We start from the raw sequence: 130,844 nt of genomic DNA, 5'->3' as shown, positions 1-130,844 counted from the left end.
TTTATAACGCAAATACGGATCATATTTTTGTTCCGAAAATATACAAAGGATCAAAGGAGTAGCAGATTAATTGCCCAAGAAAAATAAAATGTTAATTTTGTAATAGCAAGCAGCAAGCTCTCCCTGTTACCTAAATAAAAACCTCTTTCTATGTGCGAAATATTGGTTTCTATAATTTTTTCCGCAAGAATGAACATGGTACCGCAAGAATGAACATAGCCGCTAAAATCGCATTTTTTCACGATTACTTTTCTTAATTAATCCACTTTAAGGAATACAAACTTTGTGAAAATTTGCTTTGGGCTATTCCCCATCAAGTTACAATAAAATTTGTAACAAATATGTATAATTTTATGCCTTTTTTACTGATTTAGTTTTCACTTTAAGGTGGGTATTAAGTTCGAGTTTTTTCACTAAAGTGAAAACTAAATCAGTAAAAAAAGGAATAAAATTATACATATTTGTTGCAGATTTTATTATAACTTGATGGGGAATAGCCCAAAGCAAGTTTTCACAAAGTTTGTATTCCTTAAAAAGTATTATTAAAGAAAAGTAATCGTGAAAAAATTGCGATTTTAGCGGCTAAACTCGAACTTAATACTCACCTTTAAGCTGAGTACTATGTTCAGTTTTCAAGCTGGAAACCAGCTTGTTTTCACGGTTACTTTTTTAAATTAATTAAACTATAAAAATAAAATGGTTCACAATCGATTCCTTAGATCTTTTCCTTTCATTATTTCACAAGACTTTATAAAAATATAATCATATAGATTTTTGTACATTAAATTTAGTGTTTTGGTGAAAAATACGAACATAGTACTCACCTTTAAGCTGAGTACTATGTTCACTTTTCAAGCTGAAAACCAGCTTGTTTTCACGGTTACTTTTTTTAATTAATTAATTTAGATATATAAAATTATTTGCAAACAATTCCATGGATCTTTTCCATCCTATATTTGGCAAGACTTGATCAAAATATAATCGTCTTCATAAATATATTTGTACTTTTAATTTAGTGTTTTGGTGAAAAAGCCGAACATAGTACTCACCTTTAGTGAAAAAATGACGATTTTAGCGGCTAAACTCGAACTTAATACCCACCTTTACTAATAAATTTCCCTGATTTAAATCAATATTGACGGTAACATTTAAGTCCAGATGAGTCGACATATTCGGCAGCGGCGTCGACTGGGAATAAATGGTCGGCGGCACCTAAAATCAGCGGCGCGTTTTTGTCGGCGGCGGCTGAAACTAAATTTTTACCTCCGACGGTGGCGGCTTGACGGCTAAGCCGATATAAATTTGTCCATTCCGCGGCGGACAATTATCCATTTTAAAATCAATTTGAAGTTATTCGAATTGTAATGAGAATGGTTGTACAACCACTCTTACAATCAATTTTTATCACAATGTACTGAATAGTCTAAGTGAGCCTGAAACTTAATCGGGCTGCCACTTTAACCTTAACCTACAATCAAATTTACATTTCGTTAAAATTTTTTGAGCTAAATTTTTGCAAAACTGTTATAGCAATTTGAAATTGATTAATGGTGGGTAGAAGGTTCAAAATTTTGCCCAAAATACGACATTTATTAGTACATTTTTCAGATTTAAATCGATATTTTTGATTAATTGGCGGCTAAATTTGAGTCGAGATGAGTCGGCTATTCGGCGCCGTCTGGTAAAAAATGGTCGCCGGCGACTGAAATCAGCGACGCGACTAGGCGGCTTCATTCTCTGGGCCCGACCTATATCCAACAGCGTTCGACGATAAATCTGATATAAAATATGACGGCTAAGCTGATATAAAATTGTCTATTCGGCGGCGCACAATTATCCATTATAAAATCAATTTGAAGTTTTCCAAATTGTAATGTCGACTCATCTCGACTCAAATTTAGCCGTCAATTAATCAAAAATATTGATTCAAACCAGAAAAATTTACTAATAATTGTAGTATTTTTCTCCAAAATGTTGACCTTTCCATGTACAATTGATCAGTATCATATTGCTATAATAATTTTGCAAAAATGTATCTTCGAAAATTTGAACGAAATGTAAATTTTATTGTGAGTTTGGTTGTAAAATTAATCGCATTACTATTTGGATGACATCAAATTGAATTAATAATGGATAATTGTGCGCCGCCGAATGGTCAAATTTATATAGACTTAGCCTCCGGCGCCGCAAAGGCTAAGTCTATATACCATTTTGTCAGCCGCCGCCGACAAAAATGGGTCGGCGCTCTTCTCCTATATTCAACAGCGTTCAACGATAAATCTGAACGTATGAAACGTTCTCAGAAAATAGTTTCATTACGTTAACCGGACTAATTATGCGAAACTGTCAAAAACGATATATGTGACATTAAGATCGACAACACTGCTATTTCACTCGAAGATATAATAAAATCGATAATTACGATTTTTGACACCCATCGATGGCAATTGTCATCTCGAAAATTATGTGAGTGTTGTATGTGTGAGAAAAAAAATCGAGACAAAACCAAGTTTTATACCCAAGAATCTAATTATATTGGGTTAATTTTTTTTAAAAACTGTTTCCTGCGGAGTGTTGCGTAGTTGTGTGTCAAATAACTGTTGTTTAGACAACATTTTTGGGTTGCATTTGCAACTTGAACAATTTTCTGGGGTTTTGGAAGACAAAATAGGTAGACAAACGACAGTCACTACCAAAACGGACGGACGTAAAAATGGCGACGAGAAGTAGCAGTCGCATACAACAATCAAAAAATATTACTTCAATATTCTCAAAGCTCCAGGCCTCCTTTTCGGAAGCATGTGGACCCCAACGCTTATCCACGGACAAAAAGACGCTGGAAAAAACATGGAAATTAATGGATAAAGTTGTAAAATTGTGCCAACAGCCCAAAATGAATCTCAAAAATAGTCCTCCCTTTATATTGGATATTCTGCCGGATACGTATCAGCGACTGCGTCTGATCTACTCCAAAAACGAGGACCAGATGCATGTGCTGCACAACAACGAACACTTCAATGTTTTTATCAATAATCTCATGAGAAAATGCAAGCAGGCTATTAAACTTTTCAAGGAGGGCAAGGAGAAAATGTTTGATGAGAACTCCCACTATCGCCGTAATCTGACCAAATTAAGTCTGGTCTTTTCACATATGTTGAGCGAATTGAAGGCTATATTTCCAAACGGAGTATTTGCTGGGGATCAGTTTCGAATTACAAAAGCGGATGCTGCAGATTTTTGGAAATCAAATTTTGGCAATAGGTAAATATTGGTTTGGACAATGCATGCCGTTGTGAGGCTGACACCAGAAATTATTTATTTTACTTTGCAGTACTTTGGTGCCTTGGAAAATTTTTCGTCAGGAATTGAATAAAGTGCATCCAATATCGTCTGGCTTGGAAGCAATGGCCTTGAAAACAACAATCGATTTAACATGTAATGATTATATATCGAATTTTGAATTTGATGTCTTCTCACGGCTCTTCCAACCCTGGGCGACTCTTCTTAGAAATTGGCAAATTTTAGCAGTAACCCATCCCGGTTACGTGGCATTTCTAACATATGATGAAGTAAAGGCTCGCCTACAGCGTTACATACACAAGGCCGGAAGTTATGTTTTTAGGTATGTATGAAAGTATGCGGCGTGGACAAATGAATCATTTGAATTAATCGAGCGATTTACTTATTCATTCACTACAAAACTACAGATTATCATGCACACGATTAGGTCAGTGGGCAATTGGTTATGTTACTGCTGATGGTGAAATCCTACAAACAATACCACAAAATAAATCACTATGTCAAGCACTGTTGGATGGCCATAGGCAAGTATTTTAGATGAAACTGAACTACATTCCTAAACATGTTGATATCATATTTTAGAGAGGGCTTTTATTTGTATCCGGATGGCCAAGCCTACAATCCAGACTTGTCTTCAGCTGTACAAAGTCCAACTGAAGACCACATTACAGTAACTCAAGAGCAATATGAACTCTACTGTGAAATGGGTAAGATGGGTTATTCTACGATATAACCGCTACCGACAGTGATCAATCTCGTTTGTTATCTCAATTCGCAGGTAGTACATTTCAACTATGTAAAATATGCGCAGAAAACGATAAAGACATACGTATCGAACCATGTGGCCATTTGTTATGTACACCGTGTCTAACATCGTGGCAAGTGGATTCGGAAGGACAGGTAAATTCATACTATAATCCGATAACGTTAATGTTTAGATAGGAATAGTAAAAATAAATAGATTAAACTGGTATTGTTCCAAAACGAATACATTGTTTTTGGAAAACAAAGTGAGATTTATTTCTTTTGACTCAAGAATTATTAAGGTATTGACATGTTGTTAGTTAGGAAATGTTTATATTCAAAAGAAGTAGCTCGCACACTTGAACTGGATGCTGATCCTTTCAATGTTTTTTTTTCTTTTTTTTTTCAATTTAATCTCAAAATCATTCCTTTTTTCTTTTATTTTGCTCATACATGTCCCCAGGGGCTACAACGATAACAGCAATAACAGTTGGCATATTATTATCATTTGAGATAAAAATGAGATAAAAAATGTTTTCCAGCGAGGTTTTCGACTAAAAAAAATTTCTGTATTTGACTCAAATATGTAGCAATATTTGAAAAGATTGCCTTGGACAATTCAGAGATTTCCAAAATATACGGTATTGAATCCAAAAAATTCTCCATAAGAGACATTTCTTTAAATTAAATAATTATAAAACTTTCAACTTTGAGATTCATAAACAAGTAATTGCAGAAAACCACTCTTTTGTTTATAGGGCCCGAACAATTCAAATTATAATATACATTTCAAGGTAAATAGGACTTTATTGATTTCAAATACAAAATCTAAATCTAATCATTCGCTTGTTTAATCCACGAAAGTTTTCTTTGTATTAACGACAAAATTTCAAAAGACATTCAAGCGTTTAATATATAAGGTTTAGTGTAACATTTAGTAAAATTTGTGATCGATCGCCCACTGACCCGGCCTACCCTACAACGTTAATTTGTGTGGCAAAATAATTTTATATTTGCATCGTAAGCAACAATGAAAACAAATCCTTAGTTTATCACATCGCAATCGACAAAAAGCTCATTTCTTGGAAAATATAATCGAAGCCCGGAAAAAATAAATTCAGTCCAAACTCCTTTGTTCTATTCCATCTTTGTTCTTTGGAGAAAGATCATGTCACTTTTGGACGATCTTTGATTTTATCATCGCTTTAAATTGTCCAAATTCAAAAACATTTGAAATATAAATTGCACGTTAACTTTCTCATAAAATATATTAAATTGTCATGATACTGCTAATCAAACTAAATAACATTTGGATTTTTTGGGGCATAAACTTTTGTGATAGTAAAAAATGGGTAGAATGAAATTTCGTTTCGAAATACGCCTGAGGAAAACTGAGGAAAAATTTCAAGGATTGTGCATGGTGAAATGGAGTTGGACGTGGTGAAATGAGCACGAATTATGCTGAACGTGGTATATTGAACTTGATGTTTAAATCAGAAGAAGAAGAAAGTACTGCAGCGAATTTGTTAAAAAGTTTTTTTTTTTTTTTTTGCAAATCAACAGTACCAACCAAAATTTTCAATCAATTATTTTAACCAACATTATAGAAAAAATGTTAACCTAATATTAAATAATTACCTCTTTTTCTCCATATTCTATCAAGGGCTGTCCTTTCTGTCGTGCTGAAATTAAGGGTACTGAGCAAATTGTGGTCGATGCATTCGATCCACGCAAGCAGCATAACCGTAGCACTACTAATGGACGCCATCAAACTAACGACGATGACGACACTGAGGTATAGTTTAAAGATGATTAGCTTTTAAGTCGTGTTTTCCCTTTCGATTATCATTTGTGCGACATTATTTAATATTTAATGTAATCCCTCACGACCCATCAGCACTGTAAAGCCTATTTATAAACCATATATACTATATATAAATATTTAGAAGCAGAAAATCTATAGCTTATAGATCATTGCAAAAAAGAACAGAATACTCTTTAAAAGAGGTTTACTTTTTTGGAATTTGTTTTGTATTGTTTTTGTTTTCAACTGAATATAAAAAGCATGTATTTCCTTCTACAAATTTGTTTTAAGCTTTCAATATTGAGAAGGCGCATGAAAGTGTTTCAATATGAGTTTAATACCTCACATATGGAATGCTTTTCTAATGAGCTTCCTAAATATATATTTATATACAACTCCGTGTATTAGGCTTCATTTCCTTCAATGAAATTATAATTTTTACCATAGAAAAAAACTCACAAACTTTTTTAAAAAAAGCTTCATTTGTAAATAGCATTTTAGAATAATAAGATTTTTATTGAAAATAAGATAGAAGAAAAAGCTACAAAAAAGTGAAACAAGTAACAATATTTATTCTTAATTTAATTGTGTTTTTTTTTATTATTAACAAAACAAACTAGACTTATTCTTAAATATTCGACAACCAATTAAGGCGTGTTTTAGTCCTTTCCAATAAAATAATTTATCTCTTTATTGGTGTACCATTATTTTTATTTATTTATTTTTTTTTTTTTAATGGAGGAGATCTTCAAACGCCTTTATTATAAATCAGGTCTTTGTTGGAAATATAAAAAACCACTAAATAATCTGAAACCACAATCTTTTCTGTCTCTATAATTGTTTTCAATTTTTCCCCTTTATATGTTCTCTTTTCAATTTCCTGTGAAATAGTATAGTTGTAATGCAATAGTGGCATAATTATAAATAAATTTTATTTATTTGCATTTTCTCCCAAAGATTTGTAGAAATTAGCATTTTTTAAATTTACTAAGATTATAGCCGATATATTTTGTGGTAGCAGCAAAATTATGAACATTTTCGTAGTTATGTATTTAAGTTGTGCATGCCGAAATATAAATCTACGATTCGAACTATAATAGTGCAACACGCCGGAAACAACAAGGCCTCACTTTGTTTTGTCATGCAAAATGATTGACCTTAATTACACAATTTTATATACATATTTGCTTATTGAAAAATAATGTTTTAGTTGAATTATGTATTTTTTGTTTTTAAGATGTCTCGTGTACACATTTTATAAGACTGTTTTATATAAAAAAAAATTAAATAATTTTATTGCGAAATTAAAACAAACTAAATTCCCGGCTATCCCATAATCTATAAAGAAACACTGACGGGGTATGTTTCTCTTTAATGAATTTAGGCCGTTAGATGCGATTAAGGTAGTTCTAACAGCAAAACCCTGTTTACAATTGAAAAATATAGCACTACAATATCATCATACCGATGCTAAAAAAATAAACGATATTAAAAAAGAAAAAAATTTACTTCACCAGTGATTTGCCATTTTTTTTTAAGATAAGAGTATTATCAAAAATTTGTTCTCTATATAATTTTCACATTTAATTCGAATGGTACATAAAAACCTCACACACCGGGTTTGTAAAACTGAGTTCTTGAAAGGATAGTAAATGAGAGAAATGTCATAAATTGTCGCAGAGTACAAAAGTAATAGAAATAGGAGGACTAGTTGTGAGTTAAACAGGTACTCGTCAATGTGAATTATTGTAAAAATCGACTTTTGATATTTCTCAAAATCGATTCTTGGCCAAAAAAGTTAAAAAAATTCGAAAGATCGATAAGCCGACCTTTGCAAAGGTCGAAAAAGTCAAAAGTCAAATTTTGCAATATTTTAAAATTCCCTACTTCTTGTACCCTACATCAATATGACGAGGTGTGTCATGCATATTGATTCAACACCCCAATTATGCAATAGGTGTCTGCTGTCATATCTAAATACCAGATATAATTCGATGAAACTAATGCATGTTTCATTGAAATTAAAAAAGCGGACATTATTGGCTGTTTTAGCAGATTTTTCTGCAGCTTCTACTAACAAATTTCTTTGGGTGTTGATTAATAGCTTAATTTTTATTTGATTAATTGTGAACATTTAACTAATAGCACTTCTACGAACAAAGTTTAAATCAACTGAATATTGAAAACATAAGCCTAAGAGGACGCATGCATGCTACATGCATTCGTATATATCCATAATCTGCTATATTTCTCTTATACACTGATTTCCAAATGTGAACTTTAAGCATCTTGAAGACACACGCTATTTGATTCAAGCGTGCGTCATGTCATGTGTGCTGGAAACACCAACGTTTCAAAGGATCAATATAAGAAATATTGTGATTAGTGTTTTATGTTTTTCAATGCAATAAGATTTATTCTGTGGAGTAAAATTTGTGGATACACCAAGATTATATGAAATCCACTTTGATATTACACTCAAAATTGAACATTTTTGTTATTTTTATGGGAAAATATAATAAAAAAAGTATTTTCAATGAGTATTAACGTTTATGTAAATCCAGACTTGAATGAATGTGAATGAACTTTTAAAAACGATTGCGGACAATACGAAAATTAATTTCTCACATATATATCTATATAAAACTATTTATTTATATATAGGCAAGATGACAATATTGTTTTAACTTTAGTTTTTTTTTCATTTTTATTGTAATAATATTTTTATTTATGTATCATTATGGTAGTTGAAATATATTTTACAAACTAGTTTTGTAAATGAGTTATAGATATAGCAGAAAAGATAATTGTTTAAACAACAACAACATGAATTTCGAATTATTGTAATTATATAAAATATAATTATTATAATTGATATCTTTCTCTTTGCCTTTTTAATTTAATTTTCTTTGTTCTCGTTTTTATGTAAATTTTACAATTTTTATTACTGATAAAAAATAAAAATAAATGAAAAATATATACTATATAATACATATATCCTAAATAAAAAATCAAAATTATTAAAAACAAAAACTTGATTTATTTATGTTTTTCCATTGAGTGTGATCATTTTTCGTTGTTATTCTTCCTTCTGTTTATAGCATGTTTGCATTCTTTTTTTCTGTTGATGTTTCTAGTGTTTGCGCTTTTTATCCTCAGCTAAACAATTATTATATTATTGTAAATTTAGAAAATATTAGCATGTCCTTATTATGCCAAAAATGCAATGTAAAGATCTTTTTTCACAAACCAAAAAAAAAACAAAAACAAAACAGAATGTATTTGAAGACAAAACACATGGGCCCAATTTATAGCTAATAGGGCTTCAATCATTTTAATAATCATTGATTAAATTAAATATCTTAATTGTAGCCAACATAAAGAATTAAAAAAAATATATATCACTGCAAGGATGTTGACGATATTTAGTTTCATGTATGGGAGTCAAATTGATTTTATGGAGGGGGATCATCGATACTGTATGCTTTAAAGCCTCTCAGAAATGGAAACCCACGACCGCCTATTTATTTTCGCTTATGAGAGGTTTTCATCCTTAAAAAGGAAAATAATGTATCACTTTTTTTGGAAATAATGTATCGGATTTCGGCAAGCATGTATATGTTGGCAGCAAAACAATTTTGCGACAAAAAAAAAAATATTCTATGTTCCTCTTCAAAAATAACATTGTGCTCTTGAAACAAGTTTGTGATGACCATATTCCTTCTCTGAGTGCAGTGGAAAATTAATCAAACAGTGTGTCCTCCAGACTTCTTTAAAATCAAATAAAAAAGATTAAGGACAATCGGTGCCTCTCTTGTCACTTGTTTTTTTGCTCCTGAAGAAATGCAAAAATGGGAGGAAAGTATTTTTTTTCTAATGTACGAAGGTGTAGGAGTAAATGTAGCGAGGGACAAATATTTGTGTATTGCAAAGCAGATAAGATCTTTACATTTAAACCAATCTACTTAATCGCATTAAAAATCGGCTAATGTAAACCAAAAGAACCTGAAAAGGGGTTAAACAACAATATTTAGATTACAATACTGTAAAGTATATACATTGAAAGAAGAGTTCTCTTTTCTAAGGAACGAAATTTTAGACAAACAAAGTTTTCTTTTGACGCTAAACATTTTTCTTTCAAAATAAATTACAAATTTTAGAGACAATTGTTAAATCGCTTATCATAAATCCTGGTTAATTAGCTCTAAACGAAAATACTTTATACGAAAGGGGAATTTCCGGAGGAAATTATTTTTCTTTGGGCGTAGATCTAGTCTGGTGGCCAGTATTTCAACAATCGAGTAGTCACGCGATTTTGTCATCTTTGTACATCCCAAGCCTATTTTAATAAAAATGTCCTTAATGTCATATTGTGCAATAACGGTAATAAAATTATGACTCCGATTTGCCCGAACAAAAAAGTTTTTCTCTGACACGGCTATAAGAATGCCCGGATAAAATTGACAAAAAAAACAAATTTGTGATTTATTACGTTCATTTATTGTTCGAAAATCTATATCTACACTCATAGAAAAAAGTCTGCTAAAAACAGCAGTCGATGTGTGCTATTATATTTTTGCACTTCATGGCCTAATGAACAACAATTTATAAAATTTTTAGGTTATAAATTTTTCCCCAAAGCATATTTAAGAACCAAGAGTAGTTTTTGGTATATTTTTGCACTGTAATATATTTACAAGCTCCTAAATACGATCAGCAAACATTTTGTTTGCTGTTATGCCTTAATTCGATAAATATTCAGATTTTTGGTCAAATACTATAGATAACATATGCATAAAATATTGTGTTAATTATGTTAGGATAGCTCCTAAGTTGACATTTTTATTTGTTTTAGCCAAAATAAAACATGTTTTAGTGTAATCGAGCTTAAAACATAGTAGGAAATGTTTGCTATTTCAGCAAACAATGACTGCTGTCCCTTTTTCAGCAGACTTTCTGCTGTTTTAGCAGACTTTTCTGCTGTCCCTACTAACAAATTTCTTTGGGTGTATATATGAATGTGGTTCAGGGGATACTATATAGACACACTATCCCTGTTCTGATGGCACTATGGTGACAGGTCTGTATGTTATTTCAACCACATATCGTCCAATTGCCTTATAAGTAGATTATTCACCTACCATTGATGTCATCAACAAAGGCCTCAATTTCATGAATGTTCAATCTACATAGTATATGATCTGATTCAATCACGAAATTAATTGATACTATTAAGTTTTTAATTGAAAAATGAAATCATAGTTTTAATTGGGCATACTTGATTAAAAAATTAATTGATTTCATTAAGAAATTTCAATCAATATTTTAATTGATTCAATTAAATATTTAATTGATGTTGATTACAAAACTCAATTAATTTTTTAATTATAAACGTAGCTACTTTCAAACACATTCTTAACTGGCTTAGTACTAGTTGGATTAAAAAAAAAATATTAAAAATTAGAAAGATATCCATAATATTTAAGTGACTTGGTCTTCCGAGTTTGATTAATATGATAATTGTATCAATTCAGTTGTTAATTGAAAAAGTTTTCAGCTTCAATCAACTTTTTAATTGGAAATGATTTTGAGATATTTTCTTCTGTGTTAAGACACGCCGTCTCTTCGGTCGAATTACAAGAGGTACTTCAATATATATCTTATTCTATTAAGTTTAAGGTAGATGAGAACGACTGCTATTTCATATACAGCTCCCACATACATACCCACTAAAGAAATATAAATTCCTCCGGAATCAAATTTTAGACAAACGAAATTTCTATTTGTTGTATCCCTTGAGAAAAATACATGCGAATTTATGACAAGCGATGTAACCAATGAACATTTCGTTCCTCAGAAAAGAAAACTCTTCTTTCAGTGTATATGTTTTTTGTATTTTCCCACCCATTTGGAGTTCTCTGGGTAACCATTATATATACATGAAGAACATCAGTCAGGTTTTAGGAAATCAATTTGTATGCGTATTAGATAACAAAGTATACACAAAGTCGTTTTTATACTTCCACATTTTTCGATTGTATTCAATTCAGTATCCTTAACCAAGGGTATCATGTAGTCGGCTGTAGTCATTACGTGGTTGAGTTCAGTTAGGTTAGATATATTTCAGGCTCACTTAGACTATTCAGTCCATTGTGATACCACAGTGGTGAACTTCTCTCTTATCACTGAGTGCTGCCCGATTCTAAATATGTGAAGCTCAATGAAAAGGGGGCTCCTTTTTATAGCCGAGTTCGAACGGCGTCCCACATTGCAGTGAAACCACTTTGAAACACTCAGAAATGGCATTACTATGGTGGGATAATCCACCACTGAAAAACTTTTTGGTGTTTGGTCGAAACTGGGTTTGAACCCACGACCCTGTGTATGCAAGGCGAGCATACTAACCATTGCACCACGGTGGCTGTTTACTTGTTTGAGTTGGAATTTTCGACACATATTGCATCAACATATTGTCAAAAGTACGTACTGCAGCGATTAAAAAAAAAACAACAACAATATGGGCTATTTAATGTGTTTTTGTTGTTTTGAATTTTTTTGTCCATTCCTCTACTCCTCTTTGTCTACATATGTATATGTATATTTAAATAAGATTTATGTATTTTATTTTACGTTTCGTTCTCTCCCATCATGTTCCATTATCAAGAGTCTATGTTCCTTTCGTTTTTGTTTTACGTTATTTAACGCCATTTTACTTCATAACTTCTCCATTAACCACTATCGATTGTAATCTCTTTTGACTTTTGTCTCGGGTACACAGGATACTGGAGATTTTAACATAGCAACTTCATCATTACATGCTCTAAGCAACAATATGACCTCATCAACACATTCCTCGGACAAACACAGTCCACACACATCTCCAAGATTCTCTAGACGCAGCACTACGCCTAGTTTAATGGCCGTGCAGAATGATTTGTATGCGGGGCACATACCTATTTTGTCCTTGGCGGGCCAGCAGCAGTCCGCTTCGGCAAATTACATTAGTGCAGCCACAGCATTAACTGGGGGTGGTCATCAAACAGTTCCACCACCCTCGGCACCACCAATGAATGCCGTCAATGGCAATGGTCAACAAAGCACGACTCCAGTGGTGGTGACAGCAGCCTCATCCTCCTCCTCGGTGGTTTCGTCGAATGTGGTATCCTCACAGAAGTCAACGAATCGCATGAGTGCCCCTATAATGGGAACGAATGCAGTAATAGTCGGTGGCAGCTTTGGCAATAAAATATCTGGTAAAACTGACAGCAATGATAACTCCAATTCATCCTATGCAATATTACAAAATCTCCAAGAATCCCAAGCTATTTTAACAAAAGATAGCCAGAAACGAGAAACGAATACTTCTTCTGCCATGGGGCCGTCTATATCATCAGTCACGGCAGTAGCGTCTTCATCGGTGGCTCCACCCCTGCCACCAAGGAAATCATCACCAGGAGCAGAGAATAGTATTACAAGTCCCACGAACGGTCACACAAATGGAAATCCTACTACAGGGGCAATGCAAAAGGTATCCTTGCCGCAAACTAGTAAAAGTGTGGATAATATTGCAGCATCTTTGGGCGACATATGTGTGCCCAAGACAACAGCTCCACCCATACCGCCGCACAATATCAATAATTCACATGTTGATTCCTTGGTGGAAGACATAAGAACGCAGCGCATTTTGGGTAATATGGGTTCAGTAAGCTGCAGTGCCCCCTCAACTAACGCCACGCTGTTGGATGACGATATCGTTGGTCCGGCTGAGACAATTATGGGTGTAATAGATACCAGACCATTGGAGGCGAGATCGGCATCAACATCAAATTATACACAGTTATGCACCACCACTACCAGTACCGGAGCAATATCTTCCAATTGCAATATACGAAATGACCTTAAAGCCACAAGCAACAATGATCGTTCCAGTTCCGCCGAAACAGTGAAATCCACAAAGCAGTCATCGTCATCATCATCATCAGTATTGCATCAATCGTCTTCTTGTCAGCAACAGCCTTTACTTTATGAAAATATCGCCATTAGCCAAAAGGTCGATTGCACTGTCCCCTATGAGAATATCAATTTAGAGTATATAGCCCGTTTGATGAACGAGGGTTATTCCAAGGAGAATGCAATTACCGCCTTGGGTATATCACGTAATAATATTGAAATGGCTTGTGATATTCTACGAGAATTTGTTGCAAAGAATAGTGTTTAAATACATGCATACACACATAGATACATTAGTGAGCGTATGTGTGTGTGCAGGAAAAGATGAAATTTACCAATTAAATACACAACAATATATAAATACATACAAAAACATAACAAACTACAAATTATATTAATTATTAAATGAAAACACAAGAAATCTTAAATCTTCCTTACAACAGACTCTTTTGTTTTTTTTTATCCATTTGCATTTTATAAAAATTAAAAACCAAATACTATATGTGTTTTCTTTTACTTTGTAAAAAGACAAATTTGCTAAATATTACACAACGTATTATTAAATACATTTATTTATTTAAATTACATAACCACACACACAAAATAGAGTTCTATCGTAATACATATAAAATCGGTATTATGTTTCACACTGAAAATTCACAATAAATGAGTAATTTTGAAAATTTAATAATATTTTAGTATGGAAAATAGAAACCAATAACAAATTTCTAAGCTGAGGCTGGATCTTAATCACTCATACCTTGAATCCCATATACGAAATTGCCCTGAAGGCATCTCTCCAAGAATTATGTTTTGATGTACACTGAAAAAAAGTTGAACCCACCAGGAAGAACAATTTTGGTTAAGTTTAGAAAATTTAGATAATTTTTAAGAAAACATTATTACAAACGTTGACATCACGCCGATATCACATAAATAAGTAAATATTTTTCAAGAAGAAAATTTATTAGACATAATTAATTTTTTCACTTGTTACTTGTAGTTTGAAGGAAAAAATTGGAGTTTAAAATTGCAAGAATGTCTTTAGTGCCAAACGAAGTTCAAGATGGGCGAAAAAATTACGGAAAAAAATTGCACACGAACTAGCGTTCGCAAAAAATTATTATATATAATTCCATGAACTAAAATAAAGTTAAATTGGCTTTAGTAAAATAGAGGATTCACTTTTTTTGAGTGTACACATAAAATCCTTAAAAATCTGTTTATAGTCTACTATGGGTCTTTACGAAGCATATTGGTTAAGGATGTCCAACATTGATGTATGTTCGAAGTAAATAATGTAAGTGTGCGTGATTCATGCGTGAGGGTGAATCACAAAAAAGAGAGGTAACTGTGAGTGAGAAAAATATTTTGAAAATTACGGTCACAAACATCCTTAAGCTCGCAATTAACATATTATTATTCGCATTAATTCGTTTTTGCGCACGAATTCAATCGAATCACGCGACTCACTTCTTTCGACATTGGCTGACGATGAGTAAAATGTCTTGGCTCGGACGAGTGTCTTCAAACTAGTGGTGTGCACGTGACACGAAATTGTCGAGACTCACGAAAATTTTCGTGACTTACGCGTGAGTCACGCTCATGTCAACGGCGTGAGTGTGCGTGAGCGTGATTAACAAACCAAAATGTCGTGCGTGAGCCACGAAAATAATATCTTCGTGAGTGTGAGTGAGTAAGGAATTACGCTCACGAAAATATTCCCGCTCACCAACATAAAACGGTTAAGAGTTAAATTCATTTACAATTTTAGTACATCTTGGATGTTAAGAACTTAATAACGCTGTCGATTTTAATAATGCTCATGTTTTCAGACACGTCGCTAAGGTAAATTACTCATAAAACTAGTCGTGAATTACGACATTTTTCGTGAGTTACAATATTTTTCCTTAGTCACGGTATTTTTAGTAAGTTGTGACATTTTCGTGCGTGAGTACAAATTTTCTTTTCGTGAGTGTGCATGAGCGTGAGTCCTACCACACAATATCGTGCGTGAGTAAGTTTTTTTCGTCGTGATTGTGCGTGAGTCCTACCACACAATATCGTGCGTGAGTAAGTTTTTTCATCGTGAGTTTGCGTGAGTAAACTATTACTCACGTGCACACCTCTACTTCAAACGAGGCACACGCGTGAATAAGGATTTTCGCTTCGTGAGTGAATCATTCCACAATTATCGTGCGTGCATTCAAACAATAAATGTTAATTAAACTGTAATACAAACTCCGATATTTCGATAAATTCAAGAAAATTTATTAGACATAATATATACAGTGAAATCTCCCATAACGGACACCTTCCAGGAGCGGACACCCCTTTTGGACGGACACAGTAGCTAGGTCCCGGCAGCGTTCCATAAGAAATATATTGCAGCTACTCTCCCTTGAGCGAACGCTCTCTTGAACGGACGCAGACAGCTATTTGACAAAAAAAATTCTATTGTGCGGACATCTGCTCCCTTGAACGGACGCTGACAGGTTTTTTATAAAAAAAAAATTCTATTGTGCGGACATCTAGTTCGTTTTTCGCTTAAGCGATTTATGGGATTCCCCAAACGCATTAACAACATTTTAAATTGCATTTGTCATTCGTTAGTATACATTCGTGCGAACCAGACATTGAAAATGGATAAAAAGAGGTCTAAAACAAAAAGTAGATGTGCTTCAAGTGTACAATAGAGAAAAATTAAGTGTGAGAAATTTATCGAAGCGAAGAAATTTATCTCTACATTTAAAGAGGCTATGGATAAGACACGAGATCTTAAAGCGTTTGTCGAATACAAAGGAGATATTGAGGCTATGAGTATATTTTCATCAGTTGAATTACATTTTCAAGATGTTATTTTTAAAACCAACACACGACAAACGACAATGAATGAATATTTATTGAAATAAAATATGTATTCTAAAATCATTGTTAAATATTATTTCTTTACATGATTTTTTTTATTTTTTCTGTTAATGAATAAAACCTTTTGAATTCTTTGTTTTTTATTGTAACATAATCATTTAATCAACAGTCGCATTATGAAATAGTCTGCACTGATTTAATTTCACTTCGATGGTACCTTCGGTGTCCGCTGAAGAGAGATTTCACTGTATATATATTTTTTTGTTTTGACTTGTAAAAAAATCGTCGTTTGGAGGAATTGGAGTACAAAATTGAAAAAAATGTAATTAGTGCCATACGAAGTTCAAGATCGGTCCATTACTGGTAAAATTTACAAATTTTAAGAAATTATGAAATATTTCGAAAAAAATTATTAAAGTGAAGGAAACTTTCTCAAGACAATTCTATGAAGTAAAATAAAGTTAATTTGGCTTTAGTGTCCCTCCATGACACTAAAGCCAAATTAACTTTTTTTAGTGTCATTCTTACAACAACATAACACTTTATTGAATAGAAAAGAAATACATTTCAAAGTGCACAGATTTGGTTCAGCCTTATATCTAGAGTATATATCTTGTAAGAGAAAAAATTGATGCAAAAATGCTTGATTTATATGAAGAAAAACTGTTAACAAAAACCTTCTATAGAAATATTTGTAAGTAATCAATTAAATCTTACTAGTATAAATTTGAAGCTAATGGATTGAGAGACATTTGACAGTTTGATCTGAAGCGAGTAGAGATCGTTTCAATGGAAAGAAGAATGGTGTCGATGTTAGCAATATGGTGTAGTCTATCAGTAAAAAAGCCCCATGGCAGTCTCAGGACCATTTTCAAAATCTTGTTTTGTGTAGTGTCATTCTTACTATTTTTCGGAATCGTACGACAATTTTCTTTTACTTTGGTTCATATTGAACTTATTTTTACGGTCATAGAATTTTTTAACTTATTTTTTGTTTTAGCAATAAAATTAATTTATATTTATATTTAGAAATAGTTTTTAGTATACTTCAGTTGTAATATTTTTAAAAATCTAAATGTGATACAAATTCCGATTTTTGAGCAAAGATAATATATATTATTGTATTACGATAGCCTCATTTTGCCTGTTTCAGACAAACTAGTAAACATGTGAAAATAGTGAAATCAATTTAAAAACAGCAGACAATATGTGCTATTTCAGGAAACAGTGACCGTTTTCCGTTTTTCATGATTTTAATATCAAGAAATTTTACTTGCTTTGACTACATGTAAATGTATTTCATAGAATAATATTGTTTACTATTTTGCATTTTTTCTAAAAAGAAAAACACAATATAGATATGTTTATTAGAATCTCCCGGTTTCTTCACAAATAAACTCCATAATATTATTTATATATAAGAATGATACAGTTCATATCCAATACAAACCATACAAGTAAGATAAAGCAATAAATGTGTAATCAATTACAATCAGCAATTTGTTTATTGTTTAGCTAAATTTTAGATTTTACACGACTAAAAATAGTCCCTTAACACCAAAAAAAAACAAATCTTGTGTGTGGCTGCAACGTTTTCATATATAAACAATAATAATTTGAGAAATGTTTCAAATTTTTTTTAATTAAAAACACAAAAAAAAAAAAAACAATAAATAAAAAAGAACGAATATGCGAAGAAGATGTTCAGATTGAATACTAGGGTGAGTGCAGCAAATGTGGTATGCATATGGGGGCATTTGTACTTGAGTCATGGGTGCATTCAATCCATTCTGCGTTTGTCATGAATATGGGTGCATTTGCATTTGAGGAAAATGCTTTAAACAGGAGAATCGAATCGTTTGGAAAGTAACAGCCTATTTCTGTATGTCGATCGACTGAAATGCACAGAAACAGCTAATTTTTGGTTATAAATTCAGCTGTTTGCTCGATAGAGCTCGATCGACATACAGAAACCGGCTGTAAGAATATTTTTCTTTGTCTGTCTGTATAGGGTTCTATACACTTCAAAAATATTGTCGTGAGGCCAAAGATTTCATGATGAATTTTCATAAGAATGTAAATTTTGCTTAGCATAGAAGCCATATTTCTCCGATATGTTATAAAGGTTTTTGCTTGTCCAAAAAATCGATAAAACTTTCAATGACGATGTCCTTATTATTAAGTGATTCGAAACACGGTTTCCACAGTTGGTAGAATTCTACCAAAAATGGTAGATTTAAAATTATAGAAATAAAATTTTGACAAAACTTTCTATAGAAATAAAATTTTCACAAAACTTTCTATAAAAAAATCACAAAATTTTCTATAGAAATAAAATTTCACAAAATTTTCTATAGAAATACAATTGGACACATTTTTCTATATAAAAAAAAAACAATTTTGTACAGAAATAAAATTATTACAATATTTTCTATAGAAATAAAGTTTTTTTGACAAAATTTTCTATAGAAATAAAAGTTTGACAAAATTTTCTATAGAAATAAAATGTTTGTTTTGTTTGTTATTGTTGGTTTCTCTTTAATCATTATTGTTGTTTTTGATTTCAGCTTAAAACCATACAGAGAAACCAACAATAACAAACAAAACGAATGAAGATAGAGGAAGCACGTTCAAAAACAAACCCAGCCAACTACATTCAAATCGATGATTTAAGTTTGGCAAAGGAAAAGATATATGCTTGCAAATTTGTTTAGGCAGTAGCCGACTATCAAACCTTTTTTCGGAAGGTTCAAGTGTAGTTCACTTTGGGTTGAGTGAATTACCCGAATTTATTCTGATAATTGGTTGATAGTTTTGCTGCAAGTAGAAGATGCTGATGAGGAATGTGGTAATTCCGAAACAGCTGTACATCCAACCATTTTGCAGTCTATAAGGTTTTGCCCAAATAAATTTGACAAGCATACTTTTCCTCTGTTGGTTAAGCTACACTTGTAGTTTAGTCAATGCATGGTTTCAAGCTGAAATCAAAAACAACAATAATGATTGAAGAGAAACCAACAATAACAAACAAAACGAATGAAGATAGAGGAAGCACGCTCAAAAACAAACCCAGCCAACTATCTACATTCACATCGATGATTTGAGTGATTTGACAAAATTTTCTATAGAAATAAAATTTGGACAACAATTTTCTGTATAAATAAAATGTTGACAATTTTTTTATACATTCATATAAAATTTTGACAAGATTTTCTATAAAATTTTGTCATTTTGTTATTAATTCAATATCTAGTATGACCATTGTAGAAGTAAAGGGTGATTCTTTTGAGGTTAGGATTTTCATGCATTAGTATTTGACAGATCACGTGGGATTTCAGACATGGTGTCAAAGAGAAAGATGCTCAGTATGCTTTGACATTTCATCATGAATAGACTTACGATCTGCCACAACGTCGAATTTTCAGTAAATGGGCCCTAGAAAAGTTGGCAGAAAATCCGCTTTTTTATCGACAAATTTTGTTCAGCGATGAGGCTCATTTCTGGTTGAATGGCTACGTAAATAAGCAAAATTGCCGCATTTGGAGTGAAGAGCAACCAGAAGCCGTTCAAGAACTGCCCATGCATCCCGAAAAATGCACTGTTTGGTGTGGTTTGTACGCTGGTGGAATCATTGGACCGTATTTTTTCAAAGATGCTGTTGGACGCAACGTTACGGTGCATGGCGATCGCTATCGTTCGATGCTAACAAACTTTTTGTTGCCAAAAATGGAAGAACTGAACTTGGTTGACATGTGGTTTCAACAAGATGGCGCTACATGCCACACAGCTCGCGATTCTATGGCCATTTTGAGGGAAAACTTCGGAGAACAATTCATCTCAAGAAATGGACCGGTAAGTTGGCCACCAAGATCATGCGATTTGACGCCTTTAGACTATTTTTTGTGGGGCTACGTCAAGTCTAAAGTCTACAGAAATAAGCCAGCAACTATTCCAGCTTTGGAAGACAACATTTCCGAAGAAATTCGGGCTATTCCGGCCGAAATGCTCGAAAAAGTTGCCCAAAATTGGACTTTCCGAATGGACCACCTAAGACGCAGCCGCGGTCAACATTTAAATGAAATTATCTTCAAAAAGTAAATGTCATGGACCAATCTAACGTTTCAAATAAAGAACCGATGAGATTTTGCAAATTTTATGCGTTTTTTTTTAAAAAAAAGTTATCAAGCTCTTAACAAATCACCCTTTAGTAACCTTCTCTTTGTTGATGCAAGCTTCAATCTTTCAAATGTGACACATTTACAATTCAAGTGATATTTACGCACCCAAAAATAGTCGCTAATAGGAGGGATCACAATATATGTAATATTGCAAATGCTGAAATTATAATGAAACATTTCACAAAAATTGGATCAAAAATTTCCAAAGAAGATTTTTGGTAAAATTTTCTTAAAATTTTGGTAGAATATTGTTGACACGAGTGGCAACGGTGTCTAAAACTGGGTATCTTTACACGAAAGAAAATTTTTTTGAACTAAAGATAACTTGACTTTAATAATTCTGAAAAAGTCTTCCAAATTAATGCAATCGTCTTTAAATTTGTAGACTTTTAGTATCTTGACTACAAAGCACAAAAATGTTCAAAAATATTGGATGGTTTTAAATACTTTTTGTTGTCGTTAGCACGTTTTTAACCCTGGAAAGTCATCCTTCGTCATCTTGACTACAGTTTATTTCAAGACGCTATAATTTGCATCGTGAGCAAAAATGACAACCAAAATTGAGTATATTTTCTTACTCAAGTTGTTTTTAATTAGTATAACTTAAATTTATCATTCGACTAAAATGCGTTTTAAACCGAAAATGACATTACGCGTCGTCATTATGACAAAGGATTGTCTAGGGTTAAAGGACTTTCATATCTCATGGAGAAGAAAGCACGAGTAAATTAGAATTTGTCTCCTAGAATCAAATACGCAAAACTCAAATTGAAAAGATAATTATGTCTTTAAGTTATCCGTACTTCAATTCTCATCTTCTTTAGCTCAGAATCAACATTTTTTAGCCTAGCAATTTTACGAAATGTAGTCGCTGGACCCCAAAGTACAAAAATATAACAGCAAACTATGACCGCTGTTTTTTGGTGTTCAATTGTAAAAGATTGATTCTGTTGTGCCTACTAAAAAAATTCTTGGAATGTAGGCTTTCAATAGCAATCTCAATCTCCTCTATGAACTCTTCGAACTTCATTTAATTCTTCCATCGGTGTACTCACTCGTATTTTCGTTTCGGTTCTAGTTTGCTTATCTTTTTCGGCATAAATTTGTAATGTTTTGTTTTTACTTGCTCATGTAGACATCTTAAATAAATGAAACAACCAACACAGTCATTATCATCCCATTTGTATGATATACAGCATTTATTAAAACATATTTTTTTAAAATATTTCTCGATGGAATAAAAAATACCTAAGGACAAAAAGTCAATGAACTCTATTGAAAAAATGCATAAATTCGTTTCCCTAAACCATCAACTCCACGAAATCACCTATAAAAAAAATTAACTCACACATATTTATAACATATATCTTTAAAATACACATACATATAAGCTGGCATACATTCATTTTCATTGTCATATTGATAAGCACAGAGTATCATTCACATAGACATTATCTATCATCATGTACCACATATTAAGCTAATAAACTTATTTAATAAGTCCCCAAAATCACCAGACTATTTACGATAAAAATGAAAAACAAAACAAATAAAAAAACAGTAAAACTAATCTAATAAAAAAAGGTTACAAAAATAAAAGGCATACAACAAACCAAAACTGCTTCTGAAGACAAAAAGAAAGAGACAACAAATGCAAATGCATATATCTAAACTACATTAAATTACTTATTTAAGCAAATGCAATTATTCTTTTAAGTGACAACAAGAACAAAAAAACAAATAAATATATATTCCATAAAAATGCAACAAGTTGTTTTTTTAATTAAACCTTAATTCGAATAAGTCTCTTCATAACAGAGGTCCACTGCTGATTGCGGCTTTCTGTTAATCGTTTTTAGATTAATCGGTTAGTCGAGACTATTTGAACAACGATAAAATCGACTGTGTTGTTTTCACGTGTCTCCCCTTGACAGCAAATGGCAAACATCTTGGAATTATTATTATTATTTTTTATCTCCTATGTAAGGTCGATTTGTCTTTTTTCTAGATCCTTGGGCGATCCTTTCTATGTTCTGCACATTTTTATACCCGAAACCACATAGTAGTCAGGGTATATGTTAATAAGAAATATTGATTTTATACCCCATAAAATACATACCTATGGACTCGAGACTCACCTCCTGAGTCAATCTAGCCCTTGGTGTCCGTCCGTCCATGTATTTGTTGTTCGCAAGATTCCGGTCGAAATTATCAACCGCATGTGGTACAGAATATGTCTTTGGTACAAGGACGAACGTTATTGAATTTGGAAAAAATCGGAACAAATTTAGATATAGCTGCCATATATATGTATCGCCCGATTTCGACACATGGCGCCACATTGTATTTCTTTTCTAACCGATCGTCGTCAAATTTGGCACAACGTAATTCAATTCACTGCCTTTAAGTATACAAAATTTCATCGAAATCGGTTCAGATTTAGATACACCTCCCATGTATATGCATCGCCCAATTCTCACAAATTGAGCCATAAAACACTTATTTATTAACCGACCTCACTCAAAATTCGCAAAGACTAATCTTCTATAGTACTAACTATACCTGCAAAGCATTATACAAATCGGTTCACATTTAGATAAAGCTTCCCTTATATAGGCATATCACGACTTTCACAAATTTGGCCAAATGTATTAGCCGATCCTATCCAGACTTGCATATAGCTTTTCAATTTTTTTGCCCGATTTTCACAAATTTTCATTGAGTTATTTCCAGGTGTAGCCCATAATATCAGACATTATTGTTCAGATTAGAGGTCTGCACAATTCCATTTGTATACGCAGAGTACACGTGTACTTGCTACACGAGTACGTCTATTTGAGAAAGTCGCAAAACAATTGGTACACATTTTGATGAACACCAAAAGGTACGAGTAAATTCTTGTTGTTACTCTGATGTCTTCACTACCAACGAATACATATTACTCTTACGCTCTTATTGAAGTGTACTCAGGGTGATCACGTCGAGTATGTTGCGAGAACAAAATTGCATGGATACTACATGTACAACGTGCAGTTTGAGAAATACAAAGAACAGCTACTTTCCATTATATATGCTTCGGTTTGTTATACAGAACGGCTAACATTAAGCCATAGACCAAGGAAGGTATAGACATCTCAAGTGAATTTACAGCGCTGTAGTTTGTCTGCACACCGCAGATGGCTCTTTTTCGTCTGCAATTGAGTGATTTTTTAATTTGGCTTTAATTTGTTTTCTTTCCTTTGTTCTCTCGTTGAAACACCAAATATTGTGAAAGTTTATAAAATACTATTCATCCACACCTTTTTTGTAATGCAAATTGACTAATTTATACGGTTATTCTCGTTTTCCAAAAATAAATTGAGTCACTTGACTGCGCAATTGAGTGCAATGACTGCGCACTGCAAATAAACAAAACCATGGTGAATTATCAAGGTATGTCTCTATATTTTCTTGGTCTATGATTAAGCTAAGTGTGTGTAACATGTATACATATATGAAATATGTTACATACATACATACATATCTATGTTTAATAACAATGGAAAGTTTTGCTTCGAACTTAACAGAGAAATACTTGTGGTACCACGTGAAGTGAGCAGAATGCATGTTGTACTCTTTCTCAAGTACTTGTATTTTTACTGTTCCTTTTTTCGGAACAGTACTCGTTAGTATTTGCAGTGATGGCTTTTCAAAAAAAGCACCAACTTTGTGCTTTCTGTCGTTTTCATTTAGTGCTTTTGGTGTCTTTTTTTCAATTTGATCATTATTGAGTATAATTGACGACATCTTTTCATACAAAAAATTCTGATTAGTCTGTCAAAAGCTTAAGAAACTCAACTATATTTCCATGTAATTTGATTGTTATGAAGGTGGTATTGATCCTTTTTTATTCAATATTGTTATTTTTTCTAAAAGTCTAAGAACGAGTGCAGAATTTCTGAACTTGATAAAGATGTCATTAAAAATGTTAGTATTAAATTCACAAAAACACTCATAATTGAAATAAGAAATAGACTCCCAGCAAATATTAATATTTCCAAATTTAAAGTCGAAACATTTATTTTCTCCTCTGAAAAAAAACATTTTACTGATAAAAAGTAATTAAATGAGTGTAAAATAAGCATTAACAGATATAAAGATGTACACTTGGAGAGGCGTTCATATTTTGCTAATAATGCTTCAAATGAAATCAATACCCAAAAGTTCAATAATACATCTTTTGGGTTTTTTTAGTAGTAAAGGGTGATTTGTTAAGAGCTTGATAACTTTTAAAAAAAAAAAACGCATAAAATTTGCAAAATCTCATCGGTTCTTTATTTGAAACGTTAGATTGGTCCATGACATTTACTTTTTGAAGATAATTTCATTTAAATGTTGACCGCGGCTGCGTCTTAGGTGGTCCATTCGGAAAGTCCAATTTTGGGCAACTTTTTCGAGCATTTCGGCCGGAATAGCCCGAATTTCTTCGGAAATGTTGTCTTCCAAAGCTGGAATGGTTGCTGGCTTATTTCTGTAGACTTTAGACTTGACGTAGCCCCACAAAAAATAGTCTAAAGGCGTCAAATCGCATGATCTTGGTGGCCAACTTACCGGTCCATTTCTTGAGATGAATTGTTCTCCGAAGTTTTCCCTCAAAATGGCCATAGAATCGCGAGCTGTGTGGCATGTAGCGCCATCTTGTTGAAACCACATGTCAACCAAGTTCAGTTCTTCCATTTTTGGCAACAAAAAGTTTGTTAGCATCGAACGATAGCGATCGCCATTCACCGTAACGTTGCGTCCAACAGCATCTTTGAAAAAATACGGTCCAATGATTCCACCAGCGTACAAACCACACCAAACAGTGCATTTTTCGGGATGCATGGGCAGTTCTTGAACGGCTTCTGGTTGCTCTTCACTCCAAATGCGGCAATTTTGCTTATTTACGTAGCCATTCAACCAGAAATGAGCCTCATCGCTGAACAAAATTTGTCGATAAAAAAGCGGATTTTCTGCCAACTTTTCTAGGGCCCATTCACTGAAAATTCGACGTTGTGGCAGATCGTAAGTCTATTCATGATGAAATGTCAAAGCATACTGAGCATCTTTCTCTTTGACACCATGTCTGAAATCCCACGTGATCTGTCAAATACTAATGCATGAAAATCCTAACCTCAAAAGAATCACCCTTTAGTAGTACATTGAATTTCACCTTGCTGGAGTAGTTTTTGTAGTGGGGACTGATATGTTAGAATTTATAATATATTTTTGGTGCTTTTTGCCCTTCGGGAGTTGGTATCACTGGGTATTTGATAAGCAAGTGTGCTCTTCAATTCACTGTTTGCGCTCTGCGAGAAAGAGAGTGCATGTACTATATTCGACAGCGAATTCAATACATTTAGTGAAAAGTTATTCGATGCAGACCAGAGAACTGCAACCGGTTTGCAATCTTACCCACAAAATGTCGGTGGCAGTGAGTAAGACACCAATTACCATGCGATCTTTTACATTGATACAAATGCGAGAATAAAAACACTACTAGTATAAACAATGTTCGTATACAGTGTCTTGCAATCTTAAACCAATCGACATCGTAACAACGCTCGGTAAACAAAAAAGTATGGCACCGGCGTTGCCACAATGAATTTTTATTTTGGACCAACATTTTTCCGAAATTGGACCAAAATTCGTACCAGCGGACCATTTGTCCAATTAAATTAATATCATTTAATAGTTAATTTTTTCCAAAACTTTATCAAATTTTTATACCCTTCACCACTACTGTGGTACAGGGTATAATAAGTTTGTGCATTTGTATGTAACGCCAAGAAGGAAAAGTCGGAGACCCATCGTTTAGTATACCGATCGTCTTAGAATTAAATTCTGAGTCGATTTAGCGATATCCGTCTGTCTGTCTGTCCGTTGTTTTTGTGTGCAAAGTACAGCTCGCAGTTTTAGTCCGATTGTCCTAAAATTTGGTATAGGATCCTGTTTCGGCTCACAGACGATCCCTATTGATTCGCCATATATATTTTTCACCGATCTGGTCATAATTGGCGTGTATATCAACCGATCTTCCTCAAATTCCGTACATCCGAATATTTTATGAGTCTCGAAAAACTTGCAAAATATCAGCCAAATCGGTTCAGATTTAGATATAGCTCCCATATATAGCTTTCGCCCGATTTACACTCATATGACCACAGAGGCCAATCTTTTACTCCGATTTAATTGAAATTTTGCGCAGGGAGTAGAAGTAGCATTGTAGCTATGCGTGCCAAATTTGGTTGAAATTGGTTCAGATTTAGATATAGCTCCCATATATAGCTTTTGCCCGATTTACACTCATTTGCCCACAAAGGCCAATTTTTTGCTCCGATTTAGTTGAAATTTTGCACAGGGAGTAGAATTAGCATTATAGCTATGCGTTTCAAATTTAGTTGAAATCGGTTCAGATTTAGATATAGCTCCCATATATATCTTTCGCCCGATATGGACTTATATGGCCACAGAGGCCAATTTTTTGCTGCGATTTAGTTGAAATTTTGCACAGGGAGTAGAATTAGCATTGTTGCTATGCGTGCCAAATTAGGTTGAAATCGGTTCAGATTTAGATATAGCTCCCAAATATATGTTTTTCTGATTTGAACAAAAATTGTCAAAATACCAACATTTTCCTTGTAAAATCACCACTGCTTAGTCGAAAAGTTGTAAAAATGACTCTAATTTTCCTAAACTTCTAATACATATATATCGATCAATAAATCATAAATAAACTTTTGCGAAGTTTCCTTAAAATTGCTTCAGATTTAAATGTTTCCCATATTTTTTTACTAACATTGTGTTCCACCCTAGTCCATTAGCCGACTTAAATTTTGAGTCTATAGATTTTGTAGAAGTCTATCAAATTCTGTCCAGATCGAGTGATATTTAAATGTATGTATTTGGGACAAACTTTAAAAAGCCCCCAACACATTTAACGGATGTGATATGGTATCGAAAATTTAGATCTACAAATTGGTGCAGGGTATAATATAGTCGGCCCCGCCCGACTTTAGACTTTCCTTACTTGTTTTTAGTAACATTGTGTTCCACCCTAGTCCATTAGCCGACTTAAATTTTGAGTCTATAGATTTTGTAGAAGTCTATCAAATTCTGTCCAGATCGAGTGATATTTAAATGTATGTATTTGGGACAAACTTTAAAAAGCCCCCAACACATTTAACGGATGTGATACGGTATCGAAAATTTAGATCTACAAATTGGTGCAGGGTATAATATAGTCGGCCCCGCCCGACTTTAGACTTTCCTTACTTGTTTTTAGTAACATTGTGTTCCACCCTAGTTCATTAGCCGACTTAAATTTTGAGTCTATAGATTTTGTAGAAGTCTATCAAATTCTGTCCAGATCGAGTGATATTTAAATGTATGTATTTGGGACAAACCTTTATATAGCCCCCAACATAATTTAACGGATGTGATATGGTATCGAAAATTTAGATCTACAAATTGGTGCAGGCTATAATATAGTCGGCCCCGCCCGACTTTAGACTTTCCTTACTTGTTATTTCTATAGAACATTTTGTCAAATTTTTATTTCTATAGAAAATTTTGTCAAAATTTTGTTTCTATAGAAAATTTTCTCAAAATTGTATTTCTATAGAAAATTATCGCAAAATGTTATTTCTATATAAAATTTTTACCAAATTTTCTTCCTGTACAAAATTTTTGAATAATTTTGTATCTATACAAAATTTTTTTAAAGTTTATTTCTGTACAAAATTTTGGCAAAATTTTATTTCTATAGAAAATTTTGTTAAAATTTTATTTCCATAGAAATTTTTGTCCGAAATTTATTTCTACAGAAAATTTTGTCAAAATTTTATTTCTATAGAAAAATTTTAAAAAATTACCGATTTGACGAAAATGGACCAAAAACAACCAAATTCCATTTGGTCCGACCATCGGACCAAATATAAAAATTAATAATTTTTTAGGCCAACCCTGTATGGCACTTAAGTGTGATTGCACTCAACAACAGCAAATGCCAGCAGTTGGCATTAGCTCAAGAGAATTGAGAGAGTACCAAATAAGAGAATACCAAACTGCTGAGATATGGGTAACCAATTTGTGTGATTGCTTTACTACGGTGTTTTCGAGAGACCAACACTTATACTAACAAACACCGACAGTCGTCGGTTGCATTGGATATTGGTGGTTTAATTTTGTTTTTTACCAATTGGTGTTTTAAGATTCCAAATATTGGTGCTTACTAAATACACTGGGGCCAAATCACCGCATTCGTCATCGAGTTCTGTTTCGTATAGAGAAACATTTCGATCGCATTAAATTTTTGGATCACCGCATTCGATCGTAATTTATTTTATCTACTACCTTTTTTTACATTGCTGTAAACATATGGTAATAAGAAATTGAAAGAGAGTAGAATTTCAAAATAATGTTTTGTTATCAAATTATGTTATTTCTGAGATATTTATATTGTTTTTGTGTGTTAAAATATATGTGTAAAAATATATTATGAATCCAAGTGTTTTTTTTTCTCGTTTTCGGATTCAGACGATAAGTACAAAGTGGCAATTATAAGGAAAAATATTCGTGACAAAAGCAGTCCTTTAGCATTGCCTGAAGTAGAGTAATAGTAAATTGTGTTTTTAACATCCATAGATTTAAAAGACGTTTTCATATGTCAAAAGAAGCTTTTAAATATGTTCTTGAAAAAATAGGTTTTTTTTTGAAGCGGCTACTGAGCATTCCTTTCTTTGATCCGATTCCCTAAATGCAAGTAATATTATATTTTCTTAAATGTATTTTGCCAAAATGGAATAATAATTAAATTTTCACCAACTTTTTTCTTTTTGTTTACCTTTTTTCTGCTCAAAAATCACTACATACTTCGTTTTCGATAGCATGCTACCTATCGTGCTCAACTTCGAGTAGAAACAATTCGATAACGACTGCGGTGATCCGCGTAAACTACATTACGAAGACGAAGTACTCGATTTCGACTGCGGTGATTTGGCCCCTGGTCGGTTGCGGTAGATCGCAGCCGTTCTCTGATGCAGACCTCTTGTTCAGATTACGATAAAACCTCTAGCCACCTGTGCGTATGCGTATTCTTCATATTTCATATTTTTATTACACATTCGGCACCCTGTACCAATATTCTCTCATAGAAGAATACAAAAAACATTGCAATTAAACAATCGTATTTCCAACTAATGAGTTTTTAATTTACATTACAACCTCCCTAGTCCGCACAGATATAGTTTCGATCTTTGTCCGGACTACAGTGCAAATAAATTTAAAGTAGCTAGTTGGTTGTTGTTTTACATATATATTCGTAGGGCATATGTTTTAACTTTTTGGTTTAGCAAGGCCGTCTTCGGAGCCCATTGGTATGCTATGATTGTATCTTTACATAATGATTTTCATAAACGATTTCAGAACGCTTCCAAGGTTGCATAATGTTCGATTAGATTGAGTTAAATTACAGACCATTGATTGTAGTAATGTCGTGCAATTTTAAGGCAAAAGTTAGAGCCAGTATAGATTTCCTTTTCCATCCAATTTTTTCGTTTTCACTTCCAGAAGATGTACTCCCAATGATGTTCTTTATTTTAACTACACAGGAAGTTCTTTTAATTAAATTTTCTATAACTTGCTTTTTCATATTTTTAATGGGTAATTTTTACTTTTTTTGTTTGAAATTGGTTAAAAACAAAGAATTCATAAAATGGTACAAATTATTTAAATTTTGTCGAAAAACTGCTAAATCCAATCTGAAAAAATTGTGAAATTTTGAACATATTTGTGGTCAAACGTTTCAGACAAGCGTTAGAATCCATTAAAAATTATAAAAAATATTTATTTGAAAAAATATCACAGAATTGTTTTATTTACATCCAAAACATTGAATTCGGATCACACCTAAAGAAGTGATGCAAATTCAGTGCACCGGCTGTTGAAATGGAGGACTTCTCTCCTATGATAAGCCCATATTAAATTCATCGCTTCTGCGTTAATTTTGCATTACTTCCGGATCCAAAATGAACATCTTCATTACTTTTTTGGCGACGCTTTTAAAAATTTTAAAAATTAAAAATTATAAAAAGTTATATATTTGACAAAATATGACAGAATTTTTTTATTTACATCCAAAACACTGAATTCGGATCACACCTAAAGAAGTGATACAAATTCAATGCAACGGCTGTTGAAAGGGAGGACTTCTCTCCCATGATAAGCCCATATTAAATTCATCGCTTCTGCGTCAATTTTGTACCACTTCCGGATCCAAAAAGAACATATTCATTACTTTTTGGCGACGCTTTTTTGCTGGGTATGAAGTTGATGCAAAATTTTTGAAATAATTAATAAGAGGCGATTTTGATTCCAGAAAGAAATCGAAGTCAGTATTGGGTAGCAAAAGTGAAGGCGTACATTTCTAATTAGAGTAGTTCATTGTAAACGGTCTCTTAAGGTTTTGAATTGCTTTAATAAATGGAAATAGTTTGTTTGGAACAAGCATTTAGATATGTTCAAACGTATCTGTATTTTTATACTTTACCTGTATTAGGAAACCAGAATTATAGAAAAGCATATGGAAAATTATTTAAATTATATTTATTCATATTTTTACTTATGATCGCAATTGTATTTTTGCTTATGTTCAGTTAATAATTTTCAGTTTTCTTCTTGTTTTCATATATGTTGTCTTTCAAGCCGTATATGTATATTGTTGTTTTCTGTTGAAGTTGTTAGGTTACTATTTTCTCCATCATGCTTTACTCTTCATTAATTATTAGTATATAATTTATGTTTATTTGTTTAAAATTGCATTATGTTTTCTGTCATTTTGTTTCTGTATTGTTGCTTTAGACGAATAGAATTGGAAAGATTTGTAAATTTAACAAAATAAGACATCTGTTCCCAATTAGAAGAATGAAAAATTTAATTTTGAGAAAGTCCAAAAATGTTAGTTTTTTATATTTTATCCATTTATTATATCGTTTGTGTGATTATTTGTTTTTTATTAGTTGTAAATGAAAAAATTAAAAAGTAAATGATGTGTGATTTTAGAGATTCTCTATTTGACTTTGGTTTCATTCTTTTATTTTTTCGTTTTTTTTTTCTTTTGTATTGTTTAAAAAACTATAAGTTCCTTTCTATTATATAAGTAGAGTGAGTAGTTTGTGTCCTTTTTTCAATTTTTTCGTATTGTATTGTTCCTTTCATTTCGGTTGTAGTAGTAAGCGAAAATGTCTTTTTTGGTAGTGGTAGTGTGTAACTTCTTTATTTTTCTTTTTCTCGTATTATTAAGTTTCATAAAATTGCTGCCTTTATATTTGAGTTGTTTTTCTTCTTTTTCACTTAGTTTAAATAATAAGAAATGAGTTTCTAATTTTATCAGTTTTGTAATGTAGTTGATTTCCTTGTTTTTTTTTAGAGAGGGGAACATCGTTGTTTCAGTTTGCATCGATGTTCCTTCAATCCATCTTCATGACTTTCGGTATCATTATTAGTAGTCTGTACGTGGGTGTGTGGTTTTCTTTATATATTATGTATGTTTATTAAATATAAGTAAATAAAGCAAAAAAAATGTTATTGCATGTACGTTATACATATGTCGTTATTGTTATATATTATATAGTATATATAGAGTTCTGTCATATATCGTAATATTGTTATTTCATCTTATCGATCGATGTTCATAAGTTATGTTGAATTTGTTTATCATTTGTGTGGATGTATGTGTATGTATTTTGTAAGGAGTGAGTTTCGGTTTACGTTAATAATAAAGATAATGTTGTTTCGTTACGATACGATATTTCTTTTTTTTATGGATTTTTTTATATTTTGTATCTATACGTTTCTGTTTGTGGTTTTGTTTATTTTGTTATTATTGCATATTCAATAATAAATACTCAAATTCTATTCAATATTATTATTGTTGTTTATTTATTTTTGTTTATACTTTCATAATCTTCTTGTTGCATGTATTGTATTTTAATAATTTCATACGAAATGTGTAAGACGACATCATAAATCATCATGCATTTCTTGTAGATTTATTTTTATATATATATTTTTTTATTTTTATTTATTTTTTTTTTTTTGCTTTTTCATATATAGAATATATAATTGAAGAGAATATATGATAGATTCCTTTATTTTATATTTGTATTAATGTTTAGCAGTGTTTTTATTTTGAGTATAGCAGTGTATTTTCTTTAAAAAGATGACTTCGTGTTGTGAATGAGGGCGGGGAGTGTTTGGGAGGGGAACTTTATTTCAGTCCTTGAATCCTTAAATTTCAGAGCTTGTTCAATTATTTATTCCAAGATAATACCTACGAATAAAAAGAAGATGGTTCTTATATGGTACATTATTTTTATATTAAATTACACAGTTTTAGGTATATAGGATTGATTTTTGGCAATATGTCCTATAATTGGAATCAGTAGTTTGTCCAATAAAGAGGTCTAAAGGGGATGTGAAATTCCGAAGCAGTATAAATAGAAAACACATTGTAACTACTAATTCTAATTAATTAGATCGTTCATTTTAGGGATTGATGCCGGACATTTTTGTGTGTAGCGAAGGAATTACCCTTTTGGACAAAATATTCTTCTAATTTGGCGTCATGCCCTCAAAGGTTTTATTATATTTCACCACAACTGAATACCTATTAAATATATTTGGTCTAACAGTGGATTTAACGAGGAATCGCAAAAAGAAAAAAGTCGGAAGGTTGATTTTTAACCTTCCGACTTATTTCTTTTTTTTCGTAAGACCCATTAACAGCCGTATGAAAAAAAAATTAATTAGATTAACACAATAGGAATTTCTGACAAACATATTTCCAAAGATCATCATAACTCGAACAACATGTGAAAAATTAAAACATCACTTATCTGTACATACCTGGAATACGTGGTAAACGTGCTTGTGCCAGAAAACCCTTTGGCTGAGGTCCCTTAGGTGCTCTGATTACAATCAATCGTGGCAATGAGTCATCTGTTAACTTAAGCCGAGAGATCAAACGGTCAGGACGATCATTAATTTTTAAAACATTACATGCCGACGATTTGCCATTACGCTAATATAAAAGTAAATATAATAATGTCAAGATTAGTGTATAAGCAATTGGGTCGATTTTCATTATTCCACCTCACCTGGTTTGTAACAACAGAGAATTCGACAGTGTCTCCTGGATGCAATGAAACTGCGTTGCCTTGTACCTCGGACATGTGAAAGAAAAGTTTCTTGCCATCTTCAATTTCATAATTTAGAAAACCAAATTGACCCTTTATAGAGTCCACTGTGGCACGTTTCTTTTGGCGGACAGCGGTAATTTCAGCCGCACGACCAGTTTCATCGATTTTAAAATTAACCAAATCTCCAGTTTGCAACAAATCACGCTTGTTTACCAAGCTGGTAATACCAAATTCATGCTGAGACAATACCTGTGTGCGAGTTTCATCCAAAATTTCTATTAAACCGGCATATTCCTGTTGATCGGGATTGATGCAACGCAGAGGACGTGCTACCACACCATTGTGGACTCCTTCCTTTACAGCCGGCTGTGGAATGGATCCTTTGGGTAAAGTGCGAACATTCTCCGCGGGCAAACAATTACCCGTTACAGATGTATTGCCATTTGGTGACAGAGTGTACTCAACTTCCTGGCCCAATTCCAACCAATTTGGATTGCCAACATAATTACTAAAGTGGAAGAAAACCTCTTCGTCATGAGACAAAGTCTCAATGAAACCAAAATTCTCTTTAATAACGGCTATAAAACCCCTATACATGGGTTGGGCAGTTTCGGTGCCACTCAAATTGTTATTATCCAATTTGTTGTAGTCTTCTATCTTTGGCGTTTGCATCATCTGGTGGTTATTGGTCATGGTCATGTAACCATTCTGAGTTGGAATTATTAAGCCGCCACCACCATTACCTCCACCAATTCCCCCAAGTATGCCATTAGTGTGTTGACTTATTATTGCAGGATCATTATTTTGATTTAGAATAAGATGTGGGTGATGTAATGCTACAGGTGGTTGCTGTTGATTTTGTGGATTCGTTGTACTAGTTGCCAATTGTTGTTGCAATGAAGGGACCAATTGCTGCTGTTGCTGCGGTGGTGGCTGTTGCTGGATAGTTGTTTGCATGCCTGGTTGCAATGTATGCACATTTTGCACATTAACAGCAATCAATTCTTTATTTCTTTTTACCTACAAACCAATGAGAAATTCATTTGCGATTTCCTGATTGTATAACAATCCAAAAATATGTCTCAGTTACATACCAAATAAATATCAAATCGTACACGGTCTCCAATTCTAGGTGGTTTTTCACAGTCTTTCAAAAAATACATAATAGTCTTTTTAAGTTCGCCATGGTCGTAGGTAATCACACCGCCTTCGACGCGGTCTTGAGATTTCACTGGGCTCTTAGGAGCCTCGCGTGTAACAAACCCTATGGGAAATATATTGCTCAGTTATCTAGTTTATTACTCAGAATTAGAGAGAATACCATACCCTCAAGGTTATTAGCTACTAAAGTTTCAAATTGCACAGTACCAGTGGGCAAATGCTTTATGCGTATAGCATGCAAACGTGATGCATTATAGGGAACACCTTGCTCCTGGACCACTGTAAACTCAACTTCGTCGTTTACAATAATTTCACGACTCTAGAGGGAAGAATGGAACATTATATAATGATTAGCATATATGAAGCATATGGGTCACCATGCAACATACCGTATCCAAAATTTCAGTATAATGGAAAAAGATGCGAACATTGCGTTCAACACTTCTTATAAAACCAAAGCCTTCCTTCAAAGAAGCAATTACTCCTTGCTCTCTTTTTTCGCCTGAAACTTTAAAAGTCTCATCTAGCAAAGAAATCGATGTGGCACGTTGCAATTGATCGCGTCTGTCTGTAGCCAATAGAAATTGAACCCAATCACCATGACGCAAAGTAAAATCGCCCTTCTACAGGAATAAACAAGATACCCTATTATATACTGGTATAATCATAGAGATGGTAGATAACCTTACCTGATCTTTGTCTCCAAATGGCACTTCAACTTCAGAATAATCCGGAGCTCTGTAACGTATACGTCCTGGCAACGGATCATTGGTTTGCCTAGTTGGGTTGTTACGATCCAAGGGTTTCAAAACCTGCCCCTTGTATATGGTAGTATCGACATCCTCGAATATAACAGAGCCTGGAGGCAAACGAGTTATATTACAGGCAAATTCACGACCCTTAAAAATACACACACACACGCAAAAAATTAAAAATAGTCTTAAGTTTGGAAATCATTTAAACTTACTGTACGGGTTTGTATGGTAAATTCAACATCGTCTCCTGGACGTAATTCCACATTGCCTTCGGCTTCAGAAAAATGGAAGAATATCTCCTTCACAACGTCAGCGCGTTCTATAAAACCAAATGATTCTTTCATTGAACAGACTACTCCACGGTATTTAACGGGTTGTGCTGGATTTTCCAAACGAATGTGACAAGCGCCCAAATTTCCTCTGTTTTAGTGCAATAAAATAAATTAATATAATTCATTACGGTCATTATTTTGTCATTATTTACCTTTGGTTGGTAGCAATCTGAAAGCTTACTTTATCCCCAGCCCTCAAATTAACATTACCCTCAACATCGTCTTTGGTATAGGGCAAGAAAAAGCACTCTCCCCGATTTTCATAGCTTATACGACCAGTGGTTTCGCTCGAATTCAAAATGTTGTTATTATCGGTACGTAACTCTGTAGTAACGGTGCCAGTGACACGTTCCTCCGAAAGCACCTGATTTTGTGTAAGGAAAATGATTTTAAATACAAAATGGCAATTATGGAAACATCCACATCACTTACAACTTCAGGAGCAATTTTAGAAACTTGACTAGCAATGGGTTTGCCGGTACGACGATCATAGGTCATTTCAAATTCTACAGGGTCACCAATTTTCAAATGATCAATATTACCACTGAATTGTGAGAAGTGAAAGAACAAACGAGCCTGCCGCTCGCAACACTGAATAAAACCATACGAATGCTAATGCGATACCAAAATTTTTTTTAGAATTTAAAGTTCAAATCCGAGATCATTTGCGTACTTACCAATAACTTTTCTATTATACCAGTCTCACGAGTTGTCTGACTTGGATCATTGGCAGCTGATGAATTGGATTGGCCAAAATTGGAACCACTCCCATTGCTCAACACGCTATTCGATTGAAAGACACCAACCGTAGCCGGATTTTGAATAATTTCCGGAACTTCATTGGCATCAAAGATACCAATGGGTGGATGTTGACTCATTGGCGGTGGCCCTTGCGATGTTTGATGATGAAGTGGTGGATGCGTTTGATGATGATTTTGTTGATGATGTTGCGGTGGTTGCGGTGGTGGCTGAGTCCCCAAAGCAGTTTCCAATGAAAATGTTCCAATTGGTGGAAAATTATTCGAAATACTCAAATTACGCATGGCATTCATATTCATCCATCCATCACAAGGCAAATTGTCATAAATTTCTATAAATAAATGTTGAAACAAAATAAGTCGTTTCGAAAATTCAATTTTTGTTTACATGACAACAAAATTGTAAACATCGTTGCGTCTGGTTAACCTTGCAATCTAAGCCTTGGATCTATGGAGAAACATTTCGACACATTCATTTTCCGTGAGATACAGGCCATATTTATCAATTTGCGAAATTCGAATTTGATAAAGAAAATTAATAAACAAAACATTTCAAATTCTCAGGTAAACGAAACCTGTTTCTACGAATGCCATGTAATCGCATGGCTTGTCTGAAAGATTAGATTGGGTTTTAAAGAGCCAGGACTCTCCATTTAATGTTTCCTCCAAAAAAACGGAAATTAAGAAAGAACTTTCTTTTATGTACTTCTTTTTCTCTGCTTCAAATTTTCTAAACTTTTTTTATTTATTTTTCATTTTATTTATTTTATTTGCTCGATTTTTTAATTTGAAGCCATGGGCCGATATAGGTTAAATTACAATAAAAACTACTCCAAAATATGGAATACAAAATTATATAAACATTATGACTTAAGACTAAAAATAATAATAATATTATAGGTAAAAAGTACTTAAATAAATATAAATTTATATGAAAAAAAGAAAATATTTTGATATATAAACAAGTAAGGAAAGTCTAAAGTCGGGCGGGGACGACTATATTATGCCCTGCACCACTTTGTAGATCTAAATTTTCGATACCATATCACATCCAGCAAATGTGTTGGGTGCTATATATAAAGGTTTGTCCCAAATACATACATTTAAATAGCACTCGATTTGGACAGAATTTGATAGACTTTTACAAAATCTATAGACTCAAAATTTAAGTTGGCTAATGCACTAGGGTGGAACACAATTTTAGTAAAAAAATATGGGAAACATTTGAATCTGAAACAATTTTAAGGAAACTTGGCAAAAGTTTATCTATGATTTATTGCTCGATATATATGTATTAGAATTTTAGGAAAATTAGAGTCATTTTTACAACTTTTCGACTAAGCAGTGGCGATTTAACAAGGAAAATGTTGGTATTTTGACCATTTTTGTCGAAATCAGAACAACATATATATGGGAGCTATATCTAAATCTGAACCGATTTCAATCAAATTTTGCACACTTGACTATACTACTAATTGTGCTCCTAGTGCAAAATTTCAACCAAATTCGGCCAAAAATCTGGCTTCTGGGGCCATATAAGTCCATATCGGGCGAAAGATATATATGGGAGCTATATCTAAATCTGAACCGATTTCAATCAAATTTTGCATACTTGACTATACGACTAAGTGTTATGTTTGTACAAAATTTCGGTATAAAACTCTGGCTGCTGGGTCCATATTAGTGCATATCGGGCGAAAGATATATATGGGAGCTTTATCTAAATCTGAACCGATTTCCTCCAAAATCAATAGGGTTCTATTCTGACCCAAATTAGGAACATGTGCCAAATTTGAAGGCGATTGGACTTAAATTGCGACCTAGACTTTGATCACAAAAATGTGTTCATAGACAGACGGACGGACGGACATGGTTATATCGACTCAGGACCCACCCTGAGCATTATTGCCAAAGACACCATGTGTCTATCACGTCTCCTTCTGGGTGTTACAAACATATGCACTAACTTATAATACCCTGTTCCACAGTGTGGCGCAGGGTATAAAAAAAAAACAATATTATTAAAAGTAATTAAATCACATATTTATGGATTAGCATCAATAATATCGCATGGTAATTATATTAAGCGTTAAGACAAGTAATGCTGCAGGAAAGAAACCAAACCAATAGGACATCTAATTTAAAAACCATACAATTCATGTTAATTCACAAAGAGAAAAAAATGATGTCAGATTAGCATTGGAAAGGGCTTGAGCTCAGCTTTCATATTCACGAGTCTTCGTTAGAAAAGTATTTACGAAAAGCGCGAATTGGAAAATAAAAATAACTAAGCCGCGTGTGGTATAGAGACTAGCTTCATTGGAAAGGGCTTGAGCTCAGCTTTCATACCCACGAAAGTTTTCATAAGAAAGTACTTGTGAAGAGCGCAAATTGGAAAATAAAATTTTTAACAAGTTTTTAAAACGCACCCACTGGGCCAAAACTAAGCCGCGTGCGGCATAGAGACTAGGTCCGTTGGAAAAGGCTTGAGCTCAGCTTTCATACCCACGAAAGTCTTCATTAGAAAAGTATTTGCAAAAAGCGCAAATTGGAAAATAAAATTTTCAACAAATTTTTAAAACGGGCCCACTGTGCAAAAACTAAGCCGCGTGCGGTATAGGTTCATTGGAAAGGGCTTGAACTCAGCTTTCATACCCACCAAAGCCTTCATTAGAAAAGTATTTGAGAAAAGCGCAAATTTGAAAATAAAATTTTCAACACATTTTTACAACGTGCCAAACTAAACCGCGTGCGGTATAGAGACTAGGTTCATTGGAAAGGGCTTGATTAAATTATTAATTAGAACTTTAATTTAAAATATATTGGTGGTATTTTTGCTGTGTGATGAAGATTTTGTTGATTCAATTAAATCCAATTGATTCGATTAAAAGTGTAACTGATTAAGATCGCAATTAAGATTGCGCAAGCCAAGTCCATTACCCTTAACCAATTTCCATAAATTCGCCGGACTACTATAATTCTCAAAAAGTCTAAAGTGAACTCTTCCCTTAACATTTCTCTTGACTCTTTTACAACGGTTTCTATGCCTGCGGTAAGTTCCCCAATTCAAATCACTCCTATCGCGAAGGAAGGCTCTAAAAGCTAGATCACACATTGATTGATGGTACCTTATAACTGGACTACTTAAGACGTGTACCGATTCAACTTCACTTTTTTCTGGTATGTTGAATGTAGTATGTCTAACCCCCGCATAAAAATCGACATTTGCCGATTGACATCAGACTCACGATAAACTTGCCAAAAATCGGCAACTAAAAAATTTCGCTGAAGAACCCCCATGTTGTAATTATAGGAATCATAAAATTCATAGAACCGATCGGAGCGCTGTGCATAAATGCCAAGAAATATAAAAAATACATTTTTGGACAAGCTATGTGACATAAGATGTCAAGAAAAAGTCAATCAAAGAAGTAGAGTGATGAAATACAAATCGAGACACCCAATCTATTACAGGATTGTCTCACCGAAACCGCATTCGCAATATCAAAAACGTTTCTATTAAAATCACCCATAATGATGTGTTATTATAACAAACCAAAAGGTCTGCAATTTCGCTTTCAAAATCCCCAAAATTACCATGCGGTAAATAGACAATAGATAGATATCCAGATTTTCTCTATTTTAAGTTTCCCACTTGTTGAAAAATGTTGAACTTCGGCCACAGCTTTATAATTATGTCAGAACTATTTAATGATAAAATGGAAGTGATTGATGACGTTTTGGTATAGCCCCCTATATAGACCGATCTCCGATTTGGCTGAAAATTGAAATCTAAAGGTATTCTAGGACCAAAAATAGGAGTGCCGAAAATGGTGCCTATCGGTCCATGTATTTATATAGCCCCCATATAGACCGATATCTCGATTTTACTTCTTGGGCTTCTACAAACCGTATTTTCTATCCGATTTGCCTTAAACTTCAAATAAAGAAGTATTTTAGGACAACAAATATAGATGTGATGAAAATGATGGTTATCGGTTCATGTGCTGGTATAGCCCCCATATAGACTGATCTTCCGATTTTAATTTTTGGGCTTCTAGAAAACGTACTTTCTATCCGTTTTGCCTAAAATTTAAAATCTAGAAGTATTTTAAGATCACAATAGGTGTAAATGAGATGAATCAGCCCATATGTTTGTATAGCCAACATATAGACCGATCTCCCGATTTTACTCCAAGGGCAGTAGTTTTTATCCGATTTTCATGAAATTGCAAATCTTGTGGTGTTTTATATATAAAGTCATTGTAAAACAAGATTGTTTTGAAAATTCGCCCTATTTTCACCGATATATTTTGAACCACTTATAATTTGTTAAGTGAAAAAAGTCACAAAAACCAAAAAACGGGACATTTCACAAACAGTTCCATTTTTAACCTTCATTTTCGAATTCAGCAGGCCTAGAGGATATAGATGTGGATGCTGTGAATATTTTTTTTGTTTTGAATAGTACTTCCAATGGTGATACCATTGAGGAACTTGATGGGGCTGGATTTTCCTTCGGGAATATTGACATGGTTGACTTATGTCAAGCTTTAGATAGGGTTAAGTCGAATGCTATTGGCACTGACGGCATTCCTATTAGATTTTTGAAAATAATATTTCCATATATTTCTGTATACATTCTTAATCTTTTCAATATGATCATAACCACGTCTATTTACCCGGTGGGTTGGAAATTTGCTCGTGTGGTGCCGGTTCCGAAAAAGGGTAACTCTTATGAATGTGAAAACCTTCGTCCTATAAGTATACTTCCTGCTCTTTCTAAAGTTATGGAGCATATACTTTAGTATCAGATAGTGGGGTATATCACATCTAGGAATTTATTGAATAGTAATCAGTATGCATATAGGAGGGGTTATAATACGACGGCTTTCCTTTTGTGTTTGACTGAACATGTGAGATGTAGTCCTAATCGAGGTGAGAACTGTGCTATGGTGTCGCTTGACCTGTCTAAGGCTTTTGATCGTCTAAATCATGCATTATTAATTAACAAGCTTAGGGCGAACTATGGATTTTCAGGAGTTGCGTGTAGACTGATTCTGTCATACTTGCATGGGAGATCGCAGTTCGTGGAGTTGAATGGGCGGAGTTCGGGTACTGCATTCTTGAGTTGTGGAGTACCCCAAGGTACTCCACCGCTCCTGTTTATCATGTTCCTGAATGATTTTGTTCGATGCTTGGAACCTAATTTTGTTAGAGTATATATGTATGCGGATGACATTCAAATTGTATTTACAGGTGGAATGGAAGGTCCGGATAGTTTGGAGAGGCGCATGAATTCTGCTCTTGATATTGTTTATTCCTGGATGGTTGATAATAGTTTGGTTATTAATGCAGGTAAGACGACGGCGATTATGTTTCAGGCGGGGTATCGCAATGTGACCTATCCGCAAATCAGAATAAGTGGTGAGGTTATTCAGTTTGTTCAGACGGTCAAATGCTTGGGTATTACAATTGATGCGAATTTGGATTTTGGACAACATATATCTTCCCTCTCAGCGAGAGTGACTTTGGGACTAAGGAAATTATACAATTGTGGTATATACTTGACTGAGCGTGTCAAGCGTATAGTGGCCCATGCTTTGCTGATGTCTCAGATTAACTATTGTATCGAGGTGGTATGGTACGTTTCAATATAATAGGTCAAAGATTGCATTGATTCTGAACAGGGTAGTGCGTTATGTTTTTGGGTTGCGTATTTTTGAACATGTGACAGATAAGGTAATTGATTTTCATGGTTCTTCATTTGAACCTTACGTTTTGTCGCGGAGATTAATGTTTTTCCATAGGATGAAAAGAAATGGGTTGTTACATGAACTTCTTCAGGGATTTGTTTTTTCCAGATCGGTGAGAAATCCGTAGATAATTATACCACGAATAAATTGTTCCCTTTTTGAGAGGGGGTTTATTGTTACTACTGCTACGGTTTGGAACAATCTTCCTGTAGCAGTAAGGGATTTTGGGCTTCCTGAGAATCAATTTAGGAACTTGCTACTGACTAGTTTGAATGAATATATTTAATGTTGGCTATTATTTACCAATGGTAGGTGGTCGTTTACTTTTATTAATATTAGTTTTCTATGTGACTTTGGCCAAAGTGAGGATGGTGGAGTGGTAGGCATTGTAGGGTAATTTAAGTATTAAGGATTAGTATTGATAACTTTACAATTACTATTAATGTATTACTATTTTTAAGAACAATACGAAGGCCACGAAGGCTTACTGTTTGTTAAATAAATGAAAATGAAAATACAGAAGTCGTCAAATGTACATTTTCAGTGTAAACTAGTGTTAACAAACACCACACAAAAATTAATATTTGGACTTAAAAACACACTTTGGTATTAGGGAGATAACACAAAGAGGGGCAAAAGAAAGCAGCTGATTTTATCAATTTAGAATCTTGAAATATTAACTAATAAATTACAAAAAATCCCATTGGAGACTTCAGGGGGGAACACAACTAAAACTCTAGTTAAATTTTACATATATGGACGAACGAACATGTAACAATGAGACTGCAAAATATTAATTTTATAACAAATTTAAAACAAGTTTTACACATTATTATTATTTTAAAATATAGTTAAACCCACTTAATTCAATATTCATTTCGATTTATTTCGATAGAACCCAGCAAAAACTAGGTAATCACATCTCATTACAATTTACATTACCAGGAGTAAAGCTGACATTACACATTGCATTACATTGCGATGAGTTATAACGACTAACTTGTAATGACAATAACAAATACTTCTGGGTAATTGATATTCTCAAAATGTAATGCATATGGCTTTTAAGGACTTAATAAAATAGAATAAATGATGGTACCATTAGGTACAATTATTCACATAATTGATCATTTATTAAAAAAAAAAAACTCGAAAAGAATATTTTATGTAACGGTAATTCTGAAGATGTTTCCGTTGAGGAATATTCTTCACGAATATTTCAAAATAATTGCGTTTTAAATTAATGACATTACCATAATACGTTTCAAATAAATGCTATTATACCTCATTCACATTACACTTTCAAAATCGACTTCACTAGATTTCAACTGTCATGTGGTTTATAAAAAGGGATATATAAAATCCACTTTTAGTAGATTTTGAACATATTGAGAATGGACTATTATGTATATTATAACGTAATTCTCGAATCAAACCTCTCAAACAACAACATTTATTTCTATTTTAATTGTGAAATTATTTCAAACACATTTCGCAATATCCGCAATACCATCGGGTACAACACTAAAAGATCTATCTTTTATATATAAACCTGGAACCCCATCTGTTTCAATTTGACCACAGAGGACACATTTCTCTCTTGTTTCGTATATGCAACATTACTTCGATTTGGAAGATTTCTGGCAAAAGGTTTTAATTCCAATCGAAAGCTATCGTTTCAGTTTATCTTTGGTTAAAATTAGAATTGGCTTTTCTATCTCTTCCGGTTTGGCAAATTTATGCAAATTTCTATGGAGAATTATATCGCAAAAAAATTGTATTCGTATATAACTCATTTTTTTTCACTATAGGTGGCGCTGAAACGAATTTTAATATTTTCCCTTAATCCTAGTACTAAGATCACGTTTTCTCACGAAAAGCTATTATACTCCATACAAAAAACGTTAGCGCGGAAAAAATGCGAAATGTTTGTTTTGAGTATATTCAGACACATATTTATAGAACCCTGGATTTTTCTCACGAAAAAATAGGCAGGCATATTATTTCGCATAAATAAGTCAACATCTCTCTATTTACCTACTTAGTACTAAGCATAACATGTGAATTCTATCACCTTTTTGTCCACCAGTAGAAATACTCAAGTTCTTCTTGAGCATTTCTCCCATTTGGTACCTGAACGGTCATATTCGGTTCGAGTGGCAAAATTATGGAATTCGCTGGCACATCACCTGAAAAATTTTTCAATTAAACCTTCATTATTCAAGCGCAAATTACTTTTATATTTCTCAGACATGGAATGATCTGTCTAGGACCATCATACTGACAATCGATTTTCTTGCTGTACCAATCTTTTGTATATAATACTTAATTTTTATTAAAAGATTGTGTGCTAGTATAGGTTTAATAGTTAGTTTTAAGTCAATTTTTCCTGAATTGTACTAAATTCTATCAACATGTTGTCCTATAGGGCGTTGGTTGATTAAATAAATGAATAAATAAATAAATTGTGTTATTGTGAAAAAATATATTTCCACCATCTAGTCACTTATTATAATTTCGGCTGAAAAAATGTGATTAAACACATTTCAATTAAATAATTAATTGGATCAATTAATTTCGTGATTGAATCAGAAAATTTTTTTGTGTGTAATATAAAATTGCAGAAGGTTTGGATGACACACTCTACCTCGATAGGATCTGTTGAAATAGTAGAGTATAAAGCTTATATACATATGGAGGCATAACATCCGATTCCAAATGGGGATGCGAAAGAAACATTTTTGTTTAAGCTCTAGAGGAGGATAACGGTCTATGGAGGATATATCAAAATATACATTAATATTCATCATCAACCTTATTCCTGAAGTCACCTCCTCTTTTCGTCCGTCGCCACTAATTGGTATTCTGTTTGAACACATATATACTAATCCAGAGCTTCCCAACCCAATTTGCTTCGCGCCCCACCAAATATGTATCAATTTCGTTGCGCCACCAACCTAAAACAAATTTTATTTACCCAAATAAACAGAAATAAATATTAACAAAAGCTGAAAATATGATTAACAATAATTAATTAAATAATTAAAAATAAAAATTTTAATGAATATTATATAAAAGAGTTTATCAATTAGTGGGCAATTTGGCAATTGTTCCTTTCAATAGCTTGATTTTCAATATTTGGTACTATTACTGATAAAGTACGCCTTAAATCAGTTTTAACATGAAGGCAAGACAGATATTTTGACTTTATGTCTAAAAGTGACGAAAATGGTTTCAAAAATTTCAAAATGTGTGAATACAAAAGTGGGTACTGGTTCTGATATTTTAGCGAGAAATTTAGCCGTTGCAAATAAAGTGAACGACTAATAATGAAAAACCTACAACAAATTATAGAATTGCATGTAACTTCTATTTTTTCCCACTATGGTTATAAATGAACATTTCTAAATGTACGAATCATATACTCTTTTGTAGTATATTATTGATGTTTTATTGAACTTAACAATTAGTGTTGTTTTAACAAATTTAATGATACAAAACCTGCTCAAACAAAAATGACGATGCGCCCCCACTGGAACCTCGTGGTGCCCCCTAGGCCGAAAAAAGTCTGTTTTGATTTAATGTTTGCGTAATGTCCCTATGATACATTCCTCGATATATGAAAAGTCTTTTTTGATTCGAGTTCTTCGCTTTTGGAATCATTTGCCTAATTCACAAAGAATTTTTTCCTTTCTTACCAATCATACAAGAGTAAAATTTTGGATCATGTAAATGACAATGTAATGAGTTACCATTTTCTTAATAAATGTGCTGGTTATTGGGTTTTTATATTATTTAATTTTGCAATACTTTGTGGTTGGGGGATCAAGTTTTAATTGTAATGTATTTATCATTGATAAGATTTTTACCATTAAATTAGTTATACTACAACTTAGTCGTAGTAGTTAATCTTACAATGCATGTATTATAGGCCTTATTAGACTTCCTATGTATTGAAGTTTGAAATAAAATAAAAAAAATAAAATAAATAATCTGACAATTTCACACTGATCAAGATTATGCATATCTCATATGGTCGAAAATTGATATTTCGATGTATTACAAACGGATTGGCAAATTTAGTATACCCACATTACATAGTAGTGGATATAAAAAGAGATTTAACATAGTGATCAAATATTTACTTTTAAAGCAAAATGTCCCCAAGAAATAATTTCGGTGACTCGTTCTCATTTTTGAAATGTTTCGAAATTTTTAATTACTAATTTCATCTCTATGACTAAGGGTATAAAATAGGTTAGGTTAGGTTAAAGTGGCAGCCCGATTAAGTTTCAGGCTCACTTAGACTATTCAGTCCATTGTGATACCACATTTAACTAAAAGTACCTATTACATATGGGCACTTCTAGTTTTAACCACTGAACCTTCTCTATAATTTTCTTTTGTTGAACCAACCAGATTGTTCCAGAAACATTAAAAGACTGCTTAAGTTAACGTTTTCCAGGTCCGCCAGTAATCTAAAACTATATGCCCCTAAAATTTGCTTACGCCTTACACAAAATGCAGGACACTCACACAAGAGGTGTTTAATTGATTCCTTTTCCTCCGCATCATGACAGCTAATACAATAGTCATTATACTTCACGCCAATAGTTTTTGCAAAATCGCCTATCAGGCAGCGACCCGTTATAGCAGATATCAGGAGTGATATCTGACGTCTTGAGAACACTAGCATATCTAGTGTGCGGTTCAGATTTAAATGGGGTCATATTTGCTTGGTGTCGTCACAACCCTTGCAATTTTCCCATCGAACATTTGCCATCATGACAGCCTTCTCACGCAGTAAGAGCTTGCAGATAGCCAGAGACGTACCATACTAGTTCCCCTGGAATGTATAAGGTAGTTCCTAGCCTTGCTAACTCATCCGCTTCGCAGTTCCCCGGTATGTTCCTATGGCACCCATATTAGGTGAATATTGTACTGCTCAGCCATCTCGTTGAGAGATTTGCGGCAGTCGATGGCCGTTTTCGAGTTAAGGAACACAGAGTCCAAGGATTTTATTGCAGGTTGACTGTCTGAGTATATATTAATGCCAACAATTTTTGGAACATTACTTCTCAGCCAATTCTGCAGGGTATAAAGTATGTTGAAAATTGATTAACGATTAGAAACCCTAAAAGCTTCAACGTGTTATGATTTAAATCTCAGTTTTTCAGCAGCTTAGCATTTTAAAACAGAGTTCTTTCGGAAATGATTTGACACGTTGTTCGGACCCTGCCTTCTATTATTTAAAACTAGCCAACTACCCAAAAAAGTGCCACAGTGTTTAACCCTTAAATGCAGAAGACCTCCGACACCTCTGAAAAATTATATAATATGCAAAATGGAAAAAAAGAATATGTGCATACCAAATTTTTTGAAAAAAATGTGTTTTTTGAAAAAAATAGTGATTGTATCTTAAAAAATACAGTTCGCATTAAACTTAGTTTTTATTTACAAATAAACAATTTGATTTAATTACAGAATAGAAAATATATTTTTACACAACACAGTATTTTTACCAACATTACTTTCAAATCTGGTACATATTATTTAACTTCAAATTTGTAGTTTTTTGAATTTTTGGTCAAAATTTGATTTTCAATTTTGACTGCAGAAGTACTACAAGTTTTCCGGAAAAACATATTTATATTTAAAATTTTTAAAAGTTTCTGGTTATATCGTAAAAGTTACAGTGCGCATTTAAGGGTTAAGATGAAAACTAAGTTCATGTTTAACAATGAAATATACGCAGATAGGCTTAAGTTATAGCCCAAAGCCATTTGAAGATAGAAAAAAATTCGCAAGATATGATTTGTTTTTCATTCTGAACTAACTTAGTATCCTCCTTTATCAAATGATTTAATTTAGATGTTTATCGTTGTAAAGTGTATGTAATAGTAAAGTGTAATAGTAGGCACAAAAAATGTCTTACCTTCTCCTGTACGATATCCTTTCGATTGAGTATTCATATTGGTCGAACAGAGAGATGTAAAATGCAAGGAGTAAAGGATACGATGTACTGGAAAAAACTACGTTGGATACAAAAAGTTGAATTTATATATTATACGACTCAACAATTGTTGGTTGGTATACACTGCATTCGATTTGATGAATATGCTGCAACGCAACAGATGAAGATGATTGGGGATATTTTGAACACTTTAAAATACACACTGGTTTCGTTTGGATAATTATTGTTTTATGCTTGGGTTTTCTTATTTTGTTTGCAACAGAAAATGTTAACGAGAGGCACTGATTTTTTTATTATGATGTTGAGGGGCTTTGTATTTAAAGTGGAATCACCATTAACGACGAATCACAAATGGCTTAACAAGAAAAGAAAAATGCTTGGAACGCGTTTAAATCTTATAAAACATGTGATAGTCTTTTAGGGTTTGGAACTTCTTTAACTTCATTCAATCTTTTGTCTGTTGGGTTTGTTTTTATTGCTTAGTTGTTGGTATAGGGATTGTTCGATTAATTTGAAATTCATACACAGATCATTTGTAAAAAAAATCTTTGGGATCAGATGCAAGTTAAAAATACTTGGAAAATTTGAGAATTTAAGAGAATATTTTTTCCACAATTTAATTTTTATATTTTGTTTATTTTTATTTTGTTTTTTTGTTTTTTTTTTTTTTTTAATTTTTGGCGTGGTCTTGTGTTTAAAAAACACTTAAGGATTAGTTATGATTTAGATTTTCAATATTATATATCTATATAAGAACTTTGAAAACAATTATAATTTTCCTTATGATGTATTTGCAAAGTCTTTATTTACCTCAAGACTTTTTATTCTATAAGATGTGTAATTTTTGTTGTTTTGTTTTCTTATAAGCTTATAACTTATAGTTTTAGTATAGATTTTTTTTTCGATTTTATAATTTTATTACAGTTATATTCTTTTCTTTAATATATAATATACTATAGTATATGTATCGAAGTCCTTTAAGATATCACGAATTTGTTTCAATGTTTCATTATCTTTTTTAAGTTTTTTTCCTTACAATGCTAAGTTTTTATACTAAATTAATTTTGTTGCTGCTGCTGTTGATTTTTTTTTTTTGTTTTTAATTTAGCTTCATTTGTGTTTAATTTTAAATGTTTTTAGAGGGGGTTGTTTTCGTTTTTTATTAAATTTGCATTTCTAAAGATTCCTTTTATTAATAAGTTTATAAATTTACAATAATTATCACAGAGATGTTATAATCTTTTCTTTGAATTTGTTGGTTGATTTTTAGAGTTATTTGTTTCTCCTTAAGACTTTTAATGAATTCACCTTAGGTACTCTTATATGCGGTTAGAAGAGAAATCTCTCATAATTTTTATTTTATTTTTTCGAGTCTTTAAATTGTATTACTTAGTTGCTTGTTTTACGATAATGGCGACGTAGCCGCAGTTAAGGGCGAATAAGGGGCGGGGTGCAAAATAAGGATCCCTTTTTTAAAAAGGGACCTATGGTTTTCAAAGAGATCACTTTTATATTCTGAATTGCCTTTTCCTTCCCCTTACAGCCAAGAGTTTTTTGAGTGGTGGTAATTTATTTATTATTTATATATACGTTTTTTTTTTTTGGAATATCTTTTTATAATACGAAAAATTAAGTGTAAAAATGTCTTCAATTTTTTTAATTAGTTTGATTAGTGTTTGTAGTTTTCTTTTTATTCGTTTTTACAATGAAATAGTTTTAATTATTGTTTCCGTTCTTTTGTTGTGGTTGGTTGCTGGATTTTACTTCCTGTTTTTTTTTGGCAAAGAACTATGCCCAATTCGTCTGACCGCAAAAGGCTTGAAAGCCCTTGGTTACCTTTCCCGCTTGAGCACTCTGCACGTAAAGCTCCCACACTTTTCTGTCTTTATCTTATCCGATACTTATTTTATACATGTATGAATTTATTTTTCAGTTTTTTTTTTTTTATAATTATTCCTTAATACTTTGTACAATAGTAAAAATCTTATGTTTAGTGTTTTTTTTTTTGTTTTAATAAATTCAATAGTATTTTTTGTTTAGCTTTAAGTTCTTGTTTATGTTGCGTTTTAAATTTAACTTTTTCGTTTTATTTGTACTTTAAAACTTTCTTTCAGTTGTTGGTAGTTGTTGCTGTTGCCATTATATTTATGTTGTAGTTGCTGGTGTTGTAATAATGAGGATGTTTAATTTGTGGGCGTGGTTTATTTCTTTTATTTAAAAAAAATTGTGTTGTGTTCTTTCTACTGCTGATGTTGTTGTTGGAGGATTTCGGTTTGAATATAATTGAAAGCGTTTCTGAATTTGTTGGATGTTTTGGGCAGGAAGTTAATTTTGATGCTGATGGTTGTTGTGTTGTTTGGGGATGTAGGATATAAGTAAATAAATAAAAAATATATTTTTGAGAGCTTTGTAGAATTTGAAAATAAGGAAGAGAAGGAAATGTGGATTTTGCTATTTTTGTTTGTATTCGAGCTTTAGAAAATTATAGGATTGATATTGGGCTAAGGCTGATGACAAAAACGTTATGTACTGAAGATAAAAGGAAACTCTGTTCGCTTTTATTTTCCTTCCAATTGCATGTAGTTTGTTGCTTTTGTTTTGATTCCTTGATTTCTTAATACTCCGTTAATTGGTTGACTTAGTTTTGGTCGTTGGCGATTATGGAGGAAGGGGAAGGTCCCCCTTTTTGGCAAGAAGCAGTGTCTCAATTTATAATTTGTCTTTACGATGATGTAGAGTTTATTTTGTTCTTTTATTCTGCGCTAACTTCTTAGAGTAATTATTTCAGTGGACAGATGCGTTTAGAGTCTGTTTTGTTTGTTTTTCAAACGTTTCGAATTTCTTAGAAATTCTGAGTATTTTCACGTTTTGTTTTTTATTCTTTATTGCTAAATTTCACTAAGTGCTTGTTTGTTTTTTTTTTTCCAGTTTTCATCCCAGTTTTTCAGTAAGTCTAAATGTTTTTTTAAGCTAAGCTTAGCTTAGCTTCCTCAGCCCCACGCGTTCCTCCTCCTACTAAAGCCCCCTGCACTCAGCGCGTTATTTTGTTCTCTATATCCTTTGACTATTTTTTCCTTGGTATTGTTTTTGTAATTATATTTTTTTATAAAATAGGGATTTCGGAATATTTCATTCGCTTAGTTGTTTTATTTTTAGATATGGAGCAGAAATTAGTTTCCAGCCACTTCCTCAAAAGTTCCTCCTAAAAACGCCGGTTTGGTTGTTTTTGGTTTTGAGCTTAAGTTGTTAAATTCTCTGTTTTGTTGTTATTTTTGATTTATTTTGTTTTTGTTTTTTGTTTTGTATTCGTTTCGATGGTGTTTTATTATTATTTCAGTTTATGATGAAAAGTGATGTCAAAACGGAGATTTAGTTACAAAAGCTGTAAATGTATAGAGAGAAAAGAAAATTTAATTTAAAATGGAATACGTGCAAATACAAATGCTTGGTAAAATAGGTTTGCTTTCAAACTTTGCATAAACATAGATAGTCATTATTGATGTCATACAATTACTGAAAATCGTAGTGATATTTTCCATTCATGGTACAATTATTGTAAGGTAGCTTCACTAGCCCAAAAATAACAACAAAAATATAAAAGCAGCTCATCACAATGTCAGTAAAAGTAAATAAACAAATACAAAAATCTTTTGTATAACTCATGAAAAATATAGTAGTAACCCATATCCAATCTGTTCATGGATGTAATGTTCCTGTATTCTATTTCCCCCGGTAATCTGTACATATAGGCCTTTGGTGTACTTTCTCAATAATTCAAATAAGAGAATACACTTTTTGGAAAATGTTTGTGATTTGCGAAATTCATAAAAATACCTATGGTCATGTTAGGAGTTAAGGTGAGTACTATGTTAGGTTTTTTCACCAAAACACTAAATTAAAAGTACAAATATATTTATGAAGACGATTATACTTTGATCAAGTCTTGCCAAATAATGGGTGGAAAAGATCCAATGAATTAATTGCAAATAATTTTATATTTCTAAAATAATTAATTTAAAAAAGTACCCATGAAAATAAGCTGGTTTTCAGCTGAGCATAGTACTCAGCTTTACGCTATAAAATTGGATATAACTAAAATCTATGAAGAAAAACTCCAGGAATAGACCTGATTTTTACCTCTATAAAGAGGAACGACACAAAAGTTATAGTGCAACCACCAGAAGACTGTGAGTGCAAAAACATATTTTTATTTTAGGAAATTGAGCATGAGATTTGACTAGAGTGATCAAAAGCGGTGGACCGGTTTTTCGTTTTGCACCGATTGTCGGTTTTGTATAAAATCCTATTTTCGGTGTGCCGGTAGAAACGGTGTTTTTAATAACATAAAACCGGCTTTTTTATGTAAACTGAAATAAGAAAACATCCCGAATGTGTTGTCTGCGCACTTCTAACTTTTTCTGGACACTGTCAACATAGTATTCGTCCAAGCTGTCAAATAAAATACGCTAATTTTCTAAAGAAATCCCAGACTGCTTGTGCAGCAGTATATACAATACAATTTTATGTTGTCGAGGCTGTTCAACATCGTATTTAATACAGCTTTTATGAAATATTCACAAAAAGCATATGCAACCAAAAAATAAAAAATTCAATATTTTAATGTTTGTCTACGGTATTGTTACCGCAATTACAAGGAATTTAATTTTTACATTAAAACATTTGAGGAAAAACCGGTTGGACGGCACCATAGACTGAACTATTATAAAACACAAATTCCCTTTCACAACCAAAATTATTCGCGTCATCCATTGTGGTGCAACAATATTTAGAAAAAATAATGAAGGCATTGCACCCCAAGGAAGCAATAGCCAGCTAAATAAATTGTAGAAAAAATCCACCTTTACCATCCATTACGTTCATTCATTTAACAAATTAGACGAATAAACTTTCTCTTATTTCGCAACTAAAGTGCATCACCCAATATTCTATAAATTTCATTTCATTCCAATTGAAACACTTAATTGTTTGTTTTGAAATTATGTACATATGTAAAGGCAAGTACAATGTTCGCTTTTCACGTTGAAATATTAGTGGTTACTTTATTAAAACTAGGACTGTCACCCGGGATAAATCCCGTCCCGAATTCAAGGGTTTTTATGGACGGGATTAATCCCGAATCCCGGGATTTTTTATTTTTAATCCCGGAATTTTTCGGTATCCCGAAAAACTTATTCCTATGTGTTAAATGGTGGCTTTTTGCCATTATTTATTAATAAATTGGAGTCTTCACTCATTGCAAACGGCCCTTAGATTTCATACCCGACAAAATGAGTTAATAAACATTTATGGTACACCTTGAGTAAGAATTTATTATACATGAGGTATGCTATAAAAAGCACAATTTCATAAAAAAAATCGAACTAAACGATAACGTCCTCCTTTGAACAATGAGTTCATGTGAAATGGAATTTGTGCCACATAAAATAAAAATCAATGATGAAAGGTCCGTCGACAATATGGCAAGATCGCTTTTATCTTTAAGAAGTTTTTAAGAAGTTACTTAAAACAATGAAGTACAAAAAGATTAACACAAGAGTGTATCCTTAAAATATTGTGCTGAGTAAGATAGCGATATGAAATTGGGTTTTCATTTGTTTTTGTCATATTTTTTTGTTCTTCTTTTCTTCAGTTGGATTAAGTGTTCGTTAAGTATTATAGCAATTTGTTATTGGTTTTTAATTAACTCTCATGTTATTTTATTTTTTTATTATCATTTATTTATTTATTTTATTTTTTTTTTTTTTTTTGAAAATAAAATTTATTTTAACTAAATTGGTACGACAATTTTTTGTGCTGTAGATTGTTATTACATAAAATGTTTAAAGAATCCAGAAAATCCCGGGATCCCGTGATTCTATATTTTGAAATCCCGAATCCCACGATTTATAAAAATCGATCCCGAATGACAGCCCTAATTAAAACAGTTCAATATAAAGCAGACTTTGCAGGAATAAGATGATTTTCATTTATAATTTTGATTATTTAAGGAAAAGTAATCGCGAAAATAAAGTGATTTGCAACTCGAAAACCAAACATAGTACCCACCTTAATACATTTCCAAAATATTGTAACAAACCCAAATATATTTGTTAGAAAGCCTGTCGGATGGCAATCCTCCAAAGAGTATAAATAAATTGTATTATTTTATTTTATTTATTTATACTCTTTGATGGCAATCCTCTCATAATTTGCGCATTGTTTTATCTCTTTCTCTCGCGCTCTCTGTTCCAATTTCGGTCCCCGCCCGGAGAATAATATTCTATTTGGAGTATGGTTAACAAAGCAAATATCCATACATTTGTTGAAAGAGAAAATGTTTTCTTTTTGTGGAACTTATGTATACGAATAACAAAACAATTCTTATTAGATTTCTCTAATATGGATTCTAATGCTCTTATTAGCCCATTTAAATTAGAATAAATGTACAAAAGGTGCAGGATGCAATGTTACAATAAACACGCATAATTCCAAAGCATTCACAGTGAAACGATGGAATTGAAACACAATTGCGTCGCCCACAATGCGACCGGCGATGCTTGTATGGGGAAAGGAAATACAGCCTCCTCAAGCTCAGACAGACACTACATAATTTCTAGTTTTTTTAGAAAACCATTAACAATTTCCACTTTCATCACTTAATTTCGATGTTATGAATTTAAAAGAATCCAAAACAAAATCCGCAAAATGCTTTCTATTCCTCGACGGCACGAATTGAGGGTACATTTAATACGCACACACACATACAATCCTCTTTTCACTGGCGAAAAAAAAATTTTCAACACTGCATTCAACGCTGCATTTATAAAATTTCTATTATTTTTATGAATTATATCATAAACACATATTACTCTACGATTTCCAACATTTTTTCAACAATAATTAATATTTTTCGCCACTATAATCCAGCAAATTAAAATCACTCCTCCATCAAATAATACGTACCCACGAACACAGACACAACACATAGCCAGTATAGTGTTGAGAAGGTATAGTTATCCGGTACATGTACTCGGTTCAGTAAATATGGTGGTCGGATGCATAAAATGAAAAAGTAACCGTGACAGACTAAAAATTCGCCAATAATAGGCCAGTTTTCTTTTGAGTACTATAGTACATTTATATGAGTTATCCATAACATCATTGAACTGGTAATCTATCCACAATTTTTATTATTTATTTTATTTGAATTAGGTTTCACATACAATAAGATATTATAATATTTTAATTAGAGTATGTGATTTTAAGAGGTAGTATTACATATTTAAATAACTTATTTTGCATTATGCTACAATATATAAAATACATAAACATCATTAAAGCTTGGAATGGATTAAGAATAAAAACAAAACAAACTATGAAAGTGTACATGGGACAGAATTATTGAAAAAGTTAAACTATTGAGAATAAAATGTATATAGTGACTTCTTAAACGTATTAGCGTTTTGAGTAAATTGTATTGATGCAGGCAAAGAGTTCCATAGACGGCAAGCAGAGAGAAAGAAGTGACATTAAGAAATTAAAAGTTGGTGTTGTTGGGGTATAAGCAGGATTCTCCGGTTGGTTCTTCCGAATCGTAATTTATCGTAAAGATACGTAGGTGTTCTGGTGTAGATAATTTTATGTAAGAGTGTGAGAATTCGTATGTCCAACAGATTTTTAAACTCGACTCCATATAACTTTCTTGAGAAAGATGAACAACTTTCATAACGTTTGATACCATAGACATATTTCATCAGTGCAAATCGCATTTTTGCCCAATTATGTTTTGATAATGTGACGTTCACTCGATCCTCAATAGCAATTTATTGTGATTAATTTGAAGAATAACATGAAGATAAAATGGGTAAACTATTTTACATTAAAAATGCAGGACTTAGCTTGTTTTCTGTGATAGTTTTTACTCGGCGTCAGTCAAATAATAAAGGTATGCTCAATTAGAATCGTAGGAATGACCTAGATCGATGAAAGGTTAAATTTTTTGGCAGATTCTAAAGAATATGTATTCAATGGTTGATGGCTTTTCAGTCGAGATGAGCAGACTTAATCGTCGGCGGCGTCGAACGGGCAACAACGTATGGCGACGACGGATACCAAATTCCAGATGATGAGTGCCGAATGTAGGGTGCCGAATGACGGAAGTAGGGATCTATAAATCGAAAATCGATTATTCGAATTTAAGGGCACCTTATACGGTCGGATAAACCATGCGACACAACACGTTGCGGCGACAAATCCGATAGTATAAGGTCGTGTTCGGCAGTCGTGGGGACGTGTTGGCATAAAATCAAAACAACTTTGATTTTTGCTGGTTGGGTGGTACAAATCATTGAGTGTAAGGGGATGTTCGACAAACATTATCAAAGACAAATTTATTTTTACATTAAAAACAGTCATTTCTGCAATGAAATTAATGATGGATCGCCAATTCTGGTTAAAAATTAAAGAAATATATAAATCTAAACCAGTATTGTGGCAAAAACGTGGAAAAGTTCCACTTACAATCAATGGGAAACCAGGCGACAAGTATTTTGAAATTCATCAAGTAATTTGTAATATATTAAATGTGGATTACTTCAGGAATCATTGTTTTGACGCATATACCAGGATTTTTTTTATTATTTTCTTACATTTTTTCAGTAAAAAATGGTTTCACCCATAAATCTTCGTCAATTTCATTGTTTGTTTATGCTTCTTCTTATTTTTTCATGTTGTCATCACATTTGTTCGTGCAGTGTAAGGGCAAAACTTGAACGAACACACAACAAATAGACGAACCTCTGTCGGAGTGTTTATCCGACCGTCTAAGGTCCGCTTTAGGCATTAAAATTTAAAAAAAGTCGAAATCGATTATTAACCTAAAAATAATCGCAAAAATCGATTTTAGATATTTAACTAATTTTTAATTTTGACCATGAAAAATTGATTTTAGACTTTGAACTAGTATAATAATAATAATTTTTAATTTTTAATCAATTACCATTACAACTAAAAGTTGAAAGAAATTTTAAAGAATTTAAGCGTAATGTCATTGAATATGTTAAACAAAACTTTTAATTTATAAAATCCGAACTAAATTATAAGTTGCTATTGTCTAATAGCTTTAAATTGCTAAATAAATAAATAAATAAAATAAAAAATTCTGATTTTATTAAATAAATTTCAATTTCCTTGTATTTATAGGGTAATTATTTGGGGAAATAAAAATCAATGATTCACATATGTTAAAAATTTTATATTGAACATTTTAAAAAATATTAAGCAAATTTAAAAATTAACATCTTTAGGTGAGTACTATGTTCGAGTTTTTCACCAAAACACTAAATTAAAAGTGCAAAAATATATATGAAGACGATAACATTTTTATCAAGTCTCTTCAAATTATGGATGGAAAGGATCCAATGTATTGATTGCGAACCATTTAATATTTCAAAATTAATTGATTAAAAAAAGTAACCGTGAAAATAAGCTGGTTTTCAGCTTGAAAACTGAACATAGTACTCAGCTTTTAATGGAACAATAATTTTTGGATTTTCTTACCAACTATTGTTAATAATACTCACAAAAAGACAAATAGATTTCATGAAATTGAATATTTTGTAGAATCATTATTTCTATGAAAATCGATTATGAAAAAATCGAATATTCGAATTTTCATTGGTAAAAATAATCGAAAATCGATTTTTGATTAAATGGTAATAATGGAAATGTCGAGAAATCGATTATTGGTTTGTACTATAGATCTCCACCACAGCCCAACAAATACAAGGATGAGCATTTTTCATAGGTAACGCCATATCAATTTGATAGTGAATCCCATCTTCAACATTAATTCAAATAGCCTTGCAAATTACTTGCTTTCAACAAATTTTTAAAGATGTTTGAGGCATTAAAATGAAATTTAATTTGAAAATTTGCTAATATGTTGAGAAATCGTTGCTAACGTGTTGAATTCTACTGTTGAGGGTAATGTCTGTTTTTTGTTGAGAACGCGATTTTCTCAACAATTTCTCAAATTGAATTCTAATCTAATTCTTTGAAAAAGTTGTTGAAAGCATATTGAATATAAGCATTTTTCAAATGCTTGTGTTTATTGGGAGGATGAACGTTCCTCAAATGCAACACCTTTTAAGTTTGAGGGTAAACATCATTTTCAACATAAATCCAACTTTACTTGAAACGCCTCACCTTCAATATATTTTCAAATTGTTTGATGAAATCTTTAAAAATTACTTCAAAATGATAGGAGAAAATTTTGAAAATATAAAATATACTACCTTTAAATGCAACGAAAAACATCTGGTTACTTCATCTTTCTAATTTTATTATAAAGGCCGGTATTAATTTCTAACATTGTCATTTTTACGCTTACTTTTATTTAATAATTCATTTGAATGAAAGTAGACGTTTTTGTTTTGTAAATTAAAATCATGCATTTGGACGTTAATCCCCTGTTTCGGAATCAGGCCAACAAGAAAGTAATTTGCCAAGAAAGTTAAAATTTCGCTTTGCTATTACAGATTTGGTTTTGATTTTAAGGTAAGTATTAAGTTCGAGTTTAGCCGCTAAAATCGCTAAAGTGAAAACTAAATCAGTAAGAAAAATGAATGAAATTATACATATTTGTTGCAATTTTTATTATAACTTGATGGGGAAAAGCCTAAAGCAAATTTTCACAAAGTTTGTATTCCTTAAAATGGATTATTAAAGAAAAGTAATCGTGAAAAAATGACGTTTTTAGCGGCTAAACTCGAACTTAATACCCACCTTAAACTCAAACTTAGTACCCACCTGTAATGCGATCTTTATACCGACCTTATCAATTTGCAGAAAATAAACATTTGCAATTTTGCATTGGATGATTCCCCATCAAGTTATAATAAACTTTTCATCCAAACGATATAATTTTACTATGTTTTGGTAGATTTATTTTCGATTCTCGGCCTTGTAACTCCCTTTACTTTTAAAATGTTTGCCCTAAGAATCTTTTCTAGCAACAGTTTCCATGTTAAAGCACTTACATAGTTTCCCCCTTCATATACAAACTTTTTCTTGTAATTTATTATTCCAAATATATTTAGTCATAATAATAACATCTGCACCATATACAAAAAAGTAAATACAATATATTACGCATGTTTATTTCTTTTTAGCCAATGCAGCATCCTGTTTTTCTTGGAAACGGCGGCGTTTATGAGCTATAAATATCACCCAAATAAACGAAACCAAACTCATAGTGATCGTACGGAACTGTAGAATAAAAATATTAAGGAAACGATGTGAAAAACTTTGTTCAAAAATACTAATTCGAAAATTAAAATCAACTAGTTTAAAGGATTCTACACAACATTTCCAAAGAGGTATTTTGATGATCATTCTATACAAAAGATAGAACTATCTACTATGGAACATTAGGACAAATGCTATACTATTATTAAATTGCATATTCATACCATTGGGGGCACATAGTACATATTCAGGAAAACGGCCAATGATAGATACTGCCAGTTTGCTTTCAACAAAGGCCAATAAAGTTTTTCCAAATTAGTCATTGCCACATTATGAGATTTCATCTAAAGTAGTAAAAATTATATGATAATCTTAAATTCAAAAACAAGTAAACATATTCACCTCGAATCTTGATAGAAAATATAGAGATAATGCTTGATATACGGGAGCATATACTAATCGCTCGGAAATGAACTGAAAGAACCTCCTAAATTTAACATCTTGATGGAATAAAGTTTCAACAGTTTTGTAGAAATAATGAGGAACACTACCTCCAAAAATTAGGCTGATAACGAGACAATGCATATACATGAAATGTGACTGTGTAACTTCAGAACACTTGTACTAACCCAAATAAAGCGTATGAAATAATGCTTTGCTGATTCACCTTATTTTGGCCAGAGATCCTTTGAGATGTGTAGTTTGCTCCTGCAGCCAAAGCTGAGCTGAAATTATAAAGAGTACTTATTAGATTTCTTTTTTAAGTGATCACGTTTGGCAAACGAAAAATTGGCAAAAAATACATATTTGCCAATTTTGCAAATCCTTGATGTTTTGCAGGATCCTTGAATGTTCGTCATTCAGTTTATTTAGTCTTCAAGATATATTTGAAACGGTGTTGACGAAATCTGATATAAATAAGTTTTAGGTACAAGATTCGAATGAATCAAGTTGGTTGAAACAATTTCATTATTAGGCAAAGAACGAATATGGACATAGCTTCTTCAGGTCCGGAAAAAAGCATTATTAATAACTGTTTTTGCCCTTCTGTAAGGTTCATGATGTGATGCATATACATCTTGATCACCTTTCAATATTTCCCTGCAACCGAGTTGCTTAATACCAGCCTTACAAAGCTTTCAATTCAGCGATTCTCTAGGAATAAGACTCATGTTAGGACATTAAATGTTAGATGGTCGATTTTTTTGTGTGGATCCGCAATTACATGAGCTGATCGTATTGATGATCCGTTTCCGTGAATATCGTGTTCCAGCTTATATCACCGCTAATAGGGTCCCATCAATGTGTTCGTAAAAGTTTAAAATTAAGATATTCCATTTATTCCGCGTGAACGGTTTTTGTAAGGAATATAGCGGTTTTTTCGTAGGAAAACGTGATCTTGGTACTATGCTTATCAGAGTAATCAACTCTTGGGAGTTTTCGGTTGCAGAACCAAATAAGGAGTCGGAATAGGCTTTCGTTCTATTCCGGTTAACATGACGCACCGTTTATATAAGCATTGCTGTAAAAAATTTATTTACAGCGTTTTGTATATGAGAAAATGGTACCTGAATTAGAAATAGTACTTTTCTTAACTTGATCAAGTACAGTTTTAGTTGTTATTTCTCATCCCTATTGCACACATGCAATATTTGCAACACATACACAAGTACATTTCGGTTCCACGAGTAAAATATTTAATACAAAATAAAATGAATTATGATTCTTACGCAGTTATAGACTTCGTACGAACAGGATGGTTGAATAATTGTTCCAAGTAAACACCCAATAAAGAGTAAATTGGTTTGGATAGCGACATTTTCTGCAAGATAAATGCAAGCGGTATGAAGAAGTTAGTTTAAAGTACAAAGTCTATGCGATAGCAATAGTTCTCAGATCTCTTTTCGCCAAACCTGTTCAGCCGGGTAGAACGTATGCGTGGAATGTTCGTTTACTATTAACAAATATAATCTAAACAATAACTAATCTCTTCATTATCTGGTTTGTTATCTGATTTTATTTGTTTATTGCCTCTCATCCAGAAAATCGGAAATCGATCATTATTAGATCACATACCATTAAAAGTCAAATTAATCGATAAATAAAAGTACCTAAAATTTGTCGTACGAGCCGGCCGTTAAAAACACACCAATTGTTTAACGCAAGCATTTGAAAAATATTATAAATCAACACATTTTTAAATAAAAGATACCCTGTTGTATTCAACATAATAGAAACAAACTAGTCAAATAAAGATTAATGCCCCGTTTCTGTATGCCGAACGATAACTTTCATACGTACTTATTCTGTAATATAACGCCAATATAGGCCTATAAAAATATCCCTGCCAGCATTTCAAAGTTCCGTTTCATCCTCATCGCTACCACAGACTCGTAAGTGACACTACAAAAATCGCCAACTGTGATGGGGAAACGTATCAAAAAGTATGAAATGTACATATTTTGTGAAACATACATAGTATGATAAAGTGATAGTTTTTCATATATTTTTCCAGACACACTGCCTCTATATTAAATGTAATGTGATAGTTGTATAAATGTTATATTTATAAGAATTTATAAATGTTTAATGAAATTAATAAACATCTAAACAATCGTGTTTTACTTGACCACGATGATTCTTTTACAACTATCTTAAAATGCACTTTTTCTGATAGTTTGAAGGGGCTCTTATTGGCGTCGTTCTAGATTTATTAAAATGCACCTAATAACTGCACTCATGTGATACTTTTTTGTACTAACTTGGCGTGGCAAACCTTCTCAATAGTAACGGCGCTTTTGCGAGAAGTTTTGGATATTGTATATGACTGTTTTCGTCGTGGTGGGGATTCTAAGAAGCGCCGTCAAATTCAAAAAATGTTGGCAGGGATATTACATCATAACAAAAATACTGAGCAATCGATATAATGTAAATAAATTAATATCATTAAATTAAGAAGAGAACTAATTTAATTGGCTCCACAGCCGAAAGAATAGAAGTGATTATGTAAGTAACGATAAAATAAGTAGAAAATGGACCCTTATACGATGCAAGCCATCATAAAATCAATCACATTAAAATACATGTGTAAGAGAATTTCAAACGAAAGAAAATTGATTTTGGGTTCTCTATGTCGAAAACACCATCTAATTTGAAATCTTCATAGCGACGTCATTCATATTCTTTATACTCTGAGACTGTTGCTCTCCAATACCGCAAGAGCATTTCTATTGGGTTATGCTCAGCCATGGTTTTCCCAGCATTCTCCTCATCTCTTAAGGTGAGTACTAGTTCGAGTTTTTCACCAAAACACTAAATTAAAAGTGCAAAAATGTATATGAAGACGATAACATTTTTATCAAGCCTCTTCAAATTATGGATGGAAAAGATCCAATGTATTGATTGATGCGATTGATTGGCCACACTATAAGATAAGTCCGACGGCATAATCGATACTGCTCCTTGTTAACGTGATAGATAACACATTTATAGGTTATTTAGTCATCGCCGACAATTCGTAACGATTGAGCACACTGTAGGATTCTTTAGGTTAGGTTAGGTGGCAGCCCGATGTATCAGGCTCACTTAGACTATTCAGTCCATTGTGATACCACATTGGTTAACTTCTCTCTTATCACTGAGTGCTGCCCGATTCCATGTTAAGCTCAATGACAAGGGACCTCCTTTTCATAGCCGAGAAGCTTTGAAACCCTCAGAAATGTCACCAGCATTACTGAGGTGGGATAATCCACCGCTGAAAAACTTTTTGGTGTTCGGTCGAAGCAGGAATCGAATCCACGACCTTGTGTATGCAAGGCGGGCATGCTAACCATTGCACCACGGTGGCTTCTTTACAAACACAGACATTCCGTCCGGAAAAACTTATAGTCTGAACGGCACAAAACTATAGTCGTCAGGTCACAAAAAAGGTGAAAAAGAAAGCTAATGCGTCCGGACGGAATGTCTGTGTTTGTAAAGAATTTTACAGTGTGTACAATCGATACGAATTGTCGGCGATGACTAAATAATTGGTAAATGTGTTATCGATCCCATAAACATGCAGCTGTATCGATTATGCCTTCGGACTTAAGGCCGGTATGCACCTCTAGCGAAAAATTTCATTCCCATAAGAAATGCATTGCTATTTATGCTAACGAAATTTTCGGTAGCGTTCAATTTCGTAAGCTGGTACGCACCTCTAATGAAAATAACAGGGTTTTCAAAAGCATATTTTGGCAGCAAACATTTATTACAATCATTGTGTGCGTAAGTTTTAAAAGGTCTGTAAATAATAAACAATTTATTTGAGGAATATTTGGAACATATATTAACAATTTTTAAAAGCGATTAGCTGGTTTAAAATTTGTGTACACAGCCCTGTTTTTTTGTTGTAGACTTAAATAAATTTTTGCTACCGAAAATTTCGCTAGAGGTGCATACCGGCCTTTAATGCGCTTTACAGACTATCAGTTATTCCGGACGACAATGTCCGCGTCCAACTTTTCGATTAAAATCGTACGCATTAACCACATTGCAATTTTTGTTTGACAGACCAATGAAAAAATCGATAGCAGAAATCGATATGGTATCGATATTTTTTGTAAACAATAACATTGACTAGAAAATAAAGCCGCTTAATTTTTGTGAAATTTTAATAACAATATGTACAAAAACAAAAAAAAAATCAAATTAGCTTTAATTTTGTTTTTATTGGAGCTAATAGAAAAAGAGGAGCAGCCCGTTAAGAGAATATGGATACAAGGATGGTTGAAGAAGAGATCTCCTTCAAATGTGCGTCTCGTAAGAGAATTGAGTTTAACTGCACCGCAAGACTACAAGAATTATCTGAGAATGGACACCCACGTATTCGAGGAATTGCTGGATATGATAAGTCCACTCATCCAAAAACAGGACACTCATTTGAGAGATGCGAAAACTCCAAATGAAAGATTAATAGCTACGTTACGGTTTTTGGCAACGGGACAGACTTTTTCGGACTTGAAGTTTGAAGTTTATATGGGAACATCTACCTTGAGTGGAATTATAATAGAAACATGTCTTGCCATCATAAAATCGCTTAGGAATTACATACGTGTAAGTAACTTTTAATATTTGTGTTCGATATAATCCCTACAAATTGGCCAAAAGAATAGGAGACATAGAAAAGTAATATTTTAAGGTGGGTTTTAAGTTCGAGTTTAGCAGCATTTTTATACTAAAAAGGGCATACAACTATACCTATTTCTTGCAAATTTTATTATAAACTCTTGGGGATTTGCACAAAGAAACTTTTTATATTTTATAACATGTATTCATAAAAATCGACTATTAAAGAAAAGTAATCGTGAAAATATGACGATTTTAGCGGCTAAACTCGAACTTAATACCACCTTTCGCCGCTAAAATCGCAATTTTTCATGAAAATTTTAGCGGCTAAACTCGAACTTAATACTCACCTTTAACCAAAAATACATTGAAACTATTGCTTGCGAGTGGTATACAAATTGTTTGCCAAAAATCTTCTGAATGTGTCGACTGTTGCAAAATGTAAACGAATAGGTTTCCAGATTTATATGTGAAAGATAGTTTTTTTAGTGCTAAAAAGGTGGAGACACTGCTACTCGATGGAAATGTATCCGAATGGAAATTATGGACACTCAGATTTTTATGTGAAAGATAGATTTTCCACAATATGGGCTAGAAAAAAGTGGAGCGACTACTTCTCGAGAGAAATTCTTTTATCTGTATAACAAAAACAATTACTACGTGTTTATAGTAAATTCAAGTTTGTCTTTATTTAATTTTAGTAAGGTTTAGTTTTGTACACAAATTCTATCGTTTATATACTATAAAACAGATATATCACATTGAACGTATTATAGTAAATACTACTTTTTTGGCACATATATTAATATAAAATTAAAAATATATTTTGTACGGAAATATATCATATATGACATAAATCTATATTTGTGAAACGATTGCCTATTTAGGCTAATAAACGAAATGTACATATATGTATACATATATTATTGCGGTATCAATGGATTAAACGTATATGTTAATGTATAAATCGTAGATACATAGTTAATATTAGTTCGCTTATTTTGGATTAATTAATAAAGAACATAAAATAAAAATAAACAATGGTACTAGCGTGTCTTTATTAACACTATGACGCAAAATTCCAAATAAAAAATCACTTATCCCAGCCGAAAGCAATCGATGAGAGAAGAAAAGTTGTATTTGGATTTTGTTAGATTGGTTGTTGTTCGTTTTTAATGAGCCTCTGTGTATTTTTGTCGTCAAATTTGATTTTGTGCACTTTTTTGCAATATTCGCATGGCCATAGCGTGAAAAGTGCTGATTTTTTTTTTGCAGTCTTCATCAAAATTGTTGCTCTTAGTGCCTTAATTGTTTGATAATATTTTCATTAGTTCAAGACCTGCAGTCGAAAAACGGAAAAAATCTTTGTTTTCGTTACATTTTTGGGGTTTTAAACATGTAGATGAAATTATTCGACTTACTATATTCAACATTTTATTGGGCGAGTCAAGAGTTGTAGCTTTTCTGAAGACTGCAAAAAAATTCACAGCAATTATCGAGCTACGGCCATGCGAAAATTGGAAAAAAGTGAACAAAATCGAATTTGGCCACAAAACGAACAGCAACCAATTTTGCAAAATCCATATACTACTTTTCTTCTCTCATCGAGTACTTTCGGCTGGTGTGATTTTTTGTTTGGAGTTTTTGTGTTGCCCTGTGTAAAAAAGTATAAAAAATAAATATAAAAGTATAAAAAATGTTTTTTAGTGCGAAAAGTGCATTCCCTCACTGGTAACTTCATACTTATAACCTGCGCTTCTTTCTCCCGTCCATCCCTCTTCAGAGCTATCGCTTTCGCTTTCCACATTTATACTTATTCGCTCACTCGAAGAAGCAATGGGTATGTTGGTTTTTGATTTGTGTTTCCTTGATGTTGAGGGGTTGAAGTCCATTGAAGACCCGCTTAAATATTCCTCTTCGAATTCGATGTCTGTTAAAGTTTTTATATTGTCCCATCTAGGGCGTTTATGTGATGTAGAGGCGTTTTGCGTCAGAGCAATTTCTACAGAGCGGTATGAGTTTTCGTTTAAGTGTGACAGTTGTCCTAAATAGAGGGTTTCGCTAATAATCCTACTTGCATACATTCTTTGTTTGGGAGAAAGAGCTCTGAACTCTTCCTCCCAAGTGCTGGCTAATTTGCTAGCATAATCTTCTTTGGTGTTCTCCATTATATTTATGGCTTTCTCCAAAAGAGTTTTTCTTTCTTTCCAGAAGGACTGTTTTTTTTTCGGCTCAACTTTCTGAAAATAATAATGAAATTATATTTTATATAAAATATATTTTTGTATTGACTGTTAAATAGGATGTACAATAAAACCATAGCAATTAATACTCTATTAAAATTTTTATTTGCAGTTGCCAAGATGTGAAGATGATTGGAAAGAAGTCGCAGTTGATTTTGAAAATTTATGGAACTTTCCACATTGCATAGGAGCAATGGATGGAAAACATATTAAAATAAGAAAACCGAACAACTCAGGATCGTACTATTTCAATTACAAAAAAAACTTCAGTATTGTGCTTTTGGCTTTGGTTAATGCTAATTGTGAATTTTTGATGGTTGAGGTTGGAGCCAATGGACGTGTTTCAGACGGAGGTGTCTATGCCAACAGCAAAATCCGTAGTATGTACGAATCTGGCCAGTTGAACCTACCTAATTCAGAACGAATTAATAATTTTAATATTGAATTGCCTTATGTTTTTGTAACCGACAATGCTTTTCCATTAGGAAAACATTTTATGAAGCCTTATTGTACGCCCTCATTATCAATAGAGCAAATTTATTTCAATTACCGATTGTCACGCGCACGTAGGATTGTAGAAAATGCATTCGGCATTATAGCATCAAGATTCAGAATACTCTTAGGTACTATTAACCTTAGCCCCGCAAAAACTAGAATTGTTGTGCTTGCAATATGCTATCTCCACAACTTTTTAAAATCTAAAACTCCGAATGCATATTTACAAAACATAAAAATGGCAGAGATACCACAACAAAATTGTAACAATGATAATAATATAGATGATAATCTTTCATCTTTGGGAAAACTTGTTAGAAACGATTTCTGTACTTACTTCAACAATAATAAAATATAATCATGCTGTTAACAAATTAATGTATATTTGTGCTATCTTTTCATTTTTGAACTTCTGGTAAATAGGTAGTGGATATAAATACATCATAAGAGCTGTTTTCTTTTTGCACTGATAACCAGGGCTGTGGAGCCGGAGTCGGAGTCTTGGAGTCGGAGTCTGAAGATTTTGCTGGAGTCGGAGTCGTAAAAATTTTGCTCGACTCCGACTCCGGCTAAACCAAATTTTTTAAAACACTTCACATTTTTGTAACTAAGCAAGTTTTTACTCAAATTAATTTCCATTGCGTTATTCATTCGATCAATGTACAGCATGATAGTAAATGAAAATCAACTTCCAATTACTATCTTTTTATGTTTTCTAGAATGTTAGACTAGCAGATGGGCTGAATCGATCCATTTTAATGCCCATATCAATTTATTTGAAATATTTCGAAGAATCGAAATTATTTTTTTAAATTTTATTTTAAGGCCATATACAAACATGTGGAATATTGACAGAAAAAAATTTTCAAAGTTGTTTTTTATAGAAAATTTTGTCAAAATGTTATTTCTATAAAAAGTTGTGTCAAAATTTTGTTTCTATAGCAAATTTTGTCAAAATTTTATTTCTATAAAAAATTTATTCAACATTTTATTACATTAGAAATATTTTTTTCTTTAAAAAATTTAGTCAAAATTTTATTTCTATACAAAATTGAGTCAAAATTTTATTTCTATAGAAAATTGAGTCAAAATTTTGTTTCTATAGAATATGTTGCAAAATTTTATTTCTATTGATAATTTTATTTCTATAAAAATTTAAGTCAAAATTTTATTTCTATATAAAATTTTGTCAAAATTTTATAGTAATAGATTTTTTTGTCAAATGAGAAACGAGCTTTGTTTGTCTAAAATTTCGTTTGGGAGGCAAGAATTATTTTTTTGCGTGTAGAAAATTTTATTTCTATAGAAAATTTAGTCAAAATTTTGTTTCTGTAGAATATTTTGCAGAATTTTATTTACTACACAAAAATTTTTCTAAAATTGTATTTTTATTGATAATTTTTTCAAAATTTTATTTCTATAAGAAAAAATTATCAAATTTTATAGCAAATTCTATAGCAAATTTTCTCAATTTTTTTTTCTTACTGATGCTCACTGATACTCACTGTTATAAAAAATGTATTCAAAATTTTATTACTATAGAAATATTTTTTTCTATTTAAAATTTAGTCAAAATTTTATTTCTATAGAAAATTTAGTCAAAATTTTGTTTCTATAGAATATTTTGCAAAATTTTATTTCTATAGAAAATTTTGCAAAATTTCGTTTGTTACACAATTTTTTTAATTGTATTTCTATTGATAATTCTTTCAAACTTTTATTTCTATAAAAATTTTTCCAAATTTTATGTCTATAAAAATTTTATTCAAAATTTTATTTCTATAGAAAATTTAGTCAAAATTTTGTTTCTGTAGAACATTTTGCAAAATTTTATTTCTATTTTATACAGATATATATTTTATTTACTAGACAAAATTTTTTCCAAAATTGTATGCTCACTGATACTCACTGCTAAGTCGAAAACTTGTAGAAATGACTCAAATTTTCAAATTTTTCAATGAATGAATCATAAATGCATTTTTGCGAAATTGTCTAAACAATTATAAATATTTCCCAAATATGGCCCGAGATTTTGTAAAAGTCTGATTTGAGATTTTATCAAAATTTAGATCTAAATACAAAGTTGTGCAGAGTATATTATAACCGGCCCGCCCGACTTTAGATTTAGATTTAAATTTTAAGTACATAGATTTTGTAGAAGTATATACAATTTTGTCTAAATCAATTCAGATTCAAATTGATGCATATGGGAATATAAACCTTTATATAGCTCGCAACAAATTTAAAGGATTTGAGATAGTATCAATAACTTTGGTCCCCAAATACATATACTGTTGGTATCTTCTCATATAATGATGGGAATTTATATCATTATTTTATTTATTAAACATTGCCCTAAATTTGAAATAAGAGTTCAATTGGCATCTAATGTGAAATTAAGAACTTTTTTGCACACATAAATAAATACGATACTTTATATCGATCCACCTACGGTACCCCCACAATAGAACTACAAAGTAGTGGTATTAAAATGAGATTTAGTTATATTACCCGGAGTCGACTCCGGAGTCGGAGTCGAGCTGATGAAAAATGCTGGAGTCGGAGTCGAGCAAAATTGGCTCGACTCCACAGCCCTGCTGATAACCAGTGCTAAAATAAAACGCAAAAACTTTACCAGGAAAATTACCAAAAAACCTATTGTTCAATTTTCGTAAATGTTATTCCATTCCATTAATAAATATCAGATTTTTAATATTTATAGTATTTTTATGTTAAAACAAGTATATACAGCCGTAAGTTCGGCCAGGCCGAATCTTATGTACCCTCCACCATGGATTGCGTAGAAACTTCTACTAAAGACTGTCATCTACAATGCAACTACTTGGGTTGCGATAACACTTCAAATTCCTTAACACCGTCTTCTAAATTGTAAGTTAGTCCATACGGGGTATATTTTAAACAAAGAAGGCCGATTAAATACGTTTATAATTCAGTTTGACAAAATTTTCTATAGAAATAATATTTTGATAAAATTTTCTATAGAAATAAAATTTAGACAAAATTTTCTAAAGAAATAAAATATTTGCAAAATTTTCTATAGAAATAAAATATTTGCAAAATTTTCTATAGAAGTAAAATTTTGACAAAATTTTCTATATAAATAAAATGTTGACAAAATTTTCTATAGAAATAAAATATTGACAACATTTTCTATAGAAATAGAATTTTGACAAAATTTTCTACAGAAATAAAGTTTTGGTTGATTATTATAACCCCCATATAAATCTGAGGATCCTTTTATAGGGGGGAATTGGACCAATTTGTGCATGGCTGTTTGGGACCATATACATATACCAAATTTCAACCGGATCGGAAGAAATTTGCTCCTCTTAGAGGCTCCACAAGCCAAATCTTAGGGTCCCTTTATATGGGGGCTATACGTAAAAGTGGACCGATATGGCCCATTTTCAATACCATCCGACCTACATCGATAACAACTACTTGTGCCAAGTTTCAAGTCGATAGCTTCTTTCGTTCGGAAGTTAGCGTGATTTCAACAGACGGACGGACATGCTCAGATAGACCCAGAATTTCACCACGACCCAGAATATAATTTATGGGGTCTTACAGCAATATTTCGATGTGTTACAAACGGAATGACAAAGTTAATATACCCCCATCCTATGGTGGAGGGTATAATAAAATGAATTCTATTGTTTTGTTTTCAAAAATGTATGCTACTTCAATTTTATTCAATCTACTACACTTTTCTCCAAAATCTACTTCACTCAATTTTTCACTAGCGGCAGCACTGATTCACATCTACTATTTTAACTTAGTAATATCAACTTGAGATAATATCGAGACGTTCACAATTGCGGCTACGAATTTTTAATATTTTTGGGAAACTACAATGGCAACCCTTCTCAATCATAATAAATATTTATTTAAATAGCCTGTGTTTGTTAATTAGTGTGTAAATATAACCATCGTGTCCAATTTAATCCTTAACAGCAAATGATGAGTCAAATGCAAATGCAGTATCTAGTAAGTTTGCCACATTAGAATGTATCGAAAATTTATAAATAAAATTTCCAATTTATTTCACAGCAGTCGCCACAAGGTATCGAGACCAGGAATGCTGTCACAATCGCCTTCGCACACCATGCAAGCTTACAAAAGTATTTTCATCTATTGCGTTCAATTATTTGTGATTGAATTCCAACGTGGTAGTGTGATTTCGTTATAATTGGCTGGAAAACTACAAGTGACTATCGTTACACGTAGATGAGGAATATGATCACCTCCAAGAGCAAATGTTATTTTTGGCTGCGGGCCACGGAAATTGAAAGAGGATTAAACACTCAGTATGCTTCATCCAAGAGTGGCTTAAAAAGGAGGTTTCTTGCTTAATTTATATCGCTAAATGACCACCAAATGATCTCAATCCGTTGGACTTTTTGCCTGGAGCATTTTTAAGAGTAAGGTTGCCGCTAAAAAAACTGTAAACAACGGTACTATTGATTCCAAAAATTCCAACCACAAACGTCCAACAATATGCTTTCGACTATATCACAGCAGCCATATAAAGAAATCAATATTGTCCAATAAAGAACATTTTCCAACTATGTTTAAGCGTATGAATCAATATCTATGATCGTTGCAGTGATAGATATTCGAAAGTAAGACCGAAACTAGTCACGTATACCATTTTGTTTAGCGTAGGCCAGTTTATTCTCTGTCCATAGGAAAACAGCCTAAACTCTGACCAAAGGCTGTTCATTAATATGTTTTTGAACTCATGTGAACATACTTTCTTTTTGCCTTGGTGCAGCGTATAGTGGCACCCAGGGTTGGCCTGTCACAAACTGTGACATTTGCGACACACATTTGCGTCAGTATAAAAGTATGTCGCAAAACCCATAAACCTATTGCAGAAAACCTTATTTGGAATAGAAGTTGTGAACATTTATTAATTAATTTTGCCAGTTTCTGCAGACATTTATGAAAGTTTTCCCGCGGTCAAGCCCATTTTCTTAGGTGGTATCGAAATTCCCGTTGGTGAGTGCTCAAAATACCTTGAGGAGGCTGAACTTTAAGCTAAGGAAGGACGAGAAAAGCCCCCTACTTGTGCAAAAGGCAATATTGTGAACATTCCGAAGAATTGAAACTTTACATTCCAACGTCTTGGATATAATCGAATTCGTTGCCTAGCTAACTAGACTACAGTTTTTTGAGTTTTCGACTTTTGTGACTTTTTCTACATTTACTACGCGTATGTGACGTTAACAACTTTGCGACAGTCGCAAACCTAAAAATTTTTGATACAGACCATCTCTGGTGCCACCATAATTGAGTACAAAATAGACTTGAATACAAGTATTATTAACTTTATTTTATTGTATTAATGAATATACGTAGAATTATTATAACTGGCGCGACAGCATCGATTTTTTTGCTCATATTTAGAAGCTAACCAAACTAATTTACTAAAATTTGTGAGAATGGTTATTGGGGACGTAAAAATTTTGTTTGTTTTTTATATCTTATAAACGTTATTACGTATTTCTTACATATGGCTGAGATATACCAAATTTTTATTGACCGTTTTGAGGGGGCATTACAGTACTACATATATATTCAGCTTTTTGGGTAAATACTATAGATATTCATACATATTGTTTTAATTGTACTACAATAGCCAAGTTCATATTTTGTTTTTGTCAAACTAAAACATGTTTATGTATTCGAGCTTATAAATAGCAGACAATTTTTATTTAGGAGGTTTTTCTAAATGTGATTCTATTTTCAGTGCACAAGTTTAAGTAATTCAGAGTGAAATTTTGCCCTACCGTTGTCGTATGAGTGTAAATCGAGAGCTATATTTAAATATGAACATATTTTTTCAAAATCAATAGCGATTGTCTCCGAGTCAAAGTAAAACTCGGTATCAAATTTGAGAACGATTGCACATAAACTGAGTGCTGTACATTGCACACAAAATTACATGTACAGACAGACGATTGACCATCGGTATACTAAACTATGGAGACGAGATAGACATATGGTGTCTTTGGCAAAAATGCTTAGGATGGGCTCCTGAGTCGATATAGCCATGTCCGTCTGTCCGTGAACACATTTTTGTGATCAAAGTCTAGGTCGCAGTTTTAGTCCAATCGACTTCAAATTTGGCACAGGTATTCAACAAATTTGAAGGAATTCAGATGGTATTGAAAATGTGGATCACAAAGTGGTGCAGGGCATAATATAGTCGGCGCCGCCCGACTTTAGACTTTCCTTACTTGTTTTATTGTAGAAAATGTGAACATATAAAAAAATGAAACTGGAACTGGGAATTGTTAAAACATTACGAATAAAATTTAGATAATATAATTACTTACGTCAACATCTAAAAACTCCTCCAAAAGCTCCTCCGAACAGGTTCCTTCTTCTTGACTTTCTTGGTCCGAAAGGAAGGATAGGTGCTTGTAGTACCACAAAGTGGGCTTATATACACTGGCCGTTCCAGCGCCAGATCTTTCGCTCTGTCGAATTTTTTTTAGTTCGCGTCTATATGCGCTTCTAATATTATTATTTTTTTTTTAACGTCCTCTACCGTTGCCGTATTATTATGGGCTCTGCATTTTTGCAGTAGAACGTCATAGCCCATTTGACGTAAGTTTTTGTTCCGATACTCATCTGATTTTATTTTCCATAGTTGTGGGCACTTCTTGTATAATTCAATAAATTCGATGGTAAATACGTGGTCCATTTTGTTTGAAGATAGATTTTCAAAAAAATTAGTATTTTTCTTTGTTACGTAAAGTGTTTGAGGATTATTTGGCCAAAACTTTGCGTTGCTCTCCTTGCATTAAATAATTTGGAATATGGCGCTTTTTACCGTTTTCCATTTTCTTCTTCTTGATTATTTTTCAGCAAATTTCGATAATTCAAAACTAAACGATAATCGATAGCTTTCGATAATAAATTTATCGTATACAAATCTGACCGAATTGACACACTGTACGATTTCTTTCCAACACCGACATTCCGTCCGGAATAACTGATAGTCTGTAAAGCGCATAACTTATAATGTGGCCAATATATTGGATATGTTCGACACGACCTCTATCGTCCGGATAAACTTGAAATCTGTACGGCGCATAAGCCTCCTTAAGGCTAGTTTCACAAGGAAATAAACGCACGAAACGAAGATTTATAAAAAGGCAGAGCACTCGAAAATTCTAAAAAGCACCGAAGCACGGAAAAGTAAGTTTACGGTAAGCGCGCCAAAAGCGAACTGATAATTTAAATACATCTGTTTTCCTCAAGGCATAATAATTAAAGGTAAAGTCACGAGCAAGCGTGTGTACCCCCCCATGATATTAATAATGTCAAACTAAAATGGCAGATCACTCAAGTTTTGTTTGTATGTGTAGTGTTGTTGTGTTTGTGTATGTGTAGTGTTGTTGTATTGTTGAATGCATATATAAAACATCAACATTAGCTCCATTCGAGAACCCGATAATATTTGATAATTATTACAAATTTTTACTGGAAGTCGTTCGTTTACACCAAAACGCCAGCAAAAGAGAGCCGGAGAGAGACTACATTTGACAGTTATAAGATAGAGAAATTGCAAGTTTTTGCTAGAGATTTTTTTCCCAGTAAAATCTTGCAAACCATAGCGTACGTTGCCAGCTGGTTATTGATAAAAAACAAAGTACCAATACAATGTACATGTTCGGCAACTACGATTGGAAGTTAAATATACAGGATTCGTTTTTTGTTTTCAATGTTTTAGCAGCTGAAATTTTCAATGTGCAAATAGCTACTGGATAGCGTTCGTGTACTTTTCAGCAATTTTTTCAGCAAAGAGTATAAAATACACTCTTACTCTCTTGCTAGTTTTTACTGGAAAAGTACGCGAACAGACCTATTGTTGAATACTAAATGTAAACAAAGCCTTTGACAAGATGAATGTCGATATTAGTCAACTGATTGCATGACTTTACCTCTTTAATATGCCTTGTGTTTTCCTAGGTGTTTTTATGTGCGCATCGCAGACACGTGTCGATTTAGAAAACTATCTCTATGTTGCTGTCATCATCTCACCACACTATAAATCGAAAAAGTACGATAGTCATTTATGGGTACAATTTGTAATTGCTATCGCTAGATGAAAAAATAACAATCCTAACCTAAATACATGCAAACAGAAAAGAACTCAAATTCGTAGATCCTACTCAACGTAATAATTAAACTCAAGAAATTATTAAAAATTACTTATCTATCCTTGTATTAAAACAATATGCCTAAAAAGGATTCAGTACCAAATGAAAATGAAGACAACAAGGCGGCAGAAAAGAGTGCCGTAAGTGGGAAAAACGATGATTGTGCAAATAAGAACTTGGATCTTCAGAAGGCAGCACCCGAAAGCGGTACAGACAAAAAACAAGTGCCAGCCATTAATTTACCTTCAGATAACCGTAAGTAGCCGAATTCGACTTTAAAATAAGTAATACTACGAAGTATGGGTGTGGCTATTTCTATGGATGTAAAAAATGAGCCCTTAACCAACTTTTGTCCCAAAATGAATTATTGAACAAGTTACATTTTTATTTCCTTCTGGTGAATAATTAATCAACTTTGTCTAGGGGTGAAAGTATAATAAACCACCCCTAACTCTTTGTTTTTGATTGTTTAAAGGCAAACCCCCCAAGACAAATTGACAAGACTAAGGAAAAGGTAGATTTTAACTAGATTATTGCCTTAGATATTTTAACCAAAAAATGAAGAATTTAAAAGTTATATGCACTAACTTTGAAACAATAAGGAGTGGAATTTTGCTTTACCATATGCACGAAAAGAAGATATCTTTAAGTGTATACATAATCTCCGCTAAAATGTGGACGGAATTGTGAAAGTTTTAGATTGATTTTTAAATGCGAAGATATACAGAATACACATAAAACATTTTGGATCATGTTTTTTATGGTCTGAAGAGAAGACAAGAATTTTTAACTGAACATCTCAACATCAATGAGTTTTTACTCATGTAATTTAATATGCTTCCTGCTATCTAATAGCATCAGAATGATGCCATTGTATGTTCGAAAAAGAGCTGTATTAAAAGAAAAAGGTTTCCAACATAAATGGTGCAAATCTTGCAATTGTCTTGACTCAGTTTTGATTAAATATAAATTTATGGGACCGATTTCTAACTTGACGACACGCAAAATGGTCGCATCTATAATTTATCCAAAAATTATTGTTGACAAACCTTTACATCCTCACCGTGTGACCGTTTGGTTCGTTATATATAATATAAGTAAGATGTATTATATATATCAAAAGCTAATTTACAAACTAGCTGTGAACTACAGATTTTCGGTTACAGCGTGGAAGCTTATTGAATAATGTCTCCGGCAGCAATCAATATCTTTCTTTGAATGGAATCGAAAATACATTCTGTTACGTGTGGAGTACCCCATGGGTCCCTTACTTAGATCTACCTAGTTTTTTTTTTTCTTTTTGTAAATATTATCGCCATCTCATCTACTCTTTAATACTACATGTGTTGATGGTTTACAGGATCATATTAATCGTACTATTTATGGGAAATATAACTTTCTTTGTTGTCTATTATGAAGGCGTGAGATTTGGCCAATGAATAAAATTTAATTTTTCCCTTATATGCCGATTCCAATTCCTTAAAAATACCGTATCTTCCTCCTCAAAAGTGTAAATAATTTGCTTTCAACTTTTGTAGTGGGTTTAAAGAAAGATAATAACGCTTCAAGTGTTTTTAACATCCGGTTCTTCCGCTTCATTTCAGATATGTTCAACAGACCAGACATTTTAAAATATGTTTCCGATGTTGTGTCTGCCAATCGTGTATTTGCTTTTTGGTCAACACAACCTGTGCCTAAGCTTAATGAAGAGGTAACAACAAATGAATGTATTGAACCTGATAAGGATATTTCTGAAATAAGACCAGATCCTTATGCACTACCCGAAGGTTTCAAATGGGATACTTTGGATTTGAACAACACTAGCGATCTAACAGAGTTGTATACGTTGCTAAATGAGAACTATGTGGAAGATGACGATGCTATGTTTCGCTTTGATTATCAGCCAGAGTTTTTAAAATGGTCGTTGCAATCGCCGGGCTGGAAACGAGATTGGCATTTGGGAGTACGTGTTGTGAAATCTGGGCGCTTAGTAGGTTTTATTTCTGCTATTCCCAGTAATCTACGGGCCTACGAAAAAGTTATTAAGGTCGTGGAAATTAATTTTCTGTGTGTTCACAAGAAGCTACGCAGTAAACGTGTCGCACCCGTATTGATTCGTGAAATAACAAGGCGTGTTAATTTGACAGGTATTTTTCAAGCAGCATACACAGCCGGTGTAGTTTTACCAAAACCAGTAGCCATGTGCCGTTATTGGCATCGTTCCCTGAATCCAAAGAAATTAATAGAGGTGAGTTAAAGTTCTCAATTTTAGGCTGTATATTACATTGGATTACAATTTCATTTACTATACAGGTGAAATTCTCGCATTTAGCCCGAAATATGACAATGCAACGAACAATGAAATTGTTCAAATTACCCGATCAACCAAAAACAAAAGGCTATCGCCGCATTGAGCCAAAGGATATGGATAAAGCACTAAAACTTTTTGACGAATACATGAAGAAGTTTAATTTGTGTCCCGTTTTCAGCAAGGAGGAATTCCGTCATTGGTTTACACCTAAGGATGGCATTATTGATTGCTTTATCGTTGAGGATGACAAAGGAAATATCACAGATTTAACCAGCTTCTATTGCTTACCATCATCCGTTATGCATCACCCGGTGCACAAAACATTACGAGCTGCTTACTCATTCTATAATGTATCAACTAAGACTCCCTGGTTGGAGCTCATTAATGATGCTTTGATATCGGCAAAGAATATACAAATGGATGTATATAATGCACTAGATTTAATGGAGAATGACACATTCTTAAGACCTTTGAAATTTGGTCCAGGCGATGGCAATTTACACTACTATTTATACAATTGGAAGTGCCCGAGTATGAAACCAGAAGAAGTGGCATTAATACTCATGTAGACAGCACATTAAAACACATACACCCGCGGAGCAAAAAGGGTTCTCGCATGTAAAAATATGTATTTTTACCTTATTTCTGAATACTGCTTTTCCTGGATCCGCTTTGCATCAGCAATACGTTTTTGTACGGTAGTCTTAAAAATTGTAATACCAAGAAAACTCCACACAAAGTTTCATATATTTGTCAGCAGTAAAGCAGTAAAAACTAGTATTTATTGCAAATATATATAAATATTTTTTTAATTTTATTAAATGATCGCGCTTATTTTGGTTCCTTTTGCCAGACAAATTCTATAATTTTTTAGTTAATGTAAAAAAGCAACAAATGCATATATAAATTTCGATTTTTTTCTAATAAAGAGAAACATACAACATAACAAAATCGTAATCACATTAAAGCCCCACTAGTTCGAATGGAGATGGGGCGCTTAAATTCTCATTCGTACAATAACACTATTAGCCAAACGCACAATACGATTAAAATCAGTCTTTGAGTGTGCTCTCCAAAATTTACAACGATGCCACATAACGGCTGGGTAATTAGGACTTGATATGCCGTGAAATATGCGAGCAACATTTCTTCCGGTAAAATTATTTTCAGGGTACATATTTATAAGGGCAACAACATCAGATTCAATCTCACCATCGGAAACCTTTGATTCCTAAAAAAAGAACAAAATTATTCGTACTGTAGTCCACACCCACTAAAAGAAACGGCATCTCACCTCTATTTCTAATTTTAAATCCTTGGGATAATCATTGCGGAAGTAATCACGTATTATAGCTTTCAATTGGTCGGATCTGTCTTCGGAAAAATTTTCACTGCAACATGGCACATGACTGTTGTATGCCACCGAAGACAATCCCTGGAAAACATATTGCAACTGGGGAAAAAGTAGGAATGTCGTAAATTATTTATGATCTATTCCAATTATATTTACATACTTGTATCAATTGTGTCTGTTCTTGTTTCACACATCTATCATACAATATATCCAATGCATCATCTATCTCTTCAAGGGTAAAATCACCAGGAGCCTTTAAACGAAAACCCAAGTCGTAGAAGCTCACTGTTATGGGTGATCTTTTTGGATAGCCATTTACTGTTGAAAAGAAGGTTAAAATTAACAGATGTTTATCTAAAGGCATTATATACATACCTTGAACCCATTCTAAATTTTTTAATTGATATTTAACCACACCACTATTCCATCCAATTGCAGCTGCTATGTCCACAACGGAGAATTCTATGATATTGGCATCTTCTTTAAATTTTCCATTCTTTATCTCTAGAGCTATGGCCATGGCCAAAGGCGGACATTCCTTAGCAGCATGCCTTCAATACAAAATGAAATTTTAGTTTTTCTTTATTATAATTTTATATTTACTCACTTTAGATATTTGGGACCTCCATACGAAATAATTTTCGCATTTATGTAGGCCGAGCTAAGAACGTTCAGACACCAACGGCTATCAAGCTCCATGTAACACAATAATGTAGATATATTCTCAGCAGGTATATCCAAAGCTTCTACTGTTTGTTCAATGGAGAAGCCAATTTCATGACCAGGACAAATATGCTGGCGATGTTGTGTCACCATATCACTACAATGTATGTTTCCAAAATTGGAAGCGTCAGTTTCAGCTTCATGTTGTATTGTAGACGATTTGGATGTTGTAGCAGTGGATTTTAAATGGATCCCACTAAAATTTGGTTGTTATATAATTCAATCAATTGCTGTCATACGCCACAACACCCATACTTACTCTTTCAAATTCTTATCACAAGAGCATGGTACAAAAATCCTCTGCAAAAGTTTTCGTATCACATGTCGATCCAAAGAATTGGCGTAGATATGGCGTCTTAGCTCATTTTTATCACCTCCATTTGCATCCAGAAATAAGTGACAATGGGATATTTTATTATCGCGACCCGCACGACCAACCTCTTGAACGTAACTCTCGAAATTTCGAGGCATATTGTAATGAATAACGGCCCGTATATCGGGCTTATTGATACCCATACCGAAAGCTATTGTGGCTACAACAATGCGCAATTCATTACTCATGAAAGCATTTTGAATGGTACGCCGCCGTGATGCTGCCATTCCAGCATGGTAAGGTTCTGCATGCCAGTTAATACGTTTACGTTTCTTTTTCGCATTTTCTGGTTCAATGGTTTTGCGATCTTGCAGACAAGTGCGCAAAAATCCTGCAATACGTTCACACTCATCTCGACGCGTGCAATATACTATGATCGATTGACAACTTTCGAATCGTTTACTCAAAAGTAATTGCAGTAGGCCAGCGTCTTTGTTTTCATCTTTTGATACAGACAGTATTAAATTATCTGGAAGTGGAATATCACTAATAATACCTCGTTCTCCATCTGTAATGCCTAAATGGTTTATTATGCTTAATCGTGTTGGCAAAGTGGCTGTGGCTGTTAATCCCAATACGCAGTTAACGCCCAAATTTTTCTTTAACACTTTACAAATCATTAGATAACTAGGGCGAAAGTTATGACTCCATTGGGAAACACAGTGAGCTTCGTCGATACATGCAAAAGCTATGGGTGGTAGTTGCCGCAATATAGAACCAAATCCGGTGGAACGTTCACCAGATACCACAGCTTCCGGGGATACCAACAATACATCAATTTCGCCATCCGCGATCATTTGCATTATTTTAAGTCTTTGCTGTGGAGTTTGATTTGTGTGCAAACAGTGAGCCCTTAAAAAGTGAGGTACGCCTGTAACTTGATCTTCCATTAAAGATACTAGTGGGGATATAACCAATGTAATGGCTTTTCTCTGACGTGAAAATATATAGGCAGGAAGTTGATAACACAGAGATTTTCCACTTCCTGTGGATAATGTCACAAGGGTAGACATGCCCGAAAGTATACGCATAACAGCACGATCTTGTCCTTTGCGAAAACTTGTATGACCAAACATTCGTAATGTTTCTAATACTTCCGGTGTTACTTCCTTGACGCTCCCATCAGAATTAAGATTATAGATTGGTTCCACACTACCAAATTTAGAAGAAGCATTACGAGTTGATGTTGTATCAGCAGCATCTAAACCTGCAGCTTTGAGAAATGATTCTGGTATTTTATGACCTACGTATTGCTTAATGGGTGATTTTTTTGATTCGTCTGTAGCGGTGTCGATATCAAAACCTTCCAATTCATCATCTGTTTCCATAAGAATATCTTCTTCATTTGGAATATTGTTTAATTCGTCATCTTCGCTATTACTTGTGTCCTCAGAATCTTGACTTTCCTGGATAGTTTTAAATTGAAATACAAATATCGTTTAATGCTTAAATATACATTCGAACTTCTTTTTTTTTCAATACTTTAAGAAGCCCTATATGCGCAGGCATAAAATTTTGATATAAAAAATAAAAGGAAAACAAAGACAAGACGCATTAAATTTTCTCTGTGATCGTAAAGAATCAAAAGTGTTGATATTGTTACAAAGAAGACCAAAAAACAAAAAAAACCGAATATAATGAAAGGAATTACCTAGTGTGGTTTAGAGCTCGACCGAATTTTAAAGCGTATTTTAGAGCTGAACGAAGCCGATGTTCAGCAAAAAAGCAATGGACCGAATACGATTATTTTCCTAACATTTCTAATTAAAGAAGTTGGGAGTATTTTCGTTCATTATTAACACATTTTTTTGAACAAAGGCATAGAAAACATCAATAAAAGTTATTCAGTCCAAGTCTTATTATATTCTTTTAGAACTTGCTGACTTTTTAGTATTCAATATTCTGTACTTGATATTATAATGACAAAAGAAAGGAAAAATGTTGAAAAGGAGAACTCTTCCAATATTCAGATATATTACGTTACAGTGGCAGCCCTATTTATTTTCATGTTCACTTAGACTATTCAGTCCATTAACTAAAAGTACCTTTACATATGGACACTTCTAGTTTTATAGCTCATTCACATTAGGCTCGCAATCTACTAAAAGTGGATTTGAAATCCCATTTTTATAAGGCAACTGACAGTTGAAATCTAGTTAAAGCAGATTTTGAATGAGTACACACTAAAAATTTTTTTCTGATTCAATCACGAAATTAATTGATCCAATTAATTTTTAATTGAAATGTCTTCAATCACAGAAATGATAGTATCAATTAAAAAATTAATTGAAGGTCAATTAAAAATTTAATTGATCCAATTAAAAAATTAATTGATACTATTATTTTTGTGATTGATTTTCGTTTCAATTAAAAAATTTGTTGAATCAATTAAATTTTTAATTGAATATTTTTTAAAACTCAATTAAAATTTTAATTGGAAAAATTTTCGTGAAATTTTTTTGTGTGTAATGTGTATGAGGTTTTAACCAGAATCCGGAGCGGAGCGGAGCAAGCCCTTTTTTTGCCGGAGCGGGAGCGACATTTCTAAAATCCGGAGCGGAGCGGGTTCCAAATGAAAAACCGCTCCGCTCCGAATAAAATATTACTTGAATGAAATGTGTAACTTTGAAATTACACTGTGTAGGTAATTTCAAATTTAGCTAGTACTTAGCGTAGTGTGAGTAAACGTTTAAAATGTACGATATGTATTTTTGTACGTACGTACATTGGGGAAAACACAACGTGTTTTTTAGTAATTGTTTTCAAAAACGGCAAATGTCAAAATATATATCTAGTATGTGTTGTAAAAGTAACAACAGTACTTTCGATCAATTTCATCCCGTATTACTACAAAGATGTTTGTAATGAACGTCAAATAAATGCAATTAAACGATCTTATTTATATTTAATTTTTTAGTTTTCTACACTGAAAAAAATATTGTCGTGAAGTCAAAGATTCCATGTCCTTAGAATAAGAATGCAAATTTTGCTTAACATGGAAGACGCATTTCTCTAAAATAAAGTTTTTTATACCCATCACCATAGAATGGTGACGGGGGTATAATAAGTTTGTCATTCCGTTTGTAACACATCGAAATATCGATTTCCGACTATATAAAGTATATATATATTCTTGATCAGGGAGAAATTCTAAGACGATATAACGATGTCCGTCTGTCTGTCTGTCTGTTGTAATCACGCTACAGTCTTCAATAATGAAGCAATCGTGCTGAAATTTTGCACAACCTCGTCTTTTGTCTGCAGGCAGGTCAAGTTCGAAGATGGGTTGTATCGGTCCAGGTTTTGATATAGTCCCCATATAAACCGACCTCCCGATTTGGGGTCTTGGGCTTATAGAAATCGTATTTTTTTTATCTAATTTGCCGAAATTTGAAATCTGGAGGTATTTTATGACCGTAAAGAGGTGTGCCAAAAATGGTGAGTATCGGTCCATGTTTTGGTATAGCCCCCATATAGACCGATCTCCCGATTTTACTTCTTGGGCTTATAGAAACCGCAGTTTTTATTCAATTTACCTGAAATTAGAAATCTAGAGGTATTGTAGGACCACAAATACGTGTGCCAAAAATTGTAAGTATCGGTCCATATTTTGGTATAGCCCCCATAGAGACCGATCTCCCGATTTTACTTCTTGGGCTTATAGAAACCACAGTTTTTATTCAATTTACCTGAAATGGGAAATCTAGAGGTATTGTAGGACCACAAATACGTGTGCCAAAAATTGTGAGTATCGGTCCATGTTTTGGTATGGTCCCCATATAAAACGACCTCCCGATTTGGGGTCTTGGGCTTATAGAAAGCGTATTTTTTATCCAATTTGTCTGAAATTGGAAATCTAGGGGTATTTTCGGACCATAAAGAGGTGTGCTGAAAATGGTGAGTATCGGTCCATATTTTGGTATAGCCCCCATATAGACCGATTTCCCGATTTTACTTCTTGGGCTTCTAGAATCCGAAGTTTTTATCCTATTTGCCTGAAATTGGAAATCTAGAGGTATTTTCGGGTCATAAAGAGGTGTGCCGAAAATAGGGAGTAGCGGTCCATGTTTTAGTATAGCCCCCATAATAACGATCTCCCGATTTAACTCCTTGGGTTTCTAGAAACCGTAATTTTTATCTGATTTGCCTGAAATTGTAAATATTCTGGTATTTTAGGCTCGGTCCATTTGGTAATGCCTCCATATAGACCGACTTCACTTGAATTGCTTGAAACTCAATGTAAAATTTACAGATTTTACTTCTACATATTTAAGATTTCAAATCAAGACGTTATTTTATAATTTTCTTGCACACTTACAAGAGATGTTAATGATTCCTCTAAAACTCAAACAAAAATGGTTCTTATAAATCCAGAATCTGATATAGTCCTCATAGGTGAAATCTTTAAATTTATCTTCGGGAAGTGTCCTCAAGTCCTCAAGCCCTCCTAAAATTTCAAAGGAAACCCTAATATTGGGTCCTGGTGGTGGGTATTTAAGGTTCGGCCCGGCCGAATTTAGTGCTGTATATACTTGTTTTCTTGTCCAAAAGCAATAAACTTTTGAATGAAGTTGTAATGTCCTTATAATTAAGTGATTTTACTTAAAAATGTGTATCATAACATGAAAGATAAAATTTTTGAGGTAAGGTCAACGTGACTTTAATAATTAAGAAAAATTCTTTAAAATTAATAAAATTGTCTTTAAATTTGTTTCCTTTTTGCATCTTGCCTACAAAGCAAAAAATCGTAAAAAAATAAGACATGTTTTTCAACACTTTATTTTAAAGACGCTTTTTACTTGAAACATAGCATAATTTCTACTGGAAGTCTTAATATGAAAAAAAAAAAATAACTCGTTAACTCGTTTTTAAAGGATTTTGATAACAACTGACGAAAAAATCTAAAAAAATGAAAAATTAACATATGCTTCCTAGAATGCTTCCTTTAATGAAGTCAAAATGGATTTAATATTTCTGAAAAAATCTTCAAAATTAATAAAATATTTCAACACATTGTTTTAAAGTCATTATACCCTAAACCACATAGTGGTTAGGGTATAACAAGTTTGATCTGCCAAAAAATGTGCCTACAAGAAATATTGATTTTAGACCCCATAAAATATATACCGATCGACTCAGAATAACCTCCTGAGTCGATCTAGCGCTTGGCGTCCATCCGTCCGTATGTCCATGTATTTGTTGTTCACAGGATTTCGGTCGCAATTATTAACCGATTTTGATGAAATTTGGTACATGGAGTTTTTTTGGGCACAAGGACGTACGTTATTGAATTTGGAAGAAATCGGATCAAATTTAGATATAGCTCCCATATATATGTATTGCCCGATTTCGACAAATGGGGTCACGTTGCACTTTTTTTACTAACCGATCGTCGTCAAATTTAGCACAAAATAATCTTCTGTATCACCCTTTAAGTCTGAAAATTTCATCGAAATCGGTTCAGATTTAGATATAGGTCCCATATATATGTATCGCCGGTTTTGTCAAATTAGGTCATAAAACCCTTATTTATCAACCCATCTTACTTAAAGTTGGCGAAATGTAATCTTCTATAGCACTAACTATATGTGCAAAAAATCATCGAAATCGGTTCAAATTTAGCTATAGCTCCCATATATGTACCGCCCGATTTTTTCTAAATAAAATAAAACTCAATTGAACAAATAATACAATGTTTGTACTATAATTTTCTCGAAGAGGAGCGGAGCGGAGCGGTTTTTTTTTCTCCGGAGCGGGAGCAGAGCGGAGCGAAAAAAATGGACCGCTCCGGATCCCTGGTTTTAACCACTGAAATTGCTAGATTATTTTCTTCTGTAGAACGAACCAAATTGTTGGAAAAACGTAGCATAGTAGACTCCATAATATATAAATCTATTTCATTTTCAGTTTCTACTCTTTTATTATTTTTACTCAATTTTATTGGGCATATGGTCATGTTTTTCCATATGGAGGACTTTAAGGTTTGTTAATATTTTTTTATTTGGGCGTTTTAATTCAAATGCAACATTGGAACATTCCATATGAAATAAATAAAGAAAGGTTCAGCTTCGGTTAAGTAGCCTCCTGAAGGCCGAACATCGATTTTTGGCCGAAGTCGATTCTTCGGTCGAGCTCTAGTGTATTTTGCCAGAACAAACAGTTTTTGAATTTGTATTTTTTCGTTTTAAGAAATTCAGCTTGTTCTGGAACACAAATAGTTTAAAGAGAATTTTACGTGAAAAAAATGTAGCAAGAGTAACTAGAATCTCCGTGCAATATTGGTGATGATTTTGATTTATCCGGCGAGGAGAACGACGAAATGAAGAAGGCCTATCACAAAAATGCTTTAAGCATTAGGATATATAACAAATATGAAATGATAACGTTGAAACTTGGTAATACCGCACGTAGAATTCATTGAAATTTAAATCCACATTTCAATTCGTAAAGCTGTCTTATCAGTGCAAAGAAAACTGTTGCTTCTTTTAGTGTAATTGGTGTGTTCAGAGATATTTCTACCTAAGATATTTTGAATGATTTTAAAATATCCTGAAAGTTTTTTTTTTTGAAGAAATGATTTCTGTACATACCCTTTCAATTTGATCAGCTTTGAGTTCCGCTGATTGGTAAATGGCGGCATTTGCTGCCTGGGGCAATTTCGATATATTTCTGCTATGTACTGCCAAGGCCGATTGGCTGGCCATTTTCTCAGCCTCTTCCAAGGTAGGGAAAGGAGAAGGATCTTCTTCCAATTGTGCTGTCAATGGCAAAAGAGAATCCCCTTTGACTTTACAGTTTTGGGCAAAATGGCCAGCTTGACCACAGGTAAAACATTTCAAGGTACCACCATCGCAACCGCGCATATCCATATCGGGCCCCGTCAGAGCTGCAACACGTTTCTTATCTTTCCACATTTTTTTCTTATATTTCGAATAGTTGATAGTCTTTCTACCTCGCACAAATGTTTTCTTTTGTATATTAATTGTAACAAAGTTTTCATTCAGTTTTCCACTTGCTATTTTCTCTTCCAATTTACGTCTTGCAGCGGCTCTTTTCTCGTCCATTGCTGTGATGGGTATTGGTTTTGCTCCACCGATGGGGGCTATTTTATTAATATACTCCTCAGCTAATTTATCTGCTTTATCCAAATCTGCTAGTTTTATTCGAGGCACTGATGTTATATCGCCACTTTCCAATGCAAGAGCATATTTAAGGTCTTCTGGATTCAAAGGTACTTCCTCTTTTTCTTCATCCAATGGTTCTTGCAATTTTGTTGCTCTCTTTGAAGATCTTGTTGCCTTAACTGCTACCATTGCTTTCTCTTCGGAGGTTGACTTCTTGTTTCTTTTTTTCGTTTTTTCGACATTTGGTTCCATGATATTTTCTTCGCCATTTTGCAAATTTTCTGGTAAATTCTTTAACATCTGCTTTGTCTTTGCTGCAACTTTCGGCTTTGACGAAGCTCTTCTTTTAGCAACAGCCTTTTTCCTTTTAGCAATTTTTGGTTGCTCATAGTCTGCATCCTCTTCCTCCCGAGCATCTGCATAAATATCTTCATCTTCTACAATTTCGCTTGACCTGATGGGATTGTTATCTTTCTCCGAAATTTCTAAATTAGATTCTATTTTACCGGAAGTAGTCGTTTCGACTTTAGGAGACGTTGAAAGGATCATCCTCCTTCGTTTTGAAATGTGGCGATATTCTTGAGATCCATTTTCTTCTTCGCTATCGTCTACCATTGAATCGGATGTATCGGAATCTTTTCTCTTTGTAACTCGTTTGCTTGATTTTTTCTCCAATGTTGTTTCCTGAATTTCGTTGGAATTTGTACTGTTGCCCTGAGATTCACTTGTATGTATGATTTCGTTGTTTTGGTCTTTGTCATTGGTTGTTATAGAATGACTTTCATTCAAGGGAACAATTTCGTTCTTTCTGTTCACATCATTTTCTTGCAGTCTGCTTAAGTCTATATTAGACAGACCATATGTGTTTTTTCGGGGAATACTGATATGTGATTGATCTTGGTCACTTTTCGTCGAACTTTTGTGGGCTGTGGTGACGATCCCATTCTGTAATGCATTTCTATCCAACCATCCCTCATCGACAACCGTTTTAACAGAAGTCTCTTTAGTTTTGACGACTGTTAAAAGTGGATTGGATTTAATGGCGGATGCCGCTTGTTGTTCTTTAGCTTTTTGCAGTAAAATCGTTTCTAGGTCTGGCAGAACATCTTTCGCACTCGTAGTCAGAGACGAATTAATTTTGCTTTGATTACTTGATGAATTATCTATAGTTGACTTTGATACCGACTTCCTTGGATTCCTTTTCGAAAACGATGAGTTTTGGAAAAGCTTTTCACTAAAATTTGTCTTCAGGCTGCGGCGGGCTTCTACTTTCGCTTCTTTTATTACAGGTTTCATCGACACCTTCGCTCCCCAAGCATTTTTATTCAATTCCAATTCTTCTACAGCATCGAATTCTTTTAAAACACGACTATTGCCACTTTTAGTACCAGTTGCGCTGAAAACAGCTGTTTCCTCTGGCAATTCATGAACATTAGAAAATGCAAACGTGTTCTCATCTTGATTTGTGGTTCCTTTATCTTGAGCTGCCACCAAACTACTTATATCTAGAGGCAATTTTGGACCACCATTTATGCTGTCTTCTGTTAGACTTATATCGAGTTCATCGTCCCTCTGAGAAAGCTGGGACATTTCTAGAACATCAAATCCATCATCGGATAGCACGTCATTAAGCGTATCTTCAAGAAATGAAGTTTTTAGTTTGTAATACATCTTGTAGGAATCCCTTATATCCTGAGACGCTTCACGGATGTCATACTTTGAAGGCACACGACCATGTTTTTTTTTGAAGTCCTTTTCCCACATCTTCACACGCAATTTGTATTTTTGGTATTTTTGTTTAAACACAGGATCTTCCATGGTGGAACCAGAAACTAAAAAGCCCCAAAATATGAAGTTATATTAAAGATGGATAGCGAAACATCAAATGTTATGACTATTTCGCGCTTTTTTAATTATATGCGCAGTATGCATTTATCAGGTAGTGTATTAGAGTATTACAATCAGCTGTAAATAATCGATAGTTTCTTATTGCCGATAATTCTTAGCGTTCGATCACACTGTAAGATTTTTTACAAACACAGATATATCGAACGGACAAACTTATATATAATGTGTTTCGTCGTAAAATCTTGCATCATTTCTGTAATTATTCGCATATTTAGGTTTGCTAAATAGTCATTCGCGATTTTCATTTTATAGGATTATGACAAGGCATATTAATTAAAGGTAAAGTCATGCAATCAGGTGACTAATATCGGCATTCATCTTGTCAAAGTCTTTGTTTACGTTTAGTAGGTTTGTTTACATTGTTTGTGTACATAAATATTGCTTTTATTTACATTGTGTTGTTTGTATGGGCTTAGTTTTATGAAACTTTTCGCCTACGTGTTAGAAACTGGGGAGAAAAATAAGTCCAAACGTTCAACAATACAACAACACTACACATACATAAAATATCAACTTAAGTGACCTGTCATTTCAGTTTGACGTTCTAAATATCATGGGGTGTACACACGTTTCCTCGTGACTTTACCTTTAATTAATATGCCTTGGGATTATGATTATACGGAATTATTACTAATGGTCTTATTGATGTATGACTGCCACTACCTGAACTGGACTTCATTATTCCCATAAGAAATGCATTGCTATTTATGCTAACGAAATTTTCGGTAGCGTTCATTTTCGTAAGCTGGTACGCACCTCTAATGAAAATAACAGGGTTGTCAAAAGCATATTTTGGCAGCAAACATTTACCCCCGTATTCATAAAAGTTTACGTACACTTTAAACCTTCTATTACCATACAAATTCATTCGATAAACTGTCAGTAAATTATTATATGGGTATTAATTTATTACAATCATTGTGTGCGTAAAAGATTTAAAAGGTCTGTAAATAATAAACAATTTATTTGAGGAATATTTGGAACATATATTAACAATTTTTAAAAGCGATTAGCTGGTTTAAAATTTGTGTACACAGCCCTGGTTTTTTGTTGTAGTCTTAAATAAATTTTTGCTACCGAAAATTTCGCTAGAGGTGCATACCGGCCTTTAGGGCTGTTTTCTTTTTGCACTGGATACCCTAAGCAGTCACGTACTTAAAGAAAACAGAGTACTCGTTTATCCAGGACATCTCCAAAAAATATGCAACACTGTCATCAGCTGTTTAAAAACAATCACAGAAAACAAGTGAAATCTTAAATTTTTAATGTATGAAATGCTCAAATAGTTATAAATATGTACAGCTGCGATTATTCATCACACTGTATCACTTTGAATTTCATGATATTCGATAAATTAGTCACAATAAACTGCTATTGTGAATCTAAAAAGCGTCACTTTATCAAAATGCAACCTGGTAACACCGACTCGACTTGCACTGATGAGATGTTCTGGATAGAACGCCAGTGCAACGATATTCTGGATAGTCCATACAAATTCTGCATTCAGTGTTAAAAGAAAACAGCCCTATTATCAGTTTTATTATTAACGGATGTTATCATATTTTATTTTGTTTTTATGGTTGGTGAACCATCCATATACGGTTTGAAAAATAAATTTTTTTTCAAAAAAATCGCGCGATTTTTTTGACAAAAATTTTTGCCTGCGGCACTTTCTTATTCCTACAATTAGACATATTACCCAGATCCTATCCATATCCGGTTTGAAAAGACAAAATGAAAAATTTTTTTCAAAAAAATCGCGCGATTAGTGATGTGGCTTTAGGAACAATCAGTTCATTCAAACCATAACCGGTTTTAAACCGGATCTGTTTTCATTCTACCCCGAAAACAACTATTTTCGAGTTGTACCTCATTTGAAAGGTCGTACCTTTAGCTTTCTAGTGATGTATATTTTAAAGTAATCGGTTCACCACAACCGGTTTTATTAACGATTATTTGCTTACACTTTAGGCTCGAATAACCGGTTGCGACCGCCAACCGGTTACTTTTTACTTCGATGTCAAATTTAATTCTCTATCGACCAAAAAAAAAAAATTTTACGAGGTATAGCTAAACTAGAGTTGCTCCATCGAAAATAAACTGGCTGATAGACGCTGCAATATGTAACTTGCTACTTAAAACTCAACATCATTCTTTTATTAATGCAAAAAATTATGTTAAATGTGATGAGATAAACCGAAAAATGTTATATTTATAAGATATTATAAATGTTTAATCAAATCAATAAATATCTACACAATCGTGTTTTACTTGACCACAATGATTCTTCTACAATTACCTTAAAATTCACTTTTTCTGATAGTTTGCAGGGGTTCTTATTGGCGTCCTTCGAAATTGATCTAAATAGGCACCTAATAATTGCACTGATGAGAAACTTTTTCGTAGTAACTTGGCGTGGTACAACTTCTCAATAGTGACGGCGCTTTTCCGCGTTTTTTTTTATGTCGTATATGATTGTTTTCAACGTAGTGGGGATTCTCAGAAGCGCCCCCAAATTCAAAAAATGTTGGCAGGGATGTTGCTGGAAACTTTTTATGTTTGAAGGAATGTAGCATCCAAAGATTTTAGTTTTCTGCAAAGAGATTTAAATTTATTGACTTGTAAAGTGTTGATTTAATTTTTCATATTGACTTACCAATTATTATAAACAATTTGAAGCAGTTCCAGTTAATTTTCCAACATTTTTCATCGATCAGCTTTTTAATGTTTTCAAGAACGTAGAGTCCATAATTTTAGTTTTCGGCAAAGGTATACATTTAGTGACTTCTTTAAAGTTTTATTTCATTTTTTATTTTCACTTACAATTTATTATAAACTATTTGGAGTAAATTCAGTTATTTGTCTAAAATTTTCCAGTTTTTTTATTTCTTCCAATTGACCACGAACTTTGTTGCACAAAGAAGTATTGAAAACCACATGGTTTTTTCGTTGCATTTTAGAGTAGTGTTTTGTCAAAGTTTTCTCATATTATCTTCAACGCCTTTTCAAAGATTTCTTCAAAATGTTGGCAAAGTAATTCGCAAACAATTTCAAAATGTATCGAAGATGGGCTGTTTCAAGTCAAGTTGAATTTATGTTGAAAATTATATTTACCCTCAAACTGAAAAGATCCAAAATTAAATTTTGTAATTTGCCGGTTTTAGTCGAAATTTTTTGTTCAACTATAAACTTTTGAATATTTAATTTGATTATAAATCATCTGGTGCATCAAAAATGTACAAATTGTGGATATAATAGGAAAAATGTATGAACGAATCTCAGAGATAATTTGTAAATTGCCCCTATTTTATTCGTTTATTCCTCATTTTGGGAACTGTCAGACTGCGTTTGACACCGATGGGTCATCCATTACTTAGTTATCTATGGTAATACGTCTTAAGGTAAGTACTATGTTCGCTTTTCGCGTTGAAATTTTCGTGGTTACTTTATTAAAACAGTTCAATATAAAGCAGACAAATTAACACAATTGATGCGTAGTTTCTTGTTCCTCTAGATTTCGGCAAGACTTTACAGGAATAAAGTGGTTTTCAACTCGAAAACCGAACATAGTACCTACCCTTACACACTATAAGTTTTTCCGGTCGGAATGTCTGTGTTTCTAAAGAATCTTACAGTGTGTCCAATCGATACGACAATTCGTTGATGACAAAATAATTGGTAAATGTGTTATCCATCCCATAAACATGCAGCTGTATCGATTTTGCCTTCGGTCTTAACTTATAATGTGGCCAATATATGGGATATGTTCGATACGACCACTGTCGTCCGGATAAACTTATAGTCTGCAAGGCGCTAACAATCGCCAACATTTTCCGATGATTTTGCTCCGACGACGTTGGAGTTTTACTCCGGCTCTGTGAACTGTGACGATTGATACGAAGCACACCGATAACAACAAATATACAATTAATTCAGTTTCATCTCTGAAAGCAAGTGGGTACCAATTTTTCTGTGGATAAGGAAAATATTTCTGATTGTTTTGATATGAGTTAACTTAGGATAAAATATAGAAAAAGAAAATGTCAGTGTAATTGTTGAATATATTCAAATAAAAGCAAGTGAATAAAGTGTAGTGATAAACAAATATAAATTAAGCAAATAAAGGTAAATGTGTGAACAAAAGAATAACAACACAAAAAGAAAAAAAACGTTCTAAAAATTTACTTGAAAAAAAATCAAACGAAGTTCCACGCGTACATATTTTTTACATGCCTGAAGATGTAAGTTAGGAGTGACTCCAACAATTTACTTATGGGGCACAGGATTCTGTAGTCATGAACGATATCATGTTTCCTATGTTGCCTTTGTGCACCTAATTTCGTGATTTTTATGTATTTAAGTGCAGAAAATTAAGAAATTTACCAATTTTGTGTGCAGCTGTACATGAGTAAGGAATATGTTTCATTGTTTTGCACGCGGAACCATTTTCATCACTTTTTTCTGTAATGGCCTTGTTTCCCACCCCCCGGGACCACACCTCCTCTATGTCATCATCGATTGTTGTTAATTCTCATCGCATCTTGATTCCCAAGTCATTCTTTATTCTCTTGTTTGTTATTACTTCCATACGCCTGGTTACTCCCCCAAAATATAAGAGCTCCCTTCTTCCCCAACAGGTACACACCCGTTGTCATCGTCGTCGTCTTTATATGAAAGTATTTGCAACTAACATCCCAGTGGCGTAGTTCATGTGGTTTGAAGATCTCCTTCCAGGCCTGTCTAGGCCTTACAGAGACCTGCTTAGGGCATTACACCTTTCTTTCCATTATTAAATGATACGGTATTACATGAAAATACTTTTAATTCAAATTTATTTATTATTACAATAAAAAGGGATAAAGTATTGATTTACGCTCAATTATTATCCACATGACATTGTTTTTCTTTTTTACGGTAAAGCTCGTAGACTTTAACGCCCATGCTACACATCATACGATAAAGAAGCCAAAGAATATCCAGATGCCATTATACATGGTCTTTGTTTCTAAAATGAAAAAAAAGTGAATGAAACGCAAATAATTACAAGTCTGTTTTCATAAGGCATCCTATGAAAAATCAGTATGCATACATGCCTTTTAAACACAACATCTTATAATGTATACACTTGTTAAAACATGCATGAATTTGTTAAGGCCATTCTCCATTCCGCCGCTTGGATCACAGATGATTTGAAGTTGTATGGTAATTTTGTAATGTAAATTGGGAATGTTAAATATGTAATTATAGCTGAATCACTTGCACCATAATATCGATTGCAAATGATCAAAAAACAATCGCTATCTTGTTAACCCCATCCTACCTATCCCGTCCTTAACTCCCACTGTGATATATAATCACATGACCGTGTAATGAGAGACCCTACAATAAAGTCACCGTACCAAGCTTTCAAAAAATATAAATGCATAAAGTAAAATGAAATGAAATTTAAATATAATAAAATATCAGTCGAATATTCAAAATATATATATATATATATATATATATATATATATATATATATATATATATATATATATATATATATATATATATATATATATATATATATATATATATATATATATATATATATATATATATATATATATATATATATATATATATATATATATATATATATATATATATATATATATATATATATATATATATATATATATATATATATATATATATATATATATATATATATATATATATATATATATATATATATATATATTATATATATATATATATATATATATATATATATATATATATATATATATATATATATATATATATATATATATATATATATATATATATATATATATATATATAATATATATATATATATATATATATATATATATATATATATATATATATATATATATATATATATATACATATATATATATATATATATATATATATAAAATTAATATTCCTAACATTCTCCACCTTAAGTTCATATTGATTTGGAGTTTCGCCAATGTTGGTTAGATATTTTTCATTTCACTAATAGAATCCTTCCTCCCTAAAAGTGAACATCTAATTTGATATGTTTGTATAGTTGTCTAATTAGATCTTAGAAATGATCTAGAAATGGGAATGCGAATTAGAAATATTTATATTATATTTGAAATAAGATAATCCGGTTTTAATAATTACGGAATTTTAATAAGTTATCTATGGCAAATATGGCGAAGACACTAAATAACGATCTTACAGGATTTGAAATTAATTCAAGTGGATCGCAGATGTGAAAAATTGAGATCAAATTTGGGGCTGTCGGCTTCAATTACTATCATTAGGAATATATGTACCTAAATAAGGTGGTACCAAAATATTAGTTTGTAATAAGAATGAAATCTCTTATATTTTATATATTATATATTTTATAATAAACATATTAAAATTGATGATGGTATAGATATAATGTAATGATGTTAAGCTGATTTATCTTCTTTATGTGAATCATAGATGGAAAGCAATTTTTTTCCAATAAATGGCGTTATTTATCGTTATTTCCCCTTTTATAAGTCGGATCAAATTACTCTAGATGACGTCTAAAGATGGCATTTCGTACTAAAAATACTGTTTCGACAGTTTTGTGACCATATTATTTCAATTCATTTATTTCAATCAATAATCAAAAAGCCTAAATTGGCCTATACAATTATGCAGATCTCCAATTTTTGACACTGTAATTAATACTGCATAAATACAATCTTATGACCTACTAATTCTTTGTTACCCCTAATACCTAAAACTAATAAATTTTGTTTGAGCATGCAACAAAGTTGGACAGTAGGAAAGAAAAAAATACTAAGTTCGTCTTAAATTTTGTTTGAGCCTACATCAAAGACCGACGATATGACAGTAGAAAAAGTACTAAATTCGTCTTATATTGAAAAGAACAAATATTTCTAGTTGGTAAATTCTCAAGCAGATCAAGGCTATTTTATTCTGACTAATAATTCCACTTCAAATACTTATCTTTTTAATGTGCTAGATGTATGTCGATACATAATAATTATTGCCAATATGATATCGGAATCTATCTATAATTAATTAATACTTAAACATTCTTCTATAAATAATTTTTTTCGTCATAACTAAATTCGTATAGTATGTATTACCACTGAGAAATTCTTATTAATTTTGCTGATACTGTTGAAATAATAAGAAAGAAATGCATTACATAGCAATTCAAGTACCATATTCTTTAGTCTACGTAATGATTCCAACAGCAAAATTTCTTATAGCCATACATGTCATTGCCAATATTACAGACTCTTTATTTTATTCTACATGAAACAAAAATAAAATATAATGTTGAAATGAAATACCTCTGATTATCACTCTAGCAGCCAGTATGTATTTCCATACACAGAAACACACCACGTACATTCCTCTGCATCTAATTGTTGTATTACTCACATACTTGTAGCTGGTCCAGCACAAACAGCGGTGGTCGTAAATAAAGAACAAAAGACCTTTATGACACACATTAGTGTTATCATAACACAGGAGATGAAGATTAAGATCTATTGTCTGCAGGTACAATGACCGGCAGAGGTGTTATTCACTGTTTCGTATTAGTATATAATTAAATAAACAGTTTTGTGTGGACGAGTGTGATTGCCGCAATGGATGTAGACTATGATTCATGATCGAAGTTTTTTTCTTGTGAACTGTTATGACTGTTTGAGAGGGGATTTTGTATTTCACTTATGACAGTGGAAAAAATCGGAATCGGAAAATCTTTGAACAATGCTATGTGGCTGCAAATAAATTTTGTATCCTAATCGATTGTCTTACATACCGAAAAATATTTCTTGCATTCCCAATTAATTTTTAATTGAAATTGCTTCAATTACGGAAATGGTATAATTAATCAATAAAAAATTTAATTGGTTTCTAATTTTTGTGTAACCTAATTTAGTAAATCAATAGATGTGTTGTCTGGCCTACATTTTCATGAAGTTCCATTAGCTATTGACCTTTTAGTCCAAATCAATTTCACCGCTGATCTTCTCTAAGATGACAAGATCAAGGACAGAATAAACATGTAAGAGCAGAGATAAGTTCGGCCCGGCCAACACCATGAAAATGCAGAGAAATTCTATTAACATTCAGTTTTTTATTGTTAAAATATTTAAAATATATTTAAATATTTAAAATATGTTTGCAAAATACTGTATTTTATATTTATTAATATTGAAAATTATTTGAACAATATCATTTTTATAGTCCTATAAAAATGCCGTCATAGTAACTATGATTACATTTCATTTCACATTTTGCTTGTTGCTACTACAATATTGGTTCCAATGTTTTGTTGTGCTAGCATTTTTATCTAGGAGTGAGTTAAATACCTTCGTTAGTAGTTGTCTTTCAGTTAGGTTACTGGCTCCTTTTCTTCAGACGTTGAAATCACCAACCATGAAAATTGCGAAGATCTTATTATATTATCTTTTAAATCATCTATGGCTTGAGACATCATAGACCGAAAGTTTGGTTCAGGGTATGAAGGACTTCTATTTAGGCCAGGGTACTGAAATGTGTGCTCACCGTTGCTCCATTCCTTTTGCAAAATTTCTTCCGATTCAATTAGCCATTCAATGTGACGTATACCATAATACCATGTTTTCCTCCTTAATTGTTTAACTGGTTTAATTAAAAAGTTAATTGGAAATTGGATAGAAGTTTGAACTAAATAATCAAGATGTTTTAAGTAAAGAATCCACAAAAAAACTGAATTAAAAAATTAGTTGCTTTTTTCAAACACGTGCACCAGTACATCGATGTTCTGGATAGTTTATACAAATGTTGCATCGAATAATAAAAGAAAACATGCCTAATATTGAACAAAATTAAATTAAGGGAATTGTAATCTACTTATTTCTCCTACTGGAAAAGTAATTTGCAATCAAGAAATTTATATAAAATTAATTAATAGGACATTCAATAATCGTATACATTCGCCACTCGCCTTCCTGGTATGATGAGAATTTTTATTTTAACTTACCAATGGATGCAAATATAAGCTGTATTATGCGAAATTAACAAAAATCGTAAGATATATATATATATATATATATATATATATATATATATATATATATATATATATATATATATATATATATATATATATATATATATATATATATATATATATATATATATATATATATATATATATATATATATATATATATATATATATATATAAACATTCATTGGTTGAACTTTTTTATACATTCATTGGTTGAACTTTTTTATACGTATATACATAATGCTATATATAAATATTGCATTAAAGTATTCATATCACGCATTAACGACTTAATTTTTTTTTTTTTTTCAAATAAACACCAGTGGATAACAATAAACTTTGCTGCTATTTTGTTACAATCAAATGTATCGGGTTGAAAACAATCGGCTAGGTCTTTTTTATTTGGAAAGGGGATTCGGGCAAGCGAGAAGAGATCGTCCATCAATAAGCAGCAACTAACTCCCCCCATTATCGCAAGTTATTGCGAGACATTTTTGTTGACATAATAAATGGCATGGATACGGACAGAATATTGAGCCATCTACTTGCGATTGTATGTAGATATTTTAATTGTACTTTTGACTTTTGATTTTTATGGAGCAAAATTTAATATGTTTTGCAAGGTGGTCATTGTTAAAAAAAATTCCCCATTTTCAAAGAGAATATTATAAGATTTAATTTACAAGATTTAAAACCTAGTAAGAGGCGAATTTGTACTTTAGATACTCTGTGAAATATCCTATTCGAATATAAATTAAAACAAAAAAATGTAATTTCTTCTAAATGCCAGAATTCAAACGGAATTATGGAATTCCAGAAGTAGGAGCATTAACTAAACCAGGACAAAAAAATAATGTTGGTCAAATATACTAGGGCAAATCCCTTTTGACAGCAAGACGCTTTGATGTAGAGCTTTACCGACCTCCCAGCTTATACTATTAATCGAAACCGATGAATTTTAAAATAGAATAAATTTTGCTGTTGTTGAAAATGAATTTTAATGCGACCATCATGCAATGGTTATGATTCTTATCTTCCTTCAAATGGTCATAGATTCTATCCCAATTTTGGCCGAACACCAAATTCTGCTTTTATTATCGATTAGTATTTTTTTAAACATTGTAATTCCCTACTGCATGTTTGCAGTACAATTTAATATAGATCAATTTCTTCAAGCGAGTATTCATTTGAGACATGAGAACAGGATTTATTCCTAATAAAAAGTATTGCCAAACTTCAACACACCACGGTACTTCAGTTAATGTATGTGATAAGACTTGAAAAACATCAAATATTTCTGTTAACAAAACACCTTGTCGTGATAAGAAATTTGTCTTGGAGAGTTGCTTATATTGTTGTTCCTTTTTTGTAGAATGTTACGTGATACTAGTGACTAATTAGATTTTTATTGAAAATCATGATATCATGTTAACAATCCGAAATATGCCTAAAATATATAAAAAATTGTATATATACAGGGTAGATAGTAATGATATTCAATATCACATCAAGCCGTCAACAAATGCTGATTTAAGTATTTAATGGATTTGCATTGTGGTGCCAGATATATTGGAGGACTATATTTTTACGGACCAGTTCTCACGTGAGCGGATTCACTAATTACTTTGTTGTAATGTTTATGTTCGAATTCTTTATGGGTATTTGTCTTGAAGATTTAAACTTTGCAAAGAATATTTAAACTTGTGCAATAAAACGACTTTTGATAACTACCGAAAAAATATTTTGTTATGGTTGTTTCTCCCTTGAGTTATCTGAGATAAATATATTTACAATGAGAAACTTCCATCAAAAAACAAAAAGTACAATTTCATTTAACACTGGAGGTCTTACTGTTGTCTATGTTTTATACAAATTGTTGCCTATTAAGTTTAAGGTTAGTGCTCGATTTGTTATTGCATTCACTATTTTTCTATGCCAACCGATGGCATAAATGTATACATACATAAGGGTGGCTGGAATTTTGAAAAAATAAATACTTGCTTTTATTATGGATTAACAGATTAGCTGATAAGTCCCCGGTCTGACACATAGATGGCGTCGCTAGTATTAAATGCATATTATTTTTATATACACCCAGAAAAAAGGGGCTCTAATGCCAACTGAACTTTATTTTAGTTCATGAAGTTTAGTTGATTTTAGTTAAACTTTGCACAATATGAGTAAATGTTCCTTATTTGAATAATTTTTTGCTAACTTTAATGACGTGAACTAAAAATAAGAAAAAAAGTTTTACACAAATATAGTGCACAATTTTACTAAAAAATAAAATAGTTCATATTTTCCTAAAATGACAGAAGTTTGCTTAAATTGAGTTCATAAGTCTCTCAAATGAGTAAATTTTACTAAAATTGTACCTGTCATGAACTTCGTATAGCGCTAAAGACATTTTAACAATTTTTAAATCCAATTTTTTCTTTCAACATATGACATTTTCTTAAACAAGAGAAAAAAATTAATTATTTTTAATAAATTTTCTTCAATTTGACAAAAAGTATTAACTTATTTGTAACATGTTGCAATTAGAAAACTATTTTAGTTAAAATTTTCTAAAATAAACCTACATTTTCTTCAACGGTGGGTTCACTTTTTTTTGGGTGTAGTACCAACCTTCAAATGATTCGTGTCAAAATTTGTAAAAAAATTGCATTTGTAACATAAATATATATCGTACACCTAAAAAAATTAACCCACTATTTCACTAAAGTAAATTTAACTTTATTTTAGTTCATGAAATTATTATGTATGGAGAAAGTTTCCTTTACTCAAATAATTTTTTGCGTACGTTAGTTAAATGAACTAAAAAAACGGGTATATAGTTAATTATTTCTTTAAATTTGTAAATTTTACTACAAATGCGCCCATCTTGAACTTCGTATGGCACTAAAGACATTCTTGCAATTTTGGAATCCAATTTTTCCCTCAAATTACAAAATATTCTTTGAAAAGTGAAATTAATTAATTACATCTAATGTACGCAGTTTGACCTCCACAAGAAGAGTGGCATTTTTTTTATTTCATCATATTTCGTTTGTTTCTTAGTAATATATTACAAACAGACATATTTGTCATGATCGAAGTGCATCTATTTACAATATACTTGTTCCCTAATTATGTCGACTACAACTCGGCCAACCCGATAGTAGTGACCGCCCCGGTTACCTCGGAATGCAAGTACTTCTACGATTAGTCACTTAAAATAATAATCTACATACTTATACTACTTATTTTGCCATATATACACTACGGGCCAGAGCAGTCCTGGGTCCCTCTACCTGGGTCACCTCATATTGCAAGCTTCTATAAATCCATCATACATTTGAGTGATCTGACAATTTTAATATCACCAACTACATAACAATATGTCGGCAATAGTTTCTTGTTGACCCCCACACTTTTCTCTGGAGCGTTGCTCATTGTACTCTTGCGACCTAGTAATAGAGGCTTCTGCCCTATCCCTAATCTTCTTAATACCCCCCTATATCTATATCTTCCGCTTCAATAGTCGCCACCACATCACAATCATGGTCAATCCCAGACAATGCGTTAACGTGTCCCATCCTCGCGCCAGATCTGTGCACAATAGCGTAATTATAGTCCTCCAGTTCCAATGCCCATCTCGCTATCCGGCTATTAATGTTCTTCTTGGCCAGTGTCAAAGCGAGGGAGTTACAATCCGTAACAATTCGAAATGTGATCCCCTCCAAATACGTCCTAAATCTCCTCAAGGAATAAATAATAACCTCGTCTCCGCATCTGTCGTCCGTTTCGAAAAATAAGCGACCGGATGAAATGCACCGTCGTCCTGTCTCTGCATCAACATTGCCCCAAAACCAGCTGCACTCGCGTCACAATGCAATTCCGTTTCTCTACGAGGGCTCTATATCGCCATTACAGGGCCCGACACTAGATGTTGCTTAAGAACCTCAAATGCCTTCCTGCAATCGTTAGTGAACACATACTCAACACCGTCCTTAGTTAGCTCATATAAAGGTTTAGCTATTAAAGAAAATCCTTTCACAAATTTTCTAAAATATGAGCACAGACCTAAAAATGCCTGCATTTCCCGGACTTCCTTGGCACCGGATACCCCTTGATCGACACTACGTGCCCCCCTCGGCGAACAATAAGTCGTGTCGCCTGAACTCACCAGTATCGAAGCTCTAAAATCCGATATTTGCCGATCCTCACTAAACTTGTCCAAGTAACCCTCCCGAATCACTCTTCGAATCTCCTCTCTGTCCTGCAGTCCCAATGATGGGTTAACATCCCATTTCTCACCGTCGCACAGTGGGGTTTTTGATGTCAAAAGTAGGAATTAATTCGAGGTAACTTTCCCTGTTTATAGTTTTAACTTTTTTCGGTCAAATTCATTAAAAGACATAAAACCAATCAAATTTTAATTATTTTTTAGTCCACATTTTATTTGTTTTCCATTAGTTAATTTGCAACAAAAAAAAAGAGAATGAATATCTCCTTTTTGATCTGATTCTTAACAATTATTATCATCATCACTAAATTACTATATGTATCACTATCATCAACACTGGCACTTTGATCACCATCAAGATTTGACTCAAATATCAACATTTGAATTGCTTCCATAGGCAAATTGTGGGATTTCTTCTCTTTTAATTTTCTCATTTCTGATATAACGGGATCCAAAGTAATTAACAGTCTTTTAAATATGTCTTCATTTGACTTTTCCCTAGAAAATTTTCACGAAAAATACTCTCTAAAATTTTTAAAAACTTTGTTTCGAGCTTCTTGCGCTTCTTCCGACAACTGTCCAATTGGAAGTAAAGCTTGGTTAATTACTCCTGCTTCATGTAATAAATATTTGTGCACAGTTGGGGACATATAGTACCAGGGGTTGGAAAATGTATTTCCATTTAATTTCAAAATGTGCAAAAAAGTGCAGACAACTTTTTCTTCTATGCTTTCAAAAGAGTTTATTGTTTTAGAAAAAAAACTTTTTTACTTAATTTGGTTTTATTCACAACTATTTGTCGACATATTTCTCGAAATCCTCTTATTTAAAGACTTACGAGCGAAACTAACTTGCAAATAATAACACAAGTCACACATAAAAACAAAAAACACAAAAATAATCTTATTAACCTGAGGATGAAGGTTCCATTATTATTTTTTAATTATCGCTTTAGAAAACACTCAAAACTAATTTTTAAGACACCAATAATTTACATTTATATCGCACGCAAGGAAAACGTAAAATAACTCCAATTTCAAACATATATAGTGACACAACGGTACTTGTCAAAGACACAATTTTTGTGATGTGGAATTTTGTGTACTTTTACCGACTATACAAATTTTTTCGGTTCTCCTAAATTTCATTTTTCAATTAATTCCCATTTTTGGTATCAAAAACCCCAATGTGCGTCGTCCTTAAATTTAATTCAGCTCTAGGAGCCGCGTATAAAAACAAATTAACAGAATTCATACCGGAATTATCATATAATCCATTGGGATCCGGCTCCCCATTTCTAATACATAAAATAACTCTAAAAAGTCCCTGCCGAGCAATAAGGAGCAAGGGCGCTGTCAACTAAAATATTTAAATCCATTTTTCTTCTCCTCCCACCAAACTCTAACTCAGCCGCTATTCGCCCACACGTCCTGAACCTTCCTCCATTCAAGCTTCTAAAGTTCGAAAAAGTTTCCTCTTATATATATCATAATTCCTGGCGACAACGAACGAATTACTGCTCTATTTATGAAGCTGCATGGGCTAGTATCAGTTAAAGAAGGTACTAGTATCAGTTAAAGAAGATGCGTTCATATTCCAGTTTAACTCTTCTTCAGACACTGCTGCCGCTGTTCTGAGGGGGCAATTCATTCTTAGATGGCCCATTCCTCCGCACTTGAAGCAAGAACCCTGTGGCCGCTTATCCTTAGGACAGCTGGTGGCATAATGCCCAAAAACCTTGGCAGTTAAAAAATCTAACTTCTGCAAGCGTCTGGCCAGTTGAACTGTTGAACCTTAATTGTCGCTGATTTCTTTCCTCCAACAATATTTTGTATTTTAGAATCATCTTCTTAAATTTGGCCACTGTGTTCACATTAACAAATATGGATGAAGCCATCGATTTATCTTGCTCCAACCACATCTTTTAGCAACTCCCTCAACTGGGTTATTGTTGTCGTTTCTGGAAAATCTATTCCCATTTGTTTAAGTTGGCTTACCAACTCTTCTCGCACCATTATGAAAAAAATATTCTGCTTCCAAAATTTTAGGTTTAATTTTTTCTCTTCCTTCTTTAGGTAAAATTTTTTACTTTAGTTTTTTCTTCAGTTTTGGGTTTCTTTAGGGTTTCTTCAGTTTACTTTATCCTCAGTTCCAATTTTTTCAATATAATTATTTCAACTTTCCTTTAATTTCGCAATGTCAAACTGTGTACACAATACAATTCTCTTAATTCTAACATTAATATAAAATTTCAAAGATTATGAATAATTGAAAAAACTACAATTCGTAACGGTCTTAACGCTAACAATAAGACTTACTAATACGTAAAATAAATTTTTCATAATAACAATAATTATAAAATTGTTTGGCCACATATTACAAAATATAAAATAAATAATAAAAAAAAAAAACAATATATATAAATAAACAAAATGTATCACTTATACAAGCAATAAAGCATAATATATGTTAATTAAAATAATATATATGTAAATAAGTAAATAAATAATATATAAAACTAAACAAAACATATATAAATAGCACCACTTTATAATGAAACGTATTTTCAAAAACTACTCTAAAATATTCATGAAAAATGTTTAAAGAAAGAATTTATTCAATTCTAAAAAAGGTGCAAACTAAATTTTGTTTCTTGTTGATGGCGTAATTGCAGCCGAGATTCTTCTTTTGCTTCAATCTAACATTTCCGAAACGTTCGTTTTTATAAATTTTCAATTGAAGCCAAGTACTATTTGTCGGAAAAGCCTAGTTTTTGAGATATCAACACCTGAAAATCGGTATTTTCCTTTTTAGTTTTTTTTTTTAATTCTGGCAGCAATTTTTTATGAAATGAAGGGGTTGCCTTCGGCCGGGGTTTGAGACTTTCTCCTATGGACAGAGTCCAAAGTGGGGCAACGGGAACCCTTTTATAAACTTTTCCAATTTGTTTAGAATCTTTCATAAGGGTTAAAACTAGTCATTGAACTTCATACTTCTCCACGTTTCAGACGGAGTAATCATTGTCTCTTTCTCGTATTTTGTGATTGAAATATCTTGCACCAAATACCGTTAAAAAGGTTTGCCTTATTTTCTGTTTTTTTTTTTTTCTGCATAAACCTTTCCTAATGTGTTTCTATTTTTTATGTAAAATTTTTTACAAGAAGCTTATAACATCTAGACATCAATTCCAAATCAATGAATGGCATGAAGGTTAAACACGTGCATGGAATTGTGTGAATAGAAATCTTGAAAAGCAAAACAAACAAAAAAATTGCTCAAAAGCTATAATGGGAAGTTATGTACATAGATAAAGCGACAGAAATTTTCAAATGTGTTTCGATTAAATTACGGGTGAATACAAGTAACGATTCAGACCAAACTAAAAGAAACTTTGAGGTCGATGAAATTTAAATGCCTTCTTAAAATGGTGATATTTTATTGAAGCGTAATCAACCAATGGTAATATGTAATTACAATGATTATGTGACGTAAACTAAAGGCACATTCAACTATATGCTTTTTACTAATATTACTGAAGGGAATTCTGACCTTGACCTTCCTTCCGTCGGTCCATATGAAAATCGTTCGTCTGATTTTTCAGATTTGTAGTTTCAGTTTGGAGGGATTGTGGATGGAAACTCTACAAATCTCCCAATCTCGATATTATTGGTTACTGCTTTTTAGCGGTGAGAGCCACTTTGCCGACGTGCTACAGACACCCACCTTGCCCTTCGTCGTCTATATAACACGGATTTAGTAATACCTTTTCATGTTAGGAGAATGTCGGTCCACGCTTTGATCATGTCTCACTTTCTGTAGTGCATTGAGGTGTTTTGTGGTACAGCGTATAATTTCGAACGCTCGCACTCGCACAGCCAGACTTTTTAAGTGTCTCCCTGATACATTAAAAACATTTTGTTAGAATACAAAAACATATCGAAACAAATTAATTTAATACTTTTGTGAGATATAATCGAGTAGTTACTCAACTATAAATACTGTATATTTTTGTTACACTGGGAACTTTCATAAATATTTGTTAGTTTTTTTTACATAATTTTTGAATAAGAAAATATATAAACAGTTTGATTCAATACTTTTGTGAGTCAAGACTGATTGTTTACATTGGGAAATGTCATAAATACATATATTTTTTACATAATTTTTAGCTACTATTATTTTTTTTCTTTTTTATTCTTCCATTTATATGAGAGTTATCTTTTTAGTATCTTGTTTAATTATATATTTCTAAACTTTGTGCAAATGATTGTTTAATATAATTCTTCAACATCTTTTTTTACACGCCTTATATATTATTGTATAGTCCATTGTAATTACTTTATTTTGGCCATCCCAAATCCCGGGATTTATAAAAATCGAACCCGAATGACAGCCCTAGTTAGCTACTTTCTAAAATGGCAACAGATAAACGTATAATGGCAGTACGTACACGCTTACAAAAAATCGCTTCTGTAACATATACTCCCAAACATATTTTGCTTCAAGCATATACATTTTTGGGTATTGCCCAAACATTTATATGTTTGATCTCTTCCAATATATAATATGTTTGAAAGCATATTAGTCTAAACAATATATGTTTGGGTAGTCTAAGTTTCAAACATTTTGTATTTTTGCATCCAAATTCAATAATGTTGTCTTCCAAAAAACAATATGTTATTATGTGAACATATAATATGTTTGGAAGCATTTTGCACCCAAAAATATTATATGCTTAAAAAAATTCTCCCAAACAATATTGTGCTCAAAATTTTATTTATTTATTTATATATTTACAATCATAACGAATTATGAAAATAAACAGGTAATATAGGTGCTAACAACATAGGTTTTCGACCTGAATGCTCAAAATTTTGTTTCTGCCCAATTGTATATTCCCCCACATCTTTCTCACTTCCACGAGATTTTTTAGTTCTTAGCACCTTTTTCTGTAATACAAACATTGTAGAAGAAATTATTCAATTGTATGATTTTTTTTATTTTAATTTTACCTTTTACCGGACGGGGATTCGAACAGCGGACCACACAGTTTGTAAGGATCAAAGTAGCTGATCAATTGCCCAAGGAAAAATAAAATGTTAATTTTGTAATAACAAGCAACAACCACCAACTTAATTCAATATCGCTCCCTGTTAAATAGCGCTCCAAGCTACTAAACACATATATGTTTATAGGCTATTTCTAAATTAATATATGTTTGCATCCAAACATTTTATATTTACAAACATTTTATGTCCCAAACATAATATGTTCTAACATATTAACATATATGTCCCAAACATGTTATGCTAGTTTATGAACATTATATGCTTGCACTCAAAAATATTGTGTTTAAAAATTTGTGTTCCAAACATATAATGTTTATAGCCAAACATATGAAAAACAGCCTTTTTCATCCGTGTAGTTAAACAATAGCATAAATACAAGCAAAATTACCAATAAATAAATAGATATAAAAAACGCTGTAGTAAAAGAAAACTAGACTATTGTTGGTAAAACTGAATTACTTTCAGTGTTAGCATCATAAATAAAAGGAATGTTCTCGTGAAGTTAAATTGTTGATGCAACTTTGTTGACTACTGTGACATGTTTTAGACTTGTCATTAATTTTTATCTATTATTCATATCAATTTGTCTTATTCTACACTACAGATATCACCTTAACTTTTGTGTGTAGTGACTTACTACGCGATTTGTCAACATTGTGGTCTCTAATAAAACATTATCAGTTTTTGTTTTTTAGTCCTCTTACCAAATAAGTTTGTATTTCAAATGGATATCTTTTAGTGAGGGAACTAAGTTTTATTTACTGTCGGTTACAATATCGTTAAAGAGAATGGTTGATTGGGAGGTTCTTATCAGTCCACTATGGTCTGGCGGCCCCAATTTTTTGGCCAAAAATCATAGCACTTAAGCGGTTGTTCTAATCACCACAAAATATTCTAGACATTGATTTAAAAGGGCAAAATCTTTTAAAAATATACTGCTTTCATATTTTTATACCCAACACCATAGAATGGCGTATAATACGTGTGTCATTCCTTGTGTGACACATCGAAATATCGATTTCCGACTATATACAGTATATATTCTTGATCAGATAGAAATTCTAGGATATAACCATGCCCGTCTGTCCGCCTGACTGTTGTAATCACGCTACAGCCTTCAATAATGGTGCAATCGTCATGAAGTTTGGCACAGATACGTTTTTTGTCAGCAGGCAGGTCAAGTTCAAAGTTAGGCTATATCTGTTCAGGTTTTGATATAGCCCCCATATAAAACCACCGATTTGGGGTCGTGGCCTTTTAGAAACCGTAGTTTTTATCCGAATTGCTTGAAATTGAAAGTCCAAAGGTAATTTAGGACTACAAATATGTGTGCCGAATATGGTGAGTATCGGTCCATGTTTTGGTATAACCCCCTGGTTGTACAAGGGTTGAAGATAACTGGACTAGATAAGGTACTAGTAGGTTGCAAGACACCAAAAGTGACTATCACCCTTCTCGAATGTTTTCCTCGGAAAAGAAAGTAAGAAGGAAAAAGTAGGAAGGAGGAATTTATCTTTTTGAGAATATCCCAGGTTGAAATAAAGTGAATTACCGATGTTGTTTCTTTGGATGATGAATAAGAAGTGAGCTTTTATTCATATTTGACCTTAAAAAACTAACATTGTGTTTTGCCATTTCTAAATCTTAATGATTACAGGGCAACCCGCATATGAACTTAATTATTATTACAGACTTAAATATAAAGTTATTGAGTTTAGGGATTCCAATCATAGACATAAACACCGTATTAACCGATCTATAGGTATTCATTTTATTGTAATTAAAAAAATTATATATTGTATTTTTGTATATTTCAATTAATTTTCTTTCCAATATTCTTTTCCAACGATCAAATTAGACAGGGGAATTGTTATCCACGAGAGGTTTGAACAAAAGTTTTCCCTGAAGCCAAGCATTATTTTCTAAATTAAATCTGTCGACTTGTCTGCCTACTTTTTGCCACTTTTGATCAAACTTTACACAATAACTTGGCACTTTTATTTTCATATAGTTAATATATTCCGCTGAAATGCTAAGATCTCCATAGTTCTTACACAGAAAAAAAAGTGTCTTGTAAATTTAAGGACCATTTTGACTTCCACATAGTTCAACAAATTTACTGTAATATAGTTCATTTTTCGTAACCACAACGAAAATTAACTTAGCTAAAGGAAAACTTATAAAAAATCAGTAAATGTTTTTTAGTTCACTAACTACGAAATGGGAAGGATTTTTCCTTAAATAAATTTCCAACACAGTAGTTAATGCATCGTTGATTCTATTATAAATATACATGGGCAATATAAAAATCTTACTACGAAATGTGGACAATTTACTAAGAAAAAATTTTGCATGGAAAAAAATTTTGTAGTAAAAATTAACTTAACGACATTACCGATTCGTACGATGGCTACCTACAGATTATTTCCCTTTTTACTATATGCTGGAGTGTTTTTACTCACATTGAAAATTTTAGATAAAGTAGAATAAAAAGTAGTTAATATAATCCTTGACGGGTGTATATAATTTTATATAGATTCCTCATAGATTTGGTATATATTTAACCTTAACTTATAGATAGAATTCCAACTAATCAATAAACGTGCTACTGGAAAATGTGAGTGCATCATGTGAGGGAGTTTTTAGAGACATTTTGTGTATATCTCGTATGATTGTTTGTGTTTGTTATTGCGTCATTTATGCTGTTGTTGGTTGTTTTGATTCTAGAGACAATGGAATGTTCCTTGTGTGTTGTTGGTATCTTTTGTGGTGAGAGTTGTTTTCTTGCAATATATTGCGAGATCAGAAAGGGATCGTGTGTGTGTGTGTGTGTGGAGTTGTTTTTCTTTACGGCAGCTATGTATCCTTTATGACTATTTGTGTCTTTAAGTTTTATTGTTGCATTCAGTTATGTTGATGCATTTATGAAGTGCACACGTGGATTTAATTTTGCAAAATTGTACGTGCGGTATTGGTGTTTATTAATGAAAATACATTTATTCGAAACATTTTAGAAACTGAGAAGTGAATGTGATGTTACAGAAATCAAAAACGCTTTTTATTGATAAAAAACAAATAACAGATTAAGGAACTGTATATTTCTGTTAATATGTTAGTTTAAAATTAGTGCGGATTTTAAATTGATTTACATAATAAATATAATAGGATGATTTATATGTAATAGGATGATATATATTTATTCTACATCTGGATCACAGGTTGAGAAGCAACCATTTTTTTGAATCTATATTTTTTATGTTACAGCAATTCCTACAGGTGAGTACTAAGTTCGAGTTTAGCCGCTAAAATTAAAAATAAATCACTAAGTAAAGTATAAAATTATACGCCTTCGATACAAATTTAAATATAACTTGATGGAGAATAGCCCAAATCAAGTTTTTTATAAAGATTATTTTTTATAATGGATTATTAAAGAAAACTTATCATGGAAATTGCAATTTAGCCGCTAAACTCGAACTTAATATCCACCTTAAATACTAAATGCTATACTGACAAGTGGAAATTATGTCTAATTTTATAATATTTTTTATTTCAAATATATTCTGAGAATAATTTCAATAACGTCCCATTTGTCCATGGATATGATTCCAATAATGTACCTACTGGATGGATTTTTCAATGTGGTAAGTTTTTCTATAAACGGTATTTTGTCCGTTTTTAATAAAACCAAAATTTCAATTTATTAAAAATTATTTTTTTCACTTGCAGGTAGACAGGTCTCGTAATGGTAATTTTTTGAATATTCTTACTGTTTAATACTAATTAAGCTGATATCCTTATTGGCTCTAGGAAATACTATTGAAAACCGTAAGTTAAAGATCAATATGAACGATAGAATTAATTAATTAATAATGTTTTTCTTATATTTTGTATAACTTTGCAATTTCAGATGCTTATAAGCCAAATCCGCCCAACAAAAGTTAGCCAAAATCGATGAAATTGGACAATTCAATTGAATATAGCAACTTATGCCACATATATCTTTCATATGGATAATAATAACATATAATATTACTCTTTTGAAGTAAATGCGTCCAACGTACTAATAAAAATATTTCCTTTATTGTATATCATAAGCCATAGTTTTGTGTAATATAATAATAATTTTTTGAAATAAAATACTGGTGGTTATAGAAAATTGACTTGTTTTGTACGAAAAATTTCTTAGTTGTATACAGGCTTGTTGCACCTTTGATTCCTCAATTTCTCTACTTTTTTGAAAATTATACCGACAAACAGTTTATTTCAAACCAATTTCTTAATACAGGTTTCCCAAAAAATTGTTAATTTTTCCGGATATCAGGAATATTTTGAATGAGTTTAACTATATTCTTCCCACAGCATAGTAATAATGAACTAAAATACGATGTAACACATGAACTAATTTATAAGAAAATCATGAACTTATCTAGATGAAAAAAATCTTTGGCGCCAAATCATGGTCATTCTTACTATGGGTTAGTTCATTTTTCATAAAAAATAGTAAACTTTTTTTTCGGTGTAGCAATATGATTAAAAACGTTATCAAATTTTTCTTCTTTCCGGTGTGAATTCAACCAAACATTGAGCAAATCTCGGTTTTAGAAAGAAAAAGTGCCTAAAATGAAAACGCATTTATTCTTAAAAAAGCAGATAAAAGCAGACGGTTAAAGCGGAATTAAAATCGTGAGGTGTTCTAGAATCATCTTGTTTTACAACCAAGGTGGAATAAGGTGGAATTTTTTAGATTTATTCCATTTAATTTTACGAAAATGTTTGATTTTTTAAATTTGAGGTTATATATAGCACTATTATTTCATATCACATTAACATTTTCACATTTTGTTTTTTGATAATTAAAGTACTTACCATCATCTTTCATTTCCATATTATAAATATTTATAACATGTTTTCACTTTACTTTGAAAAGTGTTCTTGATATGTTAAAAATCACAACACGTGCTATAGTTAAAATGCAGAAAATTGCACAAGTTTGTCAGCCCTGGCGAATAACGGTTTTTGGACGTATATTTTAACAAACTATATTTTCTGACATCTGAAAGTATTTATTATCGTATAACAGTAATAAATTTTGAATTTAGAACTTTGATTTTTGGCCAAAAAATTGGGTCCGCCAGACCATAGTGCAGTGTTGCCAGCTAAATTTGTTGGTTTCCCCTACAAGTCCTATCTTTCTGATGGTTTCCGCAGACATTTTCCTAGAAAATATATAAATTAAAAATAAAAGTATAGTTCCAAAAAATTACCAACAATTTAAACCATTTTTCACAGGATAGTATTTTTTTCTTCTTCTCCAGTTAGTGAAGATACTTATATTTTGTAACGAAACATAAATGTTGTCACAAGCCTTGCCGGTTTGATGTAAAAATTATTTTGAATGAAAAAACTCCAACATTTTGTTGTAAAGAAAAGTCTGCCCCTACAATACGCAAAACATTAAAATTTTCCCTGGCAACACTGGTTCTTATGTATCTACCTTGTAATCCGAACCTGGCACCATGTCATTACTATATGTTCCTGTTCATGGCGAAAAATTTTGCTAATGAAAAAAGCGACTTATAAATACATGGCCGATAGAAACAAGGGCATCTATGCGAGAAGAATAATGACATTTTCTTTAAAATGATAGTAAATTATCGTACAATCGTTTCAACTATATTACTTAAAGCCTTCAATTTCAGAGATTTCTTTTCACTACACTTGTAATTTTATTATTAAAAGTTTACATTATTCCGTGTGGGCGAATATATTAAATAGAAACGCTATCTACAAAAATATCGACATTATATCAATGAATAGATTATGTTCTTTCCCCATTGTTCAATTCCAATTCCTTCCTTCTACTCCCGCGATGTGAAATGTTTTCCATCAATCCATTTGTAGACCCATATGAAGTATTGAGAACCGAACCTGTTCTTTAATAGTTCCATACGATCCGAAAGAAAAAAACTTTAGGACAGCCAATCGTTACCCTAATTTACCACACACAACAATTTTTTTTCGATTCAATCACGAAATTAATTGATCCAATTAATTGTTAACCCTTAAATGCGCGTTGTAACTTTTAAGATACAAACAGAAAAAAATTAGAAAATATACACACGAATAAAATTCCGATAGAATCACGAAATTTATTTGATTCAATTAATTTTTTATTTAAAATCAATCAATCACAGTTTTAATTGGATATAAAAAAATACTTGATTAAAAAATTAATTGATATCATTAGCAAATTTCAATTAATTTTTTAATCGATTCAATTAAAAATTTAATTGACGTTGATTGCAAAGCTCAATTAATTTTTTCATTAAAAACACAACTATTTTCAATAACTTTTTTAACTTAGTGTTTTTAGTTTGATTAAAAAATTGATTGTTTTAAAAAATTTTTAGTTAAAAATTAAAAAAGAATTTCCATCACTTTTTTAATGACTTGGTCTTTTAATTTTGATTAAAAAGTTAATTATATCAATTAATTTTTTAATTAAAAATTTTAACATTTTCAATCATTGACTTCATTAACCTAATGTTTCTATCATGATTAAAAAGTTAATTGTATCAATTAATGTATTAGTTGAACAAATTTTCAACTTCTATCAACTTTTTAATTGGAAATATTTTGGTGATATTTTTTCTGTGCAGAATCCCATTGTCTACACGTGCAAAAGAAGAAGCTGGGGGATCAAATTAGATTTCTCGTTCAAGGCTACATCCATACAACATATCTAGGCGCCTAACCTTGTAGGTTTTTAATCAACATATATGTAGGTTTGTATACCGTTATGAGTACAAACATACATATTTGTATATTTACATCTAACCGACTAATCGTACTTGTGCACACATAAATAAAGTCTTATTTTTAACTGGGTTAAGTAAATATGTATTCAAGCAGATTTATTGTTTCAACTGAAAATAGATACGAGGGTTGTATACACTGAAACTGTGTCATATTTAATTTCATTTGTGTTTTCTACCAACCCTTCCCGCTTTTCATAACTAAATGAATTGCAAAATCATGCATCCACTTGATAAGAACTAAACATTGAAATGTTTGAAATCTTCAACATTTAGCGCTTTACCTGTCCAATTGAAATACCCAAGAAAGACCAATAAAACAATATATAGATCACAAGCTAAAACTAAATATTTGAAAAAAAAACGATAATTTACTTTTAAAGAGGATTCATTGGATTTGAAAACAAAGTTTCATTTGTAATATAAAATGTTTCATTCGAAGTGAAAATGTTTTATTATAAATTTATAAAATCCATGCCAATATATTTATAGCAAGAGATTTCTCCATATTTCGCTTACTATAGCATTAATAAACCTTAAAACAAAAGAAATACATTCAGCGACACAATACCGTAAAATAGGGAATTTGATAAAGATTGTCATTCAGTGGTTTCACACTATTGGTGTGGTGCTGACGGCAAAAACGTGATACTTACTCCAACGGACGGCTGACTAAAAGAATTTGTATACACAAGCATAATTGAGCGACAAGTGCAAAATCAATAGCACACTTAAACAATATGAATCTGAGGAAAAAATACTTTGTTTCTAAATGATTGTGAGAAATTTTTGTGGTTCTTGGCAGTATCAATCAAATAAGATGCCAGTGTTTATATTGAACCAAGAAGAGAATTCATAGTCATTCTACACACAAAAAAAATTTTTTTGATTTCAATCACGAAAATCGCGGATTCAATCATTTTTTTAATTGAAATGTCTTCAATCACGAAAATGATAGTATCAATCACCCATTTTGATTGAAAACCAACACGATTTTTAATTAAAAATTTAATTGACTTTTGTCACGGAATCAATTAATTGTGTGATTGAATCAATTAAAAACGTGATTGATTTTTAACATAAAATTCAATCACAGTTTTAATTGAATCAATTAAAATTTTAATTAATTTCGCGACAAAAATCAATCAACTATTTGATTCATTCAATTAAATAATTAATTGAAATTGGCTATAAATTTCGATCAAAAAATTTATATATTGGGATCCCAAAATCGTATTTAGTTTTTTTTTTCTTTTGAAATAAAAGAAAATATGTGTTTCTTGTAAAACATATTTAATATTTTATTATTTTTTGAATTATGCAATAGACAAATAAATTTGGTTCTTGTCATTTGTGTTTTCTTCTACCATAACTTACAAATATAACTACTATCAATAACAACTATAGGGTGAAAAAATAAATTATATAAATCATTATCTTCCTTATAATAATAACCATGTCATCATGTTCCTTCTAATATGTAGATGCGCCTAGATTTCCAATAAATCAGCAGCTTATAAGCTAAATTAGTTTTTTTTTAAGTAAACAGAATAATTCGAATTTAATTTTGTTCAATTAAAAGTTAATTTTGTTAAACATTACCTGCATAGAATATCAAGTTCAATTCTTAGTTTCAGGTTGCAGATTTATAATCTTCTTTTGCAGTTGTAGTCTTTTAGCATAAAAAGGTGTATTAAGAAGCTGGGTAATATAATTTTAGTAACAATTCCTTTCCAAAATTTTCACACATTAAAATCGTCTATTAAAATTTGAACCAATCAAAGACAAAAATAATGGGAAAGCAATGTAATATTTGGTATTATATTGATGATACTTTGCAAATTCTGGAAATAGAAAAAAATATAAATGGAAAATACATATTTTTATTATTTTCGGATATTTTTCATATTTTTAAATCCAAAAGAAAGAACTTTTTTACCATTACATAATTCAGCTCATTAGTTTATATATCAGATATACTGCTCTCTACTTGGGTTCAAATTGAAAAAGGCAGGTAAAACAAAAATGCAATCGCAACTTAAAGGTGAATCTTCCAACAAACCCATACCGCCTTGGTTTTAAGAAAACTAGGAGTGAAAAAAATTTATAATTTTAAAAGATCAATAAGGTACCCACTTTTTTATTGCAAACATATTTTTATATATTTGATAAAATTATGGAGTTGATGGCATTGATTGGTCAATTTCACGAAATAAAATTGGTCATTAAAAGAAATTAATAAAAAATATATTATTTTAGTCAACTTAATGTAAACAGGCTTCAATGGAAAACGGTATTCACATTTCACAATTTCTTACCTTCAATAAACGTAGATTGTTTTCCATTTTTACAATACCACAAAACACAAACACAGGTAATTTCAAATGCGTTCTCTCATATATTTTTTTCAAACCCTTACCACGTGGCCATTTGTTGTTGCACACTTTATTTATTTCAACCCTTTGCTATGATTTGTTGTTGCGTTCAAAATATTTATGCACACATTTTCAATGCAGCAGACAGAATGTCGCCAATCATGTTTTTCAATTTACGCGAAGAACAAAAACCCAACCGTTCGTTACGAGTTACTTCCACAGACTGATCTCTCCATCATACTTTGTTGAATAAATACCCATTCTCTTGTTCTCTTTTCGCTCTTTCCATTGCTCAAAATTATTCAGTTTCAATCACAAAGGTGATTGGATCAATCACATGTGTAATTGGAAACGGAAAAAATTTCAATCACGTTTGTAATTGAAAATTATTTCCGAATTGATTAACAAATTGATTGAATCAATTAATATTTTAATTGGAAACGTAACAAATATCAATCATTTTTTTAATTGTTTTTTATTCGGATTTGATTAAATAATTAATTGAATCAATTAACATATTAATTGAATCCGTTTCCAAATTCAATTAAGTGTTTCATTGAAAAAATTTTGGTGATAATTTTTTGTGTGTATGTGAGTTGTACGCTTTCCAAAGTCAAAGGTGATTAAAAAATGAATAAAGGCATATTAAATAGGAAACTGCAATAATATGTTCGATGTGTTCAATGAAAATTCCTGGAAATTTCGTACATTACTGATTGTTAGTTATTGTCGTGAATTTTTGTAAAATATTATAGTGGAACAATTATGGTGACAAATCAGAACCCTTTTAATGTAGTCAACGAAAATTCTTGGAAATACGTATTCCATTAATTGTAGTGATTGGATTTTGATCTGATTAAATTTAACTCATTTTGATAAATGTGTACTTTTGCGATTTTTGGAAAGTTTTCCGCTTGGTTAAAAATTAATAAATATCCAATATTTTTGTATGGTTTGATGTAGGTATCATTTGAAGGTTTTTCGTTTGCCAATAAATGGACCAACAACAACGAATATCTCAAGAAATACTAAAGTATGGAATACATAATAAATAAATGTTTCGGACGAGGAGAATTTTGAAAATACAATATGGGGGCTATGTCGAAACATGCGATACACACCATATTCGGCACACTTTTTTTGGAATCTAAAATATCTCTAGATGTGTCTGATAAAAATTACTGTGTCCAGATGTTTATACGAATTATTCTATATGGTATAGCAACCAAAATATGGGGCGGTATACAACACATCTAACACAAGTAATGGTGGATCTAGATTGTCAATTTCAAGCAAATATAATAAAAATTGTGGTGTCTAGATATCGGTAGGTCTATTCGGTTTGGTATAGCCAAACTACACGCAAAAAATAATTCTTTCCTCCCAAACGAAATTTTCGACAAACAAAGTTCGTTTCTCATTTGCTTTTCGCTGTAAGGAAGTGTATTTGGAAGAAAAGTATATACTTTTTGTGATAAACGTTTATTCTTTTCCAGGATGTAAAAACAATTTCATAAAGACTAACTCAAAAAAAAACATTGTTTTCTTGCTAATTGCATTTTCCCTCACATCTTTCTCACATCCACGAGGTTTTTAGTTCTTAACACCTTTTCCTGTAATACCAACAATGTAGAAGAAATTAGACGATTTTATAAATTTTTAAAATTTTTTTACCTTTCGCCTGGACGAAGAATCGAACCGCGGACCACGCACTTTGTAAGCCAACACACTGAGCTATGTACCTCTTATGGTCATCAATAGATAATTATCCATATAAGTTATATTTATATAGCATAGCTTCCGGCGCCCACGAACCGAGTAAACAAAGTTTATTTAACAGAAACAAACATTTAGTTTGGCACCGTGGAGCAGTGGTTGCTACGTCCGACTTGCATGCCAAGGGTCGTGGGTTCGATCCCTGCTTCACCACAGTTTTTTTTGTTTGTTTTTTTTTTTTTTTACATATATTCCAGATATGTTCGGAAGATTCCGAAAAAATCTTCCGAACATATCTGGTATGAACCGAATTACACAATATTCAGCACACCTTTTTGTGGACCTAAAATGCATCTAGATTTCCGCAATCCTATGATGGTGGGTGTTTTCTAAAATTAAAATTCTAATTGAATTTCAAATATTTTTATTTTATATTTTTCACTTTACCTGATCAACAATGGGGAGATATATTTGCCAAATTGATTAGGACAAGATTGCAAGACGCTTAGATGTACGAACGTTTTGGAATTTCAATATTCCTCATCAACATGATCTACAGCAGCGAAGCAAAAGCTAATTATCAGAATAAATTGGTGGGATTCACCATATTCTTTGTGAATCAACTCGAATGCCTTGGAAAAGCTTTTATTTTGGTTTTATTTTGCTTCCTCTTATTCTCTTCTTCCTCTTGCTTCTTTCTTGCATTAATTCGATGGTTGATATTATCATTTCCGAAGTTGAAGCAATTTCAATAAAAACAATAATTATAATTATTAATTATATTTGGTATGCAACATTCTCTATTGGAATTATAAGAATTAATTTTTGCTGTAAAAGTAAAATAAGAATACGTTTTTAGAAACATCAAATGTGGAGTTATCCTATCCCTACAATCTATTTTATTTGTCCTGTTTTCAAAGTGCGGAGTGAGCTAACGCGTTGATAGCATTCTCATGTCCAAAAATTAATACTATCGCCCTACATCGTGTATTTATTTTGTAACATTGCCCCTCATGGTAGCCGTTTTCGAGTACCCATAACGTCTAAAACTTAGTTTGCAACCATTTTGAAATTTTGTAAACTGATTTTCCTTCTGTTACGTATGTAATGAAACTATCGATGCGGTAACACTTATGTTTCGATAACATGTTTACATGACATTTACTCTTTTGTAATTCTTCACCATGTATTCATTCCTTTTCTAACCGCTCAATAAAATTGATCTTCTGAAAAGCACGTGTAATATTTTTATATTCATTGAATAAAGATACTCCCAAAGAAATTTGTTTGTAGGGACAGCAGAAAAGTCTGCTAAAACAGCAGAAAGTCTGCTGAAAAAGGGACAGCAGTCACTGTTTGCTGAAATAGCAAACAGCAAGCACGATTACACTAAAACATGTTTTATTTTGGCTAAAACAAATAAAAAATTCAATTTAGGAGCTATCCTAACATATTTAAAACAATATTTTATGAATATCTATAGTATTTGACCAAAAATCTGAATATTTATCGGATTGAGGCTAACAGCAAACAAAATGTTTGCTGATCGTATTTAGGAGCTTGTAAGTATATTACTGTGCAAAAATGTACCAAAAACTACTTTTGGTTCTTAAATATGCTTTGAGGAAACATTTATAACCTAAACATTTTATAAATTGTTATTCATTAGACCCTGAAGTACAAAAATATAACAGCAAACATCGACTGCTGTTTTTAGCAGACTTTTTTCTATGAGTGTACATATTTAAAACCTTCCAAAAACAAAAATCAAATAAACGACATGGTCGTCGTAGCCGTTTACAATAATGTATTACACGATAGTGTAATGCTCTTGCATCAAACAGTGTGGTTAAGTACTTATCGGACCACCCCCGTACAAAAAATATAACTATATTTGTAACCTAGTTATTTGAAGATAAAAGGGGATACAAAACAAAATTAATTTATGCATATATAATTGATTTGTTTTATTTTCAATACAAGCACTTGCATTCCTTGATTTACCACATTCTAAATACCAAAGACCGTAGAAATAGGTCTTTGGCTTTGCTTACATACATACATTGTTGTCTATTTACTAATTTGGTTAGAAAGGCTAGACATGGCTAGCCTTTGACGTATACCCCATAGCAACCACAAAATTTCACTTTTCTTTAGGGATTCTTAACTCGTTCTATTGTCTATTCTTTTTGTTTATATATCCAAAACAAAATATCCAAAATCCCATAGTGAATATTCTCTCTCTTTGTGTGGTTGTCACTATCAACAGAAAGAAATAAAAAAATATTGTATTTGGTTTTCGTTTTGTTTATATACATATCCAAATGCAAATGTATAATGAAATATACTTACATACATATTTGCGACGTACATCATTCACATCCTATGTTGTAAATATATTGTAATTAATGCGCTATATAGCAAATTCGATTTTTTCTTTCACTTTGTTTTATTGTTGTGGCGGTTCTTGTGAATTTCATCTGTTTTACCGCTTAGTGTATACTACACTCTTGCACCATTGAATTCTTTTTAGATAAACTCGGAAGTGGTGCGTCATTTCTGATTTGGATTTTTTGTCTGTAAACAAAAAAAAAAATGGAATTATTTTTGTGAGTTATTTATATTATTATTATTATTTTTCTTGGCTCACACGTGTAGAAATCGAAGCCCCCAGTAATTAAAGTGATCAATAATTTAATTAGCTACAAAATCTATTTACATTTCAAGTGTTTCCCCATCAATATATATTTGTTTTTTAAATTGTTGAACTTTTAATAAAAATATTTTTCGAAATATTGAATACAATTCGTTCCACCGTCTTAGTAATTTTAAATTGGCATTAACAGTCGGATTATGTTGATTTATCTCATTCGAAATTATGGGTTCAATAACCGCAAAGTATAAAAATATATGGCAGCCTTATCTAAAGCTCTATGAACCATGGTTGATAAATTGACCTATAAATGCATATGTTAAATTGGATTGCGGTTTTCTCCTTATCTTCTAGTCCTTGTAATTAGATGTACAATAATCATATCTAGTTAATTGACACTACTTTCCATACACAAATCCTATGAAAGTGGTGTATAACAGGTTGGCTGATAAGTCCCCGGTTTGACACATAGATGGCGCCGCTAGTATTAAATGCATATTATTTTTATATAGTACCAACCTTCAAATGATTCGTGTCAAAATTTGACGTCTGTAAGTCAATTAGTTTGTGAGATAGAGCGTCTTTTGTGAAGCAACTTTTGTTATTGTGAGAAAAATGGAAAAAAAGGAATTTCGTGTTTTGATAATTTTCTGAAGGAAAAAAATACGGTGGAAGCAAAAACTTGGTTTTATAATGAGTTTCCAACTCTGCCCCAGGGAAATCAACAATAATTGATTGGTATGCAAAATTCAAGCGTGGTGAAATGAGCACGGAGGACGATGGACGCCCGATGATGTTACCGAGAACACATCAAAAAAATCCATAAAATGATTTTGAATGACCGTAAAATGAAGTTGATCGAGATAGCAGAGGCCTTAAAGATATCAAAGGAACGTGTTGGTCATATCATTCATCAAAATTTGGATATGCGGAAGCTCTGTACAAAATGGGTGCCGCGCGAGCTCACATTTGACCAAAAACAACAACGTGTTGATGATTCTGAGCGGTGTTTGCAGCTGTTAACTCGTAATACACACGAGTTTTTCCGTCGATATGTGACAATGGATGAAACATGGCTCCATCACTACACTCCTGAGTCCAATCGACAGTCGGCTGAGTGGACAGCGACCGGTGAACCGTCTCCGAAGCGTGGAAAGACTCAAAAGTCCGCTGGCAAAGTAACGGCCTCTGTTTTTTGGGATGCGCATGGAATAATTTGTATCGATTATCTTGAGAAGGGAAAAACCATCAACAGTGACGTTATTGGAGCGTTTGAAGGTCGAAATCGTGGCAAAACGGCCCCATATGAAGAAGAGAAAAGTGTTGTTCCACTAAGACAACGCACTGTGCCACAAGTCATTGAGAACGATGGCAAAAATTCATGAATTGGGCTTCGAATTGCTTCCCCACCCACCGTATTCTCCAGATCTGGCCCCCAGCGACTTTTTCTTGTTCTCAGGATTCTCGCAGGGAAAAAATTTGGCTGCAATGAAGAGGTGATCGCCGAAACTGAGGCCTATTTTGAGGCAAAACCGAAGGAGTACTACCAAAATGGTATCAAAAAATTGGAAGGTCGTTATAGTCGGTGTATCGATCTTGAAAGGAACTATGTTGAATAATAAAAAGGAGGTCCCTTGTCATTGAGCTTAACATGGAATCGGGCAGCACTCAGTGATAAGAGAGAAGTTCACCACTGTGGTATCACAATGGACTGAATAGTCTAAGTGAGCCTGATACATCGGGCTGCCACATAACCTAACCTAACCTAATAAAAACGAATTTTGACAAAAAAATATGTTTTTCTTTGTTAGACCGGGGACTTATTGGCCAACCTGTTACATTGTAGAAAATTAACTTTAAATATATATTCATTATTTGGAAAAGTTTGGCACATCCAATGAAACTTCATGAACGAATTTATATTATATAAGGTTCATTTAAAATTATTTATGTTTTTAACTTGAATTAAAATATTCTATCTATTTACATATCTTTTTTAGATTTGCTAAAATGGCCAAATACTCAGGAAAAAAATGTCGCCTGTTATCAATGATGATGCTGACAGGCTTCTTCTTCTTTGTGGAAATTATCGTCGGCTATGTAACAAATTCAATGGCATTGGTAGCCGACAGTTTTCATATGTTGGGTGATATAGCCGCCTTAGTAATATCGTTTTTATCAATTAAGGTAAGTTGAAAAATAAAAAAAAAAAATAAAAAATCGTTGAATAGCTATTTGCATTGGGTATGTCAAAAAATCAGACTATATATTTATATGCTCAAAGTAAAAAAGTAAAATCGAGGAATTATATTCCAGAATAATTCCAGATTTCACAATTTAGGAAAAAGGGAAATAAATTTAATCGGACGATGCATCTAAATGAGGACTATATCTATATATCCTAGATTTCACAATACAGGGAAATGTAAAAATGGCTATATATTGTCAAGAAGTAGAATTGTGGTATCAGTCTTTATGTGGCTTTATCAAAACTCCATAATTGAAAGATGTCATAAAAAACGGCCATTTCTACCCGAATTAACGGAATTTATTTATTTACAAATTATTATTTAGATGTATTGATTGAGTCTCGTAAATGGCCAATTGATACCATTTAGTATGTTAGAAAGTTCTTTGAGATATGTATTTGCAATTATCAAAGCCCTTTGAAGCAATACTATCTACAAATGCTTATAGAACAATGTTTTAAGTTTTCTAGTTTTTATTACTCAGTGATATATTAATTGCATATTTATTTATTTATTTATTTATTTATTTATTTATTTAATCAACCAACGCCCTTCTGGACAACATGTTGATAGAAATTCAATCAATAGAGCTCTAGTATTCCAAATAAAAACTTAACCTTATAATTAAAACGAAACTAAAAAAAAAAACTTCAAATTAAAATCCTAACGCACAACCCTTTATACATAGCAAACAAGAAATTAAAACGCATTGAGTTTGAAATTGTCAGTGAGATGATAAATATTTGCATTATAGAGTAGATAAATAATTTAACAAATTCTTTTTAAATGTAAAAGGAGTAATAGAGAAATTTTTAAGGTGGTGAGGTAGCGAGTTCCATAACCTGGCTACACGTACAGAAAACGATCTCTCAAAGACAAGATGGTGAAAATGATCCAACAGCACCTGTGTATTTCTAGTCGTATTCAAAAACGTTATTGACTCCATCAAATACAGTGGTGAACCAAATTTCACCACACAGAAGAAAAAATACAAGCATCTCAAGTTTAAAAAGTTGTCAAATGAACAACCCAAAAACTGAAAAGAGTAGAAGTCGTAGTTATCACGCGCATGTGAGCCATAAACGTATCTTAAAATACCATGAAAACAAGAATGTAATTTACGTAAGTTCGATGCATTAGTACCTGAATAAACCTCCAGTCCATACACAATATTCGGCATGAGTAGGGCCTGAGCTAGTCTGTGTCGTACATCAATCGGTAGAATTACATCAATACTATATAATTTCCTTAGAGTCAGATTCACTTTTGAGCAGACAGAGGAAATATGACCCGTGAAACTCAGTCCGGAATCAATCTCAAATCCTAAACAGGAAACGGAAGTAGAACAAGGTACAACAGAATTCTGTACCGTAATACTTGCAGAGTGATCGCGCGCCCCATGCAACAAAACACAATTAGTTTTCCGCACATTTAAGCAGATATTATTCTCGTAACACCACACAGAAATACGCCCAATATCGTCGTCAAGTTCCCGAATGCAATTACCCAAAGAATAATTCGAAGAATTATATAATTGGATGTCATCCGCATAGATCCCAAGCTCAGAGAAATATTTCTATACATAGTCTTAAATTTAAAGATAATCTAATCAATTTTTAATGTTTTATGATAGTCTGTAAGAGATAGGCTGGATAAATACTATTAGAAATAAAATACATTTAACATTTAATAGATATATACATTAACACACATATATTAGTAGAGTAATTTGAATTCTGTTATAGCTGTTCAAACTGTGCTTCTGGATATTTTTATTAATATAAGTTCAAATTTTGGGCTATGTAAGCCTTGAAGCCTTACATGTATAACTAGTTACAAGAGTAACTAGTTAAATATGCCCTTAAGTTACGATAATTGTAATAGCAAATCGCAAGATTTTTATATTTTTATAACCAGTGAGATATCGATTAGGATGACTTGTATCCACTTTTTAGTTAAATTCCCCACAGTAGGGATTATTAGAACAATGTTCTAGTTATTATTTTAATGTACACAATTCTTCTTTCAGATGTCACCAAAAAAATGGTCTAAAAATACGTTTGGATGGGCTAGAGCCGAAGTTCTTGGAGCGTTAGTAAATGCAGTATTTTTAGTGGCATTATGCTTCAGCATTACTATAGAAGCTTGTAAAAGGTCTGTTCTACTCAAATCTAATTAAAATATTCCAAATCTAACTGAATTTGTTTTGTTTTACAACAGATTTATAGAAGAAGAAACAATACATGAACCGAAATTGTTAGTAATTGTTGGCGCACTAGGTTTACTTGTTAATGTTATAGGACTATGTCTACTTTATGGTAAGTTTTATACGAATTTAGATACACATTAAAATGCAAATATATATTTATACATCATATATTGTTTTGCATTAGAACATGGTGGACACCATGGCCATTCACATGGTGGTGGTTTAAGACGTAATCACAGTCGACTTACGGAACTAGCTAATGTTGATGATGGTGAAACCAATGAAGACTTTGCCTATGAAAAACGGGTATTATTCAAAAAAATTATTTAACTCGTTTTTATCCGAAGCTCCGTTCGATATTTATGTACGCTAACTTTCTCTCTATCCTATATGTAACAGAAAGAGAAGGAGAAACAAGCTAAAAAATCCAGTCATGGCCACAGTCATGATCCTGGTGCAATGAATATGCGCGGTGCATTCTTACACGTATTGAGTGATGCTTTGGGTAGCATAATTGTTGTCATAAGTGCTTTGGTAGGTTATTTTTATATATTTTTTTCATGAAGACATGATGATGAATCCTATATTATTTTTAGGTCGTTTGGAAAACTGACTGGAGATATCGTTATTATATGGATCCAGCTCTTTCCATTGTTTTAGTGTGCTTGATATTGCATTCAGTGTGGCCGTTATTGCGCGAATCTGCTTTAATTTTGCTGCAGACAGTACCAACTCATATTCAGGTAAGATTGTTATAGTTGGTTGAATTTGGACTATAAAACATTCAATTTTCGTCACCTAAAACATACGATAAGTAATTATGCTATAAAATGGACAAGCATTCTGGAAAATGTTATTGCCTTTATTGCGTAGATGGCTTTTTCGTTCCACTGATACGGGTGTTCAACGGGTGACTTTTTGTAAAAGAAGACTCACGGGCTCACAACACGAATATACGGTAGTTGGAGTAGTGTTTCGGTGACTAGGCAGTAGGTGTGGGAGCCACCATGGTACAATGGTTGCATACACACGGTGCCCGCCTTGCATACACAAGGTTGTCGATTCCTGCTTCGACCGAACACCAAGAAGTTGGATTATCCCCCCTCAGTAATGCTAGTGACATTTCTGAGTGTTTCAAAGCTTATCTAAGTGGTTTCACTTAAGGATGACTTTCCAGGGTTAACATGGAATCGGGCAGCACTCAGTGATAAGAGAGAAGTTCACCACTGTGGTATCAAAATGGACTGAATAGTCTAAGTGAGCCTGATGAATGACATTAACGATCCACCGTTTTCTCATCCACCTATTAGTATTTAACCATCATCACAAATGATGTTACTGGTGGTTTTGTCATCACCCTACCAAAAAAACAGACAAGTGATGAACGAAATTAAGAGTTAACTACTCTCTTTTGAAAGAGTTCTCCTTTATTTTATTCTTATATTATGTAGTTTATTTACATTTATCATTAACTTTGTGAACTTCTTTCAAGGTTGACGCCATACAAAAACGATTATTGGAAAAAGTTGATGGTGTTCTCGCAGTCCACGAATTTCATGTTTGGCAATTGGCCGGTGACCGCATTATAGCCTCTGCTCACATTAGGTATATTCATAATATTATAAAATTTAGAATGCAATAAGACATATATTTCAATCCATATAGGTGCCACAATCTTTCCGAGTATATGAAAATTGCCGAAAAGGTAAAAGAGTTCTTTCACAATGAGGGCATACATTCAACAACCATACAGCCGGAATTTGTTGAAATGGATGGAGGCGGATGTATAATGTCGGACGGTACATCTAGTCTTAATATGAGTGGATCTGATTGTTGTGCTTTGGACTGCCCACCATCGACAGACAATGGTTGCGCCAAAGCAACTTGCTGCCAAACTAATAACAAATTGGTAAATATATGAAATATTTTAATTTGGCAATATCTGGAACTATGGGTAATTTCTTTTAGAATCAACTGCCTTCACCCACTGGCTCACCCTATATGTGCCGTCAACGGAATTCTACGCGCAATGGAAATGATGTGGAATCCGGATCTCTATTGGAACCCATAGCAAATAGTGGTGGTGTAGGTAGCACCAATAATGCTGCAATGGCGAATAGTAGTGGTGTTCCTACAAATCTATCAAATGGAGATGTAGTTTGACAGAATTCATTACACCCACAACAGACTGTTAAGAATGTATATCAGCAACAGAATATGTTGTCACATAATCATCTGAACATAAATAATCAAAAACTTCACCAAACCACGACGATTGCTACGACCACCACCACGACACCGGCGATGTCGTTGTCCTTAACTTCATCACCACCTGAACTTGCAACAACCACCACCGTAACAGCTCAAAGACGTCGTGATTTGAAGCTTAGGGCTGAAAAACAGAATCATGATCAAATCGAGCTTAACAAAGCATCTCTAAAGCATGGAGATGAAGTGGCTTTGTAAATTATCACAATCCTGCTGCACTACATACACATACGTACATCCAAACATCTTATCTTGTCATCACTCTTCCCCATATAGTTTGTAAAATAAAAACAGATATGACCAATAAGATTTATTATTATAATTTTGTATTACCAAAAAAACTATATACATATTGTAAATTCATACAAAAAAAATCAATTTTGAGTAGTATAAAATTTTACGATAAAAAATTGATTAAAAAACAATTTGTTGACTCTAGTTATAGTTAAAACAATTAAAATTCTTTAAGTCATAACCAAACTTGTTTTTTAATAAGAAAACAAATACAAATGTAATAGGTTAAATTATATACCTTGTTTTCTTTTCTAGTTTAATTTTACAGTAACAAATAAACACAAAATTATTATCGACTTTATTACGTGTGTTTGCACACTACATACATTTTTCTTAACAAAGTGCTGTGTATTTTAAAAAATATTTTGAATGGTCTTTCCGCATATGACGTGATTTGCATATGCCGCAAGACAACACAAACAAAATGAACTTATTTATACATAAATATATCTAAATATATTCGAAATATTAATAAGATTTCTTTTCCTCTTCATTAAATTGTGGTATCTGTTTTTTGTTTTTGTTTCCGTTCCCATTTTTTTTCTCTCCAATATTTTGAAGACTCACCGTTTTTGTTTTCCTCTATTTTTCCAATTTCGTTGTTTATTTCTAAATATATCTTTATATACGAAAATTTAACTATTTTTTATGTTGTAAAACAAAAAGACGCTTTTTGTAGAAAATAATAAATGAATTAAAAAACATGGTTTGGATTTTTTTTAATTGTGTATCAATAGGAGAAATTCATATATACTTTTTTATTTTTAATTTGTATTAAATTGGAGTTATTAAAAATAAATCCCAATTTAAAATGTATCTTCTAAACAGTTTAAGAAAAATGTCATATCTACCCTGGGAAGAAATGAAGTAAAGATGATCGCCAAAATATTGTATTGAATGATACCATCAAATGTATACACCACATTTGATAGTTAGGGCTAATTAAAAATTGAATATATTAAATTCTAGTAATTGTTATTATGTGCAGACAGGAACATTTGCGATTAGCCATTCGACTAATTTTTTGATGTAACACTAATTATGATTCGTAATCATTGTTATCTAATTTACCTGACCCAATTCGAGTCGGGTCTTTTATCAAATATGGTATACATTCAATTTTGTTTTTGATATAGCTAGTTCTTGAGCTTGTAGGGGCTCAATTATTATCAAATCCGCCTAAACGAATCATTACAATGTTTTTGTTATGGCCCCCATATAAACCAGTGTGTAATAAAATCCGCCTTAGACAATGAATTTTAGTTTTGTTTAATATTTTATGGGACAAACAACCTTCGTTATAGGTATACTTGCCCATTTTGGTGATCGTGTGTAAATTTTTTAAGATAAACAGGGGTTTCTAAAAGTTAAAACCGAGTAAAAACTGCAACATCTGACGTGTAAACAAAAAATAGGTAAATAGAAAAATGAGGCTCTAAGTGGAAGATTCCTTTACAGTAAAAACATACGATCACAAAGGTAATTAATTTGGGCGAAAAAACATCCTCCATTGATATCAACAACAACAAAGATTGTTCTAAAATTGCAATATTTTGAACAAAAACAACATCGCATGGGCGTCGCTCAGAAGCTCTTGAACATTGTTAATGACGATCCAGACTCAGGCTCAAAGGCCTGGTCTTGGCCTACGCTGATTTTCCTTCCAAAATGGAAGACACCGATGGAAGGAATGCCTTTTTCTACGATTGAGCATATAAAAAATTGTAACAGTACCAAAAAGTGCGTTTCAGAAGTGATTTGAGGTAGCACTAATCATTTTATCTGAAAGAAATTCCTTTGAAGGGGACATGATAGTTATTGATGAATAAACACTCATTGAAAAAAATTAAAGTAACGTTATTTTTAATCAGAATTTGTAAAAGGATTCATTTGAAGTGAAAATGATATGTATGTATGTAAAGGGTGATTTGTTAAGAGCTTGATAACTTTTTTTAAAAAAAAAACGCATAAAATTTGCAAAATCTCATCGGTTCTTTATTTGAAACGTTAGATTGG

At 32.3% G+C, this 130,844-nt stretch overlaps 7 protein-coding genes and 3 long non-coding RNA genes across 14 annotated transcripts; 4 read left to right on the top strand and 6 right to left on the bottom strand.

Annotated features, from left to right (window-relative positions):
* The first annotated feature begins 2,450 nt into the window (after positions 1 to 2,450).
* Cbl (E3 ubiquitin-protein ligase CBL) lies at positions 2,451 to 14,481 on the top strand. Its single transcript, XM_075303680.1, has 7 exons — positions 2,451 to 3,261; positions 3,332 to 3,622; positions 3,708 to 3,824; positions 3,883 to 4,007; positions 4,079 to 4,200; positions 5,708 to 5,839; positions 12,627 to 14,481. The coding sequence occupies exons 1-7, from the start codon at positions 2,714 to 2,716 to the stop codon at positions 14,064 to 14,066; spliced, it is 2,775 nt and encodes a 924-aa protein (XP_075159795.1). The 5' UTR covers positions 2,451 to 2,713; the 3' UTR covers positions 14,067 to 14,481.
* Positions 14,482 to 31,450: 16,969 nt separating this feature from the next.
* On the bottom strand, positions 31,451 to 55,702 carry Unr (cold shock domain-containing Unr). The gene is made up of 13 exons (XM_075308225.1): positions 55,563 to 55,702; positions 48,759 to 52,179; positions 36,987 to 37,399; positions 36,742 to 36,921; positions 36,462 to 36,673; positions 36,190 to 36,397; positions 35,912 to 36,121; positions 35,612 to 35,845; positions 35,388 to 35,541; positions 35,156 to 35,325; positions 34,020 to 35,081; positions 33,769 to 33,943; positions 31,451 to 33,193 (listed from the first exon to the last, which is right to left on the bottom strand). The coding sequence occupies exons 2-13, from the start codon at positions 48,793 to 48,795 to the stop codon at positions 33,177 to 33,179; spliced, it is 3,072 nt and encodes a 1,023-aa protein (XP_075164340.1). The 5' UTR covers positions 48,796 to 52,179; positions 55,563 to 55,702; the 3' UTR covers positions 31,451 to 33,176.
* Positions 55,703 to 59,861: 4,159 nt separating this feature from the next.
* Positions 59,862 to 62,109, bottom strand: LOC142236942 (peroxisomal membrane protein 2). The gene is made up of 6 exons (XM_075308224.1): positions 61,958 to 62,109; positions 61,775 to 61,866; positions 60,674 to 60,769; positions 60,447 to 60,609; positions 60,269 to 60,388; positions 59,862 to 60,065 (listed from the first exon to the last, which is right to left on the bottom strand). Exons 2-6 carry the CDS (start codon positions 61,861 to 61,863, stop codon positions 59,955 to 59,957), a joined length of 579 nt encoding a protein of 192 aa, XP_075164339.1. The 5' UTR covers positions 61,864 to 61,866; positions 61,958 to 62,109; the 3' UTR covers positions 59,862 to 59,954.
* A 3,704-nt stretch (positions 62,110 to 65,813) lies between these two features.
* Positions 65,814 to 74,890, bottom strand: LOC142236940 (uncharacterized). 3 transcript variants are annotated; one of them, XR_012722267.1, is made up of 4 exons: positions 74,251 to 74,890; positions 66,894 to 67,390; positions 66,572 to 66,804; positions 65,814 to 66,513 (listed from the first exon to the last, which is right to left on the bottom strand). XR_012722267.1 is itself a non-coding variant. In XM_075308222.1 (3 exons), exons 2-3 carry the CDS (start codon positions 67,316 to 67,318, stop codon positions 66,738 to 66,740), a joined length of 492 nt encoding a protein of 163 aa, XP_075164337.1. In that variant the 5' UTR covers positions 67,319 to 67,390; positions 74,251 to 74,890; the 3' UTR covers positions 65,814 to 66,737. The 3 variants fall into 3 exon arrangements, 1 of the variants encoding a protein (XP_075164337.1); XR_012722268.1 differs by having other exon boundaries at positions 65,814 to 66,489; XM_075308222.1 differs by having other exon boundaries at positions 65,814 to 66,804.
* Positions 71,512 to 72,477, top strand: LOC142236941 (uncharacterized). Its single transcript, XR_012722269.1, has 3 exons — positions 71,512 to 71,581; positions 71,653 to 71,896; positions 71,960 to 72,477. It is a non-coding gene; the product is annotated as an uncharacterized LOC142236941 (long non-coding RNA).
* Positions 74,891 to 76,003: 1,113 nt separating the features above from the next.
* Positions 76,004 to 79,345, top strand: Nmt (N-myristoyl transferase). Its single transcript, XM_075308221.1, has 3 exons — positions 76,004 to 76,338; positions 77,688 to 78,331; positions 78,397 to 79,345. The coding sequence occupies exons 1-3, from the start codon at positions 76,161 to 76,163 to the stop codon at positions 78,961 to 78,963; spliced, it is 1,389 nt and encodes a 462-aa protein (XP_075164336.1). The 5' UTR covers positions 76,004 to 76,160; the 3' UTR covers positions 78,964 to 79,345.
* Positions 79,158 to 89,887, bottom strand: RecQ4 (RecQ4 helicase). The gene is made up of 7 exons (XM_075308220.1): positions 87,435 to 89,887; positions 80,731 to 82,250; positions 80,356 to 80,667; positions 80,124 to 80,299; positions 79,909 to 80,066; positions 79,689 to 79,847; positions 79,158 to 79,625 (listed from the first exon to the last, which is right to left on the bottom strand). The coding sequence occupies exons 1-7, from the start codon at positions 89,784 to 89,786 to the stop codon at positions 79,392 to 79,394; spliced, it is 4,911 nt and encodes a 1,636-aa protein (XP_075164335.1). The 5' UTR covers positions 89,787 to 89,887; the 3' UTR covers positions 79,158 to 79,391.
* A 3,922-nt stretch (positions 89,888 to 93,809) lies between these two features.
* ZnT63C (solute carrier family 30 member 1) lies at positions 93,810 to 129,532 on the top strand. 3 transcript variants are annotated; one of them, XM_075304701.1, is made up of 11 exons: positions 115,760 to 115,931; positions 118,030 to 118,058; positions 123,809 to 123,995; positions 126,087 to 126,211; positions 126,278 to 126,375; positions 126,451 to 126,572; positions 126,666 to 126,800; positions 126,863 to 127,009; positions 127,759 to 127,871; positions 127,932 to 128,175; positions 128,235 to 129,532. In XM_075304701.1, exons 3-11 carry the CDS (start codon positions 123,819 to 123,821, stop codon positions 128,427 to 128,429), a joined length of 1,356 nt encoding a protein of 451 aa, XP_075160816.1. In that variant the 5' UTR covers positions 115,760 to 115,931; positions 118,030 to 118,058; positions 123,809 to 123,818; the 3' UTR covers positions 128,430 to 129,532. The 3 variants fall into 3 exon arrangements, with proteins under 3 accessions (XP_075160815.1, XP_075160816.1, XP_075160814.1); XM_075304700.1 differs by lacking the exons at positions 115,760 to 115,931; positions 118,030 to 118,058 and adding an exon at positions 93,810 to 94,001; XM_075304699.1 differs by lacking the exons at positions 115,760 to 115,931; positions 118,030 to 118,058 and adding an exon at positions 121,633 to 121,764.
* Positions 119,455 to 120,023, bottom strand: LOC142233700 (uncharacterized). The gene is made up of 2 exons (XR_012721473.1): positions 119,603 to 120,023; positions 119,455 to 119,544 (listed from the first exon to the last, which is right to left on the bottom strand). It is a non-coding gene; the product is annotated as an uncharacterized LOC142233700 (long non-coding RNA).
* LOC142233699 (uncharacterized) lies at positions 121,098 to 122,028 on the bottom strand. The gene is made up of 3 exons (XR_012721472.1): positions 121,806 to 122,028; positions 121,508 to 121,732; positions 121,098 to 121,414 (listed from the first exon to the last, which is right to left on the bottom strand). It is a non-coding gene; the product is annotated as an uncharacterized LOC142233699 (long non-coding RNA).
* Positions 129,533 to 130,844: the final 1,312 nt, after the last annotated feature.

The sequence above is a fragment of the Haematobia irritans genome, chromosome 4 (assembly GCF_050003625.1).
Source record: "Haematobia irritans isolate KBUSLIRL chromosome 4, ASM5000362v1, whole genome shotgun sequence".
Taxonomy (NCBI): Eukaryota; Metazoa; Arthropoda; class Insecta; order Diptera; family Muscidae; genus Haematobia; species Haematobia irritans.
Note: the sequence above shows the minus strand (reverse complement) of the source record. Positions and strands in the feature narration are given on the sequence as shown.

Excerpts from the sequence above, each read along its gene's own strand:
- Nmt (XM_075308221.1), top strand. The coding sequence starts at position 76,161 with ATGCCTAAAAAGGATTCAGTACCAAATGAAAATGAAGACAACAAGGCG. Across the intron at positions 76,339-77,687 it reads TAATTTACCTTCAGATAACC|ATATGTTCAACAGACCAGAC; the intron begins GTAAGTAGCCGA and ends GCTTCATTTCAG. Across the intron at positions 78,332-78,396 it reads ATCCAAAGAAATTAATAGAG|GTGAAATTCTCGCATTTAGC; the intron begins GTGAGTTAAAGT and ends TTTACTATACAG.
- Cbl (XM_075303680.1), top strand. The coding sequence starts at position 2,714 with ATGGCGACGAGAAGTAGCAGTCGCATACAACAATCAAAAAATATTACT. Across the intron at positions 3,262-3,331 it reads AAATCAAATTTTGGCAATAG|TACTTTGGTGCCTTGGAAAA; the intron begins GTAAATATTGGT and ends TTTACTTTGCAG. Across the intron at positions 3,825-3,882 it reads GCACTGTTGGATGGCCATAG|AGAGGGCTTTTATTTGTATC; the intron begins GCAAGTATTTTA and ends ATCATATTTTAG.
- RecQ4 (XM_075308220.1), bottom strand. The coding sequence starts at position 89,786 with ATGGAAGATCCTGTGTTTAAACAAAAATACCAAAAATACAAATTGCGT. Across the intron at positions 82,251-87,434 it reads AAGCTGATCAAATTGAAAGG|GAAAGTCAAGATTCTGAGGA; the intron begins GTATGTACAGAA and ends AAAACTATCCAG. Across the intron at positions 80,300-80,355 it reads GGAGGTCCCAAATATCTAAA|GCATGCTGCTAAGGAATGTC; the intron begins GTGAGTAAATAT and ends TTTGTATTGAAG.
- LOC142236940 (XM_075308222.1), bottom strand. The coding sequence starts at position 67,318 with ATGGAGAACACCAAAGAAGATTATGCTAGCAAATTAGCCAGCACTTGG. Across the intron at positions 66,805-66,893 it reads GAAAGAAGCGCAGGTTATAA|GGCAACACAAAAACTCCAAA; the intron begins GTATGAAGTTAC and ends TTTTTTACACAG.
- LOC142236942 (XM_075308224.1), bottom strand. The coding sequence starts at position 61,863 with ATGTCGCTATCCAAACCAATTTACTCTTTATTGGGTGTTTACTTGGAA. Across the intron at positions 60,610-60,673 it reads ATTTCATACGCTTTATTTGG|CCTAATTTTTGGAGGTAGTG; the intron begins GTTAGTACAAGT and ends TCTCGTTATCAG. Across the intron at positions 60,066-60,268 it reads TGTACTATGTGCCCCCAATG|TTCCGTACGATCACTATGAG; the intron begins GTATGAATATGC and ends TTTATTCTACAG.
- Unr (XM_075308225.1), bottom strand. The coding sequence starts at position 48,795 with ATGAATACTCAATCGAAAGGATATCGTACAGGAGAAG. Across the intron at positions 36,674-36,741 it reads CTAAAATTGCTCCTGAAGTT|GTGCTTTCGGAGGAACGTGT; the intron begins GTAAGTGATGTG and ends ACACAAAATCAG. Across the intron at positions 33,944-34,019 it reads TCTCTGTTGTTACAAACCAG|CGTAATGGCAAATCGTCGGC; the intron begins GTGAGGTGGAAT and ends CTTTTATATTAG.
- ZnT63C (XM_075304699.1), top strand. Across the intron at positions 126,573-126,665 it reads ACTTTGCCTATGAAAAACGG|AAAGAGAAGGAGAAACAAGC; the intron begins GTATTATTCAAA and ends TATATGTAACAG. Across the intron at positions 127,010-127,758 it reads CAGTACCAACTCATATTCAG|GTTGACGCCATACAAAAACG; the intron begins GTAAGATTGTTA and ends ACTTCTTTCAAG.